The sequence below is a fragment of the Gobio gobio genome, assembly GCF_949357685.1.
Source record: "Gobio gobio genome assembly, chromosome: 14".
Classification (NCBI taxonomy): domain Eukaryota; kingdom Metazoa; phylum Chordata; class Actinopteri; order Cypriniformes; family Gobionidae; genus Gobio; species Gobio gobio.
The window spans coordinates 4,791,328-4,935,506 of record NC_137107.1 but is presented as its reverse complement, the minus strand read 5'-3'; the positions used below and the strand labels follow the sequence as shown (position 1 = coordinate 4,935,506).

At 39.6% G+C, this 144,179-nt stretch overlaps 4 protein-coding genes across 11 annotated transcripts in view; 2 read left to right on the top strand and 2 right to left on the bottom strand.

The window, feature by feature from the left end:
- Positions 1–21,816, bottom strand: part of LOC307137167 (actin-binding protein WASF3) — a 47,987-nt gene extending 26,171 nt beyond the window's left edge. Inside the window, exon 1 of the mRNA XM_079834667.1 lies at positions 21,688–21,816. The gene's annotated coding sequence lies outside the window, so the exon portion shown is untranslated. The remainder of the gene's footprint in view (positions 1–21,687) is intronic.
- Positions 21,817–22,781: 965 nt separating this feature from the next.
- On the bottom strand, positions 22,782–49,433 carry LOC307137361 (5-hydroxytryptamine receptor 2A). Of its 2 annotated transcripts, XM_079834976.1 has the most exons (4): positions 49,373–49,433; positions 39,906–40,332; positions 29,504–29,704; positions 22,785–23,838 (listed from the first exon to the last, which is right to left on the bottom strand). In XM_079834976.1, exons 2-4 carry the CDS (start codon positions 40,237–40,239, stop codon positions 23,207–23,209), a joined length of 1,167 nt encoding a protein of 388 aa, XP_079691102.1. In that variant the 5' UTR covers positions 40,240–40,332; positions 49,373–49,433; the 3' UTR covers positions 22,785–23,206. The 2 variants fall into 2 exon arrangements, with proteins under 2 accessions (XP_079691103.1, XP_079691102.1); XM_079834977.1 differs by lacking the exon at positions 49,373–49,433 and having other exon boundaries at positions 22,782–23,838; positions 39,906–40,416.
- Positions 49,434–57,594: 8,161 nt separating this feature from the next.
- Positions 57,595–97,437, top strand: tmlhe (trimethyllysine hydroxylase, epsilon). Of its 7 annotated transcripts, none has more exons than XR_013817927.1 (9): positions 57,595–57,711; positions 57,811–57,946; positions 60,126–60,302; positions 83,298–83,577; positions 88,720–88,839; positions 89,780–90,016; positions 92,477–92,615; positions 94,877–95,146; positions 95,925–97,437. XR_013817927.1 is itself a non-coding variant. In XM_079835241.1 (8 exons), the coding sequence occupies exons 2-8, from the start codon at positions 57,817–57,819 to the stop codon at positions 95,006–95,008; spliced, it is 1,215 nt and encodes a 404-aa protein (XP_079691367.1). In that variant the 5' UTR covers positions 57,595–57,711; positions 57,811–57,816; the 3' UTR covers positions 95,009–97,437. The 7 variants fall into 7 exon arrangements, 2 of the variants coding, with proteins under 2 accessions (XP_079691367.1, XP_079691368.1); XR_013817928.1 differs by having other exon boundaries at positions 94,877–95,168; XR_013817929.1 differs by having other exon boundaries at positions 94,877–95,171; positions 95,951–97,437.
- Positions 97,438–118,609: 21,172 nt separating this feature from the next.
- dkc1 (dyskeratosis congenita 1, dyskerin) lies at positions 118,610–143,611 on the top strand. Its single transcript, XM_079835238.1, has 15 exons — positions 118,610–118,685; positions 119,308–119,369; positions 126,324–126,410; positions 126,730–126,821; positions 128,403–128,587; positions 128,687–128,751; positions 130,856–130,982; positions 133,211–133,341; positions 133,597–133,740; positions 138,981–139,101; positions 139,286–139,404; positions 139,487–139,590; positions 141,223–141,271; positions 143,018–143,185; positions 143,281–143,611. Exons 1-15 carry the CDS (start codon positions 118,670–118,672, stop codon positions 143,347–143,349), a joined length of 1,539 nt encoding a protein of 512 aa, XP_079691364.1. The 5' UTR covers positions 118,610–118,669; the 3' UTR covers positions 143,350–143,611.
- The last annotated feature ends 568 nt before the right edge of the window (positions 143,612–144,179 follow it).

The following is a 144,179-nucleotide window of genomic DNA, read 5'->3' as shown; positions in this document are numbered from 1 at the left end:
GTCACGTGTAAGCTCTTTTATGAGAGGAAAGCCTCGCAGAGAACGCCGAAGCGCCCAGGGACCACACACCAGCTGTCTAGCGGACCACTGCGCAGATCAGCAGGCAGGCAGTATGATGATCACTGGAACGCGCCGTAACACCAACGCCTCTGGAAAGCTGTTCGTCTCGAAAACCTGTCGAAGACTCAGATCAGGCTTGTAGGAGTGAAGAGATCCTCTTGGCTCCAAAGCAGAAACATAATGCGATGTTGCCAGCGTACTTCCTGATATACCCACGAGGTGGGGCGGAGTTACGCATGCAAATTCCGCATGCCCATGGCATTGGCACTGCCATTGGGCGCTGTTGAATACGAAGAAGATGATTGGCTTCTAAGCGAAACCCCCATTCGTTAGTCACTAACGTACGTCGTAGTGACTGAACGAAAGGGAACGATAATTCTTTATATTTGAAAGCCGATAACCGATTGGCCTATATATCTAAATACAAATTTTTCTATCATTTTTGAGACCTGATGCACCGATATGAAAATTTTGGCCGATACTATAACTGATAAATCTAAGTAAAACATTTTATATAATGCACAATAATGAACATTTTAGTCGATACAATAACGATAATTCTTTATATTTGAAAGCCGATAACCGATATATTGGCCTATATATCTAAATAAAAATGTTTCTATCATTTTTGAGAATGTTTATACAATTTATGAGACCTGATGCACCGATATGAATTTTTTTTTGCCGATTTCGATAACCGATAATTCTTTATATTTGAAAGCCGTTAAGTAATTAATTGGCCGATAAATCGAAATAAAAAATATTATAGAGAGCCGATGCACAGATGAGAAAATTTTGCCCGATGCGATAACCAATAATTCTTTATATTTGAAAGCCGATAACCGATATATTGGCAAATATATATATATATATACAAATGTTTATATAATTTTTGAGACCTGATGCACCGATATGAACATTTTTGCTGATTATGATAACCGATAATTCTTTATATTTGAAGGCCGATAAGTCATTTATTGGCCGATAAATCGAAATAAAAAATGTTGTAGAATTTTTGAGAGCCGATGAACCGATGTGAAAATTTTGCCTGATACGATAACGATAATTCTTTATATTTGATAGCAAATAACCAATATATTGGCCGACATATCTTAATAAAAATGTTTATATAATTTTTGAGACCTGATGCACCGATATGAACATTTTTGCAGATTATGATAACTAATAATTCTTGATATTTGAAAGCCGATAACCAATATATTGGCCGATAAATCGAAATAAAAAATGTTATAGAATTGTTTACGATTGGCTAGATAGATAATTAGTGAATGATGTGACAGTGGAGTCTTCCAGGTAGAACTACGCTGGAGCATCCATTTCTTTATATTTGAAAGCCAGTAACCGATATATTGGCCAATATATCTAAATAAAAATTCCACATTTTTATATAATTTCTGAGAGCCTGATTACAAAAACAAAAGTCTCAACATTAAAATCCATGTCCTAAGCACACAATTATGATGTTCTCATTATAATTTTATGTAGCCGATATGACAGACTTGAGGCAGGAATTGCAGATCCGATACCCTCGAATTATGCCTACGGACGGGGCCTACGCCAAATTTACTTTGTATATTATTAGCTTGCTGAGCTATTAATAAATGCACTATTGTCGATATAATTCTCCCGAGTCTTTCCTGTAGAACTGTATTTTCCTTTTTTTTAAGTGATTCCAATCATATTTCAAGCAATTCAAATCCATCATGGCGAACTGCGCATCTGATGTGTCTCAGCTGAAGGGAATAATACATTATTCATCGGCTTTAATATATCGGCCAAATGTTCTTATCGGGACGATAAAGATAACACTAAAAATTAACATATATCGGGTGATAATGATATGGTGACCGATATATCGTGCATCCTTAAATAACTGATCACTACATTTTTTCTCCATAATGTAGTTCTTTCAGACTACATATTTGTCAAATCTATAAAAATAATTTGACTTTATTTAATCGGACACTCAACTTCACACATTATGTGGGAACACACATAACACAGGGTCTCAATCACTAACCGCCTATTTTTGTATAAAAATCAATGTACAAACGTTTTCACACAGAAATCGTGATTCATCAATAGGCTCGCAGTTTCATTCAGATTTTCTCCCTCTGTTTGGCCTGAAACACTGTTTGTTATCATCCAGCTTGAAATGTTGACTACAAACATGGAGATTTTTCAGATTTTGCATTGCAGAGTTCTCTCCATTTTTGCAAATCTTGAAACGACTCTGGAAACTGTAAGTAACTCACTCCCGCTAAACGTTTACCCAAACAATGCAAGTCAACACCATTATGACTAAAAAGTTTGCTAAGAAGTATTTCCTACTAAAGCAAAGCGTTATTTGACTCTGGTAACTGTATCCAGAACAGACTGGTGGCCGTGGCCTTGGACGGCAACAAGCCCAGTGCATTATGGGTGTTGAAGCCTTATTTGTCAAAAGGGAAAGCAACAACATTTTCTAGTTTTCTCTAGTAAGATAGCACCGATTTCAAAAATTTCAACAGCCTTTCTACTCTATAGGCAGCCAAGTGTTATTGAAACCCATTTTGCCAGCGGTGAAGAACCCTTTTAAGTGTTGAATCAATCTTACTGACAATACAAATGACACGCCAGCCCAGCGCTGAGTATAACTGGATCAGTTTGTCAACAGTCACTCTGTATTCTGTCCTGAGGGGAATCTTCCTGAATTAAATTAAGGTTTGTATTCTATTGAATTATTCATATACAAACAGTAAAACATCCAGCCTCACATTATACACTATCTATTTTGTTTAAATGAACGCTAGCCTTCAACAAAAGCATCCAAATGGAAGGGCTCCAGTCTGTAGGATCGAAGCGGACTCAAACGGAAGTTGAACTCAATGAAAGTGTTTCTTAAATTAGAGTAAAACAGTGACAGATGTACACCCCACACAGGACAATGATGAAATGCTGATAATTTAACATCTTTTACAGGATACACAATAGAACAACGTAGGAGGGAGATGAAGAGGATCAATGAAAGAGTTCATGAAGTCACAAGCAATGGAATAAATACCTGCATCCGTATATTATTTACATAGAGGTCTGGGGAAGCTGTACATACAAAAACTTTTAAACTTTTAGACTTTTAGACAAACACGTTTAGACAAAGCCCAAAACAATTCTGTTGTCTTGTTGTAATGTAAACTACAAAGCAAATTGCACATGCGTATTACGGGTTCAGTCTATAGGCGCGTCATGTTTCTTTACAAACTGGCATCGCCATCTACTGGCCTGGCGGCAGAATACAGCGTTTTTTGTTGTTTTCGCGGATCCATGTGAACGGGGATCGTTTTGACAACATTGTCGACAACTTTTCTGTTTTTAGTACATCATTATGTGCATTTACATGGAGCACTGTAATCGGTTTAAAAGTACAATCCGAATGAAAACGCTCCATATAAACACCTCAATCGGAATAAAAAATGCCCAAACCGAATTAAATTGTAATCGGTTTGAGAGAGGTTGGATAAACCTTTTCACGAACCGATCAAACGAAAAATTCCACCATGTAAACGACCTGATCCGATTACTGTGAGTGCACGTCTTTCTGTGACGCGATATATGTATATGTAGTTGTATATAACAACTGAAGAGGGCGCGCCGCGCTCACACCCGGCTAATGTTGACAAGAGAGGAAAGTTCATTTTTCTGAGGTATTAAACTTTTTATTTCATAACAAGTTATGAATCTAATGTTGGAATAATGACACAGACATAGCCTGGCTACACCATCTCATCTTGACAGCGTTTGTCCGAGGCTTCACTGCGTCTGACAGAAGAATTTTATTTTTCTGAGGTGAGTCTTACACTTTACAACAAACAATAAATAGCTTTTATAAAACTGTATATGTCCTGGTGGCCTTTGAGAGTTGCCATGGCAACGGGGAACATTCAAGCTGCTGGAGAGGACGTGTCGACATTTCTCTCGGTTTCTCATAAGTTACATAAAAAAAGTAACTTACTGCATGTCCGCAGAAAAATAAATAAATATAAAAAATACCAACACAGAACTATTGATCCACGAACGTCGCAGTTACTATAAATTGGCAACGTTACGAATCTGATGCGGCAGACAAATTGTGCGCATGTCACAAAATGATTCCGATTGAAAGTCAGCACATGTAAAAACCACATCGGTTTAGATAACGTCTCATGTAAACAGTCCACCGAATCTTTCAATCGGAATGATTTTAATCGGAATGACAAAAAAGTGCAAATGTAAAAGTGGCTAGTGTCGTGTAAACTTACCCTTAATTCACAGGAGAAAACGAACTGAACAAGAAACAGGTGCACAAAGCAATCAGTAACCATGACAACAATTACTGAATGAGAACTTGGAAAAACAAATTAAGGCCCCGTCCACACAGAGGCGCGTTTAGCTGTGTACGTAAAAAATTTTTACCATATGAGCGTTTCGTCCAGACGGATCCAGAGTTTTGGGAGCCTGAAACCGGTATTTTTTGTCCCAGAGTGGATGAATCTGAAAACGACACCCTTGTGTTTTCGCGTGTACAGCCAATCCGTATATTTTGTGAAACAGTGATGTCATCACACCACGTGGGGCCTGTACCATGATGGTAGTTTAACAAACTCAGGGTTACAGGATTAGTTTAGAGTTGACAAAACCAAAGCAATCTATTCAGGCTTTGTTGGTCCCATGATGCCGATCATCAGCTTTCTCTGTCAACTCAGGCTTTGATCCTGAGTTTAGGAGCTGTGACATCAGCAGTGAACAGCCAATCACAGGCTGTGGATCAGTGAAACGGAGATTAATTTCTCTCTTCTGCAGAATATTACATGATTGAAAAATATTACGAATTTAAACAAATTTACACAGGAAGAAGAAAAGAGCTGTCTATAAAAGAGGACAACTTAAAGAAAAATCTTATTACATCAATGCAAGTAAAAGTTATGAAGTTAGTTGATATACAGAGAGAACTGAACTTTTAAGCTCACATGTAGAAATCTTTATATCTTTATTTATTGATTTTAAAGCTTATTTGTATGACCTTTATATAGGCTATTTATATTAATTTTAACAAAGTGCCTATTAATGTTTGATGACCTAAAATGATACATGTGTAATTGATTAAGGGTATAAAAATTACATAAATGATATCTAAATCCTTCAAAAGTATTATTATTATTATAAATAAGCACTATTAAAAGACAGACGCTTTAGTCATTAAAAACCATTTGCTATGTAGTGACCTTTAATTTGGAGTAGAAAAAGGGGGAGTGACTTTATTACATCAGAGGCGTGTCACTTTGCTGACAGCTGATTGGTCCAATTTCAGTTTGATCTCTATTATCCAGAACATAACCTGCCCTGGAGCAGGTTAGCCATGGAGCGCAAGTTACTATGGAGATGAACGCAGCTAAAAGCCAAACCACTTTAATGGTACCAAAAACCCAGGATTGGCACAAACTAAGTATAAACATATCTGGCTAGCCAGCTAAACCGGCTTCATGGTATAGGCCTCAGCAGGGCCGTGCAGAGAGTTCATCAGGGGCAGGGGCTCAAATGTAAAAAAGGGGCAATATGTAAATATATATATATATATATATATATATATATATATATATATATATATATATATATATATATATATATATATATATATATATATATATATATATATATATATATATATATATATATATATATATATATATATATATATATATCCTTATGCTCATCAAGCCTGCATTTATTTAATCAAAAATACAGAAAAAACAGTATCCTAATATTGTGAAATATTATTACATTATGTTCTTTTTAACTTTTTATTAATCAAAGAATCTTGAAAATAGTAGGCTATCACAGTTTCCATCATTGACATTAAATCCTCATATTAGAATGATTTCTGAATGATCATGTGACACTGAAGAGTGGAGTAATGGTGCTGAAAATCCAGCTGTGATCACAGGAATAAATTATATTTTAAATTATTTTAAAATAGAAAACCATTATTTTAATATATTTCGCAATATTGCTGTTTTTTATCAAATAAATGTAGGCTTGATGAACATAAGAGACTTAATTCATAATGCTGCATAATATTCAAAAATAGTATAATAAAGTCCTTTCACGTAACCATTTCGCCAGTCACTTGGGTTTTGTTAACGTTGATAGTTTCATGAAATAGTAAACGGTGTATCAATATACATAAAAGTGAATTTAACACTACTTACCATTAATGCGAATTTTGCTGCTGTGGTTTTGTGCAGGGATTTGTTTGTTGTCAGTTAAAATCCATTTTGTCAGTGTCAGTGATGCAATTTATAAAATGAGCCAAACCGCAGGAAATCGTTCCACAAACGTTAGTTCGTCTGTCCATGTAATTTTCAACCGATTTATGAATAAGAACAGAAAATGACCGCTTCACATCGCCCAATGGAATTTGAACTTGCTTTGCCAGATCACGATTGGTTGGTGTATATACATGACAAACGGGCATTGGTGAATTGTGTAATACTTTAAAATATATAGCTAATATATAGCTTTGTAATTAAATCTACACATAAGCTCTGATTATGGATATATAAAAAAATATTGGTTCACTTTTCTTCCCGTAAGGTCACACACTCTCTGAAAGGACCATATTTGGCTCGAGAGCCGTTTCCGAACAGTGGAAAATCAGCTGTCAATCAAAACGCACGCGACCCATAGCAACGCGTTATGGCAACGCCTCAACAGAAATGGTCTGTCTTTTGAGCCGTTCGTTACTATTGTATACATTGTCATGTTATAATAATCACATTTATTTAGTTTTATTGACCACTATATTATCATTGATATTTGTCTGAGAGGGGCACTTTTGATTCATTTTGAAAAAGGGCAGGGGCTCGAGCACCCAAAGCCCCCCCCCTCTGCACGTGCCTGGGCCTCAGGTCCGGTACGGTAAAGTCTAGAAGGGATACAACTACGACCACTGGGCATGCGCACATCAATATTGCGTCTTTTAATTACTGTATTTGCATTATTGTAAGGTTAGGTTTAGGGTTGAGGTAGGTGTAGGCGTTAATAAAACATTAAAAAAAAATTATTTGTTATTTTATTGTGAGATTTTGCCTCACTTCCGACCGTTGCTGTACCACTTTGTGGCGAGGTTGATGAGCGAGAGACGTGGGAGGAGCGAGCGAGACCGGTGCATGATTGAGAGTCCTCTCATGAGGGAGCCCAGAAGCATATAACGAGACGAGAGAGGACCAGGCCTGGACTTTACGTTGTTTTGTTTACGTTTGGTTATGTGTGTGCGCGCAGAAGTCGAGGGGCTGTCGCTTTTACTTTCATTTTGTGTTTATTATTTGATTAAAGTCTTTTAACGTTCGGCGGTTCCCGCCTCCTTCCCATATCACCAAACTTCATTACACCCACTCTTCTTCTCCATTTTTAGTGTATCTCTGTGGCAGAATTACAGCGCCACACACTGGCCTGGCATGTGTACTACATCACTTTGAGTCGGGTTCAGTGGTTTCGTGTGTACGCAGATATTTCTTGAGGGAAAAAAAGATTGGACAGGGAAAGCTCTGGCTTCGTGTGGATGTGGCTTAAAACACAGTGAAACTAAACAAAAAAACCTTAGAATATTAATGGAGATGGTCATTTATTACACTGCCGACAGTCTTCTCTCCACAGATGCCAGTTCCCCAAGATTGATTATCTCTTGCACTTCATAAAACGTTTTTCTAAATGAGTTACCTACAAACTAAAATAATTTTATATGGCATTTCCTGTGAAAAATAAGGCCTTAATTATATTGAATGTGCCCTTGTAGTGTACTTCAAACCTTTAAAAAGTATATTAAAAAAACAAACATTTGCAGATAATATAATATTCACGTAAATGTGTCCTTAAACAGACACTTTGAATTTACTTTGAATTACATTTTAAATCATTATGTTTTAATTATCTTTTGTTGCACTTTATAAAAAGTAAATTTGTTGATATGATACTAAAACTGGATTGCTGTGAGACAATTTCACCTCACAAATTTTGCCACGATTCATAATTAATTTTCCAAAATATGCTTAGTGGCACAATTGTAAATGGAGAGACCATTTGCACTATAGGGGAGTATTGACAAACATACATCAGGCTTTACATTTGCTGTCCCAAAAAATGTACATTTGTATTGGGATTGTAAGAATACACAGCAATAAAAATCCAAATGGAAAATAAATAGAAAAAAACACTACGTTAATTATTGAGCCAATTTGAATAAAGAATCACACGATATTGTCTGACTTGATGCAAACAAACAAACAGACGGTAAGTGGGCTGTGGGTTGTGATAAAAAAATTGGCATATTATCATTTACTGGACCAATAACTGTCATGTATACAGGCAGATAAATCACATTTTTAAATCAAGTGTGCTATAGTAGGGCTTTTCCTAGCATGTTAATCAAGTATTCCATAAAATGCATAATAGAGCTGATTCTAATTGCAGAAGAAATGTAAAACATTTATATTATTGTGCTGACATGGATGCACACAATTGTAAACAATGACACAGAGATTCGATCTCTGTAAACACACTCCACGCCTGTTGTGGGATGAGATCATGTAATCTAAGGCATTGGGTATTATTAGCCATCATAACGGATAAAAAAAATGTCCTAATCAATGTATCAAAAGCAAGTTTGAGAGTTTAGCCCGTTAACGCCTACTTTGGCTACAAGGATTCAGTGTTTCACGTATTTTGTAGAGAATGGTTTTAAAGACTGCACCTTCTCTTTGCATTTGGAAACCAATTTTTGTGAATCAGATCCTGTTATGTAGTCTTTCCGTCTTTAAAAGGAAATAAACACTATATTGCCAAAAGGTTTGGGACGCCTGCCTTTACATGCACATGAACTTTAATGACTTCCCATTCTTAATCCATAGGGTTTAATATGGAGTCGGCCCACGCTTTGCAGCTCTCACAGCTTCAGCTCTTCTGGGAAGGCTTTCCTCAAGGTTTAGGAGTGTGTTTATGGGGATTCTTCTAGAAGCGCATTTTTGAGGTCAGGACTCTGATGTTGGACGAGAAGGCCTGGCTCTCAGTCTCCGCTCTAATTCATCCCAAATCGGGTTGAGGTCAGGACTCCAGTTCCTCCACACCAAACTCGCTCATCCATGTCTTTATGGAGCGATGCTTTGTGCACTGGTCAGTCATGCTGGGACAGGAAGGGGCCGTCCCCAAACTGAGCCCACAAAGTTGGGAGCATGAAATTGTCCAAAATGTCTTGGTGAAGCATTAAGAGTTCCTTTCACTGGAACTAAGGGGCCAACCCCTGAAAAACAACCCACCCCATAATCTCCCCTCCACCAAACTTTACACTTGGCACAATGCAGTCAGGCAAGTCCCGTTCTCCTGGCATCCGCCAAACCCAGACTCGTCCATGGGATTGTCACTCAGAGAACACGTCTCACTGCTCTAGAGTCCAGTGGTGGCGCACCTTACCCCACTGCATCCCACGCTTTGCATTGCACTTGGTGCTGTAAGGCTTGGATGAGCTGCTCGGCCATGGAAACCCATTCCATGAAGCTCTACACACTGATCTTGAGCTCATCTGAAGGCCACAGGAGGTCTGGAGATATTTACCAGCAGAAAGTTGGCGACTTCTGTGACCCTCAGCATGCGCTGACCCCGCTCTGTGATTTTACGTGGCCTACTACTTCTTGGCTGAGTTGCTGTTGTTCCCAATTGCTTCCACTTTGTTATAACACCACTAACAGTTAAGTGTGGAATATTTAGTATAATATTTGGCCTTATTGCACAGGTGTCCACCGATCACGGCCCCACGCTTGAGTTCTCTGAGCTCCTGAGAGCGGCCCATTCTCTCACTAATGTGTGTAGAAGCGAACACACACACACACACACACACACACACACACACACACTCCTGAGAGCGGCCAATTCTCTCACTAATGTGTGTGTAGAAGCGAACACACACACACACACACACACACACACTCCTGAGAGCGGCCAATTCTCTCACTAATGTGTGTGTAGAAGCGAACACACACACACACACACACACACACACACACACACACACACACACACACACACACACACACACACACACACACACACACACACACACACACACACACACACACACACACACACACACACACACTCCTGTGTGTAGAAGCATCTGCAGGCCTAGAGCATTTAGTATGTCTCCCAGTTTCATTTGAGTTTAATGTGGCACCAAATATTCACATTATGGTTCAAATCTAAACTCTGACAATGCCAAAACCCTGATGAGCCTGATGGACTTGTTCTCAAGCCGCTTCTTGGTTGTCTTTCCAATTTTGGTAGAGCATCTGATCATTCGTCTTTAGATACAACTTTTCATTAGTGTGAAGCAAGCCATTCTGCACTAGGCTCCCCACACAATCACACACCAGATACAAAGTTCTGTCATGAAACTCTAGATGGTGTTGACTGATCCTTAACTCAATCTGCTTGCAATCACATCCTTCTCTATAGGGCACGGCTGATTGGTTCCAGCTCTATCAGTAGCCAATGAGCTCGCTCAGCATTTGCTGTAGTAGTTGTACATCCGGTCCTACTTGACCTGCTACGAGTGGGATTGGGATCGTGGTCTCCGGTATGGGAGGCGGTGCTGTATCAAGGAGGCTGAAGTTGCTAGAGCGCCTCTTGAGATCAGGGGAGTGAGGTTTACACGCACAGCTCTTACTGGTCTACGACAGTTACAGTTGCAGCACGCTTTCAGAAACCCACCACTATCCCCAGCTCCACATGTATAGATCTGCTACGAGTACTTAATGTACATTATATTGTACAGCAGCAGCATGTCTTAATTGCTCACAGCAGCATGTTGTGTGTGTATTCGCAGTAGCAAGTCCTGTGCTTACTCTGCAGCAGCAATAACAGCAGCAGCAGCAGCAGCAATAATCATCATCAGCAGCAATAATAGCAACAGCAGCAGCAGCAGAACCAATAACAGCAACAGCAATAACAGCAGTAGCAGCAATAACAGCAGCAGAAGTAGCAGCAATAACTGCAGCAGCAGCAATAACAGCAGTAGCACCAATAACAGCAGCAGCAGCAATAACAGCAGCAGCAGCAATAACAGCAGTAGCACCAATAACAGCAGCAGCAGCAATAACTGCAGTAGCAGCAATAACAGCAGCAGAAGTAGCAGCAATAACTGCAGCAGCAGCAATAACAGCAGTAGCACCAATAACAGCAGCAGCAGCAATAACTGCAGCAGCAGCAATAACAGCAGTAGCACCAATAACAGCAGCAGCAGCAATAACAGCAGCAGCAGCAGCAATAACAGCAGCAGCAGCAATAACAGCAGCAGCAATAACAGCAGTAGCACCAATAACAGCAGCAGCAATAACAGCAGCAGCAGCAATAACAGCAGCAGCAGCAATAACAGCAGCAGCAATAAGAACAGCAACAGTAGCACCAATAACAGCAGCAGCAATAACAGCAGCAGCAATAACAGCAGCAATAACAGCAACAGCAGCAGCAATAAGAACAGCAACAGTAGCACCAATAACAACAGCAGCAGGAATAACAGCAGCAGCAGCAATAACAGCAGCAGCAGCAGCAATAACAGCAGCAGCAGCAATAACAGCAGCAGCAGCAATAACAGCAGCAGCAATAACAGCAGCAGCAGCAATAAGAACAGCAACAGTAGCACCAATAACAACAGCAGCAATAACAGCAGCAGGAATAACAGCAGCAGCAGCAATAACAGCAGCAGCAATAACAGCAGCAGCAGCAATAACAGCAGCAGAAATAACAGCAGCAGCAATAAGAACAGCAACAGTAGCACCAATAACAGCAGCAGCAATAACAGCAGCAGCGATAACAGCAACAGCAGCAATAACAGTAGCACCAATAACATCAGCAGCAATAACAGCAGCAGCAATAACAGCAGCAGCAGCAATAACAGCAACAGCAATAACAGCAGCAGCAATAAGAACAGCAACAGTAGCACCAATAACATCAGCAGCAATAACAGCAGCAGCAGCAATAACAGCAGCAGCAATAAAAGCAGCAGCAGCAATAACAGCAGCAGCAATAATAACAGCAGCAGCAATAACAGCAGCAGCAATAACAGCAGCAGCACCAATAACAGCAGCAGCAATGACAGCAGCAGCAGCAATAACAGCAGCAGCAGCAATAACAGTAGCACCAATAACAGCAGCACCAATAACAGCAGCAGCAATAACAGCAGCAGCAGCAGCAATAACAGCAACAGCAATAACAGCAGCAGCAATAACAGCAGCACCAATAACAGCAGCACCAATAACATCAGCAGCAATAACAGCAGCAGCAATAACAGCAGAAGCAGCAATAAAAGCAGCAGCAGCAGCAATAACAGCAGCAGCAGCAAGAACAGCAACAGCAATAACAGCAACAGCAATAAGGGTGCTGATCCACTTGTCCGTGCAGCACTTCTGTCGTGCCGCACTCCACTTTATTCCTATGGGTGACGTCAAGCGACTTTAACGCGCACGCAAAGCATTCCGGGAAGGCGGCGCTGCATTTGAACAAATGCCGCGCGTCAAAAAGCTGGCCGAAGCTCAACTTTATGCAAATGAATCCGTTGAACCTAACGCGACTATCCAATAGAAGTAGAGCACATGGAGACGGAGGGAAGTCTCTCGCCGGTCCTTTGTTTTTCATTCCTCCGCTGGCTCAAACGCACACCCATAGCGGTAAACTTGAGGAACGCCCATCAACATACACATGAGGGGAAGCGTCACAACACCGCGCTTCAGTCGTGCTGCGAAAGTGGATCAGTTAGGTAACAGTAGCACCAATAACAGCAGTACCAATAACATCAGCAGCAATAACAGCAGCAGCAATAACAGCAGAAGCAGCAATAAAAGCAGCAGCAGCAATAACAGCAGCAGCAGCAGCAATAACAGCAGCAGCAGCAATAACAGCAGCAGCAGCAGAACCAATAACAGCAACAGCAATAACAGCAGTAGCAGCAATAACAGCAGCAATAACAGCAGCAGAAGTAGCAGCAATAACTGCAGCAGCAATAACAGCAGCAGCAATAACAGCAGCAGGAATAACAAAAGCAGCAGCAATAACAGCAGCAGCAGCAATAACAGCAGCAGCAATAACAGCAGTAGCACCAATAACAGCAGCAGCAATAACAGCAGCAGCAATAACAGCAGCAGCACCAATAACAGCAACAGCAACAGCAGCAATAACAGTAGCACCAATAACAGCAGCAGCAGCAATAACAGCAGCAGGAATAACAGCAGCAGCAAAAATAACAGCAGCAGCAGCAATAACAGCAGCAGCAGCAATAACAGCAGCAGCAATAACAGCAACAGCAATAACAGCAACAGCAGCAATAACAGTAGCACCAATAACAGCAGCAGCAGCAATAACAGCAACAGCAATAACAGCAGCAATAAGAACAGCAACAGTAGCACCAATAACTTCAGCAGCAATAAAAGCAGCAACAATAACAGCAACAGCAATAACAGCAGCAGCAGCAATAACAGCAGCAGCAGCAATAACAGCAGCAGCAGCATCAATAACAGCAGCAGCAGCAGCAATAACAGCAGCAGCAGTAGCAATAACAGCAGCAGCAGTAACAGCAGCAGCAATAACAGCAGCAGCAATAACAGCAGCAGCAGCAATAACAGCAACAGCAATAACAGCAGCAGCAGCAATAACAGCAGCAGCAGGAGCAATAACAGCAGCAGCAGCAGCAATAACAGCAACAGCAGCAATAACAGCAGCAGCAATAACAGCAACAGCAATAACAGCAGCAAAAATAACAGCAGCAGCAACAGCAGCAATAACAGCAGTAGCAGCAATAACAGCAGCAGCAGCAATAACAGCAGTAGCAGCAATAACAGCAGTAGCAGCAATAACAGCAGCAGCAGCAATAACATTAGCAGCAATAACAGCAACAGCAATAACAGCAACAGCAGCAGCAGCAGCAATAACAGCAACAGCAGCAGCAGCAGCAGCAATAACAGCAACAGCAATAACAGCAACAGCAATAACAACAGCAGCAGCAGCAGCAATAACAGCAACAGCAATAACAGCAACAGCAGCAGCAGCAATAACAGCAACAGCAATAACAGCAACAGCAGCAGCAGCAGCAATAACAGCAACAGCAATAACAGCAACAGCAGCAGCAGCAGCAATAACAACAGCAGCAGCAGCAGCAGCAGCAATAACAGCAACAGCAGCAGCAGCAGCAATAACAGCAACAGCAATAACAGCAACAGCAGCAGCAGCAATAACAGCAACAGCAATAACAGCAACAGCAGCAGCAGCAGCAATAACAGCAACAGCAATAACAGCAACAGCAATAACAGCAACAGCAATAACAGCAACAGCAGCAGCAGCAGCAATAACAGTAACAGCAGCAGCAGCAGCAATAACAGCAACAGCAATAACAGCAACAGCAATAACAGCAACAGCAATAACAGCAACAGCAGCAGCAGCAGCAATAACAGCAACAGCAATAACAGCAACAGCAATAACAGCAACAGCAATAACAGCAACAGCAGCAGCAGCAGCAATAACAGTAACAGCAGCAGCAGCAGCAATAACAGCAACAGCAATAACAGCAACAGCAGCAGCAGCAGCAATAACAGCAACAGCAATAACAGCAACAGCAGCAGCAGCAGCAGCAATAACAGTAACAGCAGCAGCAGCAGCAATAACAGCAACAGCAATAACAGCAACAGCAGCAGCAGCAGCAGCAGCAATAACAGCAACAGCAGCAATAACAGCAACAGCAGCAGCAGCAGCAGCAGTAATAACAGCAACAGCAATAACAGCAACAGCAATAACAGCAACAGCAATAACAACAGCAGCAATAACAGCAGCAGCAGCAATAACAGCAACAGCAATAACAGCAGCAGCAATAACAGCAGCAGCAGCAATAACAGCAACAGCAATAACAACAGCAGCAGCATAGCAGATCTATTCTGCTAAGACCAAACATATCAAGATTGTCAAATCCATTACCATGCCAAACACTCTAAGAGTTGTCATGACAGAAATGCATTTATTATTATATTTCTCAGCAGATTTTTGAGAACGCCACTCTGGAGCATCACCATGCAACTCGTGTTTCATTGCAATCCATCACTCCACACACACAACTCCCCATAACCTGTCACAAACAGCAATGGCTTTTTAAGTAGTGCATGTGTTTAAATGTGCTAATTTCCTGACCAATCACTTGTGGTTAAGACAACTAAAGCTTAGTGTTCAGCCATTGAGGGCTTGGCCACTGGCCCAGGAGCTTTGTACACTATACTATACTAGACACTACTATACAGATACTACTATACACTATACTAAAATATATTACAAAAAAAAAGAAAATATACTTACAATATCAAAATAAATGTTTGATATAAATGCACATTTTTGTCTAACATAATTCCATATGAAAATCCATGATTAAATATTTATTAGCAGAACATTTTGCCACTTTATGTCTTATGGGTTCACTCTGACAGGCAAATTGCCTTGAAGCCTATGGCCATTTCCATGACAACCAACCAAGGCCTCTCTCATGCTCCGGTGAGTACTAGAGCTTCTAGTCTGTTAGTCAGAGACAATCTCGTTGTAATGCTACTCTAAACACATACTCTATTTTCAGGCTATTTTGCCATTTCCAAAAAAGAAAAGCAAAAAATATATATATTTTTAAAATAGGTCACAATGCTCCCTGAGGCCGTGAACCCTTTTTGCAGCTGTTATAGTGGTGATAAACATCCATCAAGATGTGCACATAAACATCCTGAAGCGGGAACCTCGATCTGTGGGGCACATGATGCTGTGATCTCAATCAATGAAGCCCATTCGAACCAAACAAACACTGTGAGGAGGAGGAGCCTAGCAACCAGAACACCTCCTCAGAGAAGAACTGCTTTTGCTATTGGAACAGCAATCTCGGGTCTAGCATTGTGTCATTCACCTTTCAGACACAAACCTCACACGTTTCAACCGAGATCTCAACGTCTCACAATGCTGAGGTTTGTCAAGATGCCAAAATCTGTAATGAAAAGTCAAAGTAAAGTCAAATAATTCTCAACATCCCATCCAAGGCCACATGATGGGATAAACACACTCCACATTCATTGTATTGCTTTATATTCCTATCCCAGACAGCAACAGGCCCTGATCCGGCCCACATCTGGCATCTCGGTCTTGTAGGGAATTTCAGCAGACACATCTGAGTCAAAGCTGATTCCTCCATAACTGAGAACTTTCCTCTGCATGGGAACGGCCTATATATTTCTCTGTTTTATCCAGCCTTGCTACATACAAAGAGAATTTCAAGCCTGACGGATACCAGGGCTGCGTCCGAAATCTCGTACTCTCTTGAGTATTTACTTCACAATGGCTAAAAAAGTATGCTCTATAGAGAATGTAATCTGGCCGTACTACATCAGCCATGTTGTCATTATCATGTGACCTACAGCGTCAGTTGCATTGCTACATTACGGCAAACACGAATAGAGCGTCAAAATCGTGTCTAGTTTGACGCTTCAACATTTTGAATCCAGCGAAATGGACGCGTGTATAAATTGAGCGTTTGAAGCAAAATTGACTCGCGTTCAAGGCGCTTCAGGAGAAAAATGTCAGAAAACACCACTCTGCCTCTTTTCATTTTCATTAAAAATATATATTAAACATTAATAGCCACACAAATGTGGTCCAGGCATTATGAAACTTCTCTTTGCCCTCAGTCAAAAAGATTGGGCAGAACACAAATTATAGATTCATGACACTCTTTTTATAAATAAACCACAGATTTGAGCTTTAAACAACTACATTCTCACCTGAAAAAGTCTTAAAACTACATTTTTGTGACACAATAGTAGTATTTTTTAATTATGCAGGGTTTCTCATCACGTCACTTTACCATGTGACAGTAGCAAGCAGGCTCATGACTGGTTAATGAGGTAAAATTGACGAATTTCAACGCCAAAGTTGAAATTTTTCAACTCGGACATCAGACGCGAATTCACTTCAAACGCGTGAATGCACAAAAAGCACCACTCGCGTGTAAATAGCGTATCGCGCAAGACGCTCAATTCACGTTAAATTCGTGCAAATTGGACGCACGAACAAGGTGGAATCGCGTCCATCGCGCCGCGCGAAAGGCATCTATTGCGCCGCAGGACCTCCAGACGCGCGTCAACGCGCCTTTCCATTGATTTAACATTGAAATCACTCTATTCACGTTTGGTTTTAACACAGCATTAGCTATGTTTCCATCCACCTATTTTTATGCGCATTTTGGGATATTGCATCAAGAAATGCTGAATGGAAACGCCAAGATGCGCATAAATTCTAAAAAATTTGCATAAAAAACGTATACGCTCATTTGAGTCGGATACATTTTCTATCCGATATGAAAATATGCGCATAAACTACGATGAAAATGCATTTACCGAATAAATTCCTCGATGTGCGTTAAGAAAAATAATGTGACTTTTGCGATGTAACAGCATAACTGTAACCAGCGGAAATATAGCATCTGAAATGCTGTTTAGTCAGGTCCACTTAAGTTAAAAACACCATAGACAAACTTTTAGTCGACTTTTTATTGGCATATTCTGTTAAAAATGTACATGTGGCGACATGGCTCTGTTCTAAATTCTCCATCCTTTTCATGAGCTCCAGCAGCAGCAGATTCGGGGGACAACCTCCCATTTTTAAACTGGGAGGGCAGCGAAACCCCCCATTTAGAACAGAGTATGCCTCAATGACAACAGAATGGCATTGATTAAGTTAAACACAGTTTAAGGAGGAGCTGGGGAGGAGGTGGGTCGCAAAGCAGAGTGCAGCAGAAGCAGCCGAGCTGGCAGATTGAACTGAAGCTGCGCTTAAGTAAGGTGTCCTGTTTGAGAGTTGCCAACTGAGTGAATAGGAATTGGATCAGCTGATATGGGCGGGGTTGGAATTTTTCAGACTACGTGGCCTGCCTGAACTAACGCTGAATGCTTGATTTTTGGTCATTCAGAAGTCTGTTGTTAAAGATGCTCGGTATATTTCCCTCCTAGAACCGTCTTACATGACTGCGTTCCCAAACAGCAGCATCTGTTTATTGAGACACATACGTTTCTCTGAGACACAAATAATGTATTATATATACGAAAATTATTTTATATGGTGGCTTCTCCTATGTTTCTTAGTCATTTTTAGCTGTAGTTTATCAGGAAGTGACGATTATGTTCTCTTCGAGTCACTGGATGGAAACGGTGCTTTTTCGCAAATGTTTCATATGATATTGCAATTTTGCGCATAAGTTACATTCGCAACTTTGGATGGAAACCTAGCGACTGTCATTCACCAAACCTCCCCCATGGCCTCATGGGACAGAGTAAAGTGTCATCACATGCACACTCCAGAATCTCACCGGAAGTAGTAGGTCATCCGGGTACTTTTCGCCTACTCCTTTATGAGTACTGTGAATTTGGACATACTTCGTAATTCACATACTGTTTTTCACCTACTATATAGTCGGGGTGTAACAGTACACAGAATAAATAGAATAATGACAAATAAACACATCTGGATGATGTCGTCTCCCTACTACCCCCTCATTATAACAGCGGAAACAACTTAAAATACACATTTAAGATAAGAGTAAGACAGTCAAAACTGTACACTCACAATAAAAATGAAATATTAGTCTTCCCAAGTATTTCCAGCTCTTTGAGTGTGTCTCCAACTTCCCTGTGTCCTGACTGATCTCATCAAAATATCGGCCTATTCGTTTCTTTTCTTGGATGAACTTGACATTGGAGAGCACTACAAAGAACTACAAAACTCCACAGGAAACAGGACACAGAAAAGAACAGAGAACTACAACATAAAAGTCCCACCGAGCGCCAGACACAGAAATCTGAATACCACTGTCAGTTCATCTTCCTGAAAAACCTAAAGCACTGGTTATTTCTTTTGTATTTTTGTTCTGTTGTATTTTTTATGGGTTTGATCACTTTCACTGACATCATGATCATATCAACCACCAATAATCGTGTTAAATAATCGTGATTGACCAAAATATTGTGATTATAGCCGTGTTTCCACAGCAGGAACGAGTGACTTTGAGGTGGAACCGGGGTCTAAATGAAGTTCCCGGGTAAAAATGTCCCTGCTCGTGAGATAGCACTTTTTCAGGAACTTTCGGGGGTGGGACTTGGGCGCTGAACATGCTGATTGGTCGACTTGACACAGCATTTTATTTCAACCACTATTTTTCAAGTCTGTTGCAGACGCGGTGCGTGCAGTAAGAGTCGTTTACTATTCGAATCAACAATTGAGTTTACAAAATACGACCGATGGACTGACGACGAGGTTCCGGCTTTATTAAATTTATTTGCAAAGGACGAAATCCAGTGGGAACTGTACGCTCTAAAAAATGCTGGGTTAAAAACAACCCAGGTTGGGTTGAAAATGGACTAACCCAGCAATTGGGTTGTTTTAATCCAGCGATTGGGTTGTTTTAAGCAAACATTTAACATTCACTGGGTTAAAACGACCCAATTGCTGGGTTAGTCCATTTTCATCCAGGTCATTTATACTTCCATTTACAAGAATGAGGTTTTAATCAGCACATCATAAAATCCTATTAGGTAAATGATCTGGTACGTGTTTCGAGGTTCATATAAAATGTCACAATCACACGCAGTGATTAGTTTCCCGTCCCACAGTGCATCACCAAACAGACCCAACAAAGATTTATACACGCATAACAGAAAATACCAGGAAATGTGTGAATAAAATAGAAAAATTAATATAGAATATACAGTATATATGCGTCTCACGGGTATATCTGTGGAAATAGCCAACAATACATTGTAAGGGTCAAAATTATACATTTTTCTATCATGCCAAAAATCATTAGGATATTAAGATCATGTTCCATGAAGATATTTAGTAAATGTCCTACCGTAAATATTTATTATTAGTAGTGATATGCATTGCTGAGGACTTCATTTGGACAACTTAAAGGAGATTTTCTCAATATTTAGATTTATTTGCACCCTCAGATTTTCAAATAGTTCAGCTAAATATTGTCCTAATAAACCACACATCAATAGGAAGAACTTTCAGATGCTGTATACATCTCAATTTCCAAAAAATTTAGTAATTTCCATATTTCATAGTTATTTCAATTACTATAGTATTAGGCATGCTTTCTATTTTACATACATTTTTAGTTACTATAACTTGTATTCTGTACAGTTTTGACTGTTTTTGTAATATAGTTTCTGACTATACTGTATATGGTTACTAAACTAAATGTTTATTTTTTAAATGTATTATTATTTTGCATTACGGTAAAGAAAAAAGTGCAGTAAAATATTGTCTCATAATTTGGTCAGCAGGCTCTATTTGCTTTATAAACATATTAATAGTCGTATATCTCGGCCAAATATTGTCCTAACAAACCATACATCAAGGATGCTTATTTATTCAGCTTTCAGATGATATAGAAATCTCAATTTCAAAAAAATGTATTTATCTTTTTATTATTATTGGTTTTGTGGTCCAGGCAGGGTCACAATATTTAGCCGAACTATTTGAAAATCTGGAATCTGAGGGTGCAAAAAAAATCTAAATATTGAGAAAATCTCCTTTAAAGTTGTCCAAATGAAGTCCTCAGCAATGCATATCACTACTAATAATACATTTATGATATATTTACGGTAACATTTACTAAATATCTATACTAAGAATCTATACCCGTGAGACGCACGACTGGTTTTGTCCTCCAGGGTCACACACACACACACACACACACTCGCACACATATATATATATATAATGTTGCATAATGTTGTCTCCTACCTTCCAGTATGTGAAATAAAGCTATTGGAAACCGACCGAGCCATCAAAACAAAGTTATTTCTCTGCACAGCTGAATTATCTCTCTCTTCTGAGTGTAAATACGCAGCCAGCCTCTATAGAGGAAACCATGGCAACACCTCAACTATGCTGGTGGAAAGACACATTTACGTAATCTGTTCCCAGACTCAAACCCAGCATTCCCATCTCAGATCTGTGGGAAAAGGGCACCCAGGGTTTAGCCTCTGTATAAAGGGATATTCCAGAAACAAAACCACATTATACCTCATTTCCAAATTCCAAAAAAAGCTTTGCTTATCAATAAGATAAGCAGAATTGGTGGTAAAGACAGCGTTCAGACAGTCACAGTGAGAGTTCAACTACACCATAGTGAGAAAATGAGGGATCGCTTTCTGTCCAAGAGCTCTGTTCATTTCATAAGCCCAAACTCTTACTCGCTTTTTAAATCCTCATTCCATCAGATACCATGACGTCACTCATCATCATCCATAACGCATGACGTCATCCCCCAGAGCACTGTGTAGGCATGTGATGAGATAACAGGTGTAATTTCGCCAAATGGGAAAATTAATAAACTGGCGGCAGACAATGTATATTATCGATCTGTCAGCGTATTCTACAGCCCATATTAGAGGCGAGCCTATGCCTCGAGTCCTCATGACATAAGAATGTGAAAACACACACTCGTGTTGTGCGTAATTGGCATGTACTTACGAATAACTGTAGTTGGGTAGGTCTTCTTTTACGCGGTCGTGGATTCCGATGTTATTCGGGGTTACATGGCGTTAATGCGCGGTGCCATCATCATCATCATCATCATCATCATCATCACGCTGTGGATGTGTTGTGGTGCGACGGACGGACGGACGGCGGCGGAGGAGGAGGAGGTGCTGAGGCTGAGGCACGCGCGCGTTGCCTGGGAAGCGTCGCTAGTGGCTCTACGCTGCAGCGGGGATTCCACTGCGCATGCGCCCACAACCCTGACTCTCCGTATGAGTGTGTGTGTGCGTGTGAGGGAAACACCGAGATGTCTTGAGGTGAAAAGGCATCAAGTGTAAGAATACAAATGCAGTATTACGCGAGCTTAATTAAACCTAGTGTCTGACTCTCAATGTTTAGGAATTGTTCTTTATTTATTTGATGCTATACCCTAATCTAAAGGACGAATCCACTTGTGGCCACCGTGGGAAAAACTTTGAGAGCTATTGTAGCTATTGAATAGGTTTTCAACCCATGTTTCCTGAATAAATTACAACGACACACTTCAAAACAAGAGAGATAGAGAGAGAGAGAGAGAGAGAGAGAGAGAGAGAGAGAGAGAGAGAGAGGTGGGTCTTCCTATATAAAAATGTATATACTTACCGGTAATCTATTTAATTTCATTCATTTGACACACTGGGTTAGGTTACTAAACTACAACAACAACACATTTTAACAATACCCACAAAGATAAGAAACGAGCACAAATATGAATTGCAGACTCTTTCTTATTTTATAATTGTGACCCTGAATAAATAATCTTTCCATGAAGGTGTAATTTCGTCTGAGGGTGTAAAAACGTCTAAATATTGAGAAAATCTCCTTTAAAGTTGTCCAAATGAAGTCCTTAGCAATGCATATGACTACATACATATTTACGGTAGGACATTTACTAAATATCTTCATGGAACATGATCTTAGTATCCTAATGATTTTTGGCATGAAAGAAAAAAGTATAATTTTGACCCTTATAATATATTGTTGGCTATTGCCACAAGTAGAGCTCCAGGGTCACACATTATTTTAAAGAAGGCAAAAACAATCCGGGTGTCACTTGAAATGAAATGTTTATATTTAATTTTTTTATTAATGTCATTATTGTAGAAACCCATTAACCATTGATTGAGAAATCAAATGAATGTAACCACTAGGTGGCGCTCTCCCGCTGTAAAGCCTGACACACACACGCTTGACATCAACAGATTGAAGAGAGTCCACAGGAATGTCAATCTGTGCAGTTAAAACAGGTTGTGCGATAAGGCTAGGAAAGAAAACACTGGAAAGGAGTGATCTACTGTAAAGTCACCATGAAATCAAAGCCATGTGCACGGATACTTCCTGGTTTTTGACATCTCCAGTGGACTATTAGCCCTCATTCTGTCCTCGCTGTACATCCACACAAAACCATCAATGGTTGACTTTTGAATGTTTTATACATGTTTTAATGCAGTTCTAGAGTTATAGCTTGACTGTGTCAGCATTTTCCGATGGCATGGGCCTTCTTCTCTTCATGGTATTTACATCGTATGTAGCGAGCGAAGGCTTGGCGATACGTCTCGTTGAAGAGGGTGTAGATCAGCGGATTCACCCCAGAGGAGGCGTATCCCACCCAGACAAAGAAGTTCATGAGTTTATAGAGGATCTCGCCGCAGTCGTCCTGACAGATAGCCACCAGCACGTTGGTGATGAAGAACGGACACCACATGACCAGGAAGAGGAAGAAGACAATCCCCAAGACTTTGGAGGCCCGTTGCTCATTTTTTATGGCTTGCATCATGCCTCGTTTACCTTGGCCTCCGAACACACGCTTGTTGATCGGAAACGTGGACTTCTTGGAGGAGGACTCGCTCTTGAGCAGGCGTGTGTTGCTTATCTTAGAGGAAGAATGTTTGGAGCTGCTCTTGCTCTCCTGCGGGAAGGAAGAGCTGTGCTTCTGGAGATCACGGAGAGTGAGGTAATAGCAGACCACCATGATGACCAGAGGGACGCAGAAGGCCACGAATGATCCAACGAGGACGAAGCGAGGCTCATTCAGGGCGCAGGTGCCATTTACAAACACCTTCTGCTTATCCTGGAAGCCTATTACTGGAATGGGCAGGGACAACACTGAAAGAAAAGAACAAAACAACAACAACAAGAGTGAAAGATCACATCAGAAAGATTGTTTTAACCCATCTCATCCCAGACAGCAACATAAGTGTCGGCTCAGATTCGTTGAATCCACATGTACCAGATGTGGCCCGGATGTTTTTGTCTGGGATCCCACCGGTTACATTATTTCATTCCAGTTTGCCCCACTGATAATGTGTTTCAAATAATTTAGATAATGTGTAAAAGGTCTGTTTTTACATTCCCAGAACGTTATTTGGCAGACATTCAGGGAACATTCAGGACGTTCTCTGAACGTTTAGGGGACCATATTTTATTTGGAAATGGGATGTTCCCAGAACGTCCCCACTGGTGTCAAGGACATTGGCTGGTAAACGTTCCCAGAAAGTGGTCATGAGACGGTCATGATGTGGAGTTCTTTAAAGAGTTGGGGGACGTTATTTTGCGGACCTTCTAGGAACATTCAGGACATTCTCGCGAACGCTTAGGGGCCCATATTTTATTTGGAAAATTGATGTTCCCAAAGCGTCCCCACTGGGGTCAAGGACGTCGCCTGGTAACATTCCCAGAACGTTCCCAGACGGTCATAATGTGGAGTTCTTTAAAGAGTTTGGGGATGTTATTTGGAGGACCTTCGTGGAAAATTCAGGACGTTCTCGGAACGTTTAGGGGCCCATATTTTATTTGGAAATTTGATGTTCCCAGAACGTCCCCACTGGTGTCAAAGACGTCGCCTGGTAACATTCCCATAACGTTCCCAGACGGTCATGGTGTGGAGTTCTTTAAAGGGTTGGGGGATGTTATTTGGCGGACCTTCAGGGAACATTCAGGACGTTCTCAGAAGAGTATAGGGTCCCATATTTTATTTGGAAATTTGATGTTCCAAAAACGTCCCCGCTGGTGTCAAAGACATTGCCTGGTAACATTCCCAGAACGTTCCCAGACGGTCATAATGTGGAGTTCTTTAAAGGGTTCAGGGATGTTATTTGGCGGACCATCAGGGAACATTCAGGACGTTCTCTGAACGTTTAGGGGACCATATTATCTTTGGAAATTTGATGTTCCCAAAACGTCCCCGCTGATGGCAAAGCCGTCGCTTGGCAACATTTCCAAAACGTTCCCAGATGGTCATGATGTGGAGTTCTTTAAAGGGTTGGGGGATGTTATTTGGCGGACCATCAGGGAACATTCAGGACATTCTCGGAACGTTTAGAAGCCCATATTTTATTTGGAAAATTGATGTTCCCAAAACGTCCCGCTGGTGTTAAAGGCGTCGCCTAGTGATGTTCCCAAGAAAGTTCTGAGACGGTCATGATGTGGAGTTCTTTAAAGGGTCGGGGGATGTTATTTGGCGGACCATAAGGGAACGTTTAGAGGACCATATTTTATTTGGAATTTATGTAGATAATGTGTTAAAAGGTCTATCCCTGCTTGAAATGTGGCTTATTACACACACAGAGGCAGTAGCACACACACGTTTAAATATTAAAAATAAAAATTCAGTCTCTCCGCTCACATGTAAATATTGAATCTGCCATGGTGCGAGTGCAACTGTCTTTTAAAGGGAAAGGGAGATGAGACTCTGATTGGACTCAAACATATTAGGAATTGGACTTATTCCCGAGTCCACTCGAGTCCCATTCAAAATATTTCATGATTATTACTGTATGTTAATATTTCTTTAAATTGATGTTTGATTGACACGTCCAATGATTGGCAATTTTCTTGTGCGCAGTTGTGCATGACTTGAGACTAATGCTGACTCCTGCCATCAACCTGTAGTGATCCCACATTCCAGAAAGTCACATTGCTACATTATTTGTCTCAACTATGTTATTTTAATATATTTACTGTTTACAAAGTAGGACAAAAGTGTCACAGAGAAAACCATATCTTATTTAATTAAATAATAAAATGAATACAGATCAGTCTCAACACTTAGCATCTCCCCCAAACATGTCTGACAGAAGGCCGCCCGCTCTCTCTCTCTCCGGCACATTTGCATTAAAAAGACAGCAATTTTTCTCCAGTCCCTCCGTAACTAAAAAGTGAATCAAATTGAGTTCTAATGTTGTTTGTGGATTTTCTCTGGTCTCTGTCTTGACTCAACATACTCTGAACTCGGTCTCGACTCGGACTCAACATACTCTGAACTCGGTCTTGACTCTGACTCAACATACTCTGAGCTCGGTCTTGACTCTGACTCAACATACTCTGAGCTCGGTCTTGACTCTGACTCAACATACTCTGAACTCAGTCTCGACTCGGACTCAACATACTCTGAACTCGATATGGACCCGGACTCAACATACTCTGAACTCGATATGGACCCGGACTCAACATACTCTGAACTCGGTCTTGACTCAGACTCAACATACTCTGAACTCGGTTTTGACTCTGACTCAACATACTCTGAACTCGGTCTCGACTCAGACTCAACATACTCTGAACTCGGTCTTGACTCGGACTCAACATACTCTGAACTCGGTCTTGACTCAGACTCAACATTCTCTGAACTCGGTCTTGACTCTGACTCAACATACTCTGAACTCGGTCTTGACTCGGACTCAACATACTCTGAACTCGATATGGACTCGAACTCAACATACTCTGAACTCAGTCTTGACTCGGACTCAACACACTCTGAACTCGATATGGACCCGGACTCAACATACTCTGAACTCGGTCTTGACTCAGACTCAACACACTCTGAACTCGATATGGACCCGGACTCAACATACTCTGAACTCGGTCTTGACTCAGACTCAACATACTCTGAACTCGGTCTTGACTCGGACTCAACATACTCTGAACTCGGTCTTGACTCGGACTCAACATACTCTGAACTCGGTCTTGACTCGGACTCAACATACTCTGAACTCTGTCTTGACTCAGACTCAACATACTCTGAACTCTGTCTTGACTCGGACTCAACATACTCTGAACTCGGTCTTGACTCGGACTCAACATACTCTGAACTCTGTCTTGACTCAGACTCAACATACTCTGAACTCGGTTTTGACTCTGACTCAACATACTCTGAACTCGGTCTCGACTCAGACTCAACATACTCTGAACTCGGTCTTGACTCGGACTCAACATACTCTGAACTCGGTCTTGACTCAGACTCAACATTCTCTGAACTCGGTCTTGACTCTGACTCAACATACTCTGAACTCGGTCTTGACTCGGACTCAACATACTCTGAACTCGATATGGACTCGAACTCAACATACTCTGAACTCAGTCTTGACTCGGACTCAACACACTCTGAACTCGATATGGACCCGGACTCAACATACTCTGAACTCGGTCTTGACTCAGACTCAACACACTCTGAACTCGATATGGACCCGGACTCAACATACTCTGAACTCGGTCTTGACTCAGACTCAACATACTCTGAACTCGGTCTTGACTCGGACTCAACATACTCTGAACTCGGTCTTGACTCGGACTCAACATACTCTGAACTCGGTCTTGACTCGGACTCAACATACTCTGAACTCTGTCTTGACTCAGACTCAACACACTCTGAACTCGATATGGACCCGGACTCAACATACTCTGAACTCGGTCTTGACTCAGACTCAACATACTCTGAACTCGGTTTTGACTCTGACTCAACATACTCTGAACTCGGTCTCGACTCAGACTCAACATACTCTGAACTCGGTCTTGACTCGGACTCAACATACTCTGAACTCGGTCTTGACTCAGACTCAACATTCTCTGAACTCGGTCTTGACTCTGACTCAACATACTCTGAACTCGGTCTTGACTCGGACTCAACATACTCTGAACTCGATATGGACTCGAACTCAACATACTCTGAACTCAGTCTTGACTCGGACTCAACACACTCTGAACTCGATATGGACCCGGACTCAACATACTCTGAACTCGGTCTTGACTCAGACTCAACACACTCTGAACTCGATATGGACCCGGACTCAACATACTCTGAACTCGGTCTTGACTCAGACTCAACATACTCTGAACTCGGTTTTGACTCTGACTCAACATACTCTGAACTCGCTCTCGACTCAGACTCAACATACTCTGAACTCGGTCTTGACTCGGACTCAACATACTCTGAACTCGGTCTTGACTCGGACTCAACATACTCTGAACTCGGTCTTGACTCGGACTCAACATACTCTGAACTCGATATGGACTCGAACTCAACATACTCTGAACTCGGTCTTGACTCAGACTCAACATACTCTGAACTCGGTTTTGACTCTGACTCAACATACTCTGAACTCGGTCTCGACTCAGACTCAACATACTCTGAACTCAGTCTTGACTCGGACTCAACATACTCTGAACTCAACATACTCTGAACTCGGTCTTGACTCGGACTCAACATACTCTGAACTCGATATGGACTCGAACTCAACATACTCTGAACTCAGTCTTGACTCGGACTCAACCCTCTCTGAACTCGGTCTTGACTCGGACTCAACACACTCTGAACTCGATATGGACCCGGACTCAACATACTCTGAACTCGGTCTTGACTCGGACTCAACATACTCTGAACTCAGTCTTGACTCAGACTCAACATACTCTGAACTCGGTCTTGACTCGGACTCAACATACTCTGAACTCGGTCTTGACTCGGACTCAACATACTCTGAACTCAGTCTTGACTCTGACTCAACATACTCTGAACTCAGTCTTGACTCTGACTCAACATACTCTGAACTCGGTCTTGACTCGGACTCAACATACTCTGAACTCGGTCTTGACTCGGACTCAACATACTCTGAACTCGGTCTCGACTCAGACTCAACATACTCTGAACTCGGTCTTGACTCGGACTCGAACGAGCTGATCTCGACTACAACACTGAAACTAGAAAAAGTGGATTCGGACATGCCCTAAGTGCGCCATGCACTCATATAGTTAAAATAGGGCCCTAAGTTTTTCATTTTTAGTTGTCTGATTTTTGCTGTAGTTTCAGTGAAGCAACTGTAATTAAGAACAGATTTTGACTTTTTTAGAAAAATCATGCAGTTTGTTTCATTGGGCAATCCATGCTGAAATACATATGACTGGCATAAACAATTGACAACAGCAAACTAAAGTGCTTGAGATTGAGGTGGGATTAGCTATTATTGCTATCATAATTACAAAACCATATGAGGGGCTGTGCAGAAATAAGTCAGAAATGCTGAATACACATAATACGGTTAATGCTGACTGTGAGTGAGCAAAAACACACGCGGGTCTGATGCAGCAGTATCCGCTCCTCCTGTCAGTTCCTGTTAGCGCTGTTTCTCTAGGTATAGACATCAAGCAGAGTCTACAACAGCCCCAGGAGCACAGAGAAACAGGGTCAGACTGCTTGCTTGACTGCTCACATTATTACATATAGTAGAGGAAAAGCTGCAACATCCTGCAAACCAATCTGGCAATGTTTTATGTATTGGTTTTAAGTCTAGAGCGGCAGCCTGTGGCAAGCAGAAGGGGAATCACTGGCACAGCGATCATTAATAACAAACCCTTCTATAGAGTCACATACTGCCATATACTGAGCCTTGGCCGCCCATGACTGTTCCTTCCTCTGAGCACTTTTGATAGAGACTGACCACTGCAGACCAGTATATATACTGTTATCTTTTGTAACTCTGAACACTGGATGCTTCATTCTCACCTACAGAAATGGTCCAAACAGTGATTATTTTGAGCATGGCCTTGCAAAGTGAGTTGCTGCGGCTGTATTTGATTGGATTACGGATGCCGATATAGCGGTCCAGAGAAATGGCACACAGGTGCATGATGGAGGCTGTGGAGAAGAGCACATCGAGGAAGATCCACATGGGACACAGCAGCTCTGGGAGAGGCCAGGTGTGATCTGCAAAACGAAAAACAAAGTGATAGTGAGTAGAGCTGAGTGGGAAATCCCAGAATTTCCACAAACCGTTAACATGTTTCAGCCGCTACATTTTAAGGCTAAACAGTCCACTATGAGTGAATAAAGTAACTAATAGGTATCACCATACTTGATTAATCACAGTGTGTTAAGTTTTGTATTAAATTCAGTTTTCTGAAATGTTTAAATATACAAATGATGCATCATTTAATTAAATATGCACTCATTTGCATACATTTGTGGAACAGAAATCTGAAGACTGGATACATGGTTGAAATATTACAGTTGAAAGATTTTGGATTTCTCTTTTTATCACTCCATAAATGAGAAAATACTTTTTTCTTTCAAAAGCCAGAAAAAAAAGATCCCCGTGTTTTTAGGAATAATATGTTATGAACAAAGTGAACAAACCCCTCTGTGAAAACCTCCAGAATATAGACTACATTAGAATAAAATAGATGAAGATGACATAAACAAATGTGTATTTTGAATGTTTTCTTTTCACTAGTCTGAAAGAAGAAGCCAAACATATCAAAATTCATCATCGCCTGAAAAAACAATGGTTTTGCCGAAGGTGTCTAGCCTGAAATGATATACCACGACTTAAAATAAATTGTATATAATAAAGTGATATTAATATTACAATTCAGGTGAATCACACAAAGACATGTCTGAGCTATATTTCACCACACATAAAGGATAAAAAAAAGAAAAGAAAAGATTGGTAACACTTTAAAATGCAGTTTAAAACAGTGCATATGTTAACAAATAGTCTGTAAAAATAGGGCATAATGTACTGTATAAATATGAAGGAATCTTCCGTATTGTTTTTTTACAGGGGTTTTACCTGCACTGTTAAAAAGAGAATTCCTGTAAAAAATACAGCAGCAGATAACTTTACAGACGAAATATGTAAATTGATTTACAGTGAATGAAATTACAGGCTGAATCACATAAAAAAATGGTGTTAATATTTTTTTAAAACACATTTATGCGTTAATTTGTGCATTATGCTTTAAAAATAGACCATTTCATGTATTTTTTACATGTAATAATTGCTTATTGTGCATGTTTATTTTTACAGTTCAAAACCTTATAGTTTATATTGTAATAATTATGTGTACACTATAAAAATTTATGGTTAAAAAAAACCCCATTTCATTAACTGAAATAATGTTAAATCACCAACCTATTGAAACACTAATATCTGTAAAAAAACTATACGGAAGATTCCTTCATATTTATACAGTACATTATGCCCTATTTTTACGGACTTTTTGTTAACATATGCACTGTTTTAAACTGCATTTTAAAGTGTTACCAATCTTTTCCATTTTTTTTATCCTTTATGTGTGGTGAAATATAGCTCAGACATGTCTTTTTGTGATTCACCTGAATTTTAATATTAATATCACTTTATTATATACAATTTATTTTAAGTCGTGGTATATAATTTCAGGCTAGATACCTCCGGCAAAACCATTGTTTTTTCAGGCGATGATGAATTTTGATATGTTTGGCTTCTTCTTTCAGACTAGTCAAAAGAAAACATTCAAAATACACATTTGTTTATGTCATCTTCATCTATTTTATTCTAATGTAGTCTATATTCTTGAGGTTTTCACAGAGGGGTTTGTTCACAAAAACTACACTGTAAAAAAATCCCCATAAACATTACGGTAAAAAAACAGAACTTTACTGTAAAAAATACGGCAGTAATGTTTTAGGGGACAGCATCATATAATTTAAAGGTTTATACTGTAATAATTACGGTTAAAATCTGTTCATTTTTACAGTTCAAAAACATAAACCTTTAAACTTATAGTTTAAAGGTTTATGTTGTAATAATTATGTGTACACTATAAATATTTATGGTAAAAAAAAAAACACATTTCATTAACTGAAATAATGTTAAATTACCAACCTATTGAAACACTAATATCTGTTATGTACCTTTGATATATACTGACAACCACCAATCATGTAACATAAAACCCTAATGTACAAAACTGATTAGAAAAACTGCTCGGGTTATGTATATAACCCTTGTTCCCTGAGAAGGGGAACGAGCACTGCATCGGGACGACGCTTTGGGGGGTGCTCCCTTAGCATCAGCGAATCTGAAACCAGAATGCCAACTAGGCCAATCCGATTGGCGTGCGTGATGACGTCATTGTGACGGCATACCCGGAAGTATAAAAGGGGAGCTGGAACGTAATGGCGGTAGTAATTGCTCTGAAGCATGCGCTCCAGGCGCGCCGAGGTGTGGCGTCGGGATGCAGTGCTCGTTCCCCTTCTCAGGGAACAAGGGTTATATACATAACCCGAGCAGTTCCCTTTCGAGGGAACTCGTACTGCATCGGGACGACGCTTTGGGGAACGAGTACCCACTAGGCCACACCGAAGGGTAGCGCCTGCCCTAGTGTGAAGCCGGAAACCGGGCACAGCTAGGACTGGAGCACCCTAGCACCAGGCGTCGTAGGGAGATCCAGGCTATAGAACCTGATAAAAGTGTGTGGGGTAGCCCACCCGGCCGCCTCGCAGATATCCTGCAAGGGGACCCCAGAAAGAAGGGCCACCGAAGAGGCCATGCCTCTGGTGGAATGAGCCCTCACGGCCACAGGTGAAGGCAAACTGCGCACCTGGTAGGCCATGGTAATCGCCTGGACAATCCAGTTACTGATTGTCTGAGTAGACGCAGGCAATCCCTTCTTAGGTGAACCAAAACACACCAACAGTTGTTGTGATCTCCTCCACTGTGCAGACTTCGCCAGATAAACTCTTAGAGCCCTAACCGGGCAGAGTAGGTGAAGCCTCCCCTCTTCCGCCGTCACATGAGGCGGAGGATGAAATGCCTGCAGGACCAATGACCTGACCACCCTTGATGGCACCTTAGGCACGTAGCCCGGCCTAGGGTGTAAGATGGCTTTTACTCCTCCCGGGGCAACCTCCAGGCAGGTCGGCGTTACCGCCAAGGCCTGGAGATCTCCCACTCTCCTGAGAGAGGTAATGGCAAGGAGAAAAGCCACCTTAAGGGTCAGATCCTTTGGTCCAGCCGACTCCAATGGTTCGAAGGGGGCCTCAGCCAATCCTTCGAGAACCACTGCCAGGTCCCAGGTTGGAACTCTGGACCGAGCCGCAGGCCTCATCCTCTGAGCCCCACGGAGGAATTGTACAACCAGCTGGTACCTACCCAGAGGCCCATCACCCAAAGGAGTGTGGAAAGCCGCAATGGCAGCCACGTACACCTTGAGTGTGGACGGGGTAAGCCCTGCAGAGAAACGATCTTGGAGGAACTCCAGCACTGAAGCCACTGGGCAGTTAACTGGGTCCACCTCACGGTCTCTGCACCAAGTGGAAAATACATTCCACTTGAAGCTGTACAGTCTCCTCGTAGACGGAGCCCTGGAGCTGAGTAAGGTCTCTATCACGTCTGCCGATAGGCCAGCCTCTATGAACCTGGTCCCCTCAGGGGCCAGACCCACAGGTTCCAAATCTCCGGGCGGGGGTAAAATATCGTACCCGCCGCCTGAGATAGGAGATCCCTCCTCAGAGGAATCTCCCACGGCTGGCCTGCTAGCAGAGCTATGATATCCGAGAACCAAACTCGAGTCGGCCAACGGGGTGCTACCAGAAGTAGACTGACCCCCTGTCGACGGACCCTTTCCAGGACTCCCGGGAGCAGAGCAATCGGGGGAAATGCGTACAGACGCAGCCTCGGCCACGTCTGCACCATGGCATCCAGCCCCAGCGGAGCTGGATGCGTGAGGGAAAACCACAGTGGACAGTGGGACGTCTCTCGAGACGCAAACAGATCCACTTCCACTGGGCCGAACCTCTTGCATATGGCCTCCACCACCTCTGGGTGGAGTCGCCACTCCCCGGGCCTCAGCCCCTGCCTCGACAGGATGTCTGCTCCCTGATTTTGGACCCCCGGGACATACATTGCCCTGATGGACAACAGTTTCCCTTGGGACCACAGGAGGATGTGATGCGCCAGTCTGCAAAGAGGGCGCAACCTCAAACCCCCCTGCCGTGCCCCAACCAGTGAGGGAGGCGTCTGTTGAAACGGATTTCCGGCAACAGGACGCTCCCAACACTGGCCCTTGGGACAGAAACCAAGGTTTCTTCCATATGACTAGGGAACGAAGGCCACTGCGCGTTACCCTGATCATACAGAATGGATTTCCCCTCAAGGAAAGCCACCTGGTTTACCTCCGTATCAGTACATGGTGGCCGCGGAGGTCCGGGAAAAAGCTCCTCAGAGCTTTGTAGACCGCCAGCATTTCCAGGCAGTAGATGTGCCAGGAGAAATGCCTGGTCTCCCACAGACCTCTCGCAAAGCGGCCGCCATGACCACGTCACAGCCAGTGAGGGAGGCGTCTGTTGAAACGGATTCCCGGCAACAGAACGCTCCCAACACTGGCCCTTGGGACAGAAACTAAGGTTTCTTCCATATGACTAGGGAACGAAGGCATCTGCGCGTTACCCTGATCATACAGAATGGATTTCCCCTCAAGGAAAGCCACCTGGTTTACTTCCCATAACCACGTCCCAGCCAGTGAGGGAGGCGCCTGTTGAAACGGATTACCGGCAACAGAACGCTCCCAACACTGGCCCCTGGGACAGAAACCAAGGTTTCTTCCATATGACTAGGGAACGAAGGCATCTGCGCGTTACCCTGATCATACAGAATGGTTTTCCCCCCCGAGGAAAACCCCTTGATTCCCAGCTACCACTGTAAGGGTCTCATGCAGCAGGCCAAGAGATATTCTGTTGGACGCAGCCGCAATGAGCCCCAGCAGCCTTAAACTGCTTCACAGTGATGCTGTGGCCTAGCTTCTTTTTAGAGACCACCGCCCGTATGGACTCGATACGTTCGGGAGACAATTGTGCCCACAACGTAGAGAACCCCATACGACTCCCAGGAACACAGTTCTCTGAGAAGGCGACAACACGCTACTGTGTGTAGAGTCTCAAAGGGCTAGGCCGCCTGGAAGAACCCGATATTGGTACGCTTTGCCCCAAAAAGCGAACCTCAGGAACTTCCTGTGACACAGAAGGATGGATACAGGGAAGTATGCGTCCTCTTCAGACCCATCGTGACAGACCAGTCCTCAGACTGGATCTGAATCACAATGGAGGAAATGCTAAGCATCTTGAATCTAAATCTCCTCAGAGAACGATTCAAGTACCTCCGGTCTAAAGTTGGATGCAACTCGCCATCCCTCTTAGGAACTATGAAGTACTGGCTGTAGAACCCGGACTCCCTGTCTGGCGGAGGAGCACATTCTGTGGCCTCCTTACCAACAGGGAGTGAACTTCCTGTTCCATTACCCGAACCTGCCCAGGGACCACTGCCGTCCAGACCACCCCACTGAACTTCAGGGGAAGGTAACCGGACTGCAGTCTGTATGCCCCTTCCTACAGTCGCAGGCCCCAAGCTGATATATTCGGAGGCATAACCATGCGCCGAGATAATCTGCTAAGGGAACCAGCCTCTCGAGGCCGGTCTCGGGTGTCAACCGAGCCTCCTCCCCGACCCCCTGAAGCAGCTAACCGGCAGGGCGAAATCGAGGAAGATTTTCGGTGTGCGTACGCGTTTGCTGGACCACCGCAAGTCTTGCTAGAGGCGGCTGGTGCAGCACGCGTGCACAGGGAAACGATGTGGCCCGAAGCGTACTAGACGGCGGGAACACAGCATCGATTCCCGAAAACTCCACAGGGGAGGCGACCTCGATCGCTCCTACCCGGGAGAGGGGGCTGGCCAGCAGGGGGCCTCATCTAAGGGAGCAGCTCAACAGGGCCACAACCCTAGAGCGGACACTGCGATTAGCAATTGCCTGAAACTGATGTGTCCCGCAGGCCACAAGGCGGCGAGAACGACATCAACTTCAGGAGGGCTCCATCTTAGATGAATATCCAGTTCACAAGTTAAACACGCTTGGGTGACAGAATTAAAGTATCCAACTTATCAAAGTCGGATAACATGACACTCAATTCCTCGGAATTAAATGCCATCATAATCACCAAACCCGTGCAACCTGATCTGAATAATAGGCTGAATAAAAAATATATCTAACTCCTCAAAGTCAGATAATATTTTAATTTAATTCCTCAGAATTAAATGCAGCCACAATAAGGTGAAACATAGTCTGAATGATAGGCTGAATATCTAACTCCTCAAAGTTAGATTATATTCAATTTTAATTCCTTAGAATTAAATGTAGCCGTATTTAATCAGACGACACTGTTTTATTTGTATTTATACGGACTCATAGACCCCGCGTTGCCTCAGCAACGTGGTTCAAGCCGTCATAATACAATTGGCTTTCATCCCTCGAGAAAAAAGCCAAACAGTGTCACACAATACAGTGAAACATGGTCTGAAATGACTGAATATCTAACTCCTCAGAGTCAGATAATATCTCATTTAAATCCTCAGACTTAAATGCAGCCATATCAGACAAATACTGATTTATTTTACTATACGGACTCGTCCGTTAAGCCAACCAGTATCTCATGCACACCGATCGCGTGTGTTCACATTAATTGCAGACCCATAACCTGCGCGCTGCCTTTTTTTTCTTTTTTTTTCCAGCAATCGCGTGGATGGAATCTTGTATATTTAAGAAGTGCTTATGACTTTGACTGCCTCGATGCTGAGTACGTCTAATTCCTCAGAATCAGACCTCTCACACATCGCGTCCTCCGCCCCGGGGGAAGAAGCCGCAGCGCGGGCTTCCACACGGGGAAGGAGAACATCTGAACTGTCAGATAAAGACTGGGAAGATGCCTCAGCAGTCCCAGTCCCGCTGACAGTCCATCCGTGAGCCCCATGACCAGCCTCGCCGCACCGCCTCGGCGGATGCGGGACCGATCCACAGGGCTCACGCCGAGAGCGGAGCACTCTGAGCGTCAGCTTTCATAATGCTCACAAGCCGCTCGAGCATGCTGAACGCCCAGGCAGTGCACACACAGCAGGTGTGTATCCGAGCCCGACATGTAGCGAGGGCAAGGATGCACACACTGCTTGAACTCTCTCACTTTTTCACACTTCATTTCAATCACACACTTTCACTGACATACAACAGTAAATAGACAGACAGTTTGACAGATAGCGCTTGCTGAAGAGCAATAACTACCGCCATTACGTTCCAGCTCCCCTTTTATACTTCCGGGTATGCCGTCACAATGACGTCATCACGCACGCCAATCGGATTGGCCTAGTTGGCATTCTGGTTTCAGATTCGCTGATGCTAAGGGAGCACCCCCCAAAGCGTCGTCCCGATGCAGTGCGAGTTCCCTCGAAAGGGAACTCAGTTATTCCAAACAAAATACAACAAATGTGAAGTGTCACGTAGGGAATTCTGGGAATGGCAATTTACGGGTTTTCACTGTAAATTACACGACTTTTCCACTTCCAAAAACTACACATTTAATGGTATTTTACTGTAAAATTTAATTAGATGTATAAACCTTTAAATTATGTGGTGCTGTCCCATAAAACCTGTTACAGCCGTATAAGTTCTGGCAACCACAGCTGCCGTTTTTTACCGTAAATTTTACGGGGATGTTTTTTTTTTTTTTTTACAGTTTTGAATTACACATTGCATTAGTTTGTGTTTTAAGAGTTAACAGAAATTTCCGTAAAATTATTGGATAATGTCCTGGCAGAAAATTACCAGTACATTTTCAGTTTTTATTTTTTACAGTGTAGTTATGAAATTATGAAAATTACTTCTAAATCATTTATTAATCTTAGTTAATAATTCCAACATTTAGTAAATCAGTATTACAATCAAAGGTTAATATTATTAACCTGTTAAGTGTTACACATCCATTCAATTTTTAAAACCGTAATATCCTACACTAAACCTAAATTAATCTTGACAAACTATATATCATTTAAAAGCTTACAATCTCTAGTTTTCATATTTGGTGAATGTTTTTAAAAATATATTACAAATGAGCAGTAATTTATCAATTTGTACAAGAATATTTTCATACTCATAAGGCATGTTCAGACCTTTATTTTGAAATAGCGATGGTAGACACCTGTTTGTTTTCATGCCAAGAGTTCAAAAGATAACATCCATTCAATTTTTTTGAGGAAAAAAAGGTCTGAAAATGTTTTAAATATAAAGAAAGAATTATAGAATCTCCATTTGTGATGTGGCGGCGAGCTATAACGCACATTTGTGTTCTTTTTATGTGTTTATTAGAGGTGGAATTCATATAAAACTTCCCATACTACTTCTGAAACGGATGTCTACTTCATAAATTGTATAAAAATTATGGAAATATATGGTTCAGATCACCATATATGGAAATGGAGGCGCTCTTATAAGGTTAGTAATGGAGCTTGGATGTCATCTAGTGAAAAGGTTTGGTACTGCGCCCTAACACAATCTCACTGAAAGCTAATTTTTTGAGATATCAACCTAAAGTTTGGAACACAACTTGTTCAGGTGTTTGGCTTTGATTTTCTTGCAGTTTTAGAGTCCAACATGTTTTGTAAAATATATATTTTACTTAAACTTCTATAACTTGTTTTCCATTTCACTTACATAATTTATTTGACTACAATAATCTGCCAAATGTCTTCTCTAGAACCAGACGCAGCCTCATGTCTATATTCCATTCTTGAATTACAACCATTTAAGTTTGGATAGTGTATTTTCATGTCTATGTGAAACACCTTTGTTTTGAATAGGCGATCTCTAGTGGACAGAAAAGTTACATAGTGCACCTTTAACAGGACCTGAGCTAAAATATACTAACAATGAACATTGTTCTTTTGTTAACTAACGTTAATGAATAGGAGCTTATTGTAAAGTGTTACCAATATACACTCACCTAAAGGATTATTAGGAACACCTGTTCAATTTCTCATTAATGCAATTATCTAATCAACCAATCACATGGCAGTTGCGTCAATGCATTTAGGGCTGTGGTCCTGGTCAAGACAATCTCCTGAACTCCACACTGAATGTCAGAATGGGAAAGAAAGGTGATTTAAGCAATTTTGAGCGCGGCATGGATCTACTCAGTTACTGGGATTTTCACGCACAACCATTTCTAGGGTTTACAAAGAATGGTGTGAAAAGGGAAAAACATCCAGTATGTGGCAGTCCTGTGGGAGAAAATGCCTTGTTGATGCTAGAGGTCAGAGGAGAATGGGCCGACTGATTCAAGCTGATAGAAGAGACACTTTGACTGAAATAACCACTCATTACAACTGAGGTATGCAGCAAAGCATTTGTGAAGCCACAACACGCACAACCTTGAGGCGGATGGGTTACAACAGCAGAAGACCCCACCGGGTACCACTCATCTCCACTACAAATAGGAAAAAGAGGCTACAATTTGCACAAGCTCACCAAAATTGGACAGTTGAAGACTGGAAAAATGTTGCCTGGTCTGATGAGTCTCGATTTCTGTTGAGACATTCAGATGGTAGAGTCAGAATTTGGCGTAAACAGAATGAGAACATGGATCCATCATGCCTTGTTACCACTGTGCAGGCTGGTGGTGGTGGTGTAATGGTGTGGGGGATGTTTTATTGGCACACTTTAGGCCCCTTAGAGCCAATTGGGCATGGTTTAAATGCCACGGCCTACCTGAGCATTGTTTCCGATGGCTACTTCCAGCAGGATAATGCACCGTCACAAAGCTCCAATCATTTCAAATTGGTTTCTTGAACATGACAATGAGTTCACTGGACTAAAATGGCCCCCACAGTCACCAGATCTCAACCCAATAGAGCATCTTTGGGATGTGGTGGAACGGGAGCTTCGTGCCCTGGATGTACATCCCACAAATCTCCATCAACTGCAAGATGCTATCCTAACAATAAGGGCCAACATTTCTAAAGAATGCTTTCAGCACCTTGTTGAATCAATGCCACGTAGAATTAAGGCAGTTCTGAAGGCGAAAGGGGGTATTTGTATGGTGTTCCTAATAATCCTGTAGGTGAGTGTATATTTTACATAAAGACAATGAAACCCATTCAAGGGTCAAATTCAATTACTTTTTATTTCCATGACAAAAGCTATTATTTTTAGAGATATTTTGTGAGCCAATTTAGCCTTTCAGTTTCAGGTGTGCTTTGCTTTTGTGTACATGCTTTAAAAAACAGAAAATGTATGTATAGTTGTAGCATAAAAAGCTTCGTACTTACTGTAGAGAATACTAATGAGTGAGACTGGCATAACCAGGAATCCCACCAGCATGTCAGCCACGGCCAGTGAGCACAGGAAGTAGTTGGTGGCATTGTGCAGCTTGCTTTCGATGGACACCGCCATGATCACCAGTATATTCCCCGCAACGGTAAAAAAGATAATCGCCAGGATGAACAGAGCCGCCCAGGTCTTCCCCACGGGTTGTGTGTCCTCAAATTCTGAGAAGTTGGATTTGAAATAGCTTTGGTTGATGTCCGAAGAGACGTTCCAGGGAAGAGTAGCGTTCAATAAGGCCATCGTGGGAAGAGTCAAATCTGATATTGCCCTCAGCATCTGTCAGTGTTGATTCTATTCGAGATGTGAGATCGGTCTCAGGTCGTCTGCGTTACAACTGCTTACTCTCCTTCATGGTTGTGTGTCCTACACCTGAACAGACAAAACTGTTTAGATGAAGAGATAGATCAACATTAACAGCATGATTTTACAGCTAGATGTTTATTTCATTCCTGTGAAGAGGCATGGCTTGTTAAGCACATCCTATTCTTTTGAAACCATTTTTGACAAATATTGACACATGTAAATGTCTGTTTAAAGTGAAATGACTTGCAATTCTTGCAGGAAAAAGGTCAGACATCAAAAGTGTTATGAGTTTAACAGTTCAGCGCTAACGTCTATGTTTACCTGATAGCAAATATGTGATATTATCAAGAAGATATCGTCACACCTATGCAATCCAAATGATACAGGAAGACCAGTCTAAATAAACTTTAAAGCAGTTCTTTCATGCTTGTAGTCAGAACATCTGATGGGTTATATGACTCACATATACTCAAATATCAGATATCTGTCACTTTGATGAGGCTTGCCAAACTGTTGTGTGTACATCGACTGTACACTCGTTATTGCAGTGCATTGTGGGATTGAATGAGTGCACTCAATAACATCCACATGGTTTCGGACACCACCTCAAATGGCTGTCCCTTCAAATAATGCCCCGTTTGAGGGTATAGGGGGCGAATTCGGATTCAGCCTGTGTGTATTTAAACCCTCTGTTCAGTTTAGTTTGGTGTCTGGTGTCTTCAATGTTAAGAAACACCCGCCATGAAGCCTGAGCCAGTGTTAATGCCAGAGGCCATCTTTGTCCCAGAGCCTGAGCCAAACGCAGAGTCTGTCCAGTTGCAGAGCCGGTACTGATGTCCGTCCCAGGGGGAGTTTTGGTGAAGTTCAGTGGTATGGAGTGGAGCCCTGCCCATATTCCCGCTACTAAAGGTGTGCTGTGCAAGGTCTGCAAGGACTGGTCTTCAGCAATATTCGTAACCACATTGATCTAGAGGTCTGCATTCCCGAAGCATACCCATACCCGATCAGTTTTCTTGCGGCGCGGGAGTAAATGTCCAAATCAAAGACAGTAACGATCGGTAACTCTAGTGTACTTTGGACGGGAGTGGGCGGTCTGATAATAGCCTGGCCGCTCCCAACATCCTTTCTGCAGTGGTGGCGTTCACACAGTTCCCAGTATGTTCTTTGCATCCCGTCCACGAGAGCTCCTCCAGAGAGAACGCTCAGCCTTTGTGGTCGGATTTTGGAGGCGAGACGTTCGTCAGTCAGCGACATTCTGTTCTTGCATGGATGTTAAAAAAGATTTCATTTTGCAGTAGCTATAGCTAGTAAGCCGACAGATTTAATTTATTTGCATTTTTGGCTTATAATTTTGAGTGACAGGTGTCGTATTTGATTTAGCCTATTTTTCTCTGTGACATTTTTTACGGTGCTGACAGTATCATGATAAGACAAAAATAACATTATTGCATAGCCAACATTTTCTATTTGTTATCCCTAGAATGCTATCTCATTCTTTAGGGGAAATTTAAATGTGAGATTCTGTAAACGAGAGCTAAATTTAGTGGGATAGGTCGGGTCGGGAAGAAAATCCTTCTAAGCAGAAAGCGTGTGAACACAGAGTGAATTTTAGGCGGGAGCGTGTGGGTGCGGAATAGAACCTAGCAGGACAAAAACAGTCCTGCGCAGTCCATCTTCGTGTCTGCCTCGTCATCACTGTTTCCACTCAGCCTCATGTCTCCATCACCACTGGTCCCGCCCTCCTTCTCTGACAACGCCATTCTGTTCCTCTGCCCCACATCCGCTGCCTCCCTTCAGCTCCCCGCTCCTCCTTCAGTGACCCCATCCAGCTACTCAGATTCGCTTTGGGCTTCTCGGGTCTCCAGCACTGCCCTGGTGTGTCGATCCCCTGGCTTCACCTCAAGCTTCCGAGCCCTGGACTCCAGCTCGGCCTTCTGACCCATCGGCTCCACCTTGGCTCCATGCTCCCTCAGCTCCACAGTGGTCCATCATCCCTCAGGCTCTGCTGGGTTCCCTCAGCCCTCTGACCCATCAGCTCCACCTTGACTCCATGCTCCCTTATCTCCACCGTTGTCCATCATCCCTCAGGCTCTGCTGGGTTCCCTCGTCCCTCTGACACATCGGCTCCACCTTGGCTCCATCTTCCCTCAGCTCCACCGTGGTCCATCATCCCTCTGGCTCTGCTGGGTTCCCTCGTCCCTCTGATACATCAGCTCCACCTTGGCTCCATGCTCCCTCAGCTCCACCGTGGGCCATCATCCCTCTGGCTCTGCTGGGTTCCCTCAGCCCTCTGACCCATCAGCTCCACCTTGGCTCCATGCTCCCTCAGCTCCACCGTGGTCCATCATCCCTCTGGCTCTGCTGGGTTCCCTCGTCCCTCTGATATATCAGCTCCACCTTGGCTCCATGCTCCCTCAACTCCACCGTGGTCCATCATCCCTCTGGCTCTGCTGGGTTCCCTCAGCCCTCTGACCCATCAGCTCCACCTTGGCTCCATGCTCCCTCAGCTCCACCGTGGTCCATCATCCCTCTGGCTCTGCTGGGTTCCCTCAGCCCTCTGACCTATCAGCTCCACCTTGGCTCCATGCTCCCTCAGCTCCACCGTGGTCCATCATCCCTCTGGCCCTACTGGGTTCCCTCAGCCCTCTGACCTATCAGCTCCACCTTGGCTCCATGCTCCCTCAGCTCCACCGTGGTCCATCATCCCTCGGCCTCTGCTCCCTCCTCCTTCTGACCCATCAGCTCCACCTTGGCTCCATGCTCCCTCAGCTCCACAGTGGTCCATCATCCCTCAGGCTCTGCTGGGTTCCCTCGTCCCTGTGACCCATCGGCTCCACCTCGGCTCCATGCTCCCTCATCACCAACCGTGGTCCACCATCCCTCTGGCTCTGCTGGGCTTCCTCGTCCCTCTGACACATCAGCTCCACCTTGGCTCCATCTTTCCTCAGCTCCACCGTGGTCCACCATCCCTCTGGCTCTGCTGGGCTCCCTCGTCCCTCTGACACAACAGCTCCACCTTGGATCCATCTTCCCTCAGCTCCACCGTGGTCCACCATCCCTCTGGCTCTGCTGGGCTCCCTCATCCCTCTGACGCAACAGCTCCACCTTGGCTCCATCTTCCCTCAGCTCCACCTTGGCTCCATCTTCCCTCAGCTCCATCATGGTTCATCATCCCTCTGGCTCTGCTGGGCTTCCTCGTCCCTCTGACCCATCGGCTTCACCTTGACTCCATGCTCCCTCATCTCCACCGTGGTCCATCATCCCTCTGGCTCTGCTGGTTTCCCTCAGCCCTCTGATACATCGGCTCCACCTTGGCTCCATCTTCCCTCAGCTCCACCGTGGTCCGTCATCCCTCTGGCTCTGCTGGGCTCCATCGGCTCCACCTTGGCTCCATGCTCCCTCAGCTCCACCATCCCTCTGGCTCTGCTGGGCTCTCTTGGCCCTCTGGCTTCACTTTGGTTCATTGTTGCTCTGGTTCCAACTCAGACTTTCAGGTCTCCGGCTACACCTTGACCCTCCACCCCTCTGGCTCCGCCGGGCTCCTCCTTCCCTCCGGTTCCACCATTGTCCTCACTCCCACCAGTGTGAACCCCGGGGCTTTGTCTCCTCAGCTCCGCCTGGGTCTCCACTCCCCCCAGCTCCACTTCAGTCTGTCGTGCTCCTGGCTCCTCTCTCCATCGGTTCCTTCCGCTATGGCCCTTCGTCCTAATGGCTTCGCTCTGGGTCACTCTCTGGTTCCTCCATCATCTCCTCCTCCTTCCTTTTTTTTAGTTTAATAAATTTAGACCACTGCTAACGGATGCTCTACTTGCTTCATTGTGGAACCAGCCCATGACACCAGTAATATTTGAGTATTTTGAATGATTTCATTTAACTTAACTGTTCAGTTGTATAGTGTGACCTGAACCTGTCTCTATTTCAACCGCCTCAGAGTGAGCACTGTAGTGAGATGTGTGAATATTGTGTGAATATCAAATTCACATGGATTACTTTTATGGAAGCTTTTGGTGGGGGTCACTATGAACATCCCTGTATGAAAGAATGGCATGAACAACCTATCCTCTTTATTTCTTATCAACATTATTTATTTTCTATGACAGAAATTAGGGTGAATATTGACAGAACTTTGACTATGCATGCGACACATTGTTGTTTTCACACTTGGATGATGAGGAATGTAAACAAACTTCACTTGACTTGATTTGCATTTCTCACACTATGATTACCAAGAAACTTCTGTCTTTCTTGATATTTTACTTTTTTTGCCTGTGGCAAAAGATGACTCTTTATCATGTGGTGTAAACAGAATGCCTTGTGCATTATATGCTTCTAAGAAACAAGGATGTGATGTATCAATTAATCATAGAATAGAATAAATGTTTCAAGGTGTTTGCAAAAACACTATTTACAAAAAAATACCAATCTCCGACGCACGTTCATGCAATAACGTCTGCTCTCACGTCAACACAACACACATGTGTTGAGCAGTTCTCGTGAACTTGTGTCAGAGATGAATGTTTTGCCTGTGGCAAAAGATGACTCTACCAATGATTGCAAAGAAATGCTTATAAGAAATAAGGATGTGATATAGCTATTAATCATAGAACAGATTTAAAAGGAAAAATGTTTCAAAGGTGAGCAAAAATGAATGACTGCAAGACGATATTTCAATTATCACAATGCCTGTACATACAAATAAACTGTTATCCTGCAGGCATTGAAGCATTCTGCCAAGAACAGCACAAGGGTAAGGAACTAGTTGAGCAGAATGTCAGCTCAGAGCAAACACTAATGCAAAGCAGCACCTGTGAACATCACTCTCAAGGAAAGGTCATTGAACAAATATTTGAAAACAAATATTTTGAGTTAAACTCATGATATGTGGAAACTAAATATGAAGGAGGAAGAATGTTTTGGAGGAAGAATTTATGAACTGGAATTGGGGACTTTTTTAACTTTTGTCTACAGAGGCAAAAGGCTTGTCTGTGAATGAATTGAAAATGCATTCACTTCTGCATTGATTCCTCATAAAATCTGATCTTTATCTAAGTCACAACTATAGACAAACAATGAGTTTGAAGTGTGCGTTCCACAGGCGCCTTGGCTTTTATATAAAGGCACATAAAGCCTGGCTACTGACAAATCTGTTCTTCTGAATGAAGTATGGTTGGTGTGAACCATGCCTCCATCCCGAAAGCTTTTACAGGATCTTAAAATTTCCTTAGAGAGATGCAAACTGCTGGAAAAGTCTACGAAAGCATTCACAGTGTAAGAGAACCCGTCTACACATGTAGCAAACTCTGGACTGCGAGGACATCTTTCAGAGATCGCTCTGAGGACACAATGGACAATCCGAGAAAGTCACTTTATTTACAAAATATGAATCTCCGACACGTTCTCCGACAACGTCTGCTCTGGCGTTGACACAACACGTGAACGTTGGAAATTCATATTTTATAAATTAAGTGCTAAATTATGTTTTTTGCGCAAACAAAGCATTCGCATCACTTCATAGAATTGAGGTTAAACCCCCAAGTCGCATGGATTACTTTAATGATTTTTTTACTGTCTTTCCAGGGCTTGAAAGTGCAGTTGTGTATTGTAGACTGTCAATGGAGGGACAGAAATCTCTCAGATTTCATTAGAAATATCTTCATTTGTGTTCTGAAGATGAACGAAGGATTTACGGGTTTGGGACGACATGAGGGTGAGGAATTAATGACAGAATTTTCATTTTTGGGTGAACTATCCCTTTAAGCAAATTGAGATGATAACCTAAAAAGGACTGTGCTATCAAGACAACCCACAAATACTGAAAGAAGAAGAAAAGAAAAAAGAAAAAAAAAAAGTTTGTGTGGATGGTATGGTCCGAAATTGGTCAAAAGTCTTATATGGTGGAGGTTTCGCTGCTGAAGGAGGCTGTAGTTTAGGGTTTACTTACTTTCTCCACCTTGCACTCTAAATGATCAATGATTCAATAAAGATATGACAAGTGTTTATATGTGTTATTATTAGTGCTGTCAAAATTAGCGTGATATGCAATTATTTTTATTATATATTATTTATTTTTTAGTTAAAATATTTAAAGTAATTGCAGCATCCGTTTTATCTATCATCCTTTGGCTAGCATTACATTATATGATCACGCTCTTATTAATGCAAATGCTTTTAAACCATTCAAACGCGACAAGACAGAAGAGAACGAGCTGTCTGTGAATGTCCTCACACACACACACACACACACACACACACACGATAAGACGAAAGAGAACGCGCTGTCTGTGAATGTCCTGACTCCTGACTATGACACACACACACACACACACACACGATAAGACAAAAGAGAACGCGCTGTCTGTGAATGTCCTGACTATGACACACACACACACACACACACACACACACACGTCAAGACGAAAGAGAACGCGCTGTCTGTGAATGTCCTGACTATGACACACACACACACACACACACACACACACACGATAAGACAAAAGAGAACGCACTGTCTGTGAATGTCCTGACTCCTGACTATGACACACACACACACGATAAGACGAAAGAGAACGCGCTGTCTGTGAATGTCCTGACTCCTGACTATGACACACACACACACACACGATAAGACGAAAGAGAACGCGCTGTCTGTGAATGTCCTGACTCCTGACTATGACACACACACACACACACACGATAAGACGAAAGAGAACGCGCTGTCTGTGAATGTCCTGACTCCTGACTATGACACACACACACACACACACGATAAGACGAAAGAGAACGCGCTGTCTGTGAATGTCCTGACTCCTGAATATGACACACACACACACACACACGATAAGACAAAAGAGAACGCGCTGTCTGTGAATGTCCTGACTCCTGACTATGACACACACACACACACACACACACACGATAAGACGAAAGAGAACGCACTGTCTGTGAATGTCCTCACTATGACACACACACACACACACACGACAAGACGAAAGAGAACGCGCTTTCTGTGAATGTCCTGACTATGACACACACACACACAACAAGACGAAAGAGAACGCGCTGTCTGTGAATGTCCTGACTCTGACACACACACACACGACACACACACACACAACAAGACGAAAGAGAACACGCTGTCTGTGAATGTACTGACTCTGACACACACACACACACACGACAAGACGAAAGAGAACGCGCTGTCTGTGAATGTCCTGACTATGACACACACACACGCAAACACACACATGACAAGACGAAAGAGAACGCGCTGTCTGTGAATGTCCTGACTCTGACACACACACACACACACGACAAGACGAAAGAGAATGCGCTGTCTGTGAATGTCCTGACTCTGACACACACACACGCAAACACACACACGACAAGACGAAAGAGAACGCGCTGTCTGTGAATGTCCTGACTATGACACACACACACGCAAACACACACACGACAAGACGAAAGAGAACGCGCTGTCTGTGAATGTCCTGACTATGACACACACACACGCAAACACACACACACGACAAGACGAAAGAGAACGCGCTGTCTGTGAATGTCCTGACTATGACACACACACACACACACACACGACAAGACGAAAGAGAACGAGTGTCGAGTGTTCTCATAAGAGCCGTCTTACATGAGTTTAATAACGTCTTAAATGAACTGAGAATGAGATGTGCGTGACCATAGACATCCATAAAAAAGGCTAGATGTCTGACGGCGGAGTCTCTAACGTCATCACCGGCGGCCATCTTGTCTCAGGCCAGCTTTCAGGCGGCTCTGTGGCTCCTGATGTGAGGCGAGTGATCTGAACACAAATACTCTTATCTCACTGAAATCTTGACGGATTTACAAACGGTTTGGTTTCTTACAAGCGTTATTAACGTGGCTATAATTCTGGATGCTTGAACAAATTATGAATAATTATTCATAAGTATGTAGTGTCATAACTACATCTCTGACGTTTATAACAAAGCAAACAGTTTGAAAATCGGTAGAAAATTGAGCAAGTTATGGTTATTTAAAAAGTACAAGCACCATTAAAACACAATGTTAGTGAGTGAGTGAGCTGACTGAGACAAGATGGCCGCCAGGAGCAGACGTCCACCTCCATTGGCCAGCAGCGGACGAGATCTTAAAGTGACAGTAGCGACTTATGATGTCTGTTCATCAAATAACAAAGGGAACAGAGAACATGTAGCTTTAATAAGAATTAATCTGTATTTAAATAATAATGTATGCAGTTAAGACTGTAAAGTGTTTGATAACTTTATTAAATTTCTGTATATTGATATATGAAGGCCACAGGACATTTAAGTTCACTTAAATTAAAAGTTGTTATTTTTTAAAGCCTAATAAATGTTGAAATTGTCAGCGTTCAGTTATACATGAATGTCTATCATTAAAGTTTCATAGAGACATCAGTATCAGTGATTCTGGCCTTCATTCATAAAAAGATGACAGTACAACACATATTTAAAATATACTGCCTTTGAGTTGTTTCTATATTCATTTGGAGAGTAACTGTGAAATTATTACAATTATTAAAAACTCCAATGTTTTTAATCGCGATAAATTACAGAAATAATGTGCGATTAATTACTTTTTTTAATTGATTGACAGCACTAGTTATGCAGTCTGTTAAGTGCCTTTACTAATATTTAAATGAATCATTTGATACAATGCACTTATTGTACATACATGTTTTTACATTGTACTTATATTTAAAAAATACATCTATAATTACACTGACCTTCCCTTACCCCTCAACCCATAACCAAACCTGTCCTCACCGTATTCACAAAACTACATCAACAATAAGTTCATTGTACCTAATTATTGATATTTTGATCACATATATTGTTGTGTTTTCTGTTATTGTGACTTAGATGAAGATCAGACCACATTTTATAATCAACGCAGATATTTTCAACACCTTTACAGTATTTTGTGTTTAATCTTGTGTTATAGAGCACATGAATCACCTTCTGAAGCACTCTTTACTCTACGTTTGTGACTCTCAGCTCATGTCTCGTAATTCATTCTTAAGACTCCACTACTAATTCATCATAATCAAATGAATAGCCACTCAATATCTTACCCTTAAACTGCAGGCCTGTGCTCATAGTGTGTGTGTGTGTGTGTGCTCCTCGCGCTGTCCCGCTGAGGTGTGTGTGCGTCTCATTTATGAGCGCTGGGAAACAGGAGTTGCCGAAGGAGGGTTGGACATTACATTACACACACGCTGCTTCACTTTCATGTTGACATACAGATGAGTGTTAGTGTGCATAACTAATAGGCTAACTACGTTATGAGTGTATCATTGTGATCATAATCATGAGCCTGTAACATTTTCCCATATGTATCTGCTACAAACTAAAGTTTTCTCAAATCCACTTTTTCAAATCCAAAAATGACTTGTTGTTACTTATTTTTTTGTTGTCAGCTCCTCTCCCCAACTCAAAAAGGTAAAGTGGAAACATAAGTTGGCCCATAGTTGAAGTACACAGGATAATAATTACAAAAACACAGAGAGAGAGAGAGAGAGAGAGAGAGAGAGAGAGAGAGAGAGAGAGAGAGCCCACATGAAAAAATACTATACTATATTATAGTAAAATTACTCTAGTAAATACTATAGTGTTTTTGAACCGTACTATAGTAAATATACTACAGTAAATTAACAAAGTGTAGTAAATACTATAATATACTACAATTTACTGTATCTTTACTATAGTATGGTTCAAAATAGCCTCATCTAGCCTTTATTATGTAGCCTATGTCTATGGCGACAACACTAGCCACGTTTATATGCACACTTTTTTGTCATTCCGATTAAAATCATTCCGATTGAAAGATTCGGTGGACTGTTTACATGAGACGTTATCTAAACCGATTGGTGTTTAAATGTGCTGATGCTTTCAATCGGAATCATTTTGTGACATGCGCACACAGTTAGTCTGTCGCATAGATTCGTAATGTTGCCAATTATAATAGGCCTAACTGTGAAGTTCGTGGATCAATAATTCTGTGTTGGTCATTTTTATATTTATTTATTTTTCTGTGGGCGGACATGCAGTAGTTTAACCTAATTTATATCCTATACAATGGCTATTTCAACAGCTGTGAATGATGAATGCGGACTCAAAATGAATTCAATTAATTTAATTTGAAAAACACAAAATTAACAATAAAATGCACCCGAATTATTAATAAAAAAAAGCATTGAAGACGTGCTCCGCATCATTAAATTACTAGTAGGCTAGATACATACTAAACGCATAAATATTTCAGATGATTAAGGAAATATACCATAATCACAGAGGTAGGCTATAAATATTAACAAAAGTAATTAAAGTAGACCGTGGGTAATGTTACTTAACCAATTTGAAGCAGTTGTTGAACTTTTTTATATAACTTACGAGAAACAGAGGGAAATATCGACACGTCCTCTCCAGCAGCTTGAATGTTCCCCGTTGCACTGGAAACTCTCAACGGCCACCAGGACTTATACAGTTTTATAAAAGCGATTTATTATTTGTTGTTAAGTGTAAGAATCACCTCAGAAAAATAAATTATTCTGTCAGGCGCAGTTGAAGCCTCGGACAAAGGCTGGAGAGGAGATGCTGTAGCCAGGCTGTCTGTGTCATTATTCCAACATATATGTTCATAACTTTTTAAGAAATAAAAAAAGTTTAATACTTCAGAAAAATGAACTTTCCTCTCTTGTCAACATTAGCCTGCTGTGAGCGCGGCGCGCGCGCGCGCGCTGTATATCACGTCACAGAAAGACGTGCACGCAAAGTAATCGGATCAGGTCGTTTACATGGTGGAATTTTTCGTTTGATCGGTTCATGAAAAGGTTTATCCCACCCCTCTCAAACCGATTACAATTTCATTCGGTTTGGGCATTTTTATTCCGATTGAGGTGTTTATATGGAGCTTTTTCATTCGGATTGGACTTTTAAACCGATTACAGTGCTCCATGTAAATTGTCTTCTCTAATGCAGCTCAATCAGGAGATTATTTAAATGAGTCAAATTATGACCTCATAAGATCCGGAAAAAATGCACCAAACGAGCCGTTGGGTGTAATTGAATTCTGTTAAATAAAATATCTTTGAGCTTCGTAACCTTGCAGATCTTTTTATGCTCAAACAGCGACACTACACACCAACTAAAGTTAATTTTTAACTTTAACTTTTTCCAAAGTTTTGGAAAAGCATAATAGGACCTTTTTTTTTAATGAATATCCAAGGCAAAAGATGACTGGCGGGAAAACTAGAACAAAGGAAACAGATGATAAACAAACTAAAAGTCCATGAACGTGAAACACAATCGCCACAGAACGCCCGCACCGGGAAGGACTCATGCTGTAAAATGGCTGAGGAAAATGGCCCAGCGTCAAATTGGTGCAACAATTGAAGGATTTTACTTTGTTTTTGAAAGTAAATATCTTTAAATGTATATAGGCCTATTATGTCTTTATATTTAGAGTACTGAGAGCACTTTTCTGTCCAGCGATAGAACTATAGCTTCCGATAGCATCCATACTTCATGATTCAAAAACGAAGTAAAACCATTCACTGGTTCACCCGCTGACTCGATGAGGTGCGAGTAAATGTCCGAGTAAATGTCCGAGTAAATGTCCTCTGGCCACTGGGTGGGGTTGTTACACCAATTTGCCAGTGGGAGAATGAAGGGACTTGTTTTTAAATTGAGCAAATTAAGTGTGTGGATGTATCTTTACACTCTATGGCAGGTTAGGGTGGACATATCATTTCTTGACATGTTTAATCTGAGTGATTTCTTCAGTTATTCACGCCTGCCGGCTGTGTACGGGCGTTGTTTTGTGCCGGTATTTTGTATTGAAGTCTATGGGAAATCTATTTTTTTTTAAATGTTTTAATTATTTTTTTATTCAAGAACCGTACAAATATACAAATACCTTCAGGAGAACATTAGAGTTAAGACATAAAAGACATTTGTATGTAGAGTCAAATATCTAAAGGAAGCATAAAAAACAAAACATATGAAAAGGACATATAAAGACTAGGGACAATATAAGTAAATAAAATAAAATAAAATAAATAAATAAGATTTAAAAAAAAAAGGGGGGGGGTTCAATACATGAGAAAGCTGGTTAAACTTGAACATCAGATTCATTACAAAATAATTTTTCATATTGTTTTAGGAATCGAACACATTTTTTATTGCTAGTTAGTTAACCTAAATGATTTAAGCAGCGAGTCTACCTCGATCAAAAAATGTGAAAGAGTAGGAAGTGAGCTCATCAATTTCTGTTTATGGATGAAAAATTTGGCAAACAAAATAAAAAAACTGAAAATAAATTCTTTAGATTTGTTGGAGTCAGTGTAATAACAAATAACATATTTCAAATTAAAAGATTGTGTATTAATGGGGGTTTTATTTAAATGGGAATATAAATTAGACCAAAACTTTTGAATCAAATCACAATAATAGAATAAATGTATCAATGTTTCATCTTCATGACCACAAAATGAGCAAGTACTAAGAATATCAACATATTTAGATATTGTTAAATTAACCGGGTATATCTTATGTAATATTTTAAAGTGGACTTCTTTTGTCTTATTAGGAATAAAATATTGATATGCTAACAGCCATGCTTTTCTCCAGTCTATATTGTCGATTAGGGCAGCCCAATGAGATCTGCCTCTAGGGCGAATTTGGTCTCTTTTCTGAAAAATGTGTCGGATATGTTTATTATTACATTTCTTATCATAAATGCTAATGCCATATCAAAGCCGACTCCTTTGTATCTTTCTGGTTGTACAATATGTGGCTCTTAACCAGTTGCACTAGACCAGAGGGAATAGCCTTAATCAGGGAAGTCTAGTTTATTTACACGGTTCGACATACCCAGGTCAGGTGTGAATTATTTTCCAGAAAATTATAAAATTGTGCTTTGTTAATAAAAAAGTGCACATTTGCAAATGGTGCGCCAATAAAACAATTATATTGTATTCATTGCTCCCACCCAAACTAACATTGTACAGCCGCTGCTCTTCTGTATACACTGAATTAATAATAAATTGTAAATGTATTCAGAATTCTGCAACAAATATTTTGGTGAAGTGAGTAGGATATATTAAAATGAAGCGCATGGATTCGACAGGCGTGTATTCATGATACCTGTTTTCAGACCCACCTAAACCTAAACCTAAGCCTCGCTCCAGACCAAGATGATAGTCCGCTTCAGATATGCGTCGCCATCAGGTCAGGAACTAGAGATGGCATGTCTGTTATTCCAAAGTGGAGTAGCATATCAAATTACAGTTTTTTTTATTCGCTTTGGTACTATTTTCACAACCAAGGTGTACATTTTCAAAACTCATAGTGCTAATATCACAACAGATCATCAAAAGTGGACTTTTTTCAAACATTTCAGCATATTTTCAAATGTGTTAATACAATACACAAAACCACAAAGTATCCTTTTCACTACACAAAATAAGTGTTTCCTCTTTATAAATGTTTCATTCACAGTAACTGCCTTTCATAAAGCTCTTACTATCAAACTTTTGATTTGCATCTCTTCTCGTTCACTTTAAAACATTTGTCTATTATTTAATCCAACTGATCTTAATGGTTAATCAATGAATCATTTGGTTCACCTATAGATTTCTAGATATTGATTATATAGACATAGTTTCTACTTTGTTTGCAATTTCCGATATGGATAACCATATGTAATGAATTCTTTTTACATTACAAGCAATTTATCTTAGATTATAACTACTTTGTCAAAGTGTGTGTGTGTGTGTGTGTGGGGCCTGGTAAACTCTACATTATGGGGACATTTTGGCAATATCCTATGGCAATATCCTAAATCCTTGTCCTTGCGGGGACATTTTTTTTGTCCCCATGGCCATGAGGAAACTTATAGATCAGAATGTTTTTTTTGTTGAAAATTTAAAAATGCAGAAAGTTTTGTGTGATGGGTAGGTTTAGGGGTTAGGGTTAGTGTTAGTGTAAGGGGAGAGAATATACAGTTTGTATAGCTTGTAACCATTATGCCTACGTATACCCAGACAGATTATAAGAGTATAAGGGAGAGGAAATAGTCAATGACGGTGTAACATCAGACTGATCAGAAATCAGAAGAAGGGCGACAGATGGCATCAAATATAACATTTTACATTACAGTATGTATGCCATGTGATACTGTAAACAGATTACCATGGTAGAGTCTGCCACATTACTGTAACTGTAACCCTTATAAAGCTCAACTTTAGATTCGAGTAATATGGTACAGTGAGAACATTTACTGTATTGGCAGCAAACTCTGTTATAGCACAGAGCATCATGGCTGTGTCATAACTTCATCACACCTTTTGATAACACTGAATAATACTATTACAAACATTATGGATTCAATTACATAAGTTAGGTAATGTAAGTGTATTTTCTAATGAGGCAAATGTAGCCTCTGTTACAGTAGATAATTCAGCAACGAGGGAGATTTGAAACATGTATCTTATATTGTTTTCTGTTGGATGAACTGATTGTTAAAAGTACTAAACTGAAAGAAGATCACACTGTTGTGTTTCGGTGATTAAACCAAATGTTCTCATTATATATTATAATAATCTTGTGTTTGAAACAATGATTACATGGACTGAAAATATTTGCAACTGAATGAAAGCATGAGATCAGGTTTTGAAAGAATGACTAGCTGTGTTACAAGTGTGATCAGTTTGGATTTTTGCACTAAGAGTTTTGAAAATGTACACCTTACTTGTGAAAATAGTACCAAAGCGAATAAAAAAAACTGTAATGAACGTGAATCCTTTATTTTAAACATGCTTGTGTGATAGTTGTTGTGTTTGTTTTACAGTTTGTTCTGAGAATAGACATGACTTTCCTCGCTGAAATTCACAACATCTGAGGCAATAAATACTACATTAAGGCAATTCTAAGATATGCCAGGGGTTTTCAAACTTTCTGATGCCAAGGACCCCCAAATGAATATTTTATGAGGGACCCCCTTCCTAAAATCCATCTATATATTTTTATGTATGATGATAGATAGATAGATAGATAGATAGATAGATAGATAGATAGATAGATAGATAGATAGATAGATAGATAGATAGATAGATAGATAGATAGATAGATAGATAGATAGATAGATAGATAGATAGATAGATAGATAGATAGATAGATAGATAGATAGATAGATAGATAGAGTGATAGAGTGATATATAGAGTGATAGAGTGATAGATAGATAGATAGATAGATAGATAGATAGATAGATAGATAGATAGATAGATAGATAGATAGATAGATAGATAGATAGATAGATAGATAGATAGAGTGATAGAGTGATAGAGTGATATATAGATAGATAGATAGATAGATAGATAGATAGATAGATAGATAGATAGATAGATAGATAGATAGATAGATAGATAGATAGATAGATAGATAGATAGATAGATAGATAGATAGATAGATAGATAGATAGATAGATAGATAGATAGATAGATAGATAGATAGATAGAGTGATAGAGTGATATATAGATAGATAGATAGATAGATAGATAGATAGATAGATAGATAGATAGATAGATAGATAGATAGATAGATAGATAGATAGATAGATAGATAGATAGATAGATAGATAGATAGATAGATAAGAAATATTAGATAGAATGGAAGTTTAAGTGAGTCTCAGTGGTTTAGAAATAGTACACAGAATGGCAGTTAATGGAGTCTGATGAGCCTCTCCAACTGTCAAAATTTGAATTTTGTCAGTTGGTGTTTGAACTGTCTTGGCTCATCTGAACATTTCATCAATGAAAGTCAATGGGATTTTTCAGAGATTTGATCGTCAATTTTAGGAAAACCTTAAGTCTGATAGGTTTGAAAAGATATAGCACACTAAGTCAGAACATTCTGAAGGTCTGAACCGAGTTTGGAGTTTGTAGAGTTAAAGCTCTAGCAGGAGATAGAGTTGTACATTTTAGGGTCAGAAGACAATAGGATTTCAGTAAGTTGGCTCTCTCAAGCCAACTTAATTAAACATTATTTGTATAAACTACTTTCACAATAAATGTATGTATGCGCAGCTGTGTTACGAAAACTGCCTTACAACCCCAGTGAGCAAGATAAAGGGGAATATAGTGAGAAAAACTCACGCAAACTTAGAATTCTGGAAAGTTTGTATACGACAAGAGAGGGAGATAAACATTTAGAACTGAAGCAGATGAAATGTTTGGTAGACTTTATCTATTTTTGCCTTGTCTTTTTATTCTCTGAAATGTTGGATCCCAGTTTGAAAACCCCTGTTCTATGCGTTAGTGGTGTGTACTAAGTCTGTCAATCATCAGCGCCACCCTCAGGCTGAATAACGCAATTACATTAGAATTCTGCCCAAAGTGAGTCAATGTGCAGCGATTACAATATAAAGCGTACGGAATGTTAATCATAATAATTATGAGGGGTCCTTTTTTACTTTATAAAAGGCCCATTACCCCAAAAAGTTGGACTGTACATCAATAAATCACAGCATACGGGACGTAGCTTACTTTTGGTCAGTAAACAAAAACCTCTCGGTTTTGTGTTAATCTCTCGGAAATCACGTTATTTACACTCGTAGAACTTATTATTCAATAAATATCGTTAATATAATGTTAGTCAGTCGGTAAAAATTACGTGAGCGCGCATCTTCCGGTGGAAGCGCGTGCTGGAGAAGCGCGTGCAGATCAGAGGCGCGCAGTAACGAAATATACAAATAAACCGCATATAAAAATAAATAAATCTAAAAATAACCTGCAGGAAACGTTCTGAGATCTCTTTAGGTTACAAAAACACAACCAATAGAGAACGTTCTTATTTGGTTCCCCACAAAAACAACCAAAGGGGAACCATCTGGGACCGTGTTTACTAGCTTTCGCGTATTCACGCCACTTCTGCTTTTCGAAAGCGAAAGTACTGGCATTGATAGGCTATTTAAATGCTCTATTACAGATGATAAAGCATATTTTGTACAAGTCACGTGCAAAGGTTTTTACGACATAATGGGTGAATTCAGGGTGATTGGGACACTTTTTCCAAATCATCTCAATGGCAAAGAGTGTCCCAGGGGGGACCCCGTGTACGCGCCACGTATGGCCATGCTCGTTCTGGTGGTGCTGCTCCATCTGCTGAGTATCATGTGGTGCTGGTGGAGTTGCTCGGTAACCTCCTCCAATGGTACTACAGCTCTGTCTCATGAATATGAGGAAAGCCTTCAGCATAGTAGATTTGGCGGATTTGAGCGCGTGCGTGAACGCCTCTGACACACACACACACGGACACGGACACACAATGGCGGGAGTGAAGCTCAAGTTTAATGATTCATGTGAGACCGCATAGTTGAAGTTCACAACCCTCGCAGGAGCTCGAAGTGCGCATGTGAGTTGACTTGACTCGTAGGCTATATTACACTGTAACTATTGTTAACCGAATGCATTTGTTGCTGACTAAAACATTATGTGCTTGTGTGTGTTGCAGGCCACCATGTCCTTAATACGCATATTGAAGAGACTGAGTGTATCTGTGCACTGGAGACAGGGTTTGAGAGGCAGATTACAGCACACTTCTGCTCATTCATCCTCATGCGACTATCAGCTGCTGCCAGACTGCCTAGGTGAGAGAGAGAGAGAGAGACAGACAGAGAGACAGAGAGAGAGAGAGAGACATGTGAAGTGTATCGAGTCTCTGGAGAGTTGCATTTCTTTAGACACTGTGTTATTGATGCTAATTTGACACTTGACCATGCCTTGAACTAACCATGAAAATCCTTGGTTTAACTAAGCTAATGTTAATTTTATCATTCACTAATGCATATTGTTTAATGATAGCTAACATGAACTAGCAACGAGCATTTGTATTTTTATTAAATAAAGACTGTAACACATGTTTTGCTCATTGTTAGTTAGCGATAGTTAATGCAGAGACTAACATTAAAGGCGCAATATCCTCCTGGCACCCAGAAAAAAAAAATGGTTTAGAATTATGTATTTTTTCATGTCAGTACATTGTTTAGAGCATAAGAAATAGATAAAAAAATTATAATATTTTATTCATATGTTATATGTCCTCTGTAGTTGACACCAGGGCTCAGTTGTTTAAAAAATAATATGACATGAAATTGCATGTATAGGCAAAAACCACGGGATTTATTTTTAATTCACCAATACATTTTTAGGTTTCAGGATTTTTTTTAACAAACTTTGTCTAAAGATGATTCTGAACTATGTTATGAAAGATATAACGGAATGCATTGATATACCATTTTACTTTATGCAATATGAGGGTAAAATGGCCATACTTGGATTTTCCCATTCAATACAATGAATCTATACACTGCATCTAATTTGCATATTAATTTGCAACATGTAATGCAAAAAGAAGTGTAATAATGGGAGTAATAATTGCCAACATTTTCATAATAATATCTAATAATTCATAGGAATATTGATATGTAATTTCTTTCCCTATTCACTTGTTGTGTCTCCAAAATGCCCGATAAACATGATTTAACTCCTGGCGTCTCTAAAGTGGACATTTATGATATCAATGCCCTGTTATGTAACAGAAAGTCAAATTTTGATTAGAAACCCCATAACATTTTCCTGAGATTTATAACAAACTATTTGAAAATTAATCCGATTTAAATTATAATGAAAAAATATAATCATATTTCCATAAGAGTGCTAAACATTAATGTCAGCCGTTTTTAAAGACCAAGAAGAAGTTGTTGTCCTGGTGAAACCTCCAAACATGTGGTATTTCTGCAAAACCCCGAATGTGCTCTTTACAGGACATCCAGAATGTGACATGTATGATGTCAGAGAAATTCACTAAAATATAACATCCACTACAGTGGACAAAAGTCTATTCGTTGGTCCCTGGAGGATATGTAAGATTTTTGGATTAAAATATCCAGTTGAACAAAGTTATATATTTAGTTGACTTGTTCTCAATATAATATTGAGCCGTTCGGTACGGCATTCACGGTTCAATACGCGCCTGTGAATTGTCGGTTTTGCATTCATTTTAATTTCTCTCTGAATTGGCTCTGTTTGAGTGTGGCTGTGAGTCTATGCGCTGATATGAGCATACATTCACATCACACATTAGTGGTAGAATTATACTCACGGGACACTAGAGTTATTCACAATCATAAAAGTTCATTATTTGTATGCGTTTTAAAGCCTTGCCGGTTAAACATTTCATTCGCGTACTTATGCATGGTTTTAACATAAGCTTTTCTGAGCGCGAGCAAAGCCTGTCAAACACGTGAAAACTGGACTAAGTAGTCGTGCGCTAATACTGTAAAATACACACAAGGTTAACATAAACACAGTCGGTTATGCCTAAAGTGAAAGTAAAATCGCGTGATACTATATCCACATTATTTACACTGATATACAGCACCGGTCAAACGTTTTGGAAATATTAAGGTTTATTAATGTTTGTGAAAGAAGTCTTTTCTGCTCATCAAAGCTGTGTTTAGCCTATTTGATCAAAAATACAGTAAAAATGTGAATTATACCACTGTAAAGCAGTTGTTTTCTATGTGACTATATATTAAAGTGTAATTTATTCCATTATTACTGATTTTATTGTATTTTGCTCAAATAAATAAGCAGAAGAGACTTCATTAAACATTAAAAAACCTTCATATTTCCAAACTTGACCGGTCCTGTATGTGATGCATTGTCGTTGATTTAGTTGATCAACATCATACATTAAATGCATGCTATCATAAAAGGTAATAAAGCAGTTGTAAACAAGTGTAATGAACTGATATATTTCCCCAGAGCTCAACTATGGTGGTCTTGTGATGCACTTTGACTATGTTTGGCTGAGAGATCACTGCCGCTCAGCTTCATGCTACAACTCAAAAACCAACCAGCGTAATCTGGACACGGCCAGCATCGACCTGAACATCAGGCCTTCCAAGAGCAGGGCGGACGAACACACCCTCTTCCTGACATGTGAGTGCAGATTACATGCTTTAATCATCCTGGAAAGATTCAGCTGAAGTCAGAATCACTTCATTTGAAGTCTGTGCCTGGGAAACGGACGAGTTAAGCAAATTAAATTAACATTTTGCCGTTATTTACTCTCCCTAATGTAGTCAAGCTCCAAAAAGAGATAAAAACCATTGTAAAAGTAGCCCATGTGGCTCATGTGGGAACCTGTTATTCACGGATAATCTTAGAAAGCATGTAACCACTTCAATCAAAGAAGTACAAGACCATTTGCAGCCAATTTAGGCCATTTACTAAAGGAAATATATGTTTTGGAAATATAAGGTACAGCGCCACCTAGAGTCCGATCTCCATAATTTAGAATCATATGTCGCATGTGCTCACCAATTTTTATGAAGTCTTGAGTCTTTGTTTAGGAGTTTAGGCTTTTGCATGCACTTGGCCACGCCCATTCTATAAATGAGCCTATTATAGCCATGCAAATGCTAATTATTGATCTGGAGAGTCCAGAGAATTGTACTGCATTGGTTTTATTCAGATTGAGTGAAAAACCTAGAACTAGTTTGCAAAAGTAGTTTTATTACACAATCGCAAATATTTAATAATGAACGATTTGATCGACATCAATGGTTCTTGAGGCAAAGTTGTTCAGTATGAGGAGATCTATCAAATGATAGGATTATTGTGAGGATGTGTGAAACACCACGTGATTACTGGCTTGAAAATTTCTTTCCAATTTCAAACAGGCCCAGCGAGTTTAGTTCCAATTGGCCTCCGTTAACCTTGTCTGATAGCTGCTTAAATTTAATTGGCCGATGGCAGCCATGTTTTTTGAGATACGCCAATGTCCTCATAGACAATCATGGCACTTTGGACAAAGACAGTGCATGCCAATTTTCAAGTCAATCAGACTAACGCTGAAATATAGTCATTTTCATGTTTTTTTGTTTTGTTATAGCGCCACCAAGTGGCCAGTCGCCGCATCCTTTTTCACACGATCACAGAGTGAGCTCTTACATATGTGCACCAAGTTTGGTGAAAATATCTCACTCTGTTCATGAGTAATAGCCATTTTAGTAAAAGTGGCTCCTCCCACTTTGAACGTTTTGGCGGCCCTTAGGGACCGTGAACCGAAATTTCAGGGTTTTTTTGTTTATAATTATGACGATCAGACTCCACAGAATCTTGCTACAGTGGTTTGGTTCTGATCGGGCCTAAAACCTAGGACTAGTTTGCCAAAGTAGGTTTTTCAAAAAATCCCAATATATAAGACACTTGAGCCTACGCCTAATGCTGCATTCACACCAAGCGCGAATAGAGCGTCAAAATCGCGTCTACCGCGTCTAGTTTCACGCGCAAACATTTTGAATGCATTCGCACGTCCGCGGCGAATTGGACGCGCGTAGAAATCGAGCGTTGGAAATTGACGCTCTTCTCTTTGAAAACTTCTCTTTGTCCTCAGTCAAAACGATTTGGCAGACAACAAATTATAGATTCATGAGAGCAAAGATCGGCCGTTAGATCTACACAAGACGAACCACTACAGGACATCAGAGCCAGACGGCAGACGGCAGAAGGACTGGCCGAGGAAAGGTTGTTCTCGCCGGGGTTATGAGCGGTGATTGCCCGGTGATTGCCTGGATCTCACAACTCCAAAAACACAAGATAATTTTTTTAAATAGGCGCTCTCTTTATAAATAAACCACAGATTTGAGCTTTAAACAACTACATTCTCACATGAAAAAGTCTTAAAACTACATTTTGTGACACAATAGTTCTATTTTTAATTTATGCAGGGTTTCTCAACACATCACTTCACCACGTGACAGCAGCGAGCAGGCTCCTGATTGGTTAACGCGGCGCGAATTGACGCCAAAGTTCAAATTTTTCAACTCGGGCGTCAGACGCGAATTCGCTTCAAACGCGTGAATGCACAAAAGCACCATACGCGTGTAACCTCCAGATGCGCGTCAACGCGCCTTTCCATTGACTTATCATTGAAATCACTCGCACCAGATGCTCTATTCGCGTTTGGTGTGAACGCAGCATAACGGTTTGGGAGTTATGAGCCATTTCATAACTCCTGTTGTAGCGCCCCCGTCAGGCCGATCGGGGCAAGCTTTGGTGATATTGTAGGCGGTGTGAGTACTACCAGCCCTCAAAGTTTCAAGCCCCCATGACTTACGGTTTGCTCTGCCCGATCAGTTTTAGAGGAGAATGTTGATCCTTGAATGATGAATGAACCCAAGACCAAAAAGGAGGTTAGACAGTTCCTGGGGCTGGCGGGTTATTACAGAAGGTTTGTGCCTAATTAGTCGGACCTCCTTGAATCACTGAAATGAATGAATGAAATGATGATGATGTTGATCCTTGGGAAATTTAACAATTACAATAAGAGTTACAGCGCTACGCTCTTCAACCCCTAATGATGGCGTTTCTGTTTTTGGTTATTCAACCCTTTTGGATTGAGATTGGATCTCAGATGTCTCATTGGTTGTTGTCACACATTTATTCATTCCCTGTCCCTCATTTCCTGCTAAACATCCTGGTTTTTAAAACCAAACAAAATTGGATTAAAAATGCCACGTGCACTGTTTTACGTGAGATTTCTCAATATTGGGAAAGGAAGATAAACCGCCTTGACCTGTGTCTTCATGTTTCAGTCCTCTCCTCAGAGTCTTATTGTGCTCTGATAAGTTTTACACTCTTCCAAAACAAAGATGGATATCTGTTTCCTGAGTAAAGATAAGGCCCTGCGAGAGACGGACAGAACTTTGACTCTTACGAAACGCAGCAGACGGACCATCTGTGAGATTTGCTTTATGTTATTGCAGCCAGTTACATAGTAACAGCTTTCCACACTTTCTCATGACTTTACTGTGTGGGATACTTTGGCCCAGGATTGTCAATCAACTGGTGAAATATTTAATGTGAAGAACTTACACAATACGATGTGAACCGCCGAGTACCCTGACATTAGCTGTTTATCATTAGTCGAAGTAAAATCAAAACGGGCCCATTTGACTTCCTTAATACATTAATATAATCATAATATCCCAATTCAGTTCACATTATAGCAAAGGAAAAAAAGATTTGTCTTCATCAAAATTGCAATAACTTCTTTCCTTTACGCCTTTGAACACATAAAAAACACTTTCCCAGAGTCCGGACTCAGTCATAACATCTATTTGGACCGTAATGAATTGTTTCTCATGGGGTTGTAAGGCATTTTCAGCAATTAGTCTGTGATTTTATTGCCATCTGAATCTAGAATGTCAGTGTTTTTCTCCCCTTTGCCCGTGTAAAAATTCCCAGCCGAATGACCTACTGTTTTTAGACAAACTCAAAGGTCGTGTGGTCATTTAATTTCCATCCTAATCAAGTGAGATCGCTTCAAAACTCACTGTTTAAATCCCTTTTGACCACTGCCAACAATCTGTAATTTACATACATTTTAAAGATGGACACCTTCATTACCCCACATGGAAATAATCAATATGAACATATAGGTTTTAATATAGGTTTTTAATATATGTGACAAATATAAAATTGGCCGTTTTCCTATATTATATGTACATATATGTGTACATATATACACGTGCATACATATACCTACAGTGCCCTCCACAATTATTGGCACCTCTGTTTAAGATGTGATCGTGGACTTCTAAAATTTTTTTATTAAACAATATAGAACCCAAATGCAAAAAAAGAGAAAAATCCAACCTTTCATTTAAGTACATTACTTTGGTGGTAAAAAAATAACACATTTAGAACAAAAAAAACCCTTGAAATCATGTGTCCCACAATTATTGGCACCCCTGATGTTAATACTTTGTACAACCCCCTTTTGCCAACAAGACAGCACTTCATCTCCTCCTATAACATTTCACAAGATTGGAGAACACCGAGAGAGGGATCTTTGACCATTCTTCTTTGCACAATCTTTCTATATCATCCAGTGTCCTGGGTCCTCTCTTATGCACTCTCCTCTTTAGCTCGCCGCACAGGTTTTCCATTGGGTTGAGGTCTGGGGACTGAGATGGCCATGGGAGGACCTTGAGTTTGTGACTGCTGAACCATTTTTGTGCAGATTTTGCCGCATGTTTTGGATCATTATCCTGCTGAAAGACCCAATGACGACCCATCTTCAGCTTTCTGGCAGAGGCCATCAGGTTTTTATTTAAAATGTCCTGGTAGTGCAAAGCGTTCATAATGCCATGCACCCTAACAAGGTTCCCAGGGCCTTTGGAAGAGAAACAGGCCACCATACTTCACGAGGTGCTTTTCGGCATACTCATCTTTTGTTTTACGCCAGACCCACTTAGAGTGTTTGTTGCCAAAAAGCTCAATCTTAGTCTCATCTGACCAAAGCACACAATCCCAGTTGAAGTCCCAGTACCACTTAGCAAACTCCAGACGTTTGCGTTTGTGAGTGTTAGTGAGAAAAGGCTTTTTTCTTGCACGACTCCCAAACAGCTTGTTGGCATGTAGAGAGCGTCTAATGGTTGTTTTGGAGACTTTTACCCCTTTTCCACCAAGGCAGTGCTAGAGCTAATTCAGAGCCAGAGCTAGTCCCAGTTCATAGTTGGTTCGACTGAGGAGCTTTCTAAGAACCGTTTGTTTTTCCACATGCTGAGAGAGAGCCACAACAGAGCCATGTCTTACTTCACTGTATACGTCTCATCTTTCTCAGCAACGCTAGCGAGGCAGCGGCAGTGTTGCCAAGTCTGTGGTTTTGCCGCGGGCTGTTTTTTCATGTCTGCGGGATGAAGCGACCCCAATTATGTGATATTTAGCCCCAGGAATGCGAATATTAGTAGGCAACCATGCCAAAAAACACATATTTTACCCCCAAATGTGATTTTTACTCAAGTTTGACGAGGGTCATCTGTCAGTCAACCCATCAGTCACATCAAGTGCAGTCTGCAGACACACTGACAAATTCAGGAGCAGTTATCTTTGTTTATACAATCTGGAAGCTCAGAATTACTATGGTAATAGCATGTTTTACACAGTTTATACAGATAAGTTAATCGCTGTTCTTATACGCGCTGACACACACACACAGACGCCCTGAAGCCAGATCACTTTCACTTGCGTCCTCACAAAACTGTCAATTGTATGTGTTTTAAGGCCTGCCCGTTTGAACATTGAAGCGGTTTTAGACTATCAGATGTGTATTATGTTGAACTAATGCCTGATATATTGTGACACATGAACACTCAGACAGAAGCTCGCAGCTCATGTGAAGATCGCACGCAGAAACTCAATGTCAACGCTGCTTTGATTTATCGCTAAAGTAGCTTAGAAACTCAACCGCTTTTGAAGTAAGTACACATCACAGCTTCATAATAGAGACGGCTAATTCACACACACAATCACTCTCTCATTAATGCATTCAGATAAATGTAATATAGGCCCACTGTGCTAATTTATCTGTAGGCTATATGATGTACAACAAACAGAAATCTGCCCCATAGACAATAACTGCTGAAAGTGAGCCGTATCCTTCAAGTATTTTAAAATCACAAAGAAATGCACTTTCATTAGAAAAAAATATCCCACCTAAGTAAACCTTATCAGTAAACTATGAGAAAAAAGCACCAAAAAAAAGAGCAAAATAAATGTTATTGAAGTAAAATGTTCAATTAATCAAGGTTTTGATTTTAGATTGAATCATTACAGCCCTAGTTTTAATCCTGTCTGAATGTCAAGTCTGTTGCTGCGTCCCAATTTGCCCGCTTATGCTACGAGCTAAAAGTATGTACTCTTTTTGTGAAGAAAAGGTAGATGAGAAGAGTATGCAAGCTTTGGGACGCACTACTTCATCATTTTTAACGGACAGCTCTGTTGCTTAGTTAAGCCCTATCCGGACGGTCATTGTTTCCCGTGGGGTCATGAGGTATTTTCATCATTGACAGGGGCTAGTCTGTGATTTTATTGCCATCTGTATCCAGAATGTCAGTGTTTTTCTCCCACCACCCGAATGACCTACAGTTTTTAGACAAACACCAAGGACGTGTGGTGAGTTATTGTCGTCCGAATCCACATCTCTGAGTTGTCAAGAATATATCACTTCAGAATTCACTGTATATCCTTTTTGACCCCTGCAGAGCACCGTACGGTTGCGCTTCGCTGTCATTTGGATGCTTTTTAAACATCTAGACTTTTATTACTGAAATGCTGGCAAGTATTTACAAGAGCAAGATATTCAATCACCGCTCAAACAATAAAAAGAAGAAAAGCACGTAAACATTTGAAATGGGCCGTTATTACAGCAGTGATTATATCTGTTAACCCTCTGGGGTTCTTCATTTATGGGTCAAAAATGACCCGGAGGTCGGGATTAAGATAAAAAAGATTTGAGTAAAATCAATTAAATATATTTTTGTTCAATAATATTTTTTCTTTTCGTTTTTGGTGTTTTGAGATAATTTTATGATTTATAATTAATATTTATGCAATAATTATGACCCATTTTTTTCCATTGAATATAGTAAAAAATTTATATATATTTTAATTTTAATTTTATTTTTTATTAAAGCTGTATTTCATTTTAGAGTCAAGCCTAGGCCTCATGAAAGCAATTTTTTAAATGAGATCGGTGCCATCTGGTGGACACATTGAGCATTTTTATCACGCAATAGCACATCTTTACCACTATAGTGGATCTTGCGTTTTATAACATTTTTAAAAAAATCGTTGCTTCATCGGAATGGTCTGAAACTTGGTGACTTTATTGGTACTTGGTATCAGTGGCGCAAAAAGTGGGTATGCGCTATATGCGGCGCATAGGGGCGCAGCACCTTGGGGGCGCCAAAACGATGTTGTGAAATTTTTTTTGTGGTATTTTCTATATGTAGCTGCTATTGTGCGTTTCTAAATAATTTCTGTATTTCCTCAATATTATATAACATTTTAGAGGACTAACAGGCTAGAGTAGGCGCCCTCATAAGATTCCATAATTTCGGTGGCAAGCTAAAGTGTTCATATACGCTTGGGCAGGCATCTGATTGCGCACTGACACGTCAAAAGCGTGCGATTTGACACCAAAACGCGCGTCCTTACCACAAAAATGTGCGTTCTTATAAGGTGCGCTTTGGGGTCAAGGAAAACGCGTTTCCGATGCGGGTTTTATATCAAAGCTCACGTCCTCGACGCGTGTTATGCTATTTAAAAAACCGACGCAGGTTTTCCGTGACCACCGAGCGCACGTTAAGAACGCGCGTTTATATGGTAAATCGAGGACGCGCGCTATGAGTCTGACAAAACGCACACTTTTAACGTGTAGGCTAAACAGGTAAACCAAACAGGCTGTGCAAACTTGTGTTTGAAGTATCCAAACAGACTAAAGAACGTGCTCTTTCCTTGGTGTTCTCAAAATTGCATGCTTACTTTTTAGGGCACACCTCTTATAAAGTTAAATTACATATTGTTGACCATCTTTTTAAGTAATTACACAATTTACCACGATACACTATGGCTGTTATAAGAATGAAATGAAATCAGTATCAACAAAATCCATCTTACCATTTATCAAAATCCACTTACACTGTAATTACAATTGCCTAAATAATGTCATGAGATTTTTAGATTTATGTTCTAAATATAATATTTTAATTATAGAAATATAAAATTATTCCAGTAAATAATTTTACATTAACTGCCAGTATATTTGGCGGCGGCGTGAGTGGATTCTAGAATCATTCAACTGTTCTAACCGACTGTTCAAAAACGGTGAATTATTCGAGAACGAAACCTTGTTTGAATCTATTTTTGTTGGAAAGCAAAACTGTAAAAACTTGTGCGCGTCAACTTGTTCAGACTTGTCTGGTGCATGTGCAGAGAGTTTTCATCTCAGCAGCTCCAGTAACAGAGTTATACGGAGTTTTCCTGGCTTGTTTATTCCTCAAAAGTCTGTTTTTCCTTGTGTGGTATTTCTGTGCGTTAATAACTCCGTAAGTAATAATAGTTATTGTCATTGTAGATGTGTTTCAGAGTGTGTCATCGCGTAATTCAGTTGATGTCACCGCAGAAGTATTTTTGTGTCAACATACAATCGCGTAATGCTCACCTATTTGAATAATCATTCAGTTATTTTGTTATCAACAATGTTTATTCGTTTATAGAAAATATTTGCTTGTAATGTATGTTGATGGAAATATTTATCAGGTCTGATCGGCATATTAACAATTGTTACACAGAGCGCACTGCAGTGCTAAAGCGGCGCACACACTTTTGTAATCCGACACCGCTTGTTAGCAGCAGCAGCTCCGCTCCTTTTAATGCAGCTGCATTTAGCGCCTATATATGGTACAATAAGCTCTGGTTTACGGTTACATTATACAAATGTAACTTATAAGTATAGTTATACAGTTCTTAACTGTGTATCTTCTGTCATGTCATTATCATGTATATTTACCATCCTTATTTGTTCTCTCACAGAAACCACATTTATGTACATATTCACGCAAACCTGTTTATGCCTTGCAATTGGATGACTGAATAAACATTACTATCATCAAAGTTCACTCTGGATTAGCTGCAGTTCTTTCTAGCCGAATAATTAGGCCAGTTGAGTTCCAACCATCCCACTGCGCACAGAATATCCCACAGGCACCGTGTCGAATGTGGACGAGGTCGAGCTGGAAGCCATGTTAATCTTGGACTAAATCGGCCACCGTAGGAGTTAAAACGAAATCGGAATTGAGAGGAACAGAAACTAAAAGTCACTGGATGGTCATATACAAGTTCACCACTAGATGGGGGAAAATATCACACAGTGTAGCTTTAACTCATAATTTCCTTTTTAATTACTTTCAAACGAATGTTTATTTTTATGTTCGTTATTAGCCTATTAATAACTATTTGCGCCAAAATTGTTGCTGCATACCCCTCTGGCACTGGGTATTTGCGTCCCTGCTTGGTATATGAACACTTTGGGGACAGGATTTGAAAAGTCTAAGTGGTCGTAAAAAAATAGTCACACTCAGGACCTTCGGGTCAAAAATGACCCCCATAGGAAATGAATGGGAAATTGGCAAAAATATGAAAATACAGAGTTTTTTTTGTGCATACAATCTACAAATCAGCCAGGATGCAGAAAAAAGGACTCAACAGTGAAGGGGTGAATCTCTAAAACATCAAGAGTGCAAAACAGACAAAACAACTCACACACACACACACTTATACACACAAAAACACACGCACACACAAATGAACGCGTGCCATTCCAAAAGCTAATTGTGTTTTTGTGTGTGTGTGTGTGTGTGTGTGTGTGTGAGAGTTTTTTTTTGTCTGTTTTGCACTCTTGATGTTTTAGAGATTCACAAATTACTTGAAATTAAATAAATGCTAACTGAAATTTTAAAAATAAATACAATTATTTGAAGCTTTAGCTTAACCTGATATGGCCTACTAACTAAAAACGAAATACAAAGTTATAAAAAACTATATAGATGTTTTTAAAAAAACAAACAAAAAAGTGAATTGCTCTCTCTTTCGTGTATTTTTAATGTCAAAAACAAAATTATGTCAAAATGTCAAGTGACAGTTATGTAATGCTTAAATGCTTAATGTATTACAATTTACCTAAACTCATTAGATTTTAGGAGACTAAATCTATTATAGATTTAAAATCTTATGATATTTAGTTGACTAAAACTAGAAACAATTCAGGTGATTAAAATATGACTAAAACTGAATGGCATTTTAGTCAAAAGACTATGAATAAAACTAAATCAAAATATGCTGTCAATATTAACACTGACTCGCACATGCGTCTTGTTTGTAGTTTTTTTTACACTTTTTATCCGCATTTGTAGTTCTAATCGAATCCTCATCCATCTCGCAATGGGGGCAATATCAGCCTTTAGAGTGTGTGTCGGAAATAGTAGCCCATCCGGGAATCTTTGCAATACACTTTTCAACATACTACGATTTGGGACATACTAATTCTAGTTTTGAATACTATTTAGGACGGATAGTGTGCGAATTGCGCATGTGTTTTTCTCACTGAAACCTCTGTTAAAATGCCAGAGGAAATGACCTGCTGTTCTTCGGCTCACTGGTCCTGTGGGAAATCTAATGTGTTTTTGACTAACCTGAGCTACCGTTTGGACACTATCGGTTGAATAAGTAATACAATAAAATAAATTAAGGAGAGCTAAATCACAGGGAAACTGTGACTGTCTTAGATTTCTCTGGTCATGGAGTCCAGTCCGAATCTGTATATAAAATCCCAGTCATTGGGTGATGAGAATTGTAACTCAACATCATTTTAAAAAATCCAATCCCAAAAGTGCTTTGAAAATGCCCAGACCTGTATGACTTTCTTTCTTTAGTGGAACATAAAGATATGTTGAGAAATGTCATTGAATGGAAGTCATTGGGCCCCAATACTATTTGCTTTCCAACATAATTCAAAATCTTATTTTGTGTTACACTGGTGAAAGTCATACAGGTTTGGAACTACACAAGATTTTTTTTGGTGAACTGTCCCTTTAAATCCCCCTTTAAAAACACAAACTTGTCTGGATGGTTGGATTAGGGAGAGGATCCAGACCTCTGGCATTACAATCCATGTATGCTAAATATGATCTAGTTACATATGCGGAAGGTCATTGAACAAATTAAATGATTCAGTTTTGCAGTATGTTAGTAAGACAATGTGTAAACTTTTAAGGATAATGATTATTTAGCAGTTTTTGAAGTCCCCCATTAGAGGGTCAGTTTCTGGCTAATATTGCCTGTGTTTTGCAGTCATATGTTGATTTAAAGTCTTTTGAAATCCTGAAAGTTGTTTCTTTCTTCTGCTGAACACGAAAGAAGATATTTTGAAGAATGTTGGTGATCAAACAGTTGATAGGCCACATTGACTTCCATTGTATTTGTTTTCCTACTCTGGAAGTCGATGGGTGTTTTGATTACTGACATTCTTCACAATATCTTCTTTTTTCTTCATATTTTCATAATATATGCAGGCATCATTTTTTTAATTTGCAGCCAATTCCAATAAAAGTTAAGCCTAATTTGTGGAGAAAGCAGAAAGGATGAGCTTGTCATTTCATAAAAGCCCTTAACATGAATTCCCCTGTGAAACGTGTGTTGTAAAGCTGTTTAAATAATCATTTTTACAGTTACAGTTCAGGGTTTATAGTGTTGTGTTGTCATGCAATGAAGTTGTAAAATTGGATAGAACATTACATAGAAAAGGTTAGTAAGCGATTTCACTCCCTTCTATTGTAAGTGCCTCTGTGACCCAGCTTTTTGCTTTTTGAAATGAAAACTAGTGCAAGTGGAAATGTATTTTTGTAGTAATCAACATTATGCCACAAATGTTGTCAAGCTCAACTTGTACTGAACTCTGAATGTCCCTTTGAAGGTTCAGATACACTGTAAACCCCAATAAGTTGGCCAAACTCAAAAAATCAGTAATCATTTATCACATTTTTAAAGTTAAGTAGAGTTTAAGTAAGCAGAACTTGTAGATTTTTATTTTGCACTCATGCATTTTAATTGCTCTTAACTTGAAATATTTGAGTAAGCTTATTCACACCCTAACGCTCAAAATAATGAATTGGTTTGAGTAGAGACAACTCAAATTTCCAAACCAATAGTTCCAGCATTGAGCCCCATTCATTTCAGTGCATCTCAAGCACACTCACTAGCAAATTGATGAAATTACTGCATATTTTGTGATTTTATTTCATTAGTTGACCTCTCAGGAATTTTACTAGAAGTGGTATTTTATGAAGCGCGTTATAGTTAATGTTTATTGTTGTATAATAGATGGTTAGACTCTAACTGCAGTACACTGTAAAACCCGATAAGTTCAGAATACTCAAAATTTTTGTAGACACCGATTACCTCAAAACATTTAATTAAACCAACTAAAAAATTTTAAGTAAACAATATTTATAAATTATAATTAATTAATCTATAGATAACGTGAGCAGCACTGCAACAGCTACTATATCCAGATGCTATCAGTCATATTTCAACAGTTTTTAGTGTCTAAAAAAGAGACTTCTGACTTCTGTTGAGACTTCTGTCGAAAAAAGCGTTTCTATGAAGTCAGCTAATTCAAGGAATGATGTATAACGCCTATGAATAATGAATATGAATAACGCCTGGATAAAAGAGTTGAACTAAATTGGTTGCCCTGTTTTTTTTAAACACTATAAAACTTCTTTCTTGGGTTAAATTCTGTATATGCTAGAATCATTCATTTATATTCACCTGGTGTGTATCGAGTATCATAAAAATAACATTCAGATGTTAACAACATTTAAATTGTAAAAGAAATGACCACTATAACCAGTAGATGGAGGAAGAGGAACACTTAGCTTGGCTCATTAGCCATTTTTGAATGAATTTTTATAGATCATCAAATCACTAATATAACATTAAAATGTCTATTTTTGTTACTTTATTTGTACTTAAGTGTTAAATATAAAGGCTAATTGTGGGGAAAATCATAAAGTCTCATGAAAAACAAAAACTTAAACTACACAATAAATCTTTATTTAAATCGTCTCTGTGCTTTGTTTGTTATAATGAGAGGATTTGTAGATAATGGGAAGATTTGTGTAAAACATAAACTTGCACTAAAATTCATTCAGCGTTTTGAGACTATAAAACTTGTTTTGATGGATATGGATTCTCATTCCTGCTAAATTAAACATATGACTGGTCATTATTTTCAACAGATGTGACCATGATAGGCTCACATGACCCAAATAAAATAACCAGATCACTCCAAAAAAAAACATTAACGTTATCTCTTCTTTATCTCTCCCCAGAATATGCTACTGTAAAGCCTAGTCGAAGTCGATGCACATATTGCGTTAATATTTTCCAGAAATTGCTTCAAATATAGTGAAACTGCTGTCTGTCCTGTCCTTTTTCTTTTGAGTTCTCAAAACCGACACATTTGAAGTCGTCTGAATTGTTTCATTGATTTGAGTTTTATGAACTTGTTTCTTTTAATTTAGACTAGCTTAAATTGAACTGAAACTGGACTGGGATTTATATTTCCCAGCATGCGTTGGTTGCCATGACACTCAAAGGGAAGAGAAAATGCCAAAATTAAGTGTTATATTATGTTTTTGTGCAAGACTAATGTTAAGTTGGAGATTAGTCGTATTTAATGTTTTGTTATGCTAGTTTATAAGAGAGTTGTGGTAACAGTTTAGTGAAGAATGAAGACAAAGAGGAAGGAGTGTAATTTACTGAAGAATAGTTTGCGTCAGCTTCAGGTTTCACAAGGACATCGTTGGCCTCGCTCCCTCTCTCCATCTTCTCTCTCTAATACATACAATTTCTCAACAATTATCAGTTACAGTTATACTCTTTTCAAGGTCTAGCCACGTCATTGGATGATTCTGATTGGCTCAGAGCAAATGGACAGTCATGGTATATTTCCACGCATTGTCAGTTAATCAGATGCACGTGTCCATAGATCACTTGTTGACGCTTTCACCCCAGAATTAGGCCCAGTGACCCTTCCAGGCGCCAGCATGTCCAGAACAACATCCTCTCACTCTCACTGGAAAGCCCGTTTTACACCTTCAATGCTGATCTGTAACACAGAATATTACACAGATACTAACCCGAAAGTTCCCCGAAACATACAGATATTATGTGCTTTCTCTCAGTGAGAGGTACAGACAGTATTCACTTATTCTCTAAAGCAATATAAATGAAAGCGGAACAATTATTCTGTAAATTGGGTGAGGTCACAAATGGTTTGACCCCCCTTCTGGAACCCCTGAGGTCAGCTACAACACCTGTTAAAAAGACTTCTGTTGAACTCTTTAGTGTTTCAGTAAAAGGAAATAACAGAAGAACAAGCCCTGTTACTGCACTCCCGTCAGGTTAGGGGTGTGTGACGCCTCCAAAACCCCAAAACACGACAACATGTTCTGAAATCAAGTGTTAACCCTTAATCGTCCCTCAAGTGGGTTTACGTTTGAGTCCTTTGGGGTCAGATAGACCCCAAACTTTTACAGAGCGATTGCATAAGGAAATATAAATTTTTTACATGGAAAACTATATATCATTTTTTTTATTTACTTCTCAACTATACATTTAAGCTGTGTTTTTGTGGGTATTTGGTAGTTTTTTACCTATTTACTGCACAAATACTTAACTATGTCATAAATTGGCTCATTAAAAATAATTTTTTTATGAAAAAATCACTTGAATGATGATCTTAAATAAATATAAATAGTTTTTGGACATTGCTCTATGTGTTAGGGATAGAATACCGCCATCTGTAGGTTTGTGGACCATGGATCATTTTGCTTGTTCCATATTGCATTTGTGCTGTATTAGTACTTCATTTATGTATGAAAATCTTTCAGATTTGTTCCAGTTTTGTTGATTTTATTTGCCAATTTCAATAAAAATACTCTCTGTTGCAGTCACACACATGTGTGTGTTTGTGTGTGTGTGTGTGTGTGTACGTGTGTGTGTGTATGAGATAGAAAGTTCGTTCTACTTTGTGTTTATGCTCTAGGACCAGATCTTGATATAAATGTAGACATTTTCAGATTTATACTGGGTTTAGTTAATTTTTTTTGACAAAAAAAGTGGAAAAAAAAATATTTTTTACACTTTCCCATTCATTTTCAATGTGGGGTCAATCTGACCCCGAGGGACTTAAACGGTAAACAATTTTTTACACACCTTTAGAACAACCAAATCAAGCCCAGATTTTTTGTGCATGTTTAGATAGATTATTTAGGAAAAGTCACAGAGTCTCATGGCCCTGAGATGAAGGGAACACTTTTAAAAAATGGAGGAAAAGTCCAGTGGGGTCAGCTGGAGCCCAAGGGCCGATTAAGGGTTAATCCCTAGGACAGACCCTCAGTCACTCCTCAGAGGCCAAACACACACTTTAGAAAACATAGAGGAAGACCCAACAATCATTGGTCCTATTGATTTAGTAATATCTTAACTGGAAAGAATCATCAGAAATCATCATAATAAATATTGATTTAAGGCTTTGATTATGAATTTAGTTAGGCTATATAGATATAGGTCTATTGAAGCGGCAGTGGATTTCAGAATCCACCCTTCAAGAGTTTCTGATATGTTGTTTTTCTGTAGGGTTTCCATCATGTGACGAAGAGCATGAGGTTGTTTTAAGAACATATATTTGTTAAATGTGTTATATTGCTGTCCTCATTCAGCAAGTGCTAATGCTATCAGAGCATTGTGTCACCAAATAACAAGGTGTCTTTTATTGAATTAGCTAAAGCTAGCCAAGTTTTAACTACTAAAAATGTGAGATTACATGATATTTTAAAGTTAAATCGATGTATGAATTGGCTTACTCAAATATTTCAAGTTCAGAGCAATTCAAATGTATGAGTACAAAATATAAATCTGCAAGTTCTGCTTACTTAAACTTTACATTTCTTAACCCCACTTTTTGAGAATACACATGAAAATGCAAATCCAAACTTAAAGGGCTTTAATTCAAGAATGCTTTGGAATAAAGACCTAAGTTTGGTCTTGTTTTATAGCAGACACTCGGCAGATTATTGCTAAAGTGAAAGCAATAAAAATTAAAAATACTGTACTAAATATTTTTTATTTTATATAAAATATATATTTTACAAAAAAATGTTTTATCTAAAATTGCTATAAAATCAAAGCCATATGTCTAACCAAGTTGAGTTCCAAATTTTAAGTTGATATCACAAAAATGAAAGTCCCCATGAGATTTTGTTTAGGCGCTGTACCAAAAATAGCCACCGGGTGTCATCCACTTTCCATTGATTGTTTTTTGATGCATTTTCCTGTAAATTTCTGTCCAAATGTCACTTCCATCACAAATGTCATCACCAAATATGGAACCTTGAGACTCAGACCTTCCAGAAGATATGCGTTTTGTCAAGATTAGAAAAGATTTTGATTATAAAGTAGTTAAAATAAATGTTGTAATATGAAACATGACACCGCCCACTAGGGGGAGCAGCCGGCTAGAAGAATTTAAAGTACCATTTCCATGCTAACGCAACGTCCAATTTCATAACGGTTTTCACAGGATGAATTTTGAGTTCGTAAGCTTTCGAATGATACCTAATATATGATAATTGTGAAAATATATGATACGAAAAAAAGGCGATCAAAAAAAGATGATAGTTAAGCTGTTAACTTCTCAACGGATTGCCTCAATTTCTTTGAGTTTTGCTAACTTATTTGGGTTTATATTGTAGCTTTGACTAGCTAATTCAATAAATGCTACCTTGCTAATTGGTTACACAATGCTCTGATAGCATTAGCACAGCACTTGCTGAATGAGGACAGCAATATAACACATTTATCATATATCTGTTCTCAAACTAAACTCATGCTCTTCGTCACATGATGGAAACCCTACAGAAACCAACATAACAGAAACTCTTCTAAACTAGCAGAACAAAACATGTTTTTGTTTTATGTATCACTACTTAATCTCCTGCTTAACATTAATCTTGCACGAAAACATAATATAACACTTAAATTAGGCATTTACGGTACCTTTCCAGTGTCATGGCAAAGCATGCTGGGAAATAGAAATCCCAGTCCAGTTTCAATTAAATTTAAGTTGGATAAAAAAGTTAAATCGATGTATGAATTGGCTTACTCAAATATTTCAAGTTCAGAGCAATTAAAATGTATGAGTACAAAATTTAAATCTGCAAGTTCTGCATAACTTTAAATTTGAGGGAACTGATTGCCTCAATTTCTTTGAGTTTTGCTAACTTATTCGGGTTTAAAGTGTAGCTTTAGTGCTGGACGGTATACCGGTTCAATAAGTTATTGCTGATCAATTTTTGTTGGAAAAATAAACACCACCATCTTAGAAAATCTGTATTAGCTGGGAAGAAATCTGAAGGAGGATTTGAAATATTGGATTATGTAGATATAAATAATACTTTCAAGATTAATTGGATCAAAAAGACTCAATTTGGTTTTTTATTCCCCATAATGTCTTTAAGAAAGTGGGTGGTCTTAATTTTCTTTTAACCTGCAATTTTTCACCTACTAAATTACCCTTAAAATTGTCTAAATGTCATGGGCAAGCTCTCTTGGCCTGGAAACTTTGCTTTGTACATAATTTTTATCCCCATAGAATGAACATTTGGAATAACGAATTGATTACAATTAGAGGCAAAAGTATTTTTATGGAGAAATGGTTGGATTATGGAGTAAATGACCTAAGTGATATGTTTGATTCAACACACAAAATCTATTCTTATGATTCTTTCTTGGTTAAGTTTAATTTTCCTGTAAAATATAAAGATTTTATTACAGTAATCAAAGCTATCCCTTCTGGACTTATTCATTTGATGAGCAGCCATCTGTCCTATTATAAAGTTGATAACAAAGACTGTGATTTCCTTATAAAGGGTAAAAATATATTGGATAAAAAATGCACTAACAAGGATATTAGACAAGTTTTTTATGAAAAATTTATTGGAATTCTGTTCTAAAGGAAGTTAATTGGAAAAAGATCACAATGCTCTGATAGCATTAGCATAGCACTTGCTGAATGAGGACAGCAATATAACACATTTATCAAACTAAACTCATGCTCTTCGTCACATGATGGAAACCCTACAAAAAACAACATAACAAACTCTTCAAAACTAGCAGAACAAAACATTAAACACTACTTAATCTCCAGCTTAACATTAATCTTGCACAAAAACATAATATAACACTTAAATTAGGCATTTACGGTACCTTTCCAGTGTCATGGCAAAGCATGCTGGGAAATGGAAATCCCAGTCCAGTTTCGGTTAAATTTAAGTTAGTCTAAATTAAAAGAAAACTCAAAACAATAAAACGATTAAGATTACTCAAAATGTGGCAGTTTTGAGAACTCAAAAGAAAAAAAAGAAAGTTAAATACTCATAAAAGTTAATTTGATTGAACTAATTTGTTTAATTTGAGTCGGCTCTACTCAAACCAATTCATTTTTTTTTTTATTTAAACCAATTACATTACTCTTTTATGGATGATTCTCCGTAAGAACCAAAAAACATGAGATCAACAGTATTTCAATATGTCTGCAAGTTTTATTTTTGACTGCTAGCACTAAAAATACAGCCATGTAATATTTGAGAAAGCAACTAATAATCTGGTAACATTTATGACAACCATTCTGCACTGTAAAAAATACTGTGCCCGTTTTACTCAATAAAATTGAGGCTACTATTTGCATCAGCTTTTTGAGTATTTTAAACTCATTTTATTTGTGTTTATCCTATTAGACTTTGCATGTTTTCAACTTGGACTCTTAAGTAATAGCAACTCAATTTTATAAATTTAGAAAATTATAGTTTTAAGTATATCCAATATAATTATTTAAGTAATATTTACAAATGTCTCCTTGTAAGCCACACATTAAGTTACTTTTTTCCAAGCTTCTTTTTTTCCCTATACATTTTATTTTCTTAATTTTTTTTAAAAATTACCATGAAACAGTAAACCAGCATCTCAATACAAAACATTTATTCACTTTAATATGACAATGCAACAGTGCAAAACACAGTATAGCTTATTTTTTCACCTTTACATAAAGCTGACTTCAAGTAAAAAAAAAAAAACATTATGTACTACAAGAGGTAGCAACAGTATTTCATTTTCATATAACAGTTTTTTCAATGACCATTGGTCTGTTTAACCCACTGAGATCTAATTAAAACAATGTTTCAAACAATGTTAAAAGCATAAAATTCAAATACATCACAATTATTACATCAGCTGATAAAAAAATAATCACTGAGAAAAGTGAACACCAATTTAAAGGGTTAGTTCACCCCAAAATGTAAATTCTGTCATTTAATTATTCACCCTCATGTCGTTCCAAACCTTCGTTCATCTTCAGACACAAATGAACATATTTTTGATGAAATCCCAGAGCTCTCTGATCCCTCCATAGACAACAATGTGATGCACACTTTCAAGGCCCTAAAGTATAGGAAAGACATAATTAAAATAGTCCATGTGACTCCAGTGCTTTAAACTTGATGTTATGAAGCCACAGGAATACTTTTTGTACGCAAAAACAAACAAAAATAACGACTTTATTCAGCAATTTAGCTTTAGCCTGTTAGCGTTAGCCAAGCCGTGTAATTCAAGGCAAATGTAAGTATTTATCAATAATACAAACATTTAGCTTTATCCTTGCTATATTTAAAGCATCAAACCATTGAACAGTTCATATTTAATGTCATTCTTACCTTTTTGAGTGTCGTTAGGTTGCCAGCAGTGCAAATTCAGTCCTGTCCTTCATCAAAATGGCGTCTGTCATGAACATTTGTGTTTTTGCAAAAGCCAAATCCACTTGTTTAGACTTTTAAATAAATTTTACTTAAAAAGTATCTCGAAAAGGCACACATCTAAAAAGCCTAGTAAACATTACTCAAGATAATAAACCCCACCATTTAACTGTAAAAAACATGTGTTTACAACAACATTATATTTAATAAGTTATTCAAAATTTTAATTAAAGTACCAAACATAGATTTATTTGTTGAAAATATAGAATTTATTTTTGTTACAATTACAACCCCACAGAGTCATTTTTTCCAGTCTGTGGTTTTCTTGTGGTTAATTAAAAAAGGTTGCAAAGCGTTGTACATTAACAATTTCATGTTAAAAAAAGCAGTTCTTTCTTTTCAAGACGCATTCATTGTACTGCTTTAATTTCAATGGATGTTAAAAGAATAGGCTACACTTCAGAAATCAGAATCCAGTAACTCACAATTTTCACCACTGATTATGTTTGCTTGTAATTAAAAACATAAACCCGTTTTAAATATAAATCTGATGTTTTATGAAAGTTATTTGCTATATACATGCACCACAATTCTAAATCGCCATGTGAGAACACATTACATTAAAATATGCACATGTAATGAGTGTAAAATCAACATTATAATTTTCACTCAAAATCTTTTCTTTATTATTAAAAACTCTCTGATTCTATTATTTTGAATATATTTTTAGATTTTCATTGGATTGTCTTTTGTTTTAATGTAGTGACTGCAGGTTTAGGGAAAATATTGCAGTAAAAGTACCGATACTGCACTTAAAATGTACTCAAGTAAAAGTAAAGTGTTTTTAAACTACTTAAGTACAATTCCTGAGAAAAAACTACTCAGTTACAGTAGAGTATTTGTAATTCGTTACTTTACACCACTGGTCACTGCACTAGTAACGTTTTCCACTGATAAACACAGATTCAATTCAATTCAAATGTATTTGTATAGCGCTTTTCACAATACACATTGTTTCAAAGCAGCTTTACAGAAAGTGCATTTCATAAATGTACATTGAAAAATGTTAGAAAGAGAATGTTAAAGAAAAATGTTAGCAAAAGTGAATCAATCATGTATTAATTTAGGCCATAACGCTGGCGTTGAGACTAGTGTCCCGAGATAACAACAGAAAAGCAGATGGGAAATAATTAGCATAGCTGCCGTTCAGAATATTAATGCTTTTGATCCGATTTAACTGTAGTATTAAAAGGTAATTATAATGTGAATGCTTAGCTAAAGAGATGCGTCTTTAATCTAGTTTTAAACTGGGACAGCGAGTCTGAACCTCGAACAATATCCGGAAGACTATTCCAGAGTTTAGGAGCTAAATGTGAAAATGCCCTCCCTCGTTTTGTGGACTTAGATATCCTGAATGACCAGAAGCCTCGAGTTTAGTGATCTTAAAGAGCGCGATGGATTGTAGGGTGATGGTAGATCCGTTAAATACACTGGAGCTAAACCATTTAGGCCTTTATAGGTCAGTAGCAATACTTTGTAATTGATACGGAACTTCACAGGTAACCAGTGTAGAGATGATAAAATTGGTGTTATATGATCATATTTTCTTGACCTAGTAAGAACTCTAGTTTTGGACTAACTGTAGCTTGTTTATTGATGATGCAGGACAACCAGCTAATAAAGCATTACAGTAATCTAGTCTCGAGGTCATGAATGCATGAACTAACTTTTCTGCATCAGAAATAGATAGCATGTTACGTAGCTTAGCAATGTTTCTAAGGTGGAAAAATGCCGTTCTTTAACATATGAAATATGATTTTCGAAAGACAAGTTGCGGTCTAATATAACACCCAGGGGCCTCATTTATAAAACTTTGCGTAGGATTTGCGTCAGAAGTGGCGTACGGATGAAACATAGGACGTGCGTACGCACAGAAATATTCTGATTTATAAAACCGTGCGCACGCACATCCTACGCAGTTTTCCCTTAATAACTCACAATCAATTCTAAATGTAGCGCAGCTTTTGCGGCTTCATGTCACGCCCATATTTGCCCATAAATAGTCCGTGAAACGCCCACAAGTTAATATTCATCGATTGCGAAATCATGGCAAACACAGAGAGGAAATCAAAAAAACGTAACTTCACTCAATGTAAAGTAGAAGTTATCGTTGGCGAGGTGGAAAAGAGGAGAAAAATATTTTATTGGAGGGCACAGTGTGGACATTACTGATGTCAAAAAGGCACTTGAGTGGTTAAAGGTTGCAGACGCCGTAAATGCTGTCGCCTCACAACCTCAGACCGTCGCCGAAATAAAAAAGAAATGGTCGGACATCAAAGTCGAGGCAAAAAAGCGTCTAGCGCTCCATCGCCCACGGGTGGAGGAGAGGGAACACCGGAGCTGAGCCTCCTGATGAGAGACTGGCGGCAATTATTGGGGAATCCCTATTAATCCCCATCCCTATTATCTATGTGGAAATGGGAAATAGTTCAGTGCAAATGTAATTTCTTGCAGCTTTCTGAATGGTTGAGACATACGTCAGTTATTTCATCGAAAATAAAACAGGCATTTGCATGAATACCATGATTCCGTAGCTGATGAAGACATTTTTACTATGAAAACAACTTTCCCCAGTGGACAATTAATACATCTATCTATCTATCTATCTATCTATCTATCTATCTATCTATCTATCTATCTATCTATCTATCTATCTATCTATCTATCTATCTATCTATCTATCTATCTATCTATCTATCTATCTATCTATCTATCTATCTATCTATCTATCTATCTATCTATCTATCTATCTATCTATCTATCTATCTATCTATCTATCTAATTGCATCTATATCTGCTCCGCCAGACGGACACATTGACGAGAATATCAGTTTTGTACATTATTTTGTTATGTTTACCATATTATTTATGAGGATGAATTGCATAACATGCAATATTGTTGCAGAACATATTTCACTTTTTTTTTTTTTTTGCATTTCTGTTGTAATTTTCGTTTGATTTTGTTTGTTTTACACTGCAGATCGATTAACGGGTGTTCGTGTCGGCTGTTAATTGTAAGACTTGCTTTGTGAAGTCTTCAAGTTATTTATGAGAGGCAGTATTGCCATTTCTTTTACACAATGGTCTGCAGTTTCACACACTCTCTCGTGTTTCTTCATCTGCCGCCTGGGTCAGAGCTTGCGTGATGGACCGCACATTTTCCCGTCAACTTTGCTTTTTATAAATACCAATTATTGCGTAGAGAGCGGCGTACGCCTTCTTTTGTGCGTACGCAACTTTTATAAATGAGGGCCCAGGTCTTTTACTGTAGTGGATAAAGTGACAGGACATCCTTCCAAGTTAAAGTTGTATTGTGAGAGGTTTTGTGGGGAGTTTTTTGAACCAATAAGTAATACCTCCGTTTTATCTGAATTTAATTGCAGAAAATTACACGTCATCCAGTGTTTAATATCATCAACACACGCTGTCAGTTTAGATAATTTAGCGTTTTCATCTGGTCGTGATGAAATATATAATTGAGTGTCATCAGCATAACAGTGGAAATTAATTCCATGTTTTCTTATAATATTACCAAGTGGCAGCATATATATTGAGAATAGCAGAGGGCCTAGCACGGAGCCTTGCAGATCCGCGTTAGGTGAAAATCTTGACTTGTGTGTGTGATCTCCTAATGAAGTCGTTTCCCCTCCAGGGCCGGATGGTCATGTCACACGGTACAACCTGTCATGGCTGGCCCAGAACAGCTATGAGGGCCAGAAGGGAAGTGCCATGCAGCCGCGGATCCTGTGGGACGCAGATATCTACTCCAGCGCTAAGGTGCCCGCTGCCAGCTGGGACAAGTTCATGAGCTGCGACGAGGAGCTGAAGAACTTCCTCAGCAGCTTCCTGCTTTATGGCATTGCCTTTGTCGAAGGCGTCCCACCAACCCTAGAGGCTACAGAGACAGCCTCCCAAAGAGTGAGCCTCATCAGGTCAGGACGAGTGCTTTGATATGCCATAGATCATCATTTATTTACCCTCAAGGTTTTTTTCTTTTGCGAAACACAACAGCATCAGACGACTAGGTTTATAGTTTAACCCTCTCGGTCATTTCTGACTGGAAAATGTTCTGTTTCGACATTTTAAAAATCACAGCTTCATCGGAATGATATGAAACTTGGTGACTTTTCTAGCATTAGGTATGTAAACACACACAAATTGTTCATTGTCTTCTGTCATAAATGACCGACCATAGGATATGAATGGGAAATCGGAAAAAACACAAAAATTCTCTGAATATTTGTGTGTACAATATACAAATCGGCCACAATGCTGAAAAAAAGTACACAGCAGTGACACTCTAAAACATCAAGAGTGTGATATTAACACATCCACTCACACACAGACACATGCACACACACTTATACACACACAAATGAAAAACCGAACCTATGAACCACATTTTGAATTTTTGAAAAATCACTGCTTCATCAGAATGATATGAAACTTGGTGACTTTTCTAGCATTAGAACTGTAAACACACAAAAAAATCGGGGTCATGATTCGAGCATGCTAATTGGTCGTAAAACAAATACTCCCACTTGTGCTCTTCAGTCAAAAATGACACCATAGGAAATGAATGGGAAATCTGCAAAAACACAAATTCACAGAAAAAATCTATAACTTTATAATAAATAGTCTTTGAGATTTTTAAAATATATATATAAATATATATTGTGTTCAAAAGAGAACTAGTGAATTCTCAAGCCTCTCTATATAGACCTCTAGTGGTTACACACATGGTTGCATGATTTCTTAAATAATTCCAGAAGAGGGGCTAATCTGCCTAGTCTCTATTTTAACCTGAAATACTGCAATAATTTTTTTTTTTTTTTAAATGACAAAAAAAGAAAATGTATAATTTTCAACTGCAAAAATAGACCATAATTATTGCATAAATATTAAAAAATAGCATCAAATCATCTCAAAATTAAAAAGAAAAAATATTATTGAAGAAAAATAAATTGCATTGGTTTTAGTGGGGTGGAGGAAGTGTCCGGTCACTTATGACAACCAATGCAACCCCTAAACGAAGAACACCAGAGGGTTTTAAAGGAGTTCACTTCAAAATGAACATTTCCTGATATTTTCCTCACCCCCATCTCTTTCAAGATGTTCATGTCTTTCTTTCTTCAGTGGAAAAGAAATTAAGTTTTTTGAGGAAAACATTACAGGATTTTTCTGCTCATAATGGACTTCAATGGGAACCAACGGTTGAAGATCCAAATCACTGCAGTTTCAGAGGAAGAGCTTCAGAGGCTCTGACCAATCCCAGACGAGGAATAGAGTCTGATCTAGACAAACCATTGGTCATTTAATGGTCTTTTTAACCTCAAATGCTCGACTTCGTCTAGATGTAGGCGGAAGTGCCGCCCCAAGCGAACCGTCCGAGGACTAATACAAATGGCCCTTACCAAAAAACACTCCATCTCCGACTTCAAAATCATCCGACATATTTGTTTAAACTTTTTTTTGCTAAAGGATGTTTGTGTTAGTCTTCACACAAGCTCTTTGTAAACACGGGGCGGCGCTTCTGCCTACGTCATGTGACCTTTCCAACGTGATTACACAATCCGCGCAAGATGAGCAATTTAGGTTAAAAAGTAAATAAATGCTTATTTCTTAAATGTGGCCGATGGTTGGTCTAGATCAGACCCTGTTCCTCATCTGGGATCGTGCAGAGCCTCTGAAGCTCTTCCTCTGAAAGTGTTCACTATCGGCCGAGGATCAGGGCCGATTATATCCTGTCAATCAAAAGGGGTGTAACATTTAGTCCACTGGAGGCAAGGTTTCAGAACCCAAGTGCAGTTTATTTGACTCAAAACAACAAAGTAAACATGACGACGGACGACCAAAACATAAACGTGGACCAGACAAAGACTCACAACATCAATACTAGACAAAGACACATAGCAAACATGAGGGCTTAAATACACCTGTGAACAATGATCAAACAGTGAACCATGAAGGAAACCTGACAGGGAACATGATAAACTAACAACAGGAAACAAGACCAAAACACACTGTGACACGCGGGCAGAGAAACATGCCAGACTGTGTGTGAAGAACATCTCTCTTGTGCTGAATTTAGGGAAAGTTAACGTGACAATAACGCATTAACAGTTCAAAAATAGCTGCATAAAAACTGTATTTTTCAGTTCAGTTCCCAGGGTCGCCAGGGGCCCGTTCTTCATACCTCGCTTATTACATCTGAGATGATTTGACAGATCCCAGATCTTTTAATCGTGATAACTGATGTCTGGCTAATTTGGTTCTTCAAAACGAAATCTGGATTAAATGATCTAAGATCACTGCGCATTCTTGTGTTCCCTGAAGAGGGCAGATGCATCAATACTCGAAACCACGATCAGCAGTGCAGCGATTGGCTGGCGTCAAGACAACGTAATGACATCATATAATTAAAAAAGCCACCTGTCAGAAAACTTGACAAATTACACACAAAAAAATACACGAATTTCTGGACCTTTATAAGGAAACAGCCAAACGACAAAACCAACATAAAAGTTATAATAGATCAATGATAAACGTTTTTTTTTTTTTTTTTTACATGATTACCAATTATTTATATTCACGATTTTATACAGTATTTGTACACCCTTTACATTTTTATTTCAATGTTGTAATTTCATTTTTAATTCAATGTGGAGCAGATTTGTAACGTGACAGTGTTAACGTTTCTTAAGGGTCAAGATCAAATTCTCTGCATCTCTTGCGCTGCATCAAGCCATCCCATAATATCCGTGATCACTTAAATGAATGCACGGCTCAGATTAACGGTACAACACGTGTGTAAACCTCCAATAAAATTATAAAGTAATTATTCCATCACAAATAAATCGCTCAATCAAGTGGCTGTGTCTATATTATTATACTAGCCTCCAGCATTATAATATTCTCATATACATATACAATATAAAATTATTAGTATTTAAAATGATTATGATTGCCCCTGGTTCAGTAATGAACTCTTGTAATAAAGTAGCAGTGGCTGCTGGGACAGATTTGAAGTATCACCTCAAGATGCAAAATCTAATCCTGTTCACATGAATGCAATCACTTTCCACTGCACTTTTACACTTTTTTTTTCCGGATAGCTTCTGTCCATAATTTATTGCACTACCTTAATCCACTGCTATATTCCTCATCTTAGCCTAACATATTGTATACCTCTATCTGTAAAATCTGTAATCTGTAGATTATATTATATTCATAGTACATATTCACCTGTAAATTCTGTTTATAGTAATAACCATCTCTCTATTTATATATATTTATATATATTCAGTACATATCCATGTCCTGCACTTATGCAAACGTTGTATATCCTGCACTTGCTGCTATTGCACTTCTGGTTAGACCTAAACTGCATTTCGTTGCCTTGTACTTGTACTTGTGTAATGACAATAAAGTTGAATCTAATCTAATCTAATCTAATCTAATCTAATCTAATCTAATCTAATGAAATAAGCCGCTCATGATCAGGTTTAAGATTATGGACCAGTTACTATGACAGCAAGTCCAGGATGAGTTTCGAAGAACCAAACAATCCAAGATCATGCCAAATCGTCAACAATCAAATCCGGCTAACTGAGTTAGCGACATACGGAGAACTGACCCCAGGTCCACGCTTTTCCCAACATCATTATCTGTAGCTCCTCCCATCCAATTAATCGCAGAGCTTTGTGTTTGTGTTACCTCTGATAAGAAACCAAGTGTCAGCTTTCAAATTCTGCCCATTTCATCGTGAAATTCAAACAATAAATGGCGTTTTGACGCTCTTAGATGTGACGTGACAGATCACTGTAGCACCTCAGTTCAGTCTTTTCTTCCACTCCTTCCCTCAGGTCATTTGGATCCGAAACTCATTTTTTATTAATTCATTATTTTTTTGATTGAGTGTTCATTGGAGTGGTCTAAGAACCTATGACTTTTGTCGCACTTGAACCACGAAGGAAAAGAAATGACTTTGTGGTTGAAATTTAAAAAAGTAAGAAATCCTTCCCTCGCGGGTCAATTGGCCCCCTTTGGGAATGAATGAAATGTGAGAAATGCTTCATTACACAGAGAAAAACCTACAAATGCTCAAAATTCAAACTAAAAATACACGTGTGCGTGCCTGAGTTTGTGTGTGTTTGCATAGGTGATTGATATGGATTAATGTGTGTGCATTGTTTAAGCTGGCGTTCAGTTCAATATAATAACAAACTACATTTTGGACTCCTCTAAGTGGGCATGCTCTGATCTATACTGATGTTTTTATTGTAACTGACCAAAAAAACACAAAATGGGAGTGGGAAGGGAACAGGAGTCATTCTTCCGGGATTTGGACAGGATGGGTTTTTCCCCCCAGTTTTTTCATGGGATTGGGATGGGACGGGATTTTTTTGTGGGAGTGGGACAGTCTACACTGTATGAGAAAAATAATGTCATTTTTGTGCTTTAAATCATGTAAATGCAGCCAATCCGTATATTTAGTGAAACGGTAAAGAATCACACCCCTTCCCGTACGGTAAAGTCTAGAAGAGATACGGGCACTGGGCATGCGCACATCAATATTGCGTCATTTAATTACTGTATTTGCATTATTGTAAGGTTAGGTTTAGGGTTGAGGTAGGTGTAGGCGTTAATAAAACATAATCTGGTAAGTAGAAAATGTATTTATTGTATTTTATCGTGAGATTTTTGCTTCACTTCCGACCGTTGCTGTATCCCTTCTAGCCACAACTCTTCTTCTCTGTTTTTAGTGTATCTCTGTGGCAGCATTACAGCGCCACACACTGGCCTGGCATGTGTACTACATCACTTTGAGTCGGGTTCAGTGGTTTCGTGTGTATGCAGATATTTCTTGAAACGAGGGGAAAAAAAGATTGAATAGGGAAAGCTCTGGCTTCGTGTGGACGGGCCTTAGACAAATAGAGAATTGTTGCAGTGTAACAGGAAGGAGGGGCGTGTGGCAAACAATGCTAGAACACTGTCATTTTGATTGTATCTGCAGAAATAATACTTTATTCTGATTAAAATGACTTTGTTTCCTTGCAATTCTTTGTTTCCAGAGAGACCATGTATGGCCGGATGTGGAACTTCACCTCAGATTTCTCTCGTGGAGACACAGCCTACACAAAGCTGGCTCTGGACCGCCACACCGATACCTCATACTTTCAGGAACCCTGCGGGTAAGCGGGAACATCAGAGTTGGCCTTCAGTTAGGCTTAAAGGGTTAGTTCACCCAAAAATGAAAATTCTGTCATTAATTCCTCACCCTCATGTGGTTGGACACCCGTCAGACCTCCGTTCATCTTCAGACACAAATGAAGATATTTTAGTGTAAATCTGATGCTCTGAAAGGCCTCCATTGGCTCAACTTTACACTCTCAAGACCCTTAAAAGACACTAAAGACGTCGTTACAAAGTCCATCTCACTACAGTGGCTCTACAATAACTTTATGAAGAGACGAGAATAGTTTTTGTGCGCAAAAAAACCCTAAATAACGACTTCTATAGTGATGACCGATTTCAAAACACGGCCTCATGAAGCTTCGAAGCGTTATGAATCAGTGAGTCGATTCAGCAGTTTGACAAGCGATCCGAATCATGAATCGACTCACTGATTCATAACGCTTCGAAGCTTCATGATGCCGTGTTTTGAAATCGTCATCACTATATAAGTCGTTATTTAGGGTTTTTTTGCGCACAAAAACTATTCCCGTCACTCCATAAAGTTATTGTAGAGCCGCTGTAGTGAGATGGACTTTGTAATGACGTCTTTAGTGTCTTTTAAGGGTCTTGAGAGAGTAAAGTGCATTGAGCCAATGGAGGCCTTTCAGAGCATCAGATTTACACTAAAATATCTTCATTTGTGTCTGGACACGGGACACGGGTGTCCAACGACATGAGGGTGAGAAATTAAGGACAGAATTTACATTTTTGGGTGAACTAACCCTTTAATCAAATGAATGATGTCATATGGCGATTAATTCATCAGCACATTTATCCGATTTTTTGACATTTTTCTTGTTATTACAAACATTGCCTTTATGTGTGGGTGATCAGTTGACAGAAAGAGTTGATTTATTGTCATGAATCAGATGTAAACATTAATGTGTTATGGTTTAGCATGCAGGTGTTTCACTGTCTGAGACACGAGGGTACGGGCGGCAGGACTCTGCTGGTGGACGGCTTCCACGCCGCTGAGGCGGTCCTCCAGCAAACGCCCCACAACTTTGAGCTGCTTTCCCACGTGCCGATCAAACACGAGTACGTGGAGAACCTCAGTGACCATCGCAACCACATGATCGGCATCGGCCCCGTGCTCAACGTCTATCCCTGGAACAACGAGGTGTACATGATTCGGTAAGACCCATGTGCTTTCCATGTGAAACTTCAGATCAGTGGAATAAATGCTCTTTTTTTCTAGCACTTTTCATAATGCACTGTTTCCAGAGGTGGACAAAGTACACAACTCCATTACTCGAGAGAAAGTAAAAGTAAAAGTCGAATATTACTCTGTTACAAGTGAAAGTTGTTAAAAACTTTTTTTACTTAAGTAAAAGTACAGAAGTACTTGCTTTTAAAAGTACTTAAGTATCAAAAGTACATTTCCTTTTTTATGTCAATGCATTATTTTATTATTGTTGCATTGTTGTAAAAATGCACAGTGGTTTAAGCCAGTTAGTGATGCTCCATCCGACATGCTAGCATACGACCACCTAGAACTAATTTAAATACTTAAAAGTTACAAAGCTCTTTACAAAGCTGCTGTCGCTTTAAGGCAGAATGCACAGATCCAACACACTGATACACATCCGAAATTCCCCCCAACTGTTTACGTTCACTTAAGACATAATCAACTTTGTTACCGTGAATACTTTCCAAAATGAAAATTGACATTTTGTGTGTATTGGTCTGTTTAAGTGCGAAAAACACACAAAAGAAAGCTCTATTCAGTCCTCGTGCTCTGGCATCTCAGAGGCACAAAAACCAGACTGAGCTCTTTCATCAGGCTTTTTCAGATTCATCCATATGTCTGCGCTTCTCTTTCTCCCAAACATTTACAATTTGCAAAAAAAAAAAACTTTTAAAGAAGAAAAAAATCATCCACTGACTTGCAAAGCTGCTACAGAAACGACTTTTGACTTCGAGGACCTTGATAGAAATGTAGTGGAGTAAAAAGTACGATATTTGTCTTTCAAATGTAGTGAAGTTAAAGTAAAAGTTTCCCTAAAAAATAATACTTTAGTAAAGTACAGATACTCAAAAAGTGTACTTAAGTACAGTACTCAAGTAAATGTACTTCGTTACTGTCCACCTCTGACTGTTTCAAAGCTTGACATAAATCCTGATTTAATCAATACAATATCAGCAGATTAGAGCTGGGCCATGATGTAGTACAGTTGAGATCTCCTTATGTGAGAATATTGTATGTGTGCGGATAAAGGTAGACACACTTGCATATCCAACTTTATATAAAGAGCTGGGAGATCCAGTTTGGGATCGAGAGATTTGCTATATTGTATATATCCTCCTAGTAATCTGGATTATGATTTAAAAAATGTAAATACTTATAATTAATTACATTGTTTAGAAATGCAATGCAGAACGCAGTTACTTTTTTATTAATTACATTATTACTTAATATTCACAAAATGGCAATACATTATTCAGAATTCATTGATTCTCCCTAATTCTTCTTTTTTATTCTTTAAAATGTTATTTTCTCAAAAGTGTTTTGGAATTGCACACTAGTCAGGTGACTATAATTACATGAAAAATTGAGAGACTGCACAGCATAAACCATTTTTTGTATTTTTTTTTTTATTTTCAAATGATTTATTCCTTATACTTAAACTATTTCATGATTTAATTCATTATTAGCATTTCATAAATGTATGAACAGCCTGCAGTTCCTTCTCAAACCCTAGTTAGGGAAACCCTGAAGTTATGTAATATTTAATGCTCTTTATGTTGATAACAAAGAATGGAATAAGTTTTTCTTTCTCTTTGTATTTTTTATCAATAGTGTATTGGATTATACTACAGTGTTATGAACAAGTTAGGTCAAAAGTAATCTAAAAGTAATCTAAAAGTAGTCAGATTATATTAACTTAAATGTGTAATGTATTAGATTGCTAACAGAATTTTCATCATGTCATTTGTATTTAGGAAAGTATGGAAGCTTGTTTCCGCCTCGGAAAAAATAAAAACAATGAACTTTTTATCTCATAATTTCGAAATATAAACTCACAATTGCGAGAAAGCAGTCATAATTGTGAGAAGAAAACGCTAAAGTCAAATCTGTTAAAGAGTTAAAGACGGACACACCATTGTTTGCCTTGGTCAGGGCTTTTCACTGTAAAAAAATAATTGTTGAATTAAGGCAAGTTACTGCCTTATCATTTTGAGTTCATTGAATTCATAAACAATTAGAGTTAATACAATGGAGACTGGTTTAATAAATAGAAACGCAAATCACATTAATTATACACATCTGAATCACATTAATTATCTAAGTTGATTTGACAAAAGATAAAAAGTATAATAGGTGTAGGTGTAGGTGTAAATAGGTGCTCATATGGTCTGTCACCTGACTATAATGCTTAATAAATGTGCGTTTATGAATTTCGGTGAGCGTTTTCAGGATAAAACTAACGGCACAGCTCTAGTCTCTGTGAATACATTCAGAGATGATGCTAACTTTAGCCATATTAGCTCATCTGTGTTCAAAGCAGCTTATAAAAGTGACTTTTGCCTAATAGGTCCACTTGAAGTGATCAAAGGAAATTTGGTTCCTAATGACATTTTCTTGCTTTGCAGGTATAATAACTATGACCGCTCAGTCATCAACACCGTCCCTCATGATGTGGTGCGGCGCTGGTACACGGCTCACAGGAAGCTGACCACAGAACTGAGGAGACCAGAGAACGAGCTGTGGGTCAAACTCAAACCCGGCAAGGTATCTCACATGCTTATGAAACCCACCGAAACATGCCTGGGTCATATTTTATAATACAAAAGACTAGATAAAGGCAAATGCTCCTCAAAATAGACTAACCCACACAAATTAAAGAGCACAGACACAGCCGGATCATTTCCTTAATGACCAACACAATCTACAATTAGCGTTTGGTTTAAGACGTGCTTTTTTGGGCGGTAAATAACGGCACAAACATCAGTAAACTGACGAGCGCAAACCTTAGTAAATCACCTTACATGATTCATTTAACCTGTTAACTGAAAATATACATGAAAATGCACTATCCAAACTTAAATGGTTGCAATTCAAGAATGCTTTGGATTATAGACATAAGTTTGATCTCATTTTAAAGAAGTCAGCTGATTATGGCTCAAGTGGAATAACTTCAAAAAATAAAAGTATGAAAAGGTTATGAAAATTACTCTAAATCAAATGTACTGTACTAAGCATTTTATATAAAATATATATGTTACAAAATAATTTGTACTCTAAAATTACTATCAAATCAAAGCCAGATGTCTAACCAATTTGTGTTCCAAATTTGAAGTTGATATCACAAAAATTGAAGATCCCATGAGATTTTGTTTAGGCGCTGCACAACAAATTGAAAATTTGAAAATCCATTGATTTTTTTTTATGCAGTCTCCTGTAACAAATGTATATATTTTTGTCCAAACATCACAAAACAGTTGGCAGATTTAGAACCGTGAGACTCAGACCTTTCCGACGATATGCGTTTTGTCAAGATTAGAAAAAGTTTTTATTATAACGTTTTTAGAACAATTGTTGTAATATGAAACATGATGACGCCCACTAGGGGAGGAGCCGCTAGAAGAATTTAGAGTACCGTTTCCATGGTAATGCAAAATCCGATTTCAAAACGGGTTTCACAGGATGAATCTTGAGTTCTTAAGCTTTCAAATGATATATAGTTTGTCAACATTAAATCAGGATAAATGTAGGATATAATAGTTTTAAACATGCAGTGGCAAATGGGCCCACCGGTGGGCCAGTGACGGTTAAAGAGTTAAATACTCTCCTCCCATAAATACTGCGTCTGAAAGGGAAACTCCTACAAATACAAATGCAATAAGATAAAAAATTGCCTTTTCAGCGCTAATTTATCACTGCGTGTCTTTAGTAAATCCTCACAGGACCCAGGTGTGCATTATTTTCTAATAACTCAACAGCCGGTCGTCAATTATACATATATCTGCAACATTTAATCTGTAAACGAATTATAAATGTTAGCGAGATTATGTGCAGTCCCTGTCTAGCGATGTATGTTTATGCTGAAATATAATGAAATAACGGTTTGTGTTTTAAAACATCTATCGTGTCATGATGTGTATGAGCGCGTCAGAATTTCCGTTATGCGAACATGCATCGATGTTCCCTGGTTTTCATGGTGCATTGTGGGACTTTTGAATGCTGATTGAGACACACCATATATTTCTGAAGGCGGCGTATATAAAATATTTTGTTTTTCTGTTATATAAATTGCAATATGAAAACAATTTCACCAGATGATTTGAATAGCTCTATTTGAAAAGAATGAATCATTTTAGAATAATTGGGTTTTTTTGTAGGGGAGTGAATCTCTGCTTAAGAAATATGTATAATAAAAACATTACAAGCATAGATTAATACAATAGAAGAAAGATAGAATTGAAATAAACAGTGCTTTATGTTTTTCAGGTCAATTTAACAGTATCCAGGTACTGAAATTCAACAATCAAATGTAAAATAGCAGACTTCACTGTATAAAGGAAATATAATTAATATATAATCTTTCTCTTTTGATGTTTGATCACCATTGGTGACACAAACAGCTGCGGGTTTATTAGGCTGCTGTCCCTTTAAGACGAATGCACGGACCTAATATAAATGACACACATCTGTTTTCTTTCTCAACACATAACCGACTGTGTTAAGAAGACACTCGACGAGATGGGCGTTTTGACTCCATTTTGCAATGAATCCGTGAATCACATGCGTTCTGAACCGGGGAGCAGCTGCCCATACCGATCACGGATCAACTACGATCCCGATACTTGACATCGCACATCCTGCCATGTGACTATTGCAGATGCGCACATCATGATATCGATGCTAAAATTATATATTGTGCAGCCCTATTCAAAATAAATGTAATGTAGATGTAATTGTGTATGCATAATCTTAAACAACGTTCAGAATCCTATCGGATTTATTCATATATGACTGTTGTTTTCTCCAAGGTCCTGTTCATTGATAACTGGCGCGTCCTGCATGGCAGAGAGTCGTTCACGGGCCTGAGGCAGCTGTGCGGCTGCTATCTGACCCGCGATGATGTGCTGAACACGGCTCGCTCTCTGGGGCTCCGCGCCTGAGCACTCGACTACACCGAAGACAGAGCCACGCCATCATCAGCAAACACCAACTCCAGCAGAGGACACATATGATTATGAGGATATAAAGACTTCTTAATATTCACTTAAAGGGTTAGTTCACCCAAAAATGAAAATTCTGTCATTAATTTCTCACCCTCATGTGGTTGGACACCCGTCAGACCTCCGTTCATCTTCAGACACAAATGAAGATATTTTAGTGTAAAGCTGATGCTGAGAAAGGCTTCAGATAGGCCTCCATTGGCATTCAGTACATTCACACTCACAAGACCCATAAAAGGCACTAAAAACGTCGTTACAAAGTCCATCTCACCACAGTGACTCTACAATAATTTTACGATGCGACGACAATAGTTTTTGTGCGCAAAAAAAAATCAAAATAACACCTTTATCCAGCTTGTTCTTGTCTTCCGTGTGTCTCCACGACGCATGCGCGAGAATATGACGCAGATCCGGCGTTCGGACACATGACCCAGAAGAGATTTGTTTACCAGCAGAGGAAGACGCGCGTGTCTAAGCTGTTGAATTCTACGCTGATCGTGCTTTAGGTCTCGGTGTAGTTCTCAAAATGGGGCTAAAGTGTGCATTTCATGGATTCCCGAACGCCGGATCTGCGTCATATTCTCACGCATGCGTCGTGGAGACACACGGAAGACAAGAACAAGCTGGATAAAGGCGTTATTTTGATTTTTTTTTGCGCACAAAAACTATTGTCGTCGCATCGTAAAATTATTGTAGAGCCACTGTGGTGAGATGGACTTTGTAATGGCGTTTTTAGTGCCTTTTAAGGGTCTTGTGAGTGTAAATGTACTGAATGCCAATGGAGGCCTATCTGAAGCCTTTCTCAGCATCAGATTTACACTAAAATATCTTCATTTGTGTCTGAAGATGAACGGAGGTCTGACGGGTGTCCAACCACATGAGGGTGAGGAATTAATGACAGAATTTTCATTTTTGGGTGAACTAACCCTTTAACTCTGTTTTTTCCCAACTCTTTCCTTGGCTTTCCGTGTTTTCACTGTTAAACGGTATGGGGCGCTATTCCACATCTTCTGAAAGAGTACAGAATCTCCTGATCGAAACACAGGAGAAGAAGAAGCAGAAACAAGCGATATCGGCTCAATCCCTAATAAAAAGCACACTTCTATTCGGTCTTGTGGACTTAAAATGGCTGCCGCGTGACTCTTGAGGCTGTATCTCGGCAATTCTTTGGCATATTGACACCAAAATTGCCATTTGTCATCGTCACCTCACTCAGGCCCTGTCCCAAATGACACACTTCATGTGCACTTTCAGTCTTGTGGACTTACAATGGCCGCTGCGTGTCCGTTTAGTCAAGTCAAGTCAACTTTATTTATATAGCGCTTTTAACAATGCCGATTGTTTCAAAGCAGCTTTACAGTGTTAAACAGGAAAATAATGCAACATAATTTTATTCAGCCGTCTTGCCATTCTGGAAAAAACGCTGATGTCATCAGTTCATTTCAATTATCATACAGTGACAGTGTGGGCTTTAGATCAGTAATTAGAGCAGTAATTTAGTTTAAATGGTTAATTTAGTTTAATAATTAGATTTATTTGGATATTTAGTTGAAAAATTTAAAAAAATGTAGTGTCCCCAACTGAGCACGCCAAGCCAGTTTTTTCCCCAACTCTTTCCCTGGCTATCCATGTTTTCACTGTTATAGGGTAGGAGGTGCTATTACACATCTTCTGAAAGAGTACAGAATCTCCGGATCAAAACACAGGAGAAGAAGAAGCAGAAACAAGCAATATCGGCTCAACTTCTATTCGGTCTTGTGGACTTAAAATGGCTGCTCTTGAGGCTGTATCTCTGCCATTCTTTGGCAAATTCACACCATAATTGCCATTTGTCATTGTCACCTCACTCAGGCCCTGTCCCAAATGACACACTTCATGTGCACTTTCAGTCTTGTGGACTTACAATGGCCGCTGCGTGTCCGTGTCCCACAAGTCCACGAGACCGTAGGGTGTCCCATTTGTCATTTTAGGTTTTAGATTTAAGGTGCTCGTGAGCGCCCCTTAGCGGCCGTTATGCGCCCTCGATGCGCACTTCACTACGCAGAGGACTTTACCCAGCAGTCAAAGCGGCGTAACGTCGTGAAAGTACGGACTCAGTGCCATTTGGGATCCAGCCATCATATGTAATCATATTCATATGTAAAATAATGCGATCCTCAACATCAAAACTCCCTAATGTTACTGAATGAAATGTCGACCCAGGACTGTGCAATGATCAGATATTCATACAGCTAAATATCCTGCGGGCCATGAAACTTTTGTGAAAGTGATGCTGGCAACTTTTTCAAAAACACTGGTGGAGAAAGAGTTAAAAATGATCTGTCTGTTTATCCATACACATTTAACAATAAACTCAGCTTTTTGTTTCAGTGTTGTTTCATCCATTTTAGTAGTGGATGATGTCTTTTTGGTCCAAAATGCTTTCTTTTCCCACAGAAAACCAGACTGTAGTAATTAAAGGTGCTGTATGTAAGTTGACTGTACTAAAGCATACAGATACCATGATATTTAGGAAACATGCTCAGTTCACACACTCGTTTCTCTGTAAAACACTGCTGCAGTTATTCCGCTATGAAATGTGTGTTCTGTGACGGGATGTCTGTTTTTGTTTTGGTGCTCCGCCCACTGCCAACTTACCCAATAGGATTTCGACACCTCAGGTTGACGGGAAACGCCACAAACTGGTTCAGAAATCCCAAATCCTCGGCATCTGTTTAAAAGCTGAATGACCGGAGGCATATTACAACACGGACAGTGTAAAGCTCGTCGCCTCCTGCTCGTTCCTGCTGGATTTTAACATTAGATTAGTGAGCCTGTGGTAGGCATGAACTCTACCTATCAACGTAATCCCGTCTTTTAATAAAACAGCTAATATGCATTAATATTAATAATATGTAATTATCTAGATTGGCAAAATATGTGGGTAAAATACATTGATCATTTTCCTTCATGGGGATTGCATGTAAATTGTGCCATGGGTTAGTGGAGGATGTCTGTCACCTGGTGGAAAACACACACTTTTACCATGAAAATGACCACCATAACCAGTAGATGGCGGCAGAGGACCACTCATGTACTCATTAGCCATTTACACTCCCTTTCATAGTTCTTTACACGTGTCTTGCTTTTGTATTTATTATCAAATTAATATTATACTTTTTTTTTGCAATTTTTATTGCACTGAAGTATGAATTTTAGCAAAGGTAGGAAAAGTCTCATGGCATTTAGATGAAAGGAATTTCATAAAAATAAATAAGCCGGATGGGAAACCGTCTTGACTTGCTCCCGCATCATATTATGTAAACTGCATTTAAGACGAAGAACTACACAGATGCAGATATCATAACAATCTATCAATAAATGTGCAGTTTGTCTGGGGCTGTGGACTGAGGCGATCCTGAATTACTGTACATATTACAGTGTTAATCGCAAATTTATAAGGGGGTCTAAAATCCTCCTAAAATCGTTTTAGTCGTCTTTTAGCCAAGGTTAAGCTCTTTTTGTCTGCTAAGAACTTTGAGACTGTTATGAATGTTTTTGTAACATCCTGATTAGTTTACTGTAACTCTTTATATATTGGTGCCCCTCAGAGTATCTCACGCTTGCAATTAGTTCAAAATGCTTAAAAACTTTTTTGCTTTTGTGGTCATCGGTTATGGAATAGCCGGTATGGCAAGTCATTTTAACTTTTATTAATTCACGAGATATGAATTCTTGATATCAACAATTCAATTCTCGTTAGATTCGGGACGTCATGCCGAGTCGACTGATATCCAGTTTTACCATATCGGCCATTTTGGCTGTCGGACATTTTGAATTATGTGCTAAAAGGCTGTACATGAACGGATTGTTATGAAACTCGGTTTGGGTCATCAGAACATTCAGCAGCAGCATCTCATTAGACTCCTGAATCGTTGCTGAGTCCAACGATACCAGACTTGCCAGGTTTCGGCGTATGGTTTGTGCAGCGTTTTACTTTAGCGCTTTAAAAACATTAGCTATCTTCGAAACCGCTAGTCCGATCAAGACGAAACCAGCGTCAATATTGATAGTAAGGGGGAGTAAAATCCAACCAAAGTCAGGTGTGGGTCAGTTTTTACGTGTTTGTTCATATAAATGTCTATAACTCCAAAACGAAAAAGAGATATTTTCACCAAAATTGACACGCATGTATGGGCTCACTCCGAGGACATGAACAAAAAATGGTAGGATTGTGCCACTTGGTGGCGCTATAATAGAACAAAACATGAAATTCCCATAGACTACAATGAGGATTAGGATATAAAATGCTAATGCTATACTTTTTACGAATGTATTTGGTGTATCATTACAAAACTTATGTGTCATTGTTCCCTTTTTCTTACCACACCACATCAATTTCGTAACTGTGCTACCTATTGGTCGAAAATGTGATAAACAATTAAATCATTATTATTGACTGTATCTATAATTTTACAGCTATTTTACCTAAAATGATCTTAATTGGTATTTAATGGCTCATTGTTGCAGTTGGTCTGACACTCCCAGCGATGCTGGCATGTCTTATTGTCTTCTTTTCGCTTGGCGCCGACAATTGCAGCTTGCAGCTATATTTGATATCTGTAATCATATTTTCACAAGTGAAATGTCAACATAGGCTGCCATTCAAATTCAATTCCAGATATCTAAAATGGCTTTCTTACTAGTAATAATCACATTCATGATATCAGATATTAACATCACTTTAGTGGCAATTGAATTGTTGATATCAAGAATTCAAATTTTGTGAATGAATAAAAGTCAAAAAGGCTTGCCATACTACCGGCTTATATCAGATCCGCCCAAACTTTGTAAATTTTCACTTTGAAAACGTAAATTTTTTCTCTGATTTTCATAGTTTTCCATTTTATCATCTTTTATATGCTTTAATGTTTTATGTGTCTCTATTCTATGGTTTGTTTCCTTGGCTTTTGTTAAGCACTTTGGTCAACACCAGTTGTTTTTAAATGTGCTTTATAAATATAATCGTATTGTATTGTAAAACGGGCCTAGCGACGCCACTGGTGTCCTCAATCTGGCAACACGCGCGAGCGTCGAGTCTGAGGAGAAAGCGCGGGAGAATCAACTCTCCGATATTGTGAAGTTGTAGTGCCCATTTCAACCGCTAGCTGTCAATATCACAGAACACAAGATCCTCTGTTCCCTGATAAAGCTACACTCAATGCTGCATAAGCTTATGCAAATGGGAAATGTCTTTGACATAACCAGCTGTGAAAATAGTGTGAAAACACGTCAATGAAATTGACCCGGAGGTATTTATACCCTCGGCCGGTGACGTCATAGGCGCACCTGCTGCACGAGGCTATAAATAGATGAGCTTCAGCTGGAGCAAACCAGGTCTTTTTGTTTTCAGACCAACTCTGTGTTATGGTGTGTTACAAAGTCTCTGAAAAAATAAAAAAAATCTCTCTCTCTCTTTCAAGACTCAACTTGAGATCTTTGTTAGGAGTTAGTTTTCAACATGGCAGTGTGCAGATTTTTCTCTCTCTTTCTCATCTCTGTTACAAAGAAACATTAGTGGAAAGAGTTCTAGTTAAATCTGATCAGTTGGAAACGAGTCAGCAGAGTAAAACGCTGTATGTTCTCTTTCAAATAGAACTGGATGTGCACGTTTATTGCTGTGTGTGTTTGGGGAAGAGCATGCGGTCTCTGCATTGAGTCAGACGAGTGCGAGCATTGCAAGCCTTTACAGTTAGAATGCTTTATGCTCGTCTCGGCTACTTTCAGTCCGCACCCGTGTTCGGAGCTCTCGAATGGGTTTGTTGACGAGCAAGAGACGGGTCCGTCCCTTTCGCTTGCTCGCTCAACAAATGCATGTTTCCCCGCGTGATACCGAAGCGCGCTCCGGCGTTTCTTCGGCTCGCGCGGGGAATGATGATGAATCTCTGGGTCCGCGGACCTCGAGCAGCCGGCCTGCGATCGTTCCTCACATGATAGTGAATCCATACGAGGAATTTATCGAGGTGGTTGTTCGCGCGGTGGCCAGGGCAGTTTGTCTGGTACCGTGAATGAGGGATCCCCGAACGCAGTGAGCTTGAGGTTTCTGTCTAGAAAGCATTTACTTCACGTGTTTTTGTACCCTTGACTTCGACATTTTCGACTATCATGGGTGCGAAATCGCGTGGATATGTGAGAATAGTACCCCAGGTGGGAGACGCTCAAGAGCTATCTCTCGCCTGGGTCTGCATTTTCATTAAAGAGACATACGTCCCCACAAAGCCATGTAGAAAATAAACGTCGGCTGTCATGGGCAAAGCTTATATATATGAATTATATATTGTATATTATTTAAATGGAATATATATATATAATATATTATTTTATATGGAATATATATTGTATATGATTTATATAATAATAAATAAAGGGACAGGCTGGTGCTGGGCTGCACACCATGGCTGTCTTGCAGGCATATCAGGCTGACCTTCTGAAGGATTTGAGTGGTTCATTTGGTGACTCAGTTAACTCTGTAGTGGCCAGATTTAAAGGAGTGGAAGAAACAGGAAGTGTTCACTCAGTTTCTTCCTCAATGCACTCAAGGGGAGGGGCTGTCAGCCACATAACCTCTCTTCGGTCCTTCAAGATTTAGGGGGGTAATAAGCAGAGTGTGGCGAGTCGCGCTCTCCCTCGTAAAGACTGGGGACCGGCTCGTCATCCTCAACAACCTCTCAGGGCAGACCTCGGGACTGTCATCAATATAGGAAGTCCGGTGGTCTGGTGCCCAGTCTGCCCCCACGGGACAGGGCGTGTCAAACATTTGCTCGCCCCACCCCGTTATCCTCAAAACCACTCCATCCCCGCCGCCTCTGGTGATTCGGGGGGGCAGTAGTTTCCAGTGAAATGTTAGACGTTCAGTGTTTAAATCCTGCTATCATCCAGGACATAGAACGTCTAACATCCCCTCAACAGGAAGTGTTAAAATTGTCACTCTCAGAGTCTCAGGCAGCGTGTGAACTTCTGCCAGGCGTTTCTGCATGGGTGTTAAGCACGGTAAAAATTAGTAAACTAATTTATTTGTCGTCCTCCGTGTTTGAACGGCGTGGTCTCCACTTCCGTGAAGGCGGAGTTGGGGTTCGTACTGTCACAAGTGACAGCAGTTACTTCCTGGTCCCCAGTAGGGTGTCCAATCTCAGATCTTCGAGTCTTAAACCGTGAAGCAGTTAAAGTACTCAAGGTCAAGATGTTACAGTGAAGGCGGTCGTGTCGCATATTCACAGGGCCGGCGTTTGCTATAGGCGAGCTAGGCGGTTGCCTAGGGCGACAAATGTGTTGGGGGCGCAGCCAGGCGCCCTCTTGTGGCGCCCTTAAACTTACTTCCCAATAAGCATAGAATTAAAACAAGCGAAATAAAACATACTGTTTATTAAACATGATCATCATTGGGCGCCCCCTCAGCCGCACGTTTAATTACTTAACCTGATTATTAGATTGAATTGATAGTGAGTATTGTCGAGCACAGGCGTTCAGGCGGTTGGTCAGGCATGTGCTCATCACTGGCGCGTTCTTCAAAAATGAAGCGGTCTAAACCCTCGAGTGCACAGGGACGGAAAAAGAGAAAGGCAGATGATCAAAAGAAAGCCCAGTATAGAGGTAAGTCTTCTCATCTCAGCCATAAAGGTGTCAAACGAAATAAATTTACTTCGTATTATCGATATTATCAACTAATATTGGACGGCATTGGACGTTTTATTGCTGTCACTAAGCTATCACTAGCTAGCTAGTTATCTACATATTTCTACGCATTTCACTGACAATAAGGAAATCCAGACGAGCCAAATTTTAATGCTGCGTCAATTTTGAAGGTGAATAGAAATGCCAGAAACAACTGTTCATCTTTTATTATTTAAGATAGGGATAGAGCTACAAGAACTTATATATTTTAATTTTGTAGTGGTAAGTACAGTGTATCCATAATAGCACTTTTGTTTGTAGAGGGCATAGTTAATCCAGTTTATGGGTCATAATTTGCTTAAGTGTCTTTACAGGTGCTTAAGAGAGTTTTTGCACAGTTTATGGAGTTAATATTTGGTAAATATCCTTGAACATTCTTTCTAGCATTTGTGTATGACCAATTTATTGCAGTTGATCCTTCAAGTCTTAATTTTCTTGATTAAGTGTTGGAGTGACTATAAAAGCCTTTTTGTTTGTTCATCCATAGTTTGAGTCATAATTTGTTAAATATCCTCCAACGTTCTTTGTAACATTTTTGTATGTGCAATTTATTAGAGTGTATCATTTAAGTCATAATTAGCTTTTTAAGTCTTGGAGTAACTAGTATAGGAGCATTTTTGTTTGTATAGTTTTTATAAATACTTAACCCATTTGTGCCCAATTTTTTTCTGAATGGCATGTCCTGCATTTATTTTCCCCAGGTTTTTGTATTTTTTCTTGAAAATCGTATTTGAATCTGTGGCAACTATAGTTGCCGGTGGGCAAATATGTTGTAGCCTATGCACCCCTTCAATGTCAAATATGTATAAGAGGAGAACATTTAGCATCTAAATCAAAATAACTGCTTTCAACAGATCAATCTGTATTCATAATCAAATTTATTATGTTTGACTAAGTATACAAAAAAACTATAGATCTGTTGTAAGATTTGTTATGTTTGGATGATTCTAGAGACCTTCATGATTATGTTGATATATGTCAACAAAAAATACTTATTAGTAACATGAAAATGACCTTTCTTTGGGAGGGTTTGCCTTCGTTGTGCTCCCTGGAAGTAGGGGTAGGAAGTGGGCAGTCTCATGTGACAGGAAGGAAATTAATACTTTTTTTTTTTCTTCAAATCCTTTATTTGGTTGTCTGCTTGTGTGTCATTAAGATATAAAACATGGATAATATCTAGAAAAATACTTACAGAAGGAAAATGACAACTATACACTGGCAACTATAGTTGCCGGTGGGCTTAACAATTAAGGGGGGGGGGGGGGGGCGCAAAACTCAATCTCGCCTAGGGCAACCAAAGAGCTAGAGCCGGCCCTGCATATTCAACATTGTGATTGGATTCGGCACGATTGATCCGAAGGACGCATGTATTCGCATATAAAGTCTGCCACAACACAGGAAGTTCCTGAGGTTCCCTCTTGGGGGCAAAAGCTTACCAATTTCGGGTCTTCCATTTGGCTAGCCTTGTAACCGCATGTATACAAAATGTATGGATGTATTACCGGCTCCATTGGGATTCCGGGGCATTCAAATTTTGAATTACAGAGGCGATTGCTAAAATTAGCACAATCACATGAGATGGTGCTTCAACACAGTGTGTTGGCTCATCTAGTTTCTCTAGGGTTCAGACTCAACACCAAGAAAAGTGTTCTTTCTCCTGCCCAGAGAACGACTTATCTAGGGTTTGTTCGGTTTTTGGTCACAAGGTGGGCACAATGGTTTCCCGCTTGAATCAAGACCATACAGTATTCCCTGAGCAAAGTCAGGCTAGACCAAGATCTTACTGATCATCAGCACCAGAGTGTTAGGTCTAATGGCATCAGCATCCACGGGTTTCCCTTTGGGGTTGTTGCACATAAGACCGTTTCAGTTGTGGCTCAAAGCCAGAGGACTTAGGGCCAATCCTCAGGCAAATAAAGTGGCGCGCCATGTGGCTTTGTACACCAACTATGTGGTTCAGACCCCGGTTTTTGCCTTGGGTCCCACTCTAGGCGTACCTTGTCGTCGCAAGTTGCTAACGGCGGACGCTTCCCTGACGGGCTGGGGTGCGGCCTTAAGGGGTCGTCCAGCCCAACGGGAATGGGAGGGTCATCAACTCAGTTGGCACATCAACTGCCTCGAGTTGACGGCTGTATTTCTGGCCCTGAAATACTTTCTCCCCCAATTGAGGGGCTGTCATGTCCTAGTGCGGGTGGACAGTACAGCTAAATATCTCATATATAATCACCAGGGGGGTCTGTGCTCACGCTATCAGAATAGCGAGACAGATTTTTCTCTGGGCTCAGAACAAGTTCCTGTCACTCGAGCAGTGTACATTCAAGGGCGGTTGAATGTGGGAACAGATATACTGTCCAGACAGAGTTACAGATGGGGGGGTGGAAACTCCACCCAGAAGTAGTCAAGCAGATCTGGATCAGATTTTACAGAGCTGACCACAGGGAGTGGACCTCTTCGCCTCTTCTCAGACAGCGCAATGTCCCTGCTTCTCTCTGTCACCCAGCCCCGCTGGGTCTGGATGTGATGGTTCATACATGGCCCAAAATGCGTCTGTATGCCCTCCTTCCAGTCGCTCTGCTCCTGGGAGTTCTAGCCAGGGTTCGCCAACAAGGGTCTTGCTTCTTATCGATAGCGCTGCGTTGGTCGAACAGGGTTTGGTTCTCGGAGATAGTGTCTCTCCTCAATGGCTCGCCTTGGGCGATTCCGGCGAAGAGAGGGACCTTCTGTCTCAGGCAGAGAGCACGATATTCCATTCCAGGCCCGACCTGTGGAACCTTCATGTTGGCCCCTGAAGGGCACCAACTGAGGGACACGGGGCTTTCGCCTGCAGTTATTGAGACCATCCTAAGTGCTAGGGCTTCCTCCACTCGGAAAGTTTATGCTAATAAATGGGGTGTCTTTGAAAGGTGGTGTACGACACAATGTAGATTCAGTCAACTGCCAGGTAACTTCAGTTCTGGATTTTCTGATTTTGCATCCCCACCCTGACTACCTGCCTAAGGTTCCTTTGTCGACTGTACATCCTGTCACTCTTGAAACCTTCTGCCCTCTGCCGTTCACAACGCCGGATCAGGAGAAACTTCATAGACTGTGTCCAGTCCATGCTCTTCAGGCCTACGTCCACCGCACTAGCCAGTGGCGTAAGTCAGAGCAACTGTTTGTTTGCCATGGGGGCCGTAACAGGTTCTGCCACCATCAAACAATGTCACATTGGGTCAGGGATGCTACTGCTCTTGCCTATGAGGTGCGCTGTCAAGCTTCACCTATAGGATTAAGGGCTCACTCCACCAGGGGAGTCGCCTCTTCTACTGCGTTAGCAAGGGGTGCTCCCTTACAAAGTGTTTGTGATGCGGCAGGTTGGTCCTCTCCGCACACATTCTTAAAGGGGTGGTAAAACACATTGTTTTGAAGGCTTGATTGTGTTTGTGGAGTGCACTGTAACATGTGTTAATGTTTCGTTTTTTTTAAAAAATCATTATTTTTCATATATTTGACCTTTATTCTACACTGCTCTGTCCCTCCTTGTAAAACGGTCTGATGCTTTCCGGGTTGTATGAAGCCAGTCCCTCAAAAATACGCAGTGGGCTCTGATTGGTTAGCTGGCCCAGTGTGTTGTGATTCGCTAACCGCAGTGTACGTTTGTCGGAAACGTCACGCCCCTTACCGGTAGACTGTGGTTAGTATTAGAAACGATGGCGTCAATAAAACCACACCAATCTGAGCCCGAATCAGACCCAGAACATTTTAGTGAAGATGATCGAGCAGAACCTGTTCAGTCCTAATGAGTAAAGACTGCGGATCTATAGTGATCGCTACTGAATGGCACTTTTACTTTTGTATTTTTAGAACGATTATAGCCAAATATCTGTCGCAAGAACTATTAACCCAAAACACTAAACACTGGCTTTACTATAGTAGCCAAATCACACACAGAACCATGTTTAGCATGCCTGTAGATAAATAATACATAAAAGCTCTAATCAAAGAATCATTTACACTAATGCCAAGTTCGCTGTTGAGATTTTAACGTTAGTGTTTGTAACGTTAGGTGTTCGTCGGATAACGTTAAGTATGAATGAGCATTTAACAGACTGGTTTGCAGAACAGCGTTGTCATCTGTTTACTTCCTTGCCACAACCTATTACAGGAAAACACATCGATGAAAAATAAATCAGACTTACAGGTTGTGGCCCGTGAACAGCTTCTGTTTGTAAATCCAGCTTTCAGGTCAAGCCGTTGTGCATATCCTGCATTGAACTCGCGAACATTGTGAAAGTTTTCCTCCGTGAGATGTGCTGCGGGAGCCCCGCACGTGCCTGTTCCCTTCTGTCTCATACACACGTGCATATAACATGCTGTGTGTTAAACGCTCTGCAATGCACCCCCGTCCCTATGAAGGCTGAACAGAGCAAGTACCCCAGACCTGCAATCCGGATGAAAATAACAGCGTTTCCTTGGCATCGCGGCAACACCACTCCAGCCTAACTAACTTATACCACAACAGCGCCGCGATACAAAATGGCCTCACCCCCCTTATTTAATATTCTCGGAGGAGGGGTTTATGTAAATATTGAGCCTGGTGATGTCACCAACCCTGGAGGAATGTGTGTAGTCGCCTACTGGCCGTTTGCTGTAGTTCTTAGAAATGGATTTCTTTAAAAGCAAATATCTCCCTTTGCTTTAAACTTTGAACGTTGTAACTTTGCAGATGTTGTTTATGCTAAAGCAGCAACATTACACGCTAGCTTAAGTTAGAATAGTGAAATCGTGGTTTACCACCCCTTTAAGACTTTATAGCTTGTGCCGCGTTTCCACCGCAGGAACTTTACCCCGGAACCAGGAACTTTGGGGGGGAACTCGGTGTGTTTCGACCGCAGGAACCAGGGTCTAAATGAAGTTCCGGGTAAATATTTCCCCCTCCAAACGGCCCTGCTTGCGAGGTGGGACTTTTGAAAAGTTCCCGAACTTTCGGGGGTGGGACTTGGGCGCTGAACATGCTGATTGGTTGAGCTCTCGCAGCTATTTTTTTTTTCCACCGCCATATTTACGAGTCTTTTGCGAGGTGAGTTCTGTGGGTTTTGCGTTCAGTAAATATTTTTTTTTGCAACAATGGAGTTCAACAATAAATTCGACCGATGGACCGACGACGAGGTTCAGGCTTTATTGAGCATATATGCGGAGGAGGACATCCAGCGGGAACTGGAAACGGCGACCCGTAATGAAAAGGTATACCTGAAGATATCGACTCGGTTCCAGTCACACTGGAAAACAGTGCAGAGAGAAGTTGAAGAAATTAAGACAAGATTACAAGAAATTAAAGGATCATAACAACCGGAGCGGTTCCGACCGGCGTATCAACAAGTGGTATGACCGCCTGTACGCGTTGCTGGGACACAGACCGTCCTTTTCTAGGGCAGCGGTAACGAAAGACTCGGCTAGTGCGTTGTTGGAAACCATCCAGGAATCCGAGTGGGTTGAAGGTAAATATATCATCTTGGTATCATCTATTAAACTCGTTGCAGTGTTTAAACACGTTGCAGTAACTTTTTTCAACGTGCTTTTCCAGACATAACGGGTGGCCCTGATGAATCGCAGGCAACGGAGACCAGCGTGTTTCCCCCCGCGGTCACTAGTACGTTATAAAGCTGACAAAAATGTGTATATATTTAAAAACTGATGTGTAATCCTTAATGGTTTTGAGTAGTTTTGTTGTTTTTAATTGTAAACTTAAATTGCCCATGATAAAATTTGCACACTGGGCATTGTTCAAGCTGGCCAAACAATTGTTCATTATTTGTAGTGAAAACACTTTAAATAATTAATTGATGGTTTCTATTGTTTCATGGTTGCCTTGTGTATTAATTTCCATGTGTTTCTGTGCAAGTTTTCTACTTAGGGAAAAGGAAAAAGGACTGTGACTTTTTTGATGCACTGAGGGACATGGGCCGGGCCGTCCTGCAGCATGGACAAGAACAGCAAGACCAATATATGCAGCTGTTACTGGATAGCCAGGCCGAGGAGAGATGAGGAGGCAAGAGCTGGCATTCCACCAGTCAGAAGCGGAAGAAAGCAGAGGGACTTTCAGACCGGGTTTCTGTCTGTTCTTGGACAGTTTGTCCAGTCGTTCAAGAAGTAGCCACAATGACCAGCCGCTTGAATGAAGCATTTGCACTACCACATTTGTACTTTATATATTGTACATGTTGGCACAGCTCTTGGACAGGTTACTGAAAAATACACTTTTTTTTTTATATTGTTGTTTTCACATTTTATATTTTCATTTTATTGTTCTAGTAATTTATTTGTCTTTGCACACTTTTATTTTAATTTTGTAAGAACTAATCTGTCTAAAATAAAGTCAAATGTGTAAAATGTCACTGTGTCTTTAATTTCCACATTCTAACTATATAACCACATTCTAATTGTATTCATATAGTGTAGGAAGCAAATAAAAGGGCTGCTGCTCGCAAGTCTTTCTGAATATGCACATAAACATATCTAGAAAACCCAAATATTATATTTTTAAATGTATAACTATGTTAATGTAGTATAATAACTTATAACCACAACTTAAGTGAAGCCATAAGTGTGGTCCTGCTTCATTTCAAATTTGAGGAAGAAGTCTCTAAAATTATGCATTTAATGAAGCATATTGTAATACTAGTCATGTGAATTTTTTTTTTGTGAATGTTAAGAGATGTTATTGTGATAAAAAATAAAATACTTGCAGTCTAGTACCTAATCTTTCAACTGCTTAATTCAGTCTATTGTTTTCATTCAATTAACTTTTCACACATCTGTCATGACTGAAACCTCATTATACTTTTATAGAAAATGTTTTGTTTTGGAATTGAGCTATTACAACACATTCAGATTTTGGATTGCCCATCATCCCATTTTGCATTAAAATGGTCAAACCAGGTGAAAGTGCACGTTTAAATAAGCAGTGTTGGTAATGTGTGTACATATAATCAGCAAAAGCAGCGCTGCTTGCATCACCTACACTTGTTATTGTTGCAGACAGTATCGCGCAAAAGTGATTACTGTCCGTCGGTGACTGGGAGAAGCAGTCGCGCGCATTCCCACGTCACCGGACTAATTTACCTAATCTCCCCGGTACTTTAGACCGCGGTGGAAACGCAGATTGTAGCAGGTCTGGGGGAGAAAAAGTTCCTGGGAAAAAAGTTCCTGGTACAAATAGTTCCGGGTAATTTCGGTGGAAACGCGGCTTTGGATGCTCATGCCACTCTGGGCTCTCATGTCCTTGAGTCGACATCACAGGCTAATGCCTGAGGCTTCTTGCGTTCTTGTGCACACATACACAACCGTAAGGGGTCAAAATCAAATCAAATCAAATCACTTTATTTGTCACTCTACATATGCACAAGTGCAACAGTAGGTGAAATTCTTAGGTGCAGTTCCGAGCAACATAGTAGTCATGACATGACATGTACAACATTTAAAGCAGCATCAGATTACACTGATGCGCCCACAATTACTCACAGCCAGGCACGTGCAGAGGGGGGGGCTTTGGGTGCTCGAGCCCCTGCCCTTTTTCAAAATGAATCAAAAGTGCCCCTCTCAGACAAAATCAATGATAATATCGTGGTCAATAAAACTAAATAAATGTGATTATTATAACATGACAATGTATACAATAGTAACGAACGGCTCAAAAGTCGGACAATTTCTGTTGAGGCGTTGCCATAACGCGTTGCTATGGGTTGCGTGCGTTTTGATTGACAGCTGATTTTCCACTGTTCGGAAACGGCTCTCGAGCCAAATATGGTCCTTTCAGAGAGCGTGTGGCCTCACGGGAAAAAAGTAAACCAATATTTTTTTTCCCATCCATAATCAGAGCTAATGTGTTGATTTAATTACAAATATGTATATTATATATTTTAAGGTATTACACAATTCACCAATGCCCGTCATGTATACTATACACCAACCAATCGTGATCTGGCAAAGCTGTTCTTATGCTGCCTTCACGTGCTCTCGGAATTATCGTAAATACGAGTTTCCTAGGTAAACATTGCACATGAACGCCCTCACATTTTGCATCTTGAATGCAATGCGCTCGTAATCACGACTTCAGAAGTCGGAATAATCAAATTTCCGATAGCACGTGAAGGCAGCATTATTCATAAATCGGTTGAAAATTACATGGACAGACGAACTAACGTTTGTGGAACGATTTCCTGCGGTTTGTCTCATTTTATAAATTGCATCACTGACAAAATGGATTTTAACTGACAACAAACAAATCTGCACAAAACCATTAAGCAGCAAAAGTCGCATTAATGGTAAGTAGTGTTAAATTCACTTGTATTTATGTATATTGATACACCGTTTACTACTTCATGAAACTATCAAAGTTAACAAAACCCAAGTGCCACCGGCACCTACAGGACTATTATGTGAAGTGCTGGCGAAATGGTGACGTGAAAGGACTTAATTATATTACCATTTTTTAATATTATGCAGCATTATGAAAGAAGTCTCTTATGTTCATCAAGCCTGCATTTTTTTGATAAAAAACAGCAATATTGTGAAATATTATTAAAATAATGGTTTTCTATTTTAAAATAATTTTAAATATATTTTGTTCCTGTGATCACAGCTGGATTTTCAGCATCATTACTCCACTCTTCAGTGTCACATGATCATTCAGAAATCATTCTAATATGAGGATTTAATGTCAATGATTGAAACTGTGATACTCTTTGCAAGATTCTTTGATAATAAAAAGTAAAAAAGAACATAATGTAATAATATTTCAGAATATTTATTTTCTGTATTTTTTATTAAATAAATGCAGGCTTGATGAGCATAAGGATATATATATATATTGCCCCTTTTTTACATTTGAGCCCCTGCCCCTGCAGAACTCTCTGCACGGCCCTGCTCACAGCACAGTAAACTCTACAATAAACAATAAATAATTTACACAATGTGAGTGTAGTTCTCACAGCTTTAAACAATATACACATACTTACAATATACATATACTTTAAACAATATACACTAAACATACACTAAACAATATACATTACGCTATAATAGTAATAATAATATACAATGTACAGTATAAAATATTATTCACAGATTGAAAAATTGAAATCCAAAGTGCAATAGATGCTGTATGATAAATAAATGTGTATATAATGTGTGTTTATCTACAGTGGGTTGTGCTGAGTGATATTCTGTCCAGTGTGTGTTATGATCCTGATGGGTCAAGAGTTAAGGAGTCTGATTGTTTGTGGGAAGAAGCTGTTCTGGAGTCGGCTGGTGCGTGATCTGATGCTGCGGTACCGTCTGCCTGATGGCATCAGTGAGAGCAGCCCATGGTTCGGGTGGCTAGAGTCTCTGATGATCCTCTGAGCTCTCTTCACACACCGCCTGGTTTTTTTAAATTTATTTTTGTCGTCGTTGATGAATTTAAAGTCCGGTTTTCGGTGTGCGATTGCCGAACCAATGTCCAAAAGTGTCTGTCTGTCGTACGTAGTAAGGCAGACAACATCCAAGACAAAAAACACAAAAACTATAAACAGAACAAACAAAAAACTACAATGCTTCAGCAGAGCTTGCGACGTTGCGGCCGTCCTCGGCGCCATCTTGACTATCCAGGCACCATCAAGCACGGCGGCGTGGGTATTCTCGTTGCCATTTGCATAAGCTTATGCAGCATTGAGTGTAGCTTTTGAAAGGGAACACTTGGGGTTACTTGACTGTAACCCTGTTCCCTGATAAAGCGGAACGAGATGCTGCATTGCTAGGCCGTACTGATGATGCTTCAGGACTGGTCTTCAAACAAAGAAGATCTGGTTTGCTCCAGCTGAAGCTCATCTATTTATAGCCTCGTGCAGCAGGTGCGCCTATGACGTCACCGGCCGAGGCTATAAATACCTCCGGGTCAATTTCATTGACGTGTTTTCACACTATTTTCACAGCTGGTTATGTCAAAGACATTTCCCATTTGCATAAGCTTATGCAGCATTGAGTGTAGCTTTATCAGGGAACAGGGTTACAGTCAAGTAACCCCAAGTGTTTCACAGAACGATGGAAATGTCTAAATGGATGTAAACACAGGGTATGAGTCTGTATGCATGGTTGAGATTAATGGCAAAGTTAAAATATATATCCTGTAATAATCTCATTAAACATGATATATGTAATCTGTATAGCATCCTGAAAAGATCTCAAATTAATGTACGCACAAAATACCAATGTTACCTCTGGAAAATAAATTGAACTCCTTGCATGTTTGTCTCGTTGACTGGTTTTTGATTATAGTCATTTTAGTTTAGTTTAGACAAGGCTGGAAACACTACACAACGTACATCATAAAAACAAAATGCACACAATGAATATTAAAAGAGTTTAAATTTTAATATGGCACATTTTCATTAAATATGGACTGTTTATGTCTACAGGAAAAATTGTTAATTGAACAAGCATTTTTGAATTTTAAAGCTTTGTAAATGTTTTTGACCTCAGTTTAGATGACGTACATTTCAAACATTTTTTGCTATTCATTAAACCATATAGGCTAAATTATCATTCTATTTGAGTTCCCTGTGTTATAACGACACATCTTCAATTCAAAATATGGTTTAAAAATACCTCAGCAAAAACAACTGCCTTACTATACATTTCCAGCATCATTAAAGACAAATAAAACATATTAGCAATCGCACAAATAAAGTGTTTTAAGATGTTCAGAAACTGCAGAGTTGGACCAAGTCATTGTTTTGCAGAAGTAAACAAATAATTTACTTCCATTTTGTGAATATTAAGTAATCATGTCATCATTACAAATCCAATCATGTGTATTTTAAAATGCAATATAATCTAATAATCCAGATTAGTTTACTACATGACACTTTAAAAATACATCTAAATATTAATGAGAGTAATATCAAAAGCCATTATTTATACATGCTGTAAATGTTTAGCCATGTATACGGGCATCTTTTCCCAATTGTGGAATTATTTCACATTTTGTGTTATGATTAGCAAACGTTTCTATTTATTTCAATTTAATTTACAATTGAAAAATAAGTGTACAACTGTTTCTGTTTCTTGTTTACAAAAACTACATAAAGGCGAAAACCCTTCTTTAAATTTACTAATAAAATTGCCTTAGGGGAAACACTTTTTTCTTTGATTAATATTTTTCTGATATACATATTATTAAAGGTCCCATGGCATGGCATTTTTCTATTATTTTATAGTGTTTCCTGGGGTGTACTTATATTGTTAGTATGATTTTTACATCATAAAATGTCATAATTTAGAAATAAAAGGTATTTTGTCTATACTGATGTTTGCCCTCTGGCTGAATGCCCTGTTTCAAGAGGCGTGTCTGCTGTGAGACTTCAGTAAAAACGCCCACTGTTGTGATTGGCTGACATCTTTGCATTTTAAATGAGCGGAGGGGGCGTGGTTTAACGAGGTCTACGAGGCAGGAGCTGCTGCCAGAGAGACGGATGGACCTGCGTTCACTTCTCATCAGTTCTCTTAGCATGTCTCAGTTCAGGGTGAACTGTTGTAGTTACTAGAATATACTTCAGGTTATTCATTTATTTCTAGTCGGAGGGGCTGTCACTCATGTCAGAAAGTTAGTAACTTTAGTAAATGATGGATCAGCGCTGACTCGAGACGCGAACCGTTTAGAACGATTCAGTCCGATTTGGTGAACTGGTTCGGTTCACTAAAAAGAACCGATTCAAAAGAATGATTCGTTCGCGAACCGGACATCACGGAGACGGAGCGATTGCTAACAAAGTTATTTATAGTAACTACTGAGTTGTGAGAGCACTGTCTGTCAGCGCGAGTTTATTGTGTTTGTATCTGAGAGTTCTGAATAAACACGAGTCCCAGTCACACCGAGTCCTCTTCATCATTATTCTACCAACTTTGTAACACATGTTATGTACCATTACAGCGAGATGAACGAGTTAGTAAGTTTGATTAAAGCATTATTTCTAGATATGTTCCAATCATATGAAAAGCGTCAGTGATGCGCATTGAGTAACGTTACACAGCGCAAACAAAGACACAACAGCAGTAATCGAATGTAATCCAGTTTATTGTGGGGAAAGCTGGCTAGCCTAGCCGGATACCCTCACGCTTACCCCCCTTCTGCTTAATCTCACGCCGCGTTTGGTGCCTCCGCTGTGGGCCAGATGCAGTACTGGGGGTCGGGGATGTTGAAGGCCGAGTTTCGGCGTGTGTGAGGTTTATCTCTAAAGATGTTGAGCAGAAACTCACGACTGTATGCACATTGTAGAACAGATAGACGCGACGAGGACGTACAAAAACACTGACTCACAAGATAGAAAACACGAAAACACCATTCTGTCGGGAGAGAGAGAAGCCACAGCGTGTGCACGAATAATAAATAATAAGCTACACATAAGAAATCACTGATCACAGATCAGAAGGAACTGAAAAAAGACTTCTGTTTTCATTTGTACATCCAAACACTGAGAAACTGCCAGCATTCACTCGTTCACAAGCCATGATCTCTCGAGCGTTTGCATGGGCGTGACAGATTCTCTGGGCGGAGGAAAGGGAGGAAACCGTTCCTGCTTGGACGTCATAACAGGAGACTTCAGGATTGGCTCGTCTGGCCTGTCATTTTCTCAAAGGCAGAGAAAGACAGCCAGAACTCGGTTTTACACCGATCAACATTTCTATCCACTTGGGGACAATATTCAGGCTAGGGGAACTCATATTAATGTTGAAATACCTCATAAAATGAAAATTTCATGCCATGGGACCTTTAATTGTTTTATCCCTAATGGAAAGGCCCTCAACAGTCAGAGCAGGAAGAGAACCAATTACAGGATTATACATCTTTTCGTTTTTTATTAGATAGAGTAATTTTGGTGAGATACAATGAATGAGTTTTAAATATTCTTTAAAATATATATTTGTCCCAAGATAATTAACTAAATCATTATAATTATATAAGTCACCTGACTGTAACAAAAATTAAGCAATTTCCTCCTAGTCATTCCTGGAAAACAAGCCGCAGATTGAAGTCAGTGTGGACTCAGTGTCAAAACTAATGATTAACAACAAAATAGTAGATAATTCTTTAGAGATTTCGAAATTTGTTGCTCAATTTTTTCAGTAATTTGTATTCTTCCACTTTGGCTACTTCCAATGTTGATGCATTTTTAAATAGCTTTAGTGATACCAACAAAATTGATGAGACCTTTAAGAATGTATGCGATAAAGAAATAGACATTGATGAGTTGAGAGAGTGCATTAACTTGCTAAAAAATAATAAATCTCCAGGCAATGACGGGCTAACAGGAGAATTTTATAAGACATTTTCTAAAGAACTTTCTCCTTTTCTATTATTAGTATTTGTAGAGGCTATAGAAAAAGGTGAATTGCCTGCCACATTAAAACAAGGAGTTATAACACTGATTCCTAAACCTAACAAGGACAAGTTTTTATTGAAAATTGGAGGCCTATTAGTTTGCTCAATAATGATAGCAAGTTGTTTGCTATGATTTTTGCTAGAAGAATAAAACATGGTTTAGATAAAATTATTGATTTAGAACAGTCTGGTTTTATGCAAGGCCGTCATATTTGAAATAATATTAGATTAGTATTAGATATGATAGATTATAATCACTTTATAGATGATGATAGTTTAATTTTATTTATTGACTTTTATAAAGCATTTGACACAGTGAGTCATGCTTTAATTTTCAAAGTTATTAAATTGTTTGGTTTTGGAGATGTGTTTTTAAATGCAGTTAAAACATTGTACAATGGATGTAATAGTTCTGTCAAACTTGCTTATGGTACATCACAAAGGTTTGATATTCATCGTGGCATTAGGCAAGGATGCCCTCTCTCTCCTTTTTTATTTTTATTAGTTACCCAGGTTTTGGCAATGCATGTAAAGAGAAATCAATATAATGGTATCACAGCTTTAGGTGTAGAATTTAAACTTAGCCAGTTTGCGGATGACACTGTGATTTTTTTGAAAAAAAAATTTGAGGTACGAAAAATTATTAGTTATATTGAGGCATTCACTGCTGTATCAGGCCTTAGAATGAATTGTGATAAATCTTTATTGTTTCCCCTTAAAGACTGCTCCTCTAAAGAAATAGAAAACATCCCTGTTAAACACGAATTAACATATCTAGGTGTAATAATTTGTAACAATGAAAAACAGAGGAGACAGTTGAACTTTGAACCAATTATTGAGAAAACAAAAAAGAAATTTAATTTGTGGTTAATGAGGGATATATCAATAATTGGGAGGGTATTATTGTCAAAGGCAGAAGGCATATCTAGATCCGTATATACTTCCTTATCATTAGATGTGCCTCCTAAAGTGATTAAGGAGTTAGATAATTTACTTTATGATTTTATATGGAGAAAAAAGCCACATTATTTAAAAAAAGAGGTCATATGTAACATCAAAGAGCAAGGGGGACTTGAGGTCTTAGATTATACTTAATGACACTTTCAAAATTAAATGGTTAATAGATTTTTTGAAGAATAGAAATAGTCTTTGGAATGTATTTCCTAAATATATTTTTAATACTCTTGGTGGCATAGACTTTTTGTTGAAATGTATTTTTTCTGTTGACAAAATTCCTGTTAAATTGGCCAATTTTCATGGACAAGCCCTGCTAGCATGGAGATTGGTATATAAGCACAATTTTTCACCACACAATTATTTCATTTGGAATAACAAAGACATACTATTTAAAAACAAATCTTTATTCTATCATACTTGGTATAATGAAGGGATTATATTAGTAAGACAATTGCTTAATGCCAATGGATATTTGTTATCATACACTGAATTTCTACAAAAGTTTCAATTACCAGTTAAACCGAGAGAATTTGCTGTTGTTCTTGACGCGATTCCAAAGAGTGTGACATAAAGAACTCTAATTCAGAAGAAATCAGTAAAGACAATCTTTGTAGTAACATTTTCATTGGTAATATTAATGTTTTAAAACAAAAATGTTGCAATAAGGATATAAGAAATGCTCTTTGTTCTGTGTCTTTTCCTGCAGCAAGATTCTTTTGGTCATCTTTATTTGGTGATATCTCATGGGGCAAAGCATGGAAATTGCCAAATAAGTTTTGTGTTAACAATAAAATTAAGGAAGTGTCTTACAAAATACTTCACAGAATTTATCCCGCTAAGCACGTTTTGGAAAGATTTAAGTTAAAAATTTCATATACCTGTGAATTTTGTGCACTGGAAAAAGAAACTATTTTGCACCTGTTTTTTCACTGCATTTACTCAAGATTATTTTGGAAAGATTTAGAAAACTTTATTAATAGAAAAATGAATTGTATGATAGAAATATGTGTATTTGATGTCCTTTTTTATACTCAGAATGATAACTTAGAATGCAAAGAACAATATATTATAGAGTTATTGATTTTATTAGGAAAATATCATATACATAAAAAAAGTGGGCTCAATGTAAACCAAATTTTTCACACTTTGTAAATGACTTTACATTCTATGTAAATCTCTTGGAACAAGCAAAGAACAAAAAAGCAATGAAACGTAATGCTTTGAAAGCACTGGACTTTATGTAATTTTTTGTTTGTATGTTTTTTTTTTTCATTTACTGACAGCTAAAGTTAATGTGATATTATGAGTATGTAATACCTCATGTTCTTATGGCATTGAATAAAAAATAAAATAAAAAAAAACAAGCCGCAGATTTCCCTGTGATCCCGTTGGACGTCCACGTTCCTCGTTCTCAACGCTATAATATCGCGATGCTACATATCGCGAGACGTGAGCCCGCTCTCTCCGCCTCTGCAGTGAAATGCGCATGCGCGCTCTGCCACACGTGCTGCAGTTCTCTGAAGCGCGCAGCAGCGAAGATGGCGGACACGGAAAGTAAGCTCATGGTTTACACTTTTGCGTCATTTTAGCTACGATTCCTGTATTAGTGCTTAAATGGAAGCTGTACTTTATTGTGCGTTGTTATTCATATATATTAATGTGATTAAGAAGTGTAGATTTAAACTGATCAGGACAGCGCGCGCGATTCCCGGCCGCGTGTGGAAATGCTAGACTTTCACACTTCTACTTTTAGTTGTCGTCTTGGTAATTAATCCTGCTATTAATGTTAGCTAATTTATTCCCCAACTCAAATAACCTGTCACGAGCTAGCTAATAATATGTAGTACATGTTAAAAAGCCTAATAACTTGTTGTCTTAGTTAAATATAAGGTAAATTTACTATTTTTCACTTCTCTACTACAATGTATCGTAGCACAATGTGATATGTAGTAACATGCAGTGGTTTACTGTAACGTTTAAGGTTAAAAATGTAACTTAAAGCCAATTTTGTGGCAAGTCAAACGCCACGTGCTGGTCGCTCAGGCCACGTGGTTGCAGCAACTGCACGCGCTCAGGCTTGATTTAACACACATTGTGTGTGTTGGTGTGTAGTTCTGCTCAACTTTTTCCCAAATGAATGTTCATAAAGTGATTTGTAACTCTGTTTTGTCCTCAGTGGGTTCGGCTAAGAAAGAGAAGAAAAGGAAGTCACAGAAGTTTTCATCTGGAGAAGTTGGGGTAATTGCACTTTTGTGCATGCATTTTTCTTGATTTCTGTATGATTTATCAGGTTATTATCACGCTATGTCCTATTTTAACTTTGCATGTGCTAATGCATAAGCAGTGCTCAACACATTTCTCATCCCACGTGTTCTCATTCATAACCAGTGTTCCGGTGTAACTAATGGAGTACGCAATTTAATTGCAAAAATAAATGTAACTGTTATTATGGCTGCAAGATTATGACAAATCATAATTGTCGATTATTCCCTTGTAATTGTGATTTATTAATTACGATTATTCTATAGCATTAAGCCTCAAAAGTCAAATATACATTGGTTTGGTTTCATTAAAGGTGCACTATGTAAATTTTTTTCATTAAAGTATCCAAAAACCACTAGGCCAGTGTTATATATTTTGTACAGTTGAGTACTTGCAATATCCTAAATCGTGAGAGAATTGCTATTTTACCCGAGGAACTGGGACGTGTGAGGGCGTGGCCTGTCGATGACATATCTGCGTTAGTTTGTGGTTTTATTCTGCAGAAACGCTTTACTCTCACTGCAGTGTGAACAAGTGTCATAGCAGAGTAACGTCATCCCATCATCGACACACTCAGATGTGTCTAATATGATTAGCAGAGATGCGTTACCTCACACTCATGAGCGGAGGAAGTGGCGCTGCGACTGTGGCTTCATAATAAAAGTCCTGCTGCTCGCGAGGCGTGTGTTGCGTTCATCTCATTAACAATCACTCCAGCGGTTCCTCAGCTTCATTCTGCACTCAAACTTAGAATCATCAGACTACGCCTTTGTTTTGAATAGGCGACCTCTAGCGGACGGAAAACTTACATTGTGCACCTTTAAATAAAAAAAAGTAAAAATATGCATGATAGTGTTGTTCAAAAAATTAAAACAATGGGGAAAACTTAAGAACCTGTAGAAAGAAAGAAAAAACATTAAATACACCGAATAATATAAGTGGACTGTTTTTGTGTAATTGCGATTACATTTGATTTAATAATTACATAATTGTGGCATCTCATGATTACAAATTTGATTAATTTTGCAGCCCTGTCTAATTACTACAGTATAGGGGTGTAACGATTCGTTTTAACAACGATTCGATTCGTATCACGATTTGAGGTTGTCGATACGATTCAAGGACGATATTGGTTCATTTAGAACGATACGATCCGAAACGATTCAGTGACTTGAAATCGATTCAGTAACTTTTTAGCCAAAAATTGTGTGACTGAAATAAATATCTGGATACTGGTCATTGCAGGTGAAGTTTCCTAGACTCCTGTTGTTTCTTGTAAGGGAATCAGGTATCAATTAATTATGGATATAAACAAACAAGTAAACAAAAATTTATGGCAAATGCATTCAAATTTTATTTGAATAAAATGCAACCAACAGTTTAGGTTGAATTAACAGGAAGTTAACCTTTTCTGCTCTCATTTTCAATATTCAATACATTTTCAATAAAAGCACAGTAAGTGCAACAACCAACATTTCAACAGTAGGTTAACCTGCTACTTCTGCTTTTGTTTTCCAACATACAAATATTAAAATATTAATATAAAAAAATAAAGTGCAACTAACTTCTCTTCAGGTTTAATTAAAAGTAGGTTTACCTGCTACTTTTGCTGTTGTTTTTCAACATTAAAATAATACAAATACAATATTAATATCAAAAATAAAGTGCAACCAACATTTCTTCAGGTTGAATAAACTGGCTGAACCTGCTACTACAGGGCTCGACATTAGGCCGGTTCACACGCTTGTCCTTCGGACAAGTAAATCTGTCATTCACTTGTCCGAGTAAAACATTTGCTTGTCCGGATTTTTTTTGTAAATATAATCTATTCTGAAGCAATATTCTCACCAGTGTTTAATCAGCTTTGACATATTTAAATATGCATATTTGTCATATTTGTACCTTTTTATAAAGGGCATTTTTTCATATCTTATTAAATATAGGGTATGCTTCGGCTTTCCTTTTATATTCTTAAATTTGATCAATAAATTAAACTAGAATAAGACACTATAGGCTGTTACCAATCAAATTAAATCATTTACACTGAAAAATTACAACTGCATTAAATAATTTTATGAGATTATTTTAAATATTTTTGAATATACAAATAAGAAATGTTGGGAAGATGAAACTAAACCACCAGTAGGTGGCAGCAGGTGACCGTCTTAATGAGCGATTCATTGAGTCGATTCAGTGAAACGGCTGAATCATTCAAGAATTTGGCGGTCGTTTACGAATAGGCCATTGAATCTTTGATTCAACCGATTCATTAAAACGCTGAATCATTCACTAACACACAATGTTCCTGTGAGATGCGTTACGGTTCTGCTGTGATATTTGTTTGGAACTATTTTCGCTGCTGAAATAGAACAAAAACAGTCCATATTGCTTCTAAAATGTAAGTGACTTAATGTTAAATTGTTTATGGAACTGGCTTATGAAATCAGTGTCATTTTCAGTCGTGATGGTATTCAGGAAAACAACACTCTTGTTAGAGTAATGTTGCTTAACTGTATCATATGTTATAAATATAAAAACTGCACAATTTTAACTGTGTATGTTAACTGAGTTTCTTTGTATGAGCGGCGCTCATTTGTTTTCGTTCTCGAGATGCTGCGCGAGCCTCAACACTTCAGAACACTTCTCTGTGCGTTCACTATGTCACCAGCAGTATTAAAAACTCGCTCTGCTGGCACACTGCTGCCAGTAATGCACAGGTAACATTTAGCAAGGGTTGAAAGTACAGTTAGCTCTTTCTCCTGGTGGCTTGATTATTTCTCGCTCGTTATCTTCTCCTCTGTCATCCGCCATACTTTGTTTTGTTTTCTTAGCGCTGCTGCTGGTGCGTGGCGATGATGTCACAGATAGGCAGACTGAATCGAGTAACGTTTAACGCCTTTATCATTAAAAGTGCTAAGAAAAAACATCCATATAAAGTCTGACGTGCTTAAATCCAATGCGTCATTTCCTATTATCGATACAATCGATTGATTACCTTTTAAAACGATGTTAGATCGATACATGTCGTCCGGAAGGCCAACTTGCCGAGCACAGATCGATGTAGTTAGATCATAGGAATATAAATCGATACATCGATGTAGTAGATGAATCGTTACACCCCTACTACAGTATAATGATCGAGGTAGTTTAAATGTTGGAAAATGATAAACAAAATTTGTACAAACTTTTTAAATGTAATCTGTTTCAGTTACTTTATTAGAGTAATGTAACTGTTACTCTACGCATTACATTTTAAAAAGGGTAACTTGTAATCTGTAACTGATTACTTTTCCAAAGTAACCTTCCCAACTCTGTTCATTTTATTTCCATATTGTAATGAGTATAACTGGACTTTCAATGAGAAAAGAAATGTTTAGCGTTGTCACGATACGGGAATGTCCAACTTCGATACGATGCCTTGAAAAATATCAATATTCGATAGGGCTGTGCAATTAATCGAATTTCGATTTTGCCTCCCAACGATCACCAAAATAGTACAATCGAGAAAAAACGATTATTTTGCCATGTTCAGTTTTGCAAGAACACTCTTATTTTGCGTTCTGAATGAAACGCGCACATCCGCCCCTCCCGAAGCCACAAACTCTCTCAGTTCGTGAGTCTCGTGACTCGTGTGCATATCATCCGCTGGAACTTAAAAACTCGGCGCGAGTAAAGATGGCAGAAGGAGGGCAGTTACGGCAGAAGGAGGGCAGTTACAGCAGAAGGAGGGCAGTTACAGCAGAAGGAGGGCAGTTACAGCAGCGTTTGGTGAGCAATAAAAGTAAAACCAACTCCGTTGTCTGGGAACAGTTTGGCTCAGAGGAATCAGACGACGAGCAGAAACATGCGGCGTGCAAGATTTGCTACATATAGTGGCTGCAACGCAAGCGGGAACATCACGAATTTGTTTAACCACTTGAAAATTAAACACAGAGTGACCTATGACAATCTAATAAAGAAACAAAAACTGACGAGAGCAGGGGTGCCGTGTAAACGTCCTTTTTTCCTTCATATTTTTCAAATAATTCTCTCTTTGTAAACTTTGTTCAATGCATGCGAGTGTTGTCATTTCGCCGTCTTCACCCGGGTTTAGTGCCAGAAGACGCGAATGAGAAGACGCGCGCGCTGTGAGAAAATGTGCGTCTCACAGCGCGCAAATATTGAGTTCTCTTTCAAGCCTTGCTCTTGAACGGACAAACTCACACAAAACGTATGTCAACATGTCCATCTTGATGAGTATCCTAGCAGACATAGTCTGTATATGCCTTAAGTGAACTTTATACAGTCGAGAAAGACGACGCATATCCGATCATTAGGTCTTAAAGGGACAGTAGCATTAGGTCTTAAAGGAGCAGTAGCATTAGGTCTTAAAGGGACAGTAGCATTAGGTCTTAAAGGGGCAGTAGCCTTTACTGCTGTCTGTTTAATGTCAAACAACAAAAGACAAGGACATCACTCACCGCTCTTGATTGAATAGCTTTTGTAAGTTTAATAGGATTAATCTTTAATATATGCACTTAAATATATGCAATGTTATTTTACATTTGATACATTTCTGTACCTGAAAACTAATGTTAGACGTACCTGAAAAGCATATCTAGCCGAACCATATTGTTGATCTTATTTATTTGTGATTATCATTTTTACGTGAATACTTTTATACTTTGATTTGAATACATGTTATAATATTTATTTTAATAGTTCAAAAAGTACAACAAATGTTACAATTTCAATTGAATTGTTGAAAGGTGTATTTTTAATAAATGCAACACATTCCCAAAGTCATGTGAAATAATCGTGTTACATAATCGTGATTTCAATATTGACCAAAATAATCGTGATTATGATTTTTTCCATAATCGAGCAGCCCTAATATTCGATACCACGGAGGAACCGCCATACTGATAATTTGTCTCTTTTTGATAATTATTGATGAGCTATTACAACAAAATAACCCAAGTTTTTGAAAAATGAGACGAATGATCAGTTTGGTGGTATATATGCAGGGCTCCAGAATACAAATCAGTTAAGGAGCCATTGGCTCCTATAAGGGGATATAAATATAAGTATTAGTGCATGAATCATGACAGTGATATCCTCTGCATATATTTAGCAAAATACCCTTTTTCTATAACTATTTTTTCTAGCTGACTAACGAGTTTATGGGAATTGAATGTTTTTTTCTGAGGTAAATCTGACGTTACGTGATGAGATACAAGCTCTTTCCCAGGTCAAATGATCGGGCGATCTGTCAGGCCACATTAAAGAGCGCCAAAACTACATTTATTGCGTGTATTTTGTGATAAGATTAACAAACATATTAAAGGTGACACTTAAGTACAAATCTTACTACTATTATGGATGGCTGCACAACGATCGAGGTGAAGAGGCTATTTTTAGTTTTGACATGTGTTTCTGACGGAAAGCTGGCCCTTGCTGTCTCAGTTCTTATTTTAGTGCTCAAACTGCAACTTTGCTTGTCTTATATTACGTCAACACAACAAAAGGTGTGATGGTCTACTCATCACAGAACATGCAGATAAAAAGGCACGCAATTTCTTAACATGTACGCTTATTTGGTCGCCAGTGGCGTTCTCTGCAAAAATATCACTCGCAAATTAATATTTAGTTGTAGTCTGGAGCCCTGATATGGCCATTTTCCCTGTGATATCGATACTTTTCAAGGTATCGAAGTTTGATATTCCAGTCTTCTGACACAACTAACCATTTCTTTTTCACTGCTTTTCTATACACACTTCAGAGGGAGGCTTTATTTGAATTGAACTACATTTACAAAAAAAGACAAGTAAACAGTGTAATAAAATAAGAACAACTAATTTCAAACGATGGCACAAATTCACTAGAATAAAGAAATAAATGTGGCTTTAAGTTGTGTGAACAGGTTATTATTCAGGTGAGAAGTAATACAGAAATTAATCAGTGCCATTGAATACAAAATAGCTATTGATAGTTTTCATTGTAAATACAGACTAAGGCTTACAATTAAAGTTACAAAAGTTGTTCAGGCAATGACAATGACAGTGTTTACTTAACAATGTTTATATAGTGATATGTTTTAGACAGTTGTAACAATGCATATTTTATCTCATCTGAACTTGAATGAGGTGCAAACATTTCAAAATAAGAGTCCCGGTGTATTTCGAGCTTGTTTATCATTAAGTCACGCATTATATATTAGTTTTTGCTTGCACAATAAATTGTATTTAATTTAATTCCCATTTAATTCATAGTCAGGAGGAAAGACCAGTATTTGACACACATTCAATAAAGTATCAGGGTTATAATAGTTCACTAAAACCATTCATTACTTGAAATTAAAAAAATAAAATAAACTTATTTGAAGCTTTAGCTTAGCCTTATATGGCCTACTGACTAAAACAGAAATACAGAGTTATAAAAACTATATAGCTATTTTTAAAAAACAAAGTGATTTGAGCTCTGTTTCGTTTATTTGTAATGTCAAAAACAAAATGTCAATGTCAGTTCAAGTGACCGTCGGTTATGTAATGTTTAATGTATTACAATTTAACTCATTAGATTTTAGGAGACTAAAACTACTATAGATTTAAAATCTTATGATATTTAGTCTACTAAAAACAATTCAGGTGACTAAAATATGACTTCAACTAAATGGCATTTTAATTAACACTGGAATGCACGTATCCAATATACTGATACACACACACACACATTTTCTCTCTATTAACCTTCAAAACTGACCTTCTGAGAAATTTTGCAGTTATAATTGTAGTTTGGCTAAATGAGCGGCAGTTCTGGAATATTTGACCAATCATAGTTAAACTTTGTTTGAATTTTCTGATATCAGTACCAACGTATGACATTGTTGACATTTGACATGTTGTTTTCAAAATCTGTTTGCTAATAACATTATTGAACCGTTCCCATCAGGACATTCAGGAGAGTGGAGACTTCCTCATCAAACCTGAGTCAAAGGTCGCGAGCTTAGACACGTCCCAGTGGCCGTTACTGCTAAAGGTCAGTGTCTGTTTACCCACAAGCCCTTTCACCAAGTGTGTGTGGCATGATGAACGTGTTTATCCATTCGCTGAGCGCCGCTGGTGCTGTCCCTCGCAGGCCTTGCGGTCCGTTCTGGGCCGCGGGGTTACGGCCGTCCGGCTCGGCTCCGGTGGTCCGGTGTTCTGCCGGGTCAGCGGATGAGGGTCAGATGGCTGGAGCGAGGGTCAGGCCGGCTCTGGCAAAGACGATTAGACGTGTCTGATCACACATCAGCACACTAGGGGCTGATTTCAATGTGGTCACTTCTGCTTTGACCTGTAAACCTGTCTGTCCGCAGAACTTTGATAAGCTGAACATCAGGACGGCTCATTACACTCCTCTGCCACACGGATCCAATCCGCTCAAGAGGAACATCAGTGATTACGTCAGGTACTAAACCCTGGATTCATAATCTAATGGAAGACACAGGGGTGTGCGATCTGACATTGAGGATATCCCTCACTTCACACAAACACACCTAGAGGGCATGATTTACTCTTAAAATGTATTTATAATTCCCACAAAAATCAAGATAAAGGGAACAAAATCCCCTGTATGACTTATATGATGTAATATAGTTGATTAATATCAGTCGTTTTTCTCCTAATATCAGCACGATTACAAATGTACTATTTATACAACAGTTCAATAAACAAGTTAAAATTAAGATTAAAGATTAAAGAATTAAAATTATAAATCGGATGAATGGTTCAATGACTCACTCATAAAGAGTCAAATGCTTTGCTCCTGAATGAGTCGGATGAATGATTCAATGACTCGCTCATAAAGAGTCAAATGCTTTGCTCCTGAATGAATCGGATGAATGATTCAATGACTCACTCATTAAGAGTCAAATGTTTCGCTCCTGAATGAATTGGATAAATGATTCAATGACTCACTCATTAAGAGTCAAATGCTTTGCTCCTGAATGAGTCGGATGAATGATTCAATGACTCGCTCATAAAGAGTCAAATGCTTTGCTCCTGAATGAATTGGATGAATGATTCAATGACTCCCTCATTGAGAGAATCAAATGCTTTGTTCCTGAATGAATCTGTTGAATGAATGATTCAATGACTCCCTCATTGAGAGAATCAAATGCTTTGTTCCTGAATGAATCTGTTGAATGAATGATTCAATGACTCCCTCATTGAGAGAATCAAATGCTTTGTTCCTGAATATCTGTTGAATGAATGATTCAATGACTCCCTCATTGAGAGAATCAAATGCTTTGTTCCTGAATGAATCTGTTGAATGAATGATTCATTGACTCCCTCATTGAGAGAATCAAATGCTTTGTTCCTGAATGAACGAATCAGTTGAATCACTCATTAACAGACTTTCTGCCACATACTAATTTTACATTTAAAGTATTTTATTCTTGAAATGTAAAATTAATATTCAATGGTTTTTAAAACATAATTAAATTAAACTCATTCATGACCATCTGAGTCCGTGTAAATGATCCAAATCCACTTCAGATTCTGTGCTTCCTCTGCACTGCAAAGATGAATTATGTTGATACTGTTTTAATTTGCCCTATTGTGTCTTATTCTAACAATTTATTGATTAAATGTAAAGATGTAAGAATTTGACACAAGTTAGATACATTTGATTAGGTTAGAAAAAGTGGCTTTATAAAGGTAGAAATGGCTGTAAAAATCAATGTAAACTTATTGGAAAGGATGATTTCTGTCACTGATGTGAACTGACCACCTCAGAATATAAAGAATATCAAAGACTTCAGGAGTCCTAAATCTAACAAAGAACCAACACAATTTTTGCATATTTTGTCCAGATCGCACACCCCTAGTACGCCACATGATGATGTGATATAGATTGCATTAGCACTTTGTGCAAAGATGACCAGCTATCTATCACCCATGACTGATGGTTTCTCCGCACATGTGATGGTGTAGTGAAGTCGCACCACATGTTCTCACGAGTGTCGTTTTGACTCCTCCTCTCCAGGGCTGGATTCATCAACCTGGACAAACCTGCCAACCCCTCGTCCCATGAAGTCGTCGCTTGGATCAAGAGGATTCTTCGTGTGGAGAAAACGGGTCACAGTGGCACGCTCGACCCCAAAGTCACAGGTTGCTTGATCGTGTGTGTGGAGCGAGCCACGCGATTGGTCAAATCCCAGCAGAGCGCAGGTGGGTCAGCCGAAGCACCTCAGGTCAACAATTAAACGTGTTCAACCTCACATTAAAATCAGTGGCCTCTCCTTACTACTCTTGTGCCATTGCTTTTAGGCAAAGAGTATGTGGGCATAGTACGGCTGCACAATGCGCTAGAGAACGAACACCAGCTAGCCAGGGTAAGTAGGAATGTGTTCTGATTAAACGGAGATGAGGAATATGACTAAACCACTGATCTATATAATGATTGGATGGCTCGTTGCGTTCTAAACTGGCATTGGATGGGGAAGCCACAGGACGTGTTCGGGCGGCCATCTTGGTATTCACTGTCATTGACTTACAGCCAAAACATGGCACTGTCATGAGCAATCCAGTTCTCGATATAGATCAGTGCTGTAAATCATAGGGCTGGGTAAAAAATATAGATTTCTCAATTTTAATCGATTCTCACTTTTACAAAACAATATCGATTCTTAAATCCCAAGAATCGATTAGTCTATTTTTCTTTTTTACGAAATTCAAAAACATAAATACCGTTTTGGGGCTGTGGCGTGAGATCGCCTTGCAAACCTGAACGGATCTTCTCTTCCGCTTTTATACCAGTAACAGCGCGAAATAAACATGAATGAGCTTCTGAAAGTGTTAAAAGATACAGGACAACTTACCGAAATCCGTATCATGTCATAGAATCGCTCAATCAGTGTTTCAACCGCAGAAAGACGTCAGTAAAACGGCTTACAAGTAAACAACGTCACGCAACGCCACATTTACCTCAGAAAAACCATATCCAGTGTCCATAAACTCATTAGTCAGCTGGAAAAATGAACTCTAGAGAGGAGCATTTTGCTAATTATATGCCCCACATTACATAGGATATTCATTGTCAATGTTCTTCAATATTTAATAATTCTGGCAAGTTTTGACAGACACCCTTTAAATGTTTATATTTAAAAAAAAAACTAATTGGAGTAGAATTATGATTATGTAATTGTAAAGTTAATATTATAACTTTATTATTATATAAAAAAAGCATAATTTAGTGTAATTTAAGTGTTTGTATACCAATCAGTTATTTTTTACCTTCAATATTAGTCGGCTAATGTATCAACTGACTCCCATAGTTTACAACATTAGTTCAGAAATTAGTTTTCCTTGAGAATTTTCCATGTATTATAACGGATATAAATCCAAAATAATCCATATTGAATTGAATCGAAAATCAAAAGCATGTGAATCGAATTGTGAAATTTGTGTCAATACCCAGCCCTAGTAAATAATAGGGCTGGGTATCGATTGAGATGTTTCGTTTCGATTCAACTCAATGAATATAGATTTAATTTAAATAGCCTATTATATTTATAAAAAAGAACAGTTAACATGAGTTTATAAGTGGGTAATTAAAAAGAAATTAAGAGCCACAAACCTGTCTATTAAACTCTTTTTATTTTAGGTACACTTGTGTACATTAAAACAGAACCCATATCTATATTTCAAATGCATACAATTATGTTAAATACAATACAATTTTGTTTTTATGGATATTTTGATACACTTATTCTATAACATAAAAAGGATATTGGATGATTTTCAGTAATGGACAAGCATTTCTTGTGATTTAGCCGACCGTCATTCAGACTCAGTCTGTTTTTATGGAGGCTTTTTCCTCCAGGGGCGTCTGAGCTTTGATTCATGCCCCGGATGATGCATTATATTTCGTCACTATCTCTGTTATTTGCGTGCCTTCCTTAAATGCGATTGCTATTCGATTTTATCTTAACGACAAGCATATGCTATACCAGGCATCGATTCTTGGCCTTGAGAATAGATTTTGAATCGACCACATTTTAAAAAACGAAAAATCCTTTTTTTTTTTTTTTTTTTTTGCCCAGCCCTAGTAAATATGACTTTGTTAGAAATCATCCAATTATTTACCTAGACTTGCCTGAAAACCCCTGGTTTAATGCGTAAAAGTCCGAAATGCACCACTCTTGTTTTTATTTGTGTATTTGAAAGCAGTTTAAAGAGGTTGTTGTGTTTGATTGCTGTATGTGTGGTGATGAGCTTGTTTATCCATTCTCTGAGTGTCTCCCGGCCCTCTCTCTCTCTCTGCTGGTCTCCGGCTCTGCCTCAGTGTTCTGCTGTAGCAGCCGCTCTGAGACTCCTGCAGGAGGAGGGCCTGGAGTCACCGAAGAAGAGCTGACATTCCTGAACACATGCACATGGGCCGTGTGACCTGCAGGAAGTCTTGGGAGAGATTATCAGTGTGTGTGTGTTTCTCTGCAGGCTATGGAGTGTTTAACAGGAGCCCTGTTCCAGAGGCCTCCGCTCATCGCCGCGGTCAAGCGCCAGCTCAGAGTGCGGACCATCTATGAGAGCAAGCTTATTGAATATGATGCCGAGAGAAGATTAGGTAGGACCCTGTGGTTTTGTGCAAATTGCATTTCTTGTTGACTAATTATTTGTAAGCCACATGATGTGATTTAGATTGCATTAGCACTCTGTGCAAAGATGACTGTCTATCTATCACCCAAGACTGATGGCTTTAATGCAACCCTCTACAGACACAGCTATACGCAGTTAAATGGCTAAATCATACCCGGCCAAACGCCTCCCATACGCGACTAAACTGAAAAAGCATGCGCGGGCAAAATCATACTCGATTGAACCGTTCTCATACGTGCCTAAATCGCTAAATCATACGCAGCCAAGCCGTTAAATCAAAGGCGGCTAAATCATACTTGGCTAAATGCGCGGTTAAACCGCTCCTACGCGGCTAAGCCATTAAATCATATGCAGCTAAACCACTCACGCGACTAAATTGTTAAATCATACACGGCTAAACCTCTCACGCGACTAAATCGCTAAAAAATACCTGCCTAAATCATACGTGTCTAAACTACTCATGTGCGACTCATTTGTTAAATCATACACTGCTAAGCCACTCATACGCGACTAAATCGTACGCGAATGCTAAATCATACCCGGCTAAATCGCTCGTAAACAGCTAAATCATACGCAGTTATACCGCTCCTACGCGGCTAAACCGTTAACTAGTACGCAACTAAATCGTTAAATCATGTGCGACTGCTAAATCATATACGGCTAAACCTCTCCCACGTGGCTAAATCGCTCGTAAGCAGCTAAATCATACGCCTTTATACCGCTCGTACATAGCTATATCGCTAATTCATACGCGGCTAAACCACTCATACGCAACTAAATCGTTAAATCATGTGCGACTACTAAATCACACACGGCTAAACCTCTCCCATGTGGCTAAATCGCTCGTAAGCAGCTAAATCATACGCCTTTATACCGCTCGTACACGGCTATATCGCTAATTCATACGCGGCTAAACCACTCATACGCAACTAAATCGTTAAATCATGTGCGACTACTAAATCACACACACGGCTAAACCTCTCCCACGTGGCTAAATCGCTCGTAAGCAGCTAAATCATACGCCTTTATACCGCTCGTACACAGCTATATTGCTAATTCATACGCGGCTAAACCACTCATACGCGACTAAATCGTTAAATCATGTGCGACTGCTAAACCTCCCACGTGGCTAAATCGCTCGTAAGCAGCTAAATCATACGCCTTTATACCGCTCGTACACAGCTATATTGCTAATTCATACGCGGCTAAACCACTCATACGCGACTAAATCGTTAAATCATGTGCGACTGCTAAATCATACACAGCTAAACCTCTCCCACGTGGCTAAATCGCTCGTAAGCAGCTAAATCATACGCCTTTATACCGCTCGTACACGGCTATATCGCTAATTCATACGTGACTAAACCACTCATACGCGACTAAATCGTTAAATCATGTGCGACTGCTAAACCTCCCACGTGGCTAAATCGCTCGTAAGCAGCTAAATCATACGCCTTTATACCGCTCGTACACGGCTATATCGCTAATTCATACGTGACTAAACCACTCATACGCGACTAAATCGTTAAATCATGTGCGACTGCTAAACCTCCCACGTGGCTAAATCGCTCGTAAGCAGCTAAATCATACGCCTTTATACCGCTCGTACACGGCTATATCGCTAATTCATACGCGGCTAAACCACTCATACGCGACTAAATCGTTAAATCATGTGCGACTGCTAAACCTCCCACGTGGCTAAATCGCTCGTAAGCAGCTAAATCATACGCCTTTATACCGCTCGTACACGGCTATATCGCTAATTCATACGTGACTAAATCATTAAATCATGTGCGACTGCTAAATCATACACGGCTAAACCTCTCCCACGTGGCTAAATTGCTCGTACGCAGCTAAATCATACGCAGTTATTCCGTTCATACGCGACTAAAGAGTTGAATCATACACTGCTAAATCGGCAATTCATACGTGTCTAAACCACTCATACGCGGGCTTGTACGTGACTAAATCGCTAAATCCTACGCGGATAAATCATACGCAGCTAAACCACTCAAATACGTGGCTAAACCGTCACTGAAATCATTGGGCCCTACTAATTTGTTGGAAACGCACTAGCCAATTGCGATTCTTTTCTTTTCTTTCTCCCCAAGGTGTGTGTAGAGGGTTGTAATGCGCTGTAATGAGTTTGTTCCTGTAGTGCAGGGTGGTCAGTAATTGTCTGTTTTGCATCCACAGGTATTTTCTGGGTGAGCTGTGAGGCGGGCACATACATCCGGACTCTGTGTGTCCACCTGGGTCTGCTGCTGGGGGTCGGAGGTCAGATGCAGGAGCTGCGCAGAGTCCGCTCCGGGGTTCTGGGGGAGATGGTGTGTGTTGACATCAGAGTCTATCTGCAGACCCAAAGTGTTGAGTTCAGTTCTGGGCTTTCTCCCCAGTTCTGCTAATTATTCTTTGGCACAGAAAGCGGCTGTGGTTATACAAATATGAAGTGGTTATGCTCTGGCCTCCTTCATCAATCTTCAGCCTACATGTTGACCGATGGATGAATTAAAGGTTTTAATAAACGATTGAGGCCAATTGAAAGCTTCTCATTGGCTGATACCAGTGTTTGTTTCTCGAAGGATAACTTGGTGACCATGCATGACGTGTTGGACGCCCAGTGGCAGTTTGACCACAACAAAGATGAGACGTACCTGAGGAGAGTCATCTACCCTCTGGAGAAGCTGCTCATCTCACACAAGAGGATCGTCATGAAGGACAGCGCGGTATGGACACTAACACGCTTTATTATGAAGTGGGCGTGTCTGACGACGTGTTAATTTTGACTGCAAATTTTGATTGTTTTAGTCAGTCTTTTAACTAAAATGCCATTTAGTTTTAGTCATATTTTAGTCACCTGAATTGTTTTAGTCGACTAAATATCATACGATTTTAAGTCTACAGTAGTTTTAGTCTCCTAAAATCTAATGAGTTTAGTTCAGTTGTAATACATTAAGCATTTAAGCGTTACATAACGACTCACTAGAACTGACATTTTGTTTTTGACATTAAAAATATACGAAGGAGCTCAATTAACTTTTTGTTTGTTTTTAAAAACTTCTATATAGTTTTTATAACTTTGTATTTCTGTTTTAGTTAGTATATCATGTATTTCTGTTTTAGTTAGTATATCATGTAAAGCTATGCTTTAGGCTAAACGGCAAAATCATATGCGGTTAAACTGAAAAAGCTTATGCGGCTAGACCGCTCCCATACGCGACTAAATCATACACGGCTAAACGGTTCTCATACGTGGCTAAGACGTTAAATCATACGCGACTAAACAGCTAAATCTTATGCGGCTAAATCATACGCGGCTAAACCATACGTGGCTAAACCGCTCCCATAGGCGACTAAATCATACGCGGCTGCTAAACCGCTCCCATAGGCGACTAAATCATACGTGGCTAAACCACTCACATAGGCGACTAAATCATACGTGGCTAAACCGCACCCATAGGCGACTAAATCATACGCGGCTAAACCGCTCCCATAGGCGACTAAATCATGCGCGGCTAAACCGCTCCCATAGGCGACTAAATCATACGCGGCTAAACCGCTCCCATAGGCGACTAAATCATACACGGCTAAACCGCTCCCATAGGCGGCTAAACCATACGTGGCTAAACGGTTCTCATACGTGGCTAAGATGTTAAATCATACGCGACTAAACAGCTAAATCTTATGCGGCTAAATCATACGCGGCTAAACCGCTCCCATAGGCGACTAAATCATACACGGCAAAACCGCTCCCATAGGCGACTAAATCATACGCGGCAAAACCGCTCCCATAGGCGACTAAATCATTCGCGGCTAAACCGCTCCCATAGGCGACTAAATCATTCGCGGCTAAACCGCTCCCATAGGCGACTAAATCATTCGCGGCTAAACCGCTCCCATAGGCGACTAAATCATACGCCGCTAAACCGCTCCCATAGGCGACTAAATCATACGCCGCTAAACCGCTCCCATAGGCGACTAAATCATTCGCGGCTAAACCGCTCCCATAGGCGACTAAATCATACGCCGCTAAACCGCTCCCATAGGCGACTAAATCATACGCCGCTAAACCGCTCCCATAGGCGGCTAAACCATACGTGGCTAAACGGTTCTCATTCGTGGCTAAGATGTTAAATCATACGCGACTAAACAGCTAAATCTTATGCGGCTAAATCATACGCGGCTAAACCGCTCCCATAGGCGACTAAATCATACACGGCAAAACCGCTCCCATAGGCGACTAAATCATACGCGGCAAAACCGCTCCCATAGGCGACTAAATCATACACGGCAAAACCGCTCCCATAGGCGACTAAATCATACGCGGCAAAACCGCTCCCATAGGCGACTAAATCATTCGCGGCTAAACCGCTCCCATAGGCGACTAAATCATTCGCGGCTAAACCGCTCCCATAGGGGACTAAATCATACGCCGCTAAACCGCTCCCATAGGCGACTAAATCATACGCCGCTAAACCGCTCCCATAGGCGACTAAATCATACGCCGCTAAACCGCTCCCATAGGCGACTAAATCATACGCCGCTAAACCGCTCCCATAGGCGACTAAATCATACGCCGCTAAACCGCTCCCATAGGCGACTAAATCATACGCCGCTAAACCGCTCCCATAGGCGACTAAATCATACGCGACTAAACAGCTAAATCTTATGCGGCTAAATCATACGCGGCTAAACCATACGTGGCTAAACCGCTCCCATAGGCGACTAAATCATTCGCGGCTAAACCGCTCCCATAGGCGACTAAATCATTCGCGGCTAAACCGCTCCCATAGGCGACTAAATCATACGCGGCTAAACCGCTCCCATAGGCGACTAAATCATTCGCGGCTAAACCGCTCCCATAGGCGACTAAATCATACGCGGCTAAACCGCTCCCATAGGCGACTAAATCATACGCCGCTAAACCGCTCCCATAGGCGACTAAATCATGCGCGGCTAAACCGCTCCCATAGACGACTAAATCATTCGCCGCTAAACCGCTCCCATAGACGACTAAATCATTCACGGCTAAACCGCTCCCATAGGCGACTAAATCATACGCCGCTAAACCGCTCCCATAGGCGACTAAATCATGCGCGGCTAAACCGCTCCCATAGACGACTAAATCATTCGCCGCTAAACCGCTCCCATAGGCGACTAAATCATACGCGGCTAAACCGCTCCCATAGGCGACTAAATCATACGCGGCTAAACCGCTCCCATAGGCGACTAAATCATTCGCGGCTAAACCGCTCCCATAGGCGACTAAATCATACGCGGCTAAACCGCTCCCATAGGCGACTAAATCATACGCCGCTAAACCGCTCCCATAGGCGACTAAATCATGCGCGGCTAAACCGCTCCCATAGACGACTAAATCATTCGCCGCTAAACCGCTCCCATAGACGACTAAATCATTCGCCGCTAAACCGCTCCCATAGGCGACTAAATCATACGCCGCTAAACCGCTCCCATAGGCGACTAAATCATGCGCGGCTAAACCGCTCCCATAGACGACTAAATCATTCGCCGCTAAACCGCTCCCATAGGCGACTAAATCATACGCGGCTAAACCGCTCCCATAGGCGACTAAATCATTCGCGGCTAAACCGCTCCCATAGGCGACTAAATCATACGCGGCTAAACCGCTCCCATAGGCGACTAAATCATACGCCGCTAAACCGCTCCCATAGGCGACTAAATCATGCGCGGCTAAACCGCTCCCATAGACGACTAAATCATTCGCCGCTAAACCGCTCCCATAGGCACTAAATCATTCGCGGCTAAACCGCTCGCATAGGCGACTAAATCATACGCGGCTAAACCGCTCCCATAGGCGACTAAATCATTTGCGGCTAAACCGCTCTCATAGGCGACTAAATCATACGTGGCTAAACCGCTCCCATAGGCGACTAAATCATACGCCGCTAAACCGCTCCCATAGGCGACTAAATCATACGCCGCTAAACCGCTCCCATAGGCGACTAAATCATACGCGGCTAAACCGCTCCCATAGGCGACTAAATCATACGCGGCTAAACCGCTCCCATAGGCGACTAAATCATACGCGGCTAAACCGCTCCCATAGGCGACTAAATCATACGCGGCTAAACCGCTCCCATAGGCGACTAAATCATACGCCGCTAAACCGCTCCCATAGACGACTAAATCATGCGCGGCTAAACCGCTCCCATAGGCGACTAAATCATACGCGGCTAAACCGCTCCCATAGGCGACTAAATCATACGCCGCTAAACCGCTCCCATAGACGACTAAATCATACGCCGCTAAACCGCTCCCATAGGCGACTAAATCATACGCCGCTAAACCGCTCCCATAGGCGACTAAATCATACGCCGCTAAACCGCTCCCATAGGCGACTAAATCATACGCCGCTAAACCGCTCCCATAGGCGACTAAATCATGCGCGGCTAAACCGCTCCCATAGACGACTAAATCATTCGCCGCTAAACCGCTCCCATAGGCGACTAAATCATACGTGGTTAAATCATATGGCTAAGCCATTAAATCGTACTCTGCTAAGCCGCTCGATGCCATCTTCATAGCGCAGGACGCCGGGTAACATGATCTTAGCGCCGTAACATATCGCGTTCACCTGTGAGGAAAACACCAGTGTTAGTTTCGTTGATCAATAATTTGTCAGTAATATAAACAGCTAAATCATACGTGGTTAAATCATATGGCTAAGCCATTAAATCGTACTCTGCTAAGCCGCTAACTCGTACGTGGGCGGTTAAGCCATCACGGAAATCATTGAGCCCTACTAATTTGGTGGAAACACATACTAGCCAATGGCGATTTGTTTCACCAAGGTGTGTTGAGGGTTGTAATGTGACGGCTAAGCCTCCCACGTACGAGTTGGCGGCTTAGCAGAGTACGATTTAATGGCTTAGCAGAGTACGATTTAATGGCTTAGCAGAGTACGATTTAATGGCTTAGCAGAGTACGATTTAATGGCTTAGCAGAGTACGATTTAATGGCTTAGCAGAGTACGATTTAATGGCTTAGCCGTATGATTTTGCAGTGATTTAGCTGTTTATCCGCGTGTGATTTAACGGTTTAGCCACGTATGATTTAGCTGTTTAGCCACGTATTTAACGTCTTGGCCAAGTATGGGAACCATTTAGCCGTGTATGAACGGTTTAGCCGCTTAAGATTTAGCCACGTATGATTTAGCCGTTTAGCCCAAAGCATAGCTTTACATGATATACTAACTTTGTATTTGTTTTAGTTAGTAACTTATTTAAAGCTTTAGCTTAACATGATTGATTATGTTTATTTTATTTTAATTTCAGTTAACATTTATTTAATTTCAAGTAACGAAGATTTTTTTAATGGTTTTAGTGAACTATTATAACCTGATACTTTTATTTAATGTGTCAAATACTGGTCTTTCCTCCTGACTATGAATTAAATGGGAATTAAATTAAATAAAATGTATTGTGTAAGCAAAAACGAATATATAATGCGTGACTTTTTAATTAGAAACCAGCTGGAAATACACCGGGACTCTTATTTTGAAATGTCTGCGCCTCTATTGCAGTTGCAGGAGCTCATTCAAGTTCAGGAGATAAAATATACATTGTTACAACCGTCTAAAACCTATTACTATATAAACATCGTAAAGTAAACACTGTCATTATTCATCAGCATTAGTTCATAAACAATAGTCTGGCATAAATGTGTTATTGATTGATTGAGCCGCTCTGGAGCTGGATTGGGGATGAGTGAGTTACACAGGTCATCAGTTCTGACCCCATCTCTTCCCTAATCCACCCTCACTAACATTTGTCTCGTTTATTTCTTGACGAATGACAGTTGATTTTCCTCAGTTTTTGTCATCCAACACTAGTTTTTATTGAGTTATCGTCTCGTTTTCGTCAGTGAAAAAAGGTAATTGACAAATTATTGGTCAACGAAACTAACACTGGTGTTTTCCTCACAGGTGAACGCGATATGTTACGGTGCTAAGATCATGTTACCCGGCGTCCTGCGCTATGAAGATGGCATCGAGTTGAATCAAGACATCGTCATTATAACCACTAAAGGAGAAGCCATTTGTACAGGTAAACGCCGGCTCTTGCTGCCCCAGCATGCATCATTCTAAGCCACATGATGTGATGTAGATTGCATTAGCACCAGTGCAAAGATGACTGTTTATCTATCACCCGAGGCTGATGGCTGTGTAAACGTCCATCTCTTATAACCGATACAAGTGAGCAGATTCACACTCGATGTGCTTTTCTCCAGCGGTCGCCCTGATGACAACAGCCGTCATTTCCACATGTGACCACGGGATTGTGGCCAAAATCAAGAGGGTCATTATGGAGCGAGACACATATCCACGCAAATGGGGTCTGGGACCGAAGGTGAGGAACGCAGAGAGAAATCCCACTTCTGCTGACGCCACCGCTGGACTCGTTTAATAATGTGGCGGCTCTTGTGTTTCAGGCGAGTCAGAAGAAGATGATGATTCAGAAAGGACTTCTAGACAAACACGGCAAACCGAACGGCAGCACTCCCACAGACTGGAAAGAGGGATATGTAGACTACAGGTACATCTATCTCAACCATAAACTGACCAGTCGTCTTTCTAGATTAACGTCGTGTTTACAGCTGGTGTTGATGCGTTTGGTGGAGAAGATCACAAGTAGACGAGGGAGGCCTGTACCATGAAGCCGGTTTAGCTGGCTAGCCTGATATATTTAAGCTTAGTTTGTGCCAATCCTGGGTTTTAGGTACCATTAATAGTGGTTTGGCTTTTAGCAGTGTTCATCTCTCTAAAGTAACTTGCGCTCCACAGCTGACCTGCTCCAGGGCATGATATGTTCTGGATAAGAGATCTCAAACTGAGCAAAGTGACACACCTCTGCAATAAAGTCTCTCCTCCTGTTTCTACTCCAAATTAAAGGTCACTACATAAGCGATTTTTAAAGACTAAAGTGTCTGGCTTTTAACAAGTCTTATTTATAATAATAATAATTTTGAATGAATTAGATATCATTTATGTAATTTATTATAATTATCAGTTCATGTGCAAAGCATGTGATCGCTCCCGCGATTATTGTCTGCTATAGACTATTTGCTTATTTATTAAATCCAGGCAATTATCTGATTAAACGTTGATTAAAATCAAAATACAATTTATACAAAACGAAATTCACATTAAAGAAAGACTTTCTATGCAAAATCAGGCATTTTTTTTTTCAAAATCATTTCTGACCTTCTGTCTTCTGACATATTACGTATATTTTCACTTTTCATAATCAATCTAGCCTAGATTGAATTTAAAAATAACATTATAATATTTAAACACAAACAGGAACTTCCTGTAAATGCTCAAAGTACGAATCATACAGAAAATGCTTTCACACTAGAAACGAACCGAACCTTTGTTCAGTTTGATCTGCACCGAGAAACTCTTTTTGTCGGACCAAACTGAAAAGTCAGAAAATCCGGACCAAACCAGCTAGGTGTCTTTCGATCTGCAAATTTTCCACAAATTGAACAGGGAAGGCGGTCGGCCGAAAGTTAACTTGATAAAGTTTTAAATATGGATATTTTTCTTACAAACGCGTTGATTCGCTTCAGAAGGCCTTTATTAACACCCCAGAGCCGCTGGAGCAGTTATATGACGGACAGATGCACTTTATATGGACTTCAAAAACAGAGCAACTATTACTGCAATTCTAAAGCTTGGATTAGCCTGGACTTTTGTAATATAACTCAGATTTTATTCGTCTGAAAGAAGAATGTCACACACACCTCGGATGAGTTGAGGGAGAGTAAATCAAGGGCTAATTTTAATTTTTGGGTGAACTATCCCTTTAACACCAGCTCTAAATGCATGATTACATTTTCTGCAGTTTAAATTCTTAAAGTGCCCACAGGATGTCACCATTTATCAGTGAAATGACAAACCTGATAGCCTTTAAAGATGACTCTTGATGTTTAGTAGAGCTGTTCCTGCAGACTGTTATCCCTTTTTGGTCTGCGGTGACCCTGGAGGGAGTCTGTCTGCTAAAGCAAACCCAGAGCTCAGGATAGTGCCGTCTGCAGAGGGCCTGACGGTCACCTGAGCGCTCGGGACAAACCCGTCTCCAGAGGCTTACGAGCTTTTCAAGTCATGTGGGTTTGGAGTGAAATGTCTATTTATTTATTATTTTACTCCTCTCTCTCTCTCCTAGCACACCAAAGGTGAAAAAGGGTGAAGCTGCTGCTCCGGCTGGACCAAAGGTAAATTTTTTTAATTTTGAAGCTCATTGTTTACATGACAACTCAACAATAGCTGATTGATTTAACCCAGTGTTCCAGTTTACATGCATGACTTTATAAATCCGGTTATTCATAACGTGATGTGATCATGTTTCTATACATGTGAGATGTTAAGTGAGCAGGATTTTGACTGCACCACTTCTACTTTGGCTAAAGGAGATGAGAACACATTTTTATAAGTTCTTGGGTCCATTTCTTTTCAGCCATCAGTCAACTAGTTAATTGCTAAAATGTATGCATCGTAAAATGGTTTGAGATTCAGGGCTGAGAGCATATGTAGACCGGACAATGTTGCATACAATAAGAGAAACACTTGGATATGTGCCTCTAGGTGCGGGCCATATGACAAATCTTGTCACAATATACATTGTTATCGTGAAATAAAATTAATATCAGTTATGTTTGCTTAAAGTTTATATCAAAATTTAATTGCAATTTCATTAATCTCATCAACTTCAAAAACACAAATGAATGCTGGTCTAACACAAGTAAACTCGCGCTCACTGAAGACAGTCGCTGATAAAATGTGGACAAACATGTGGATGGTGGTCCAGTGGGTTAAACCACTGATCTGATATGCAGAAGGTTGATGGTTCGATCCCAGCGGTCACCACCAGTGTGTCCATGAGCAAGACACTTTACTCCACATTACACCAGGGGGATTGTCCCTGTAATAAGGGCACTGTAAGTCGCTTTGGATAAAAGCGGATAAAAGCGACTGCCAAATGCATAAATGTAAAATGTAAACTACAATAGAACAAAGACACAAATGAAAAGGACATATTTGAAAAACTTTAAGAACTGGAAATAAACTACAATAGAACTAATCTGGTTTCTTAGGCTGTTGTCACTTTAAGACGAGAGCACTGATCTAATAACTGATACACACGCGCTCTCTCAACCACTTGCGTTCACTTAAAGGGTTAGTTCACCCAAAAATGTAAATTAATTCCTCACCCTCATGTGGTTGGACACCCGTCAGACCTCCGTTCATCTTCAGACACAAATGAAGATATTTTAGTGTAAATCTGATGGCTCTGAAAGGCCTCCATTGGCTCAATGCACTTTACACTCTCAAGACCCTTAAAAGACACTAAAGACGTCGATACAAAGTCCATCCCACTACAGCGGCTCTACAATAACTTTATGAATCGGCGACAATAGTTTTTGTGCGGAAAAAACCCTAAATAACGACTTATATAGTGATGACGATTTCAAAACACGGCATCATGAAGCGTTATGAATCAGTGAGTCGAATCATGATTCGGATCGCGTGTCAAACTGCTGAATCGACTCACTGATTCATAACGCTTCGAAGCTTCATGATGCCGTGTTTTGAAATCGTCATCACTATATAAGTCGTTATTTAGGGTTTTTTGCGCACAAAAACTATTCTCGTCGCTTCATAAAGTTATTGTAGAACTACTGTAGTGAGATGGACTTTGTAACGACGTCTTTAGTGCCTTTTAAGGGTCTTGAGAGTGTAAAGTGCATTGAGCCAATGGAGGCCTTTCAGAGCCATCAGATTTACACTAAAATATCTTAATTTGTGTCTGAAGATGAACGGAGGTCTGACGGGTGTCCAACCACATGACAGTAAGTAATTAATGTCAATTTCATTTTTGGGTGAACTAACCCTTTAAGATCGTGCCTGTAAACACACACTGCTTCTCTATTGGTGTTGAACTAACACTCTTGTTTTTGCAGAGGAAACGTGATGAGAGCGGAAGTGAAAGCGACGCTGCAGCTGCTGCTCAGGACACATCCAAGACAGAGGAAGAAATGAAAAAGGAGAAGAAGAAAAAGAAGAAAGAAAAGAAAATGAAGCTAGCAGAAGAGGCGGCAGCTGAGGCTCCAGCGGAGGAAGAAACCGAGGTCAGCCGGGTTTCAGTGTTCAGATCACACACACACACACACACACACATCAGTGTTTTCACATGATCTTCTAAACACACTCCTTCCACACGCAGGTCACGGAGAGCGCAAAGAAGAAGAAGAAGAAGAAAAAGGCGAAGGAAGCTGAGGCTGGCTCAGATTGAGCAGAGACTGGTGTAATGTTGAGATTGAGAGCAGATCTGTCCAATGGAAACCTCCTTCCTGTCAGTGTGTGGTGGACGACGGGCTGGTCAAGAGCTATGGCAGTGAAGATGATTCTTGTAAATGGTTGACTTTTATTTTTTTTTGTCCAAATGAAACCCGTATTGTTGGGTGTGTTCATGTTATTTGAAAGGTTTTGTTTTTTATTGTAAATACAGAAGTTGTAATCCTGTAATCAAATGAAACATGACTTGACTTTTTACAAAAAATGGCCCCTTTATTTCCTTCTGTAACACTGGCGTACTTCATTTACTGTGGGTTTATGGGATTGTTCTCTTCTGCCCTCTCATTGGACAGGATTTATCCAGCAGTGCACACTGGCTCTGACGCAGCGTTTGGGCGGAGGCTTGTCATTCACATCTAGATTAACCATCTAAAGAGAGATGATATAGTTCATACGTCTTTAGACAATGCCTTTTGTTCAGTTTTGTATCAGTTGGTGCATCAGGCCTTTAGGGCTCATCTTATAGTGTTATCTAGAAAGCTCAGGAGACGCCCACACTTGTGCATTCGAGATTCTGATGGCAGGGTTTCCACAGCTCTTAAACGGATAGTTCACCCAAAATGAAAAATTCTGTCATTTTTCTCACCCTCATGTTCCAAACCTGTTTGAGTTTCTTTGTTCTGCTGAACACAAATGATATTTTGAAGAATGTTTGTAATAAAGCAGAGAGAAACCATTGACTACCATAGTATTTGTTTCCTACTATGGTAGTCAATAGTTGCTCAATCGGCTTGGGTAAATGACAGATCTTCATTTTTGGGTGAACTA

Bases quoted from the DNA above. Each gene is read 5' to 3' on its own strand.
- LOC307137361 (XM_079834976.1), bottom strand. From the start codon at position 40,239: ATGCTGAGGGCAATATCAGATTTGACTCTTCCCACGATGGCCTTATTG. The intron at 29,705-39,905 runs GTAAGTACGAAG...TTCGTTTTGCAG, and splicing joins ACTCATTAGTATTCTCTACA to ATCACACCTGGCCTCTCCCA. The intron at 23,839-29,503 runs GTGAGAATGAAG...CTTTTCTTTCAG, and splicing joins TGTTTGGACCATTTCTGTAG to TGTTGTCCCTGCCCATTCCA.
- tmlhe (XM_079835241.1), top strand. From the start codon at position 57,817: ATGTCCTTAATACGCATATTGAAGAGACTGAGTGTATCTGTGCACTGG. The intron at 57,947-60,125 runs GTGAGAGAGAGA...ATATTTCCCCAG, and splicing joins GCTGCTGCCAGACTGCCTAG to AGCTCAACTATGGTGGTCTT. The intron at 60,303-83,297 runs GTGAGTGCAGAT...TTTCCCCTCCAG, and splicing joins ACACACCCTCTTCCTGACAT to GGCCGGATGGTCATGTCACA.
- dkc1 (XM_079835238.1), top strand. The intron at 133,741-138,980 runs GTATGGACACTA...TTTTCCTCACAG, and splicing joins TCGTCATGAAGGACAGCGCG to GTGAACGCGATATGTTACGG. The intron at 143,186-143,280 runs GTCAGCCGGGTT...TTCCACACGCAG, and splicing joins CAGCGGAGGAAGAAACCGAG to GTCACGGAGAGCGCAAAGAA.